Here is a 144179-nt window from a genome sequence, read left to right as displayed (position 1 = left end):
CAGAGGTAATATATTTTCATAGAATGACTAGTTTTTGTAGAAAGTTCATAAGAGGTTTTAGCAATATTTGTCAACTCTTGATTGAAACAATGAGAGGGGATAGGAAAGAATTTAAGTGGACTGTAGGAGCAGATAAGAGTTTTAATTTGTTGAAACAAAAAGTTATAGAGCAACATGTTTTAACACGTCCAAATTTTAACAAGGTGTTTCAAGTAGATTGTGATGCTAGTGGTATCGCAATAGGAACTATTTTGAGCCAAGAAGGTAGACCTTTTGCTTATTTTAGTGAGAAGTTGAATGATGCCAAAAGATAATAATTTGTTTATGATTAGAAATTTTATGCTATAGTTTAGGCATTGAAGAAGTGGAGACACTATCTTCTTCCTAAAGATTCTTTTTTGTATGTTGATCATCAAGCTTTGTAATATTTGAATAGTCAAGGAAAATTAAACCAGAGACATTTGAAGTGGGTTGATTTTTTGCAAAGTTATACATTTGTTTTGAAAAATAGGAGTGGGAAGTCTAATAGAGTTGTAGATACTCTTAGTAGAAGACAACTTTTGCTAACAAAAATATAGATTAAGGTGGTTGAGTTCAAGGAGCTCAGTAATTTGTATCTAGAGGATCCTGATTTTGGCAAAGTGTGGAAGGCTTGTAAAACCTATTACTCTTGAAAGGATGAAGTGGTTGGATTTCATAATCCAAGATGGTATGCTATTCAAAGGGAGCCAGTTGTGCATTTCAAGAAGTTAAATGAGAGAGAATCTCATCAAGGAGAAGCATAGTGGAGGATTAGCTGAACACTTTGGGAGAGATAAGACCATTGCTTTGGTTGGTAAGAATTATTGCTGGCCAGAGTTGCAATTAGATGTGAAGAAGTCTGTATAGAGTTGTAGAGTATGTCAAATGGATAAAGGAGTGAAGTGGAATACAAGGTTGTATTAGCCATTACCTATACTAGAGAATTCATGGGAGGATGTCAGAATGGATTTCGTTCTTGGATTACCAAGGACTCAACGAGGGAATGATTCTATTTTTTGACAGGTTTTCAAAGATGACACATTTCATTCCTTGCAAGAAAACTAGTGATGCTATTCATGTGGCATAGTTGTTTTTTCAGAGAAGTGGCGAGACTACATGGTTTTTCAAAGAGTATAGTTTCAGATCATAATACCAAATTTGTTGGGTATTTATGGCATACATTGCGAAAGAAATTGAAGATGAATTTGAAGTTTAGTTCATCACATCATCCATAGACTAATGGTTAGATAGATGTTGTGAATCACAATTTGGGAAACTTGTTGAGATGTTTGGTTGGAGATAAACCAAAAGGACGAGATCTGATTTTACTACATGCAAAATTTGCATATAATAATTCTTTCAATAGGAGGACTAGTAAATCATCATTCCAGATTGTATATGGGAGAAGTCCTAGAAATGCTTCTGAACTGAGGCAGTTAGATAAAGGAGAGATAAGTAACACTAAAGAAAAAGAATTTGCTGAACATTTGAAGAATATCCACGAGGATGTGAGGAAGCACATTACAAAGATGAATATACAGTACAAGGCTAAGGCATATGTGAAAATGAGGTATAAGGAATTTCATATTTGGAGATGAAGTCATGGTTCATTTGAGAAAGGAACATTTTCCATTAGGTACATATAATAAGTTGAAAATGAAGAAGTTAAGACCATGCAAGATAGTGAAAAGCTATGATTCTGGAAATGCCTATGCAGTGGAGTTTCCCGCTGAACTGAATATTTCACCAGTATTTAACATTTAAGATTTAACAAAGTATTATGAAGGAGGTGATAGAGATGAAGTTTCAAAAGCATAGTGGAATATTCTAGCAGCTAGTTTAGATACAAAGGAGATTGAGGAGATACTAGGTAGTTGTGTTGGCAAAAGTACAAGGAACAAAATTTATGAAGAATACCTAGTGAAATGGAAAGGGAGACTAGTAGAAGATTCATCATGGATGGAAAGGGAGGAGGTTAACCATCTTGGTTTTTCTCTAAATTCCTGAGACGTGATGGGGTTACTTCTCAAATTACCTTGGGTGTCTGATGCAAGAGCATCCAGGGTGTAAGAGCAATCTTGCATCAACCGACCATATTTCTTTTCAATTGTTTGAATATGGGTTCTCTTAATGCAGAGTTGCTGTCTATGGAGGATTTCTACTTAGTAAGTCATTCATTAAAAACTTAGAATATCCTAATTTTAGAGGTGGATATTCATCTTGGATATATCAGCCTACCAATTGAGGCTCAGTGCCATATCATGCGTAGTCATGGATTTATTGTGGGTTTGTGGTGTGTAATTTTGGTATAAAAAATTTAGTATCACTGTTGAAGGCCTAAATGTGCTTGGATGAGGCTCAAAAACTTGACAGATGGGTGTTTGCGCTAATCTAAGCCTGTAGATTAGGAGTTGAGGATTCAAAAAAGTGGTGATAATAGCTAATTAGAGAAATAGTTCGAGAGTTATGGCCTTCCAAAGTTGGGCCAACCAAAACTTCCAAAATAAATGTTAATAATGTATTTGGCCAACTCTATACGTATTATTAGGGTTTGTCATCCCTAGGTATTAAGTTTGAGTATCTAGAACCTTCTTAGATGACATAAAATTGCCTATTTAAGAAATGCCCGAACATTGTCTAGGATAACTCTGGATGATAGTTTGCAGCTTTGTCTTGTAGATTACTTTAATGAAGGCACCCATGTGGGCTAGCATATTGTAATTATGAATTATGTAATTCCACATTTGCAGTGATAATAAGAAGCCCATATCTTGTTCTCACAAATTATTGTTATTTCTTTATTTCTATTATGTGTTTATGGTATTAAGGGGAGTACCCTTCATCAGTATTAGTTTTCACTTATATCCCTTAGTAAAAACTCAAATACAATTTTCATTTTTAACCTTTGCACAATCATACCTTAGTTTCATTTTCATACCTTATATCCCAAAAATAATAAAAAAATCTTGCACACCTTAGTTTGCATACATTCCTCTCACTAAGGTGCATACTAGGATATCATGCTAGTTTTCACAAGGGCTCCATTATCCAAAGAACCACAAAGTCAATATCAACCTATGCCCACATCTCAAAAGAAACACAACAAACCTCCTAAGACAAGATGAAAGAAAAAACAACAACCTCAACAAGTCGATCCTATAAACATGTATCCTCCAATGGACAACACCCAAGAATTTCAAAAACCTACTTTTTCAAGAAATTCAATAGACACTTCATTCTTTTCAAATGACATGTGTAACTTGAGTTTTGCACCTAACAATTCACCTTCATATGGACTAGTCCAATTGGGTACACTAGACTTTGAACCTATATTTTTACCTATACAACCAAGATTTGGAAGTGCACACACAACACCTCAAAATGAACAAAGTGGTTCCTTTGAGTTTGAAAAAAACCTAACACAAGAACCTTTCATTATGCAAACCCACAAATGGAACCTTCAAAATTTTTACAAACTTTGGCAAATGCATATGATGACTCTTTTGATGATGAGTTTGGAATCCATATTGAACAAGTGGACAAAGCATTTCAAGAAAAATCTTTTCGAAATAACATCAAACACATTGTGGCTCAAGAAGTATTAAGATTTAATCCTACACTAGAGGAGCATAAGTCTAAGAATCAAGACAATCTGATCTTCGAAGAACTTCTACCTATGATCAACTTAGACTTAGACAAAGGGAAACAACTTTTGGACCCATCAACTAAAAAAGTAACATCTAAAAGACCTCAAAAAGAATTAACCATTGAGGTTCCACCAAGAACTACCTTTGGAAAAATCAATAACAATCCCCTTTTTGATGCACCTCCCACACTTCAAGAAGAAAATGATCTCAACAAAGTCCCACAAAGGTATCCTAGTAGAACATTATAGATTGACCTTAATCAAATGATCCATCAACAAGAGATACCTAAGGATACATATACAATAGAAATGCCTAACATACCTTCTTTGGAAGAAATTTAACAAAGTATCCCTTTTCTTTTAACATTACCAACTATGAAAATATCAACTAATATGGGGTTGACTATGGATGCATCCTGTGTAACCATAACTATTGTTGCAAGTGCACCTATTGAACTAAAACATAAGAGTCTCATTGACATTATGCCTATTCCACCAAAGACCATAAAACCTAAACAATTTTTTTTTTTTCCAACAAAACCAAGTGTATATGATGTCCCAAGGTAGCACCTCAAAGCCTCAAAAGTATAAGGTTCAAGATCTTAAGATACTATTTATACCTTTGGGACATAGTCATCGACCAAAGAAATGAGAACAACATGTTGGTCAAACATCCAATCCTCCTATTACACAACATAATCAAAACCTACACAACATACATCCCCAAAAAAAACAATTTATGAGCAACAATTGTGAACACAAAATGAATACTTACAAAGACACATGACATGACAAGAACAATTAGAAAAGAAACAAGAATACCAACAAAAAATGCTACCAAAAAGTAGTATGTGCCACAATAGTTTCAACAAATACCTCCAAAACAAAAATGTCATGCATTTCCTAGATCTAACAACAAGTGGATATACCCCAACAACATGTACAAAAAATTACACAACCACAAAAACAACCATTTCGTATCATGGTGCTCACATACCACTGCCACCTAGTGATGCATCCTCATATGCTTCAGATTCAAATACATTAGAACATAGCTGATATGAGTCTCATTGAAGTAAAAGGTAAAATCAGAAGCAAAAAGAGCAAACAAAAACTATTGATCCCACACCTAATGATGAGATGGTCCAAAAGCTCAAACAATTGACTAAGCAAGTTGAGGCATTGGAATTTCAATGTAATAATTTTTTATACACTGAACGTGATTTATGTTCTAATCCCTTTGATAAAAGTCTATACATGCTTCCATTTCCTAAACACTTTGAGAAATAGGTCAAGAAAAAATGTGTCTTATGATATTTTTTCCTCAAAGCCTTGGTGGACCAACACTTGAATGGCACTCTAAACTATTTGGAAATATCAAATCTTAGAAAAAATTGGCAGAAAATTTTATATGCCATTTTTTTTAAACATAAAAAATGAAGTGATATTATTTGATTTATGCACAACAAAGAAAAAGATGGGAGAACCATTTATAACATTCTTATTACATTGGAGAAATCTTGCTAGTCAAATTCCAATGGATATCCTAGAACAACAACAAGTGAACTTATCCATTGAGAACCTATTTCTTGAATTGATGTATGAACTTAAGATCAAGAGTCCTAACAACATTTCCAAGTTAATGAAAAAATGAGTAAGCATTGAAAATGCACTTATTCGCAAAGGGATCCTAAAGATCAACAAGGATAACAATAATGCATGCACATATACTGATAAAGAGAAGTTCTTTTCTAAGAACAAGAATGTCAAAAATGATGGTATTGTTGTTGCTTGAATGATTAGTGATACACAACCCAAGTTCACTATCAAGGGTCCTAGTACAACAAACACACAAACTACATAGAAAACAATACCCCAAACACAAACCTTTGATACCTCAACTCAGAATCGATTCAAACAATAAATAAGAACCAAACATTTACACCATTAGGGTTACCACTTGATGTTTTCCTACAACAATTGATCAAAAACAACTTTCTATAGTTATAAGTAGTCAGAGATGAACTAGAGGTAAAACCTTCTTGGTGGGATGAAAAAGAATTTTATGATTACCATCAAACAAAAGGAAATAAGACAACTTCTTGTTTTCAAATTAAACATGCAGTTCAAGCCTTGACAGACCAAGGATTGGTTGACGTAGATCGATCATTATTATCCTCCAATACTAATCACACCATTTTCAAAAATCTTTTGGTGGACCATGATAAAGGGAAAACCTCTAGTTCAAATTCAAATGAAAAATCCAATGTTAACTACACCCGCACTGAATATGACTATAATATCAATTACTTTGAGGAGATTGATGCACATGCATCCACATTTACCATCAAGAACCAAGATCCTCGCTGTGATGTTACTACCCATCATACCAAACTTACCTTACCACAAGCTCCTTCTAGACCTTTAGCTCCTCTTAGACCTACAACTTCCTCTTGACCTATAGCTACTTATGATTATAACCTTGTTGACCATCTTAGCAAAAATTCCACACAAACATCTATTCTTGATTTGCTACACTCATCCCCTCAACACTAGAATATTTTTAACCAAGCATTGAAAAAGTCTATCGTTCACAATAACATGGATGTTGCTCAGTTTATGGCCATGATAGGACCCTTGTCAGCATCACAACATGTCACTTTTCACCTCACAATCTTCCCCAAGATAGCTAAACCAAAAGAGGAAGTTAGGATCATGGAACCACTGTAGAAACCTAAATTTGATTACACCATTAGGTAATCTTATTTAGTCATCTTCTAGGACATTATTGATTAAATATTGGTTAATTAATTAATTAATTGTCATCCCCTAGCTAATTTATTTATTTAATTAACTATAGTCCAATTGATGAAATTAAACGATAACCCAAAATCAATTTATCAATTAAATCCCTATCCCTCTATCAAATAAAATAAATGCCAAATCTATTTGATTTAATTTTGCAAACCCCCTTTTATTAAATAAATCATTTAACAGATAATCCTAAACCCCTAAACCATCCCTAAAACCCTATCTTTATCCCTAACCCAACCCATTCACCAATACTAACCGCACCTAGCCACCTAACTAGCCCATCCCATCAAAGCTAAGCCACTTGCCTCTTAACCCCCTTTCTTAAACTAAGCCTAATCCCCCTCCTAAACATGTGCACAACTTTAAGAAAGGGTTGAGACTAGCTAACCCAACTCAAAGTCAACGGTCTCCCTTGTCCTCCTCTATCCCTATCCAAGAGCATTAATAGCTCTTACATGTCATTAATGCCTTGTACACCCCTGTTACATACTGTTCCTCCCTCATTACTCCCTTTGACCATCCATTTTTCCCATCTTTTCACACTCATCCTCCTTGTGACAAGTGTCACTCCCTAATTGGCTCCAAAGAAGCACAATCCATGTTCTCTCCTCTCATTGCATCCTAGCCCTTCCTCACCTTCTCTCCATTCTCACATCCTGACCCTCCATCTCACTACCCCTTAGCCTATAAATTGAGTCCTTCTCCTCTCACAATCCATCATCAACCAATGCAAACTTATAATGCCCCACTAGCCACTATAGTATAGCTATTTCACACCATTACCATGTCAAAAATCCATCTACACATCCATGGTTGAATCCTCCACTCATCTCCATGCTAGATAACAACCCATCACTTGAAGAGCACAACCAAGCACACATCCCCTATCTATTTGGACACATCTATGTTATCACAAGTCACACCCAATGAGCTTACTATTCTTATTTTTCCTTCCTTCGTGGTGTTCACCTCGTCTTATCATAAGTATTTCAATTATTTAGTATCGTAAATGTTAAATTTGTTATTAATATTTGTAGCATGCTAGGTTTTTAGCATTACATATTGGCATGCCCAATGGGAGCTCGCATTCGGGTCATTCTTATCATGTCTTTTTATTTATTTTGTTAACTAACTAAATTGATGCATTGTGCTTGTTTATATAGGTATTTGGTTTCTTAACTTTTTTTGTAGGTACCAAAATCCCCAACTAGGAAGTGTGCTCCCGACCATCCAATCAAATCCCTGTTCAAGCACCTTGCAAACACCTTTTATTCATGAACTTGTGTTGTGAATTCACGATCTTAGACTAGTGGGATTGCAAACCTGCATAGGTGGGATCATGTTTATCTTAAACCTCATTCACCACATGGCATTAAAATCACCCCTTAACATTCTCTCCGACCAATCATCTCGTGGGAACGTAATATTTTATTAGCAGGATTACTGTAAAAGCTTGTGAGAATGCTTGACCAGAATAATCAAAACCTAAAATCCCACTTTGTCTCCCATCCTCGAACTTGCAGATACATTTATCAGTGAGAATGCCACACCCAAAAACCCATGGGATCACGTTGTTGCGAGACCGCTTTGTGATTTCTCTTCTCATGACCTACTTTTTCCTAAAGTTTCACTAGTTTATGTACCACGATCTTGCACTTTTAAAACTACTTTCTCGCATTGCATGATCACAGGTTACCACCCACAGGTTCACTAGTTTGACAGGCCGACTTTGAATTTTTACTATTTTTTGTCGCAGGGATATCTCGTTGGAATCCTAACATTTACCTTTTGTAGATTTTCCTAGTATACTCATTAGAAAATCACTCTTGAATGCTTAAAGGAAAACTTATATTATTTCCTGATGGAATGAATGTTTATGCATTAAAACATTTTTTATTGGAATATTGCTTGATTAGATAATTTACGAAACCAAATCTCGAGTGTTGAGCTTTAAAAATTAACCAATGCGATGAACATTTAGTTTAAGTTGCAAATGAACATTATGTGAAAACACTTAAGCTTTTGGGGCTTAAAAAGAATTCATTCAATCTCGAATGCTCTAGAAACAAACTCGTCCTTATTTCCTACTTTTCAAAGCTTTTGTGCATGATTTCTTTTGTTGACACAATTTATTTTGTTAGCCATCACTGTAAGTTGGAAATGAACATTGTATGTTAAAATAACACGTGTTTTCAAGATTAAGCTATTAAGATACACTAAGTGTCCAAAATAGAAATGAACCAAGTACCTTGTGTGTCTTGAGATTATGCCCTTTAGCACATCTTCATCTTCTCTATTTTTTGCAAATTAAGACCTTAAATTATGTGATGCATGTACCAAAGGTTGTTAGCAATATCATTTGCAACAACCTAGGAGTGCTTCTAGTGAGTTCATCCACCTTTGAAAGTCGCATTTCCTTTGATGAGAAGCTCAAACTAGTAAAAATCTAGCTAGTATATAAATGAGGGGAAAGGTAAACTTTCTTGCTCTATCAAGAAATTTTGGGTGGTGTGTTTCTGGGGGTAGCCTGAGGTGGGAAAATTTTTCCACAATTTCAGCATGTCTGGAATAGATCCTTAATTGGATCACATATGTAACAACCGATTGGCTGACTCTACAGACCTATTTATAACCCCATTTAGTCATCATGATTTTATCCTTGGTATGTTAATTTAGGTGCAAGGGAAACGACATCCCTCAAGATTATTCACCATTGTGCTCCCCTGGTAAAGGCATAAGGCTAATTGGGTTTTATCTCCAAGAGTCATTGTCCCCACAAAAGGGGGACTTCTATTTGCCATGCCTTGAAGATTCTTTGATGTGTATCATTTTTTGATCAACTCTTGTATCAACCCATCTCTTTGATTAGAGGGACATATTGCACTATAATCAAGAGACATCAAGTTGTGGGCCATTGAATGACATATTGCAACCAAAAATTGAACTTAGGATAACAAGTGTGTTTAAATTATCTTATTTGTGCAAAAGACCCATGAAAATATTTGTAAAACATACACATTTCTATGGTTACTATCAAATCCTTTTGCTAAAGAGATCACTTGTTTGTCTCTCTCAATGTTGCTTTGTCCTTTGAGAGATTGTTTGCTCATAATCCGTTACGTCTAAAAAATTCTTATCCTTGTTATCTCAAAAATTGTTGTTAGCAAGTCTATTCACAACAACTTTATTCTCATTGGTTCAACTTTACCTTTTTCAAAATATCCTTGTTATCTCAAAAACAATTGTTAGAAAACCCATTAGCAACAACTCCGGTTTTGGCCACTTCAACTATTTTTCTTGTTGAAAACTTTCTTTGTGAGCACTCAAAAAACATTCATCTTCAAACCAAGTTTGTCCTTACCATTTTCAAAGGATTGTTAGCAAGTCTATTCGCAATGGTCCTAGGTCTAGTTTATCCCACTTTGCTACTTATATCTTAACCCAAACCACTTTCTCCTTTTTATATATAAAGCACCATTTCTTGAGAACTAGTTACTACCCAACCAATTTATGTTTTCCAACCTAAGGTAAAAAGGTATACTTAGCATAGTCACTACCTTGAAAACCACAGTTGTGATAAACCCTATAAAGTTATCTCATGTCAGACCTACCCAAGACCAAGTTCAAAAAGGCTAAACTTCCACAAATACCAGCTTACAAAGAAATAGAAACAAAATGCAAGAGGCATACCCCTGACCCAAGGATAGCTAAACTAGATAAAATTGAGAAAGACAGTGCTGGCGTAGTACTACAAACTAAGTGGGATTACAAAATTCAAAACTTAACTCATAGACGTGGTGTGAACCAAAGCCTTATCAACAACTTTAGTGTTACTTACTTTGATTAGGTCCTTCTTTTTCCACACACACTTATTCACTTATCCCCTCATAGGCTTAGTATTTTATATAGCTCCTCATCTTATTTAAGTATTTTGTAGACTCATGCCCTCCCTTTTTCATCAAAATCTTAGGGTTTTGAAAATCATCCAACATAAGCATCATAGATCCAAACATCCTCCATTATTTAATCCTCACTTAAGCATTTGGTATTACCTCATTGAGAGTTGTTTACCCTAGAAACCTCCATCCATCACACTATCATAGTTATCCTTTAACTAAGAATTGTTTAGGATAAGCTGTCATTCTTGTTTGTGTCCCTCATCACCTTGAGTAGAAGTTGAGCCACACACTTGATCATCATTTGTCTTCCAAAATATTACAAGGCTACCTTAGGGTTGATATCACTATCACATTTTGAGTTCACACATAAAGGAAGCATACTCTCTTTTACTAAGCACCATATCATTCAGGTTCCCTAGATATCATTAGGTCTTCTCTCCACACCACATCTTGCATTCCATCCTTAGGGAAGTAATTATTTCATGCTACCTACCACATGTCTCAGTAAGAATAAACAAAAAAAGGACATGGATCCTAGAATTAGTAGTATGACTCAAGCACAACCATACCCCATAGTCTCCATGACACCACAATATCCACTACTGCAAATTATAGAAGAATTAGGTTCTGCACTAGATATTGATGCTTTCATGAACCAACCCAGTCATGCAACCATCGTTAATGCCATCATAGTTTGAAACAGGGAGACCATCATGGAAAACTTCTTAAGGGATAATGTCAATGCCTTTGATTTTGGAAGACCACCACCTACCAACATTACAAATCCTGTGCATCCTCTATTTGGATGGAAACCATCATCCATAGGGTCATCTACCCCTCATGATCCCTTCTTTATATCAAGGGGCGGATACCAACCAACACAAATAGAATCAACAGACTCAAATATCCCTTCAACCCAAGTCAATGCTCCTATTCCACAAAGCAATCAACCCATCATCACTCAACTCTTAGTCCATACCACATCCCAACCAACAAAAAGTATACCATCTACATGTTCTTCTACCACCCCTATTCTTGCTTCACAATATACTCCTTTTCCACCTAGCAACACTACATTTTCCCTTCCATCACAAAACACGTCCAATTCATTCACTAGTGCCACAAACAACCAAACCACATCCATGTACACTACAGGAATGCCTCCATTAGGGTTGAGCACTTCATCTTCCATCCCACTCAATATCACTATCAATCCATTTGTCACTAGCCAAAGTACCTCTGCCTAATTTCCACTAGGACCTTGGAGTTTTGGTTAGGCATGAGGGTCTACCATCGGTATTCCCTTTAGTACTGCATCCATGCCTATGTCCCAATCACATCCATCCCTTCTACCTCAAGTATATTCATGACCTCCCATTACCAACTACTTTTCTATGCCACCCTTAGGCAATAGCCAAGTCATCCCTCCATCACAAAACCTGATTGTAAACAGCCTTCTCCACATCAATTACTTAGCACTCGTTAACACTTAGTTGCTTCCTCAAGTAGGAGCAAAACCAACCTATATTAGGAAAGGTTTACATTCTTAGAGCATGGCCCATGTACTATCCATGCTACCACCTTTTGAGCCACAATCCTCACACCAACAGTATGTCCAAGCACCTATGCAAAGTTATCTAGCTAGGCATCAACCCCATACCTATATCTCCCAACCGCAACTCTCCCATCAATAGTCTACCCAACAGGTGCTACAGTATGCCCAAAGCCCATTCCAAAAACCAATAAAATCCACCCCAATAGTTTCACAACCCATATTTCAACCATCATCATATGGTAGCCAAGTTTTTTTGTATCAACCTACGTTATCTGCTACATACCTCACACCGGGGGTACCAGAATTGGGGGAATCTGTTATCGTGCCTATAAGCTCTGAATGGGAAGAGATGAAAAATGATCTCAAATCCCTCAAATATGGAACATAATCCAAAAATTTCAAGTTTGAAAATGATTTTCCATACCCAGTTGACAAGACTATTACGATGGTGCCTTTTCCTAAACACTTTAAAACCCTAAAATATGATAAATTCAGGGGCAAAGGTGATCCCATCACACACATCAAAGAGATCTATATGAACTACCAAGAAGTAGCCTATATAGACATTTTCCTCATGTGACTCTTTCATAAAAAATCTTAGGAGGTCTCGCCCTTGAATGGTTTTGTCATATACCCCAGGGCACCATTAAAATTTTTGCCTATCTCTCTAAAGACTTTGTGGGTCAGTATGCTCATTTGGTTGAGACCAAGTTATATGTAGTAGATCTAGTACATACCAAACAAAATGAAGGAGAGATCCTCACATGATACTTACAGCAATGGAAAAATCTCACTACTTGAATCTCATGCACCATCCCTAAACGTCACCTTGTCAAGATGTTCAATAACTACATGCATCCTACTCTTGCCCATCACATGGTTATGAACTACTTACAAACATTAAAAGACATTAATGAAAAAGGGATGGGACTCAAAAAAGGCCTCATTAAAGATGGTGTCATCAAGACTTACAAGGAAAACAACCAAGATCATGGTCCAAGTAATGATAAACCACAGTACTAGAAAAAAAAAAGAACATAGTTACTGATGGAGTCGCCAACACTTGACATGTTCATGTCGTCAAAGCAACATCTAACATACCCATCATGTTTTGTCAAAAATAACCTTATCAGAAACAACCACCAATCTATCAACAACATGTACAAAAAAATCAACATAATGTCCAAATACCCGACCATCAAAATCATACTAATGCTATCATCCTTTTGGCTGGACCCAAACCATGCATTTAGAGGCAACCTCATGTATACACCCTGTTGGGTAAACCCCTTGATGGAATTTTTGAGAAACTAGCCAAGGATAACCTTATTCGACATCCATAGATAGAACCCTTAGAACATAATCAGTCTAGGGCATCCTGGTATAAGGATAATGAGTTTTTCAAATTCCATCATGTCAAGGGGCATACCACCCTCAAATGCATGCAACTCAAGGACTATGTCCAAGACCTTATTAATCAAAAATAGATCTTAGTGGGGGTACAAGCCTCACCAAATGTAGGGCTACTAATATACCAAAATGCTTTCCCTCCACACAACACAAACACAGGCAAAGAATCTACAAACACTCTTGTGAATAAAAAACCCAACAATGCTCAAAACAAACAAATTGATAATTGAGATAAGTCTCAAAATTATACCTCAACCTACTTGGACTATGGAAACCTCATTAGATGCATATCACAAGTTGATCCTTCAATAAATGTTATAAATATCAAAGGCCTAGAAGCCCAATGTGCGACCACCACTCGAAGAGCTTGACTAAACATAACTAGCCCATCTGTATCTACACCATCAAGACCAGCTTCGTTACAACCACCGTATAACATCATGGCACACCTTGGAAATACACTAGCTTAGATTTCCATTTTAGATCTCTTTTGCATGAGTCCACTTTATCAAGACATCCTCGACAATACTCTCCATGAGTCACGTGTCCCTACCGACATTAACGCCATCAAATTCTACAACTTGGTCAGCCACCTATCCACATCATGTGCTTTATCCTTTAAAACTTTTGACATCTCAATAGTCAAACCCGATCATATATTTCTACTTCACATAACTATCATGGTTTCTAACTTTGCAGTTAAATGGGTCATGATAGATGATGGATCAGCTTTGAATCTATGCACTTTAAAATTCATCAAATAGGAAGGATACACTGAGGAAAATATCCTCAATGTGGTTATCACCATCAAAGCATATGACAACTTAGAGCGCACCATTGAAGGAACCATCCTGCTACCTCTCAGAGTTGGCCCAACCACTCAAGAGACAGTTTGTTACATAGTTTATCTTAACCTTCCATACAACATCCTCCTTGGTCAACCATAGATTCATGCCATAAAGGCCATTCCATCCACTTTTTTGTTAGTGCATCAAGTTTTTGCATAATGACACTGGGATAACAATCCACGCAGATCTTGAACCCTTTTCTTATTGCAATGTGGTAAAAGCTTCATACACCAACCATTGTCCTAGAATCAATATTGGCCACACCATGGCTAGTTCCTCTAGCACCTACCACAATCCAGATACCATTTTAGCCTCCACCCTTTCCAAGGTTAAGATCAACTACCATAGTTGTAAAGAATACAATCTTTCAGATGCTTTTGTTGTAGATGCTTTACCACTTGATCCACATACTCAAGGGCACCTGGCATATTAGGGGTCAAGGCTAGATACAACCCCTTAGCTCAGACAACTTGGACCTATCACATTTTTTACCAAGGGTATCCTTGATAGAGAGGAAACAACTTTTGACATTAGTACATGGATATACAAAGAGCCACCTCAAAAAAGTGAAGAACTTCTTGATCACTTCAAACAAAAATACCTATGGTCACATCGTCTTGCTACTAAGCAATGTGATTATCAAGGATGTGGTCTAGGCCATCAGAAGTTAGACATTAGGAAACCTATGGAAGCATACAAAGAAAATAAAAAGAAAGGCTTAGGTTACAGACTTCTCGCAACTGGGGGCACTACAAAAGATGGCCATGCCTTCATAAACATCCAAAAAAGTCTTTTTGAAGTCAAAGACATTCATGAGGAAGTAGAAAAGAAAACCTATGACAATATCTTCATTGATGAAATTATCCCAGGAGCCTTTGTGATCTACAAATTATCCCTAAATCTTATAGACTTACCACTTGCTCACCCTAGACTCATTGATTGGGACTAATTAAGTGTTGTCCGTGTTGACAAATTCTCCAGAAAGCATGCACTCCCTAGATTTATAGGAGAAAAAAGACCACATAAAAAGTTGCCACCACAGTCAACATATGTCTACAAGTTGGATCCAAAAGGTTAATTCAGGGAGGAGGAAATATCCAATCACAAAATTGAATAGAAAAATAAAACTAAAAAGTGAAAAGGAAAAGCAAAGGCATCCTTTGGTGAAAACTCTTCTGGAGCACCATTGAATGAATCAAAAAATTAAAATAAAATAAATGACACATCCAATGGTGAAAGCCTCTTTGAGACACCCGAGGATGGATATTTCATCCTTCCCCCATAGGATCACATGCCTACAATATCATCATTCTTGACAGAAGAAATCAGGCTAGTCAACATCAGTCTAATAGAGATACCAAAAATCATATACATTGTAGCATCTCTACCACCTAAATAGGCATAACTTCTCATCGAAGTCCTTCGTGAAAATGTTGGTCACTTTGCATGGTCCTATCAAGACATGCCGAGGTTGGACACCAAGTTAGTGGTACACCATTTGGCCATGGATCCAAAGGCTAAGCCTATCAAGAAAAAACTCCATAACATGCATTCTAAAGTTGCTTTATTGGTTAACACAGATCTAGAAAAACTGTTAGAGGTGAAGATCATTCGCCCGATTGACTATTTAGAATGGATCTCCAACATGGTACCTATAATGAAGCCTTCTGGGGATATTAGGATTTGCACAGACTTTAGAGATCTCAAAAAATCTTGCCCAAAGGATGATTTCCTATTACCAAACATAGACATGATTGTTGATCTCATGATAGGCCATGAGCTCTTATCACTCATGGATGGTTTCTCAACATACAATCAGATCTAGATGGTAGAGGCAGATCAACATAAGACAACATTTACCACCCCTTGGGGGAAATTTTGTTATAACATGATGCTATTCAAATTAAAGAATGCTAAGGAAACATATCTACATGCCCTAATGGTCATCTTCCATGACCTAATCCACAAAACTCTTGAGGATTATGTGGATTATATTCTAGTCAAGTCTCTTAATTTGCTTGATCACTTATCTCACCTTGAGGAAGTATTCGATCGGCTAGGTAAGTACTATCTCACGCTCAACCTTGAGAAATGTGTCTTCAATGTTACATCTAGAATACTCCTGGGGTTCATTGTATCAAGGTGTGGTATTGAGATTGACCCTAAAAAAATCAAAGCCATCATGGACATGGCTCCTCCTAAGAACTCAGATAGCTTCGCTCTCTCCAAGGGAAACTACAACTAGTCAGGAGATTCATCTCCCAACTAGTTGATAAGTGTCAACCATTTACACATTTACTCAAAAAGGATCAAAAATTCAGGTGGGATCCTATTTTCCAATGTAACGTTGAATTGATCAAGCAATACTTGGCTAATCCACCTATCTTGGTTCCTATAGTTTCAAGACACCCACTCATCTTATACATCATAGTGACCCCAACAACATTAGGCACTCTTGTAGCACAACTTGATGATGAAGGGAAAGAGAGGGCTATTTACTACATCAACCATACTCTAGTTAGGTATGAACTCAATTAAACACCAATGGAAAAGTCTTTCTTAGCTTTGGTCTTTGCCACTTAGAAGCTCCATCATTATATATTAAGCCATACTCTACAACTAATATCCAAGATTGATCCATTAAAATATATGTTGTCACACACAATACTCATAGGGTGTCTGACTAAATGGGTCATGCTTCTCAACAAATTCAACATCCAATATGTTGACAGAAAGCTATCAAAGGTCAAGCTATAGTAGATCACTTGGCTAATGCACCTTTGGTTGCTGATCAACCTCTCATATGGAATTCCTAAATGAACACCTCTACCTAATCGAGGAAAAACCATCCTGGAAGTTATACTTTGATGGATCTTACACATTCCATGGCTCTAGAGTAGGCATACTCCTGGTCACCCCTCAAGGTGATTACATTCCTAATTCTTTTATACTCTAGTTCCAATGTACCTATAACATCTTAGAGTATGAGGCCCTTATTGCAGGGCTCAAAATTGTAGTTGAATGGAACATCACAAAGTTATATGTCTTCAAAGATTGAAAACTTATTATCAAGTAGGTTCTGGATGAATATCAAACTAAAGATGACAAGCTTTAACCTTACAAAGAATTGATAGATTAGTTGAAGCAACACTTTACTCAGATTTAATTCACACAAATACCTAGATTACAAAACAAGGTTGCCAATTCCATGGCTACTATTGGTTCACTTTTGGAGATCCCTCAGGATGCTACACAATATGAATTCTTAGTTAAGAAGCTACATGAGCCTGCATATGAGAATGATGAATCAACACGAGTATGTGTCTTGGTTGGTCCCTAATCCCCATGTTACCACAAAATTCACACTTACCTACTAAGTGGTATCATATCTTCCCATATCACATGAACCCAACACCATAACCTTATTCCTAGAGCATCCCATTACACTATCATAGCTAACACTCTATGTTGTTGTGGCTATCATGAAACTCTCTCTTAGTTTTAAGACCAAAATGAGGCTGCAATGGCTCTTAAAGAGGTACATGCCGAACTGTGGTGCTCACATGAGTAGAATAGTTCTAGCTAAATGGATACTTCAAGCAAGATATTATTGGGCTACTCTAGAGAATTATTCATGCAACTTTGTCAAAAGGTGTCTACCCACTCAAAAATATGCCAATATAATCCGAGCCCTAGCTCAAGATATTCAACCTATTGCACTGCCATGGTCATTTGCATGTTGTGGGTTTGACCTTGTTGGTGTTATAGAACCTCTATCTTCAAAAGGACACAAGTGGATAATCACTGCAACTGATTACTTCATAAAGTGGGTGGAGTCAATCCCACTTATCAATGCCACAAGAGTTCAAGTCTCCAAGTTTATCCTCTATCATATCATATGTTGCTTTGGAATATTGGCTACCATTTTCACTGACCATGGAGGTAACTTTGAAAACCTCAACATGGAAGAATTGTGCAACTCCCTTCATATCCATCACCATTTTTCTACCCATACTTCCCACAAGATAATGGTGAGGTGGATGAAACTAATAAATCCCTACTCAAAATCCTAAAGAAAGTTGTCAATGATTCTGGCTGTGATTGGTATTTGTAAATCAATCCTGCCCTATGGGCCTACCACACCTCATTCCATACATCCATATGCACAACCCCATACTCACTGGTTGATGGTGCTGAGGTAGTATTATCCATTGAGGTTGAACTCCCATCCTTGTGCATTTCTTTGCAAGGCCAAATATTAGATGAGGATTACAGAGTCACTAGACTCACCTAGCTAGACTTACTTGATGAAAAAAGGCAACAAGCCTATGACCATCTCATGGTCTATCAAAATCATGTCAAGCACAACTTCAATAGGAAGGTCCATCTACACCAATTTTAGGAAGGAGACATGGTCCTCAAAGAAAACATGAAGGTCCAAATAGACTGAGAAAAGAAAGGCAAGTTCAAACCCACATGGCTTGGTCCTTACTTGGTCACAACATCTATTGGCTCAAGTGCCTAACAACTATCAACACTTGAAGGTGAAGTACTGAATGATCCCACCAAAATCATTCACCTCAAGAAATTCTATGTCTAAGATCCTCAATGTTTACCTAAGATAAAAATAGTAAAGAAAAATAAACGTCCAATGGTGAAAACTTGGCAATTCAAGCGCATTGGATAGGTACCCTAGTGAAAACCTAGTAAATAGGTGCCATGCGTACTTAGCCTATTGATTATCTATCAACAACCTACACCTCCCCCATCACCCCTCCACATCTCATCACCCATCTCCCCATTTTCTAAAGGTGTTCCAAGAGCTTCATCCTCGCACTCCCACAACTCTTGACATATTATCATTATCCCTTGGCTTGGGAAAACCATCGAGACTGTGTGTTCTGCCATGGTTCACACATCTATCTTGCCCCTATACCTTACCACGTGTATCATATTAGTTTCTCTTATCATTTGTGTCATACCCTTGTAACAATAACAATACTATATGTATCATACCTTTGTAACAATAACAATACTATATGTATCATACCCTTGTAACAATAACAATAATATATGTATCATACCCTTGTAACAATAATAGTACTATATGTATCATATCCTTTTAACAATAATAGTACTATATGTATCATACCCTTGTAAACATAATAAATACTACATGTATCATGCTACCTCCTCATCTTGAGCTTTTCCCTATTATATGAAACCCACTACCATATTTTACCACAATATCCGCATCGTTTGAATGTTGTATAGTCCCACTTGTACATTTTCAAATGATATAGTGAGACCCCACACCACTAGAAAGTTGTTTATAGAAATTTATAGTTTCCAATTGTGTCATAGTCACAAATACTATTGCTAGGTTCTTATAGGATGCATCCTTTCTCATACCTAACATTGGCCCATTAGTATCCAGTCATACCAATCTATTTGGAAAAAGGTTACTTTTTCATGGATTTATTATTTCTTTTGATGATGGGTTTTTGGTAGTTTCTTCAAAAGGATTTTTTCCAAGTAATTTAGTTGTTCCCTCCTCATGGTCACCACGGTCCTTTATATCATGGTGCACTCTAATTAGGAAAATTCGAAAGTAAGGTTTTGATCAAGGTTTTTATTTTTTCTTGTGAGTCATTCAGATATAACCCTTGCATATTCAAAACATGTTTTCATTCGTGATCACATGATGTAGTTGGGAAATATCATTTGCTTGTGGATCACCCGACATTGTTTCCATGCTAATTTCTTTGGGACTCGTGTGATGCTGGGGCAATCCTTGCATGCTTGTTCGAGTAAGTCCTATGTAATATTAGGGAGAAGGCCTTGATGTTCTTAGTAACCTTGGCATATCCCTAATATTCTTATATCAAATAAAGTGCTTACACTACATGGTGGTACTTCTTTATGAAGTACCTCACCCTCAAGCTTCAATTGTCTCCCGTCACCCTTGCCATTTTGTTTCATACATAAAGCTACTTGTTCATACCTATTTTTCACACATCTATACTATCCACATCCTACATGTTCTCCTCCTATCCTACACATCTATCCTTTATACTTTCCCATTCCTTCACAAGCTCCATTCTACCACATTATCACCTCTTCACTTTGTCCCAATATCCTACCCAATTTCATCTCCTTGAGTCTCCTACCAATGTTGTGTTTAAAGTTGTGCATATTATTTCTGCCTCCAGACCAAGCTTATGGTCGATCAATGATATGCTATACCACCTTCTTACCAACCACATGTGTTTCCCTATCACTCTACTTATATTTCATACCATGTCCACTCATCTCTACATGCATCTCCCCTAATCTCTTTTCCTATTTTTTAGTCATCATTTACATCATCTTAATTCTTTAAATCCCATGTCGCTCATCTTTTTCACTCATCTTGCTCTTTATGTTCATTTTTTGGTCATCTTTGTACTACCATAGCTTTAGATCCTGCCATTATCAGAATCTCTCAATTCACTTTCCCTATCCTAAACATTAAGTTCTTCTTCATTATCATAAACTTAAGAATCATAAACCCTAGGCTCATGTTTCATCATCATAGTTGTATGTTCATCATGTTCACCGTCATAATTTAATATTCATTTTATCATATTTCATCATCATAGTTTATGTTCATTTTATCATATTTCATCAGCACAAGCTTTAAGTTAATTTATCATGTTTCACCATCATAGTCTTAAGTTCATTTATCATGTTTCATCATCATAATCTTAAGTTCATTTATCATATTTCACCATCATAGTATTAAGTTCATTTATCATGTTTCACCATCATAGTTTTATGTTCATTTTATCATATTTCAACATTATAGGCTTTAAGTTCATTTATCATGTTTCACCATCATAGTCTTAAGTTCATTTATCATAGTTCACCATCATAGTCTCAAGTTCATTTATCATGTTTGATCATCATAGTCTTAAGTTCATTTATCATATTTCACCATCATAGTCTTAAGTTCATTTACCATTTTTCACCATCATAGTCCTAAGTTCATTTATCATATTTCACCATCATAAGTTCGAGTTCATTTTATCATGTTTTACCATCATAGTCTTCCATTCATTTATCATATTTCACCATCATAAGTCTGAGTTCATTTTATTAGGTTTTATCATCATAGTTTTAAGTTCATTTTATCATTTTTCATCATCATAGTCTTAAGTTCATTTATCATGTTTCATCATCATAGTCTTAAGTTCATTTATCATGTTTCACCATCATAGTTTAAGTTCATTTATCATGTTTTACCATCATAGTTTGAGTCCATTTTATCATATTTCATCATCATAGTTTACACTCATTTCTCGTATTTTATCATCCTAGTTTATCTTTTATTATGTTTCATCATCATCATTTAAAAAGTCCATTCAATTTTATATTTCTCATCATAAAGATTAAACACATTACATCCATTACCATATCTTAGACTCATGTCCATTTGTTTTAGCTATCATAAACATAATCCTAAAATAATTTCCCAAATCTCGTCATAAAGCACATCACATCTTGCATCACAGAGCATCAATACCATCCATGATCTCATCATAAACACATTACATCCTACATCACAAGGCACAAGTAAAATCATACATCTCATCAAAATCACATCCTGCATAAATCCATGTTAGTATATCTAAACCATATACATCTCATACAAACACAACATAAAAACTCCATATATCCATATCCCACCCCAAAGAATGATCATATCTATATATCACACTTGTAAAGAATAAAGAATAAATCACCCATCCCAACAAAAATACCAACATCCATCATAGCCCAAATATCCAATATCCATATAGTACAAATGTTCATATCAATACATTAGGTCTATGCCCGCATAAATAGATCCAAAAATACTATGCAAAATGTAGCATATAATTGATCCTCCTCATCCATTACCTCCTCACCAAGAGACTCATAGATGTCCCTCTCTCCATCTAGTATTGACACTGGTAGAGGTGGTGGCCTCATATGTCATCCTCCAGTACCTGAGCTCTCTGCCTCAACCCTCCTCCCACTAGCCCCCCTATCTCACCTCTATCTCTACCCTATCATGTGGCTTTGCCTTGTGCACTAAGACACACCAATCCTCTGCAAGACCCCAGTGCTCCATCCACTCTCTCCTCCTCCATGCATTCCTGTATGGGTCCCAGATGTACCTGACCATGTTGGCTATCTATAATGCTCTATCTAATCAGCTGACACCACTGCATGATATCTCCTATAATAGAATCCTACTCTCTCCCTTAGATCCTCCACCTCCCCCTGCAACCTCCTCAACTCCTCCAATCCCCCACCTACCACCACATGTGCCCTAAAGGTCACCACCTCCACCACCAATCTATCCCTGTCCTCATGGATGGTGTCCATCTTCCCCTACAACATTTGTCTCTCTAAAGACATCACCTCCAACCTCCCCTCCAAATGACTAATCTCCACATGTAGCATCCCCAACTCTACCCTTTCTCTATCTGCCTATCCCTATGCCACATCATGCTCATGTCTGAACTGATCTTTCTCTTTCTTGAGTTGATCCCTCTCCTCCTATGTATCTCGTAGCAAATGGCTAGTCACCTCTTGTGTCTACTATAGGGATGCATACCTGCTAGCTAATCCATCATCCCCTCCCCCTGATGATGATCCACCTCCACCTCCCCCTCCACCTATTGGTCCCTGCAGCTCCTGCTCACCCTCCTCCTATGGTCTCCTCTCCTCTGCTAGCCTATCCACTCCCCTCTCAGGCTATAGCCTTGCATCCTCCCTCACAACCCTTTGCCTCTACTTTAGTGGCACCTTGTTTTGTACAATCACCTTTGCCTGCTATTGTAACCCCCTAGTAGCATATTTCTCTTGCCTCACTACTTGAGAAATCTCTCCTACCACTACCATTGCTCTAGTAACCTGGGCCCAGCCTACTGGCATAGGGTTCTCAAAACCATCTTAGTACTCTTGAGCCAAGCATGCATCTGCAACACCCCCAAACCAATCCCACTCCTATGGTGCTAAGTCTCACCATGCCTATAACAACTCCTCCCTCTGAAGTGCAGGCCCAAAAATAGTGACTAGCTCTCACATCATGTGCTGATACTAGTTCGGCTCCCCTGGGGAAAATTGTGGCCATCTAAATTGTCAAAGGGCCCTATATGGTTGGTGCTACTCAATAATTTACTCCCACCACCCAAAAGTAAAACATGGTGAAATGGTGTATGGTAAATGTTGCTTCTCCTCTACCCAAGACCCAAGACCCATAAATGGCCTCAATGTGACAACATGGATCTCATCTATCTAGACTCGCTAGTAGTTGACCTCGTCTGTATGATGATAAGTCAATGAATCACCCAAGCTGTACACAATCGATTCCTCTACCTGCCTATATCTCTATCCAATCAGCCTAAACAACGCAAGAATCTCCCAAGCCTACACTTGTAATAATGTCAGGAATCCCAAACTCCTCCCCTAATGCCTTGCACCATGGTATACTATCTAATGGAGATATTGGTATAGCTCAACTAACATTAATGAGCCCCATGCCGCAAGGACTCCGGCATCCACAATCTGCATAATCATCAATATCAATGCCAACATAACTCTTGTGCCACCAATATCTGGGGTAATATATCCAAAACTAGCCCACATACATAGAAATATATCTTCCTCTCCATGAATACTCGATCCAAGTGCTCATCTAAAGGAAATTGACCACTCCGAATACAGTACTGAGCACTAGGCCCCACCATTCACTATACCGCCACCTCTCCTATCATCTCCCTAGTAGTCATTACTAGCATCCCCCATACAGGTAACTAAAAGATCCTATAAACATCCTCTAAGGTCACTGTCATCTCCCTTGTCGGCAAGTGGAAAGTGTTGGTCTCACTATGCCATCGCTCACATAAGGTTGTCACCATCTCCATATATGTTTGTGTATGTAGTAATCTAGCTAGGTAACCTAGGATGATACCGTCAATCCTAGCCCAATATATAGGTGTGAACTACTCTCCAATGCATAGTATAACTACCTGTTTCTCTTGTGACACCAAGGCATCTGGGGACAACTGCATCCAAGCAAAAAACATGTCAATTTTTGTTTTCTACATAGTATAACCATGATTCAAAAACTCAACACCCCCTCCCTAAGTCCTTTTTCCCCACCAAATTTTGTACTTTACCCTTTCCACATGTTCTTGTCGAAGCATTCCCACAAATGATCACCAACTGTGATCTTGTAGATACATTTTACCATGAGATCACTCTTTGAATTTTACCTACCCCCAAAACCCTATTTAACATTCCTACTATCCTAGATGCCCCTCATATTCCTATAGCCCCATCTTACCATGGGAATGTGCTAAACCCATTGAACCCTACTGGTTAAACTTTCCCTGTTCCCCTATTGACATTTTCTTAAACCTACCATTCACTGCTAGACTCCATTCCTACCAACAGGAATACATTTTCATTCACAAACTCGCTACCCTACATAAAATTGTTGGTAGATATGCATTCTCGCTATAACTACTTGCCAAATTTGTGATATCAAAAAAATGGTTTCCAACCCAAAATTTTATCCCTACCCTCTAGATGACTTTGCAGGATCCCGATCTCAAAAATCTTGTTAGCGATCCTGCTGGATCATACCTGTGGGAATGCATTTTCTAAATTGCAAAATGCACAAAATAAAATGCATAAATGAAAAAGAAAAGCTTTTTGACCCTACTGATCGATCTAGTGTTTTCCACACTTGTACTCTCTGTATCACATCCTCTCAATGCTTCGGTCATCCCTGCACAATCATCGCATCATAAAACTCAGAGTTTCCAACAATAACATCATGATGTCAATATGAGATAAAATGACCCTTTCTACCCCTCCTAGCCTCCCTTATAGACCCCTAGAGCACCCTTTTTCATTCATTGACCCCTCTTGCACCCATCTTTTCCTCCAATCCTATTATTCTTACCCCATAATTATCTTTTTCACACTTCTTTTGCCCTTCTCTATCCCCCTGCTCCCGTCACTTTGTTATAACTTTTTAATAAGTCACCGAGTTTCATTTTCTCTCCCCACCACCTTCTTGAGGGGGAATCATGCAATCCATTCTATCTTCTTCTATTCAAAACCAAGACATCCATGTTGGTTTAAAAATTCTTCTTCATGTCATTTATATTCAAATTTCTTTGAAATAGTGTTGTCCCAACACTATGTCAAAGAGGGGCAAAATGTAGACACCTAAATCTGATTGCAACATTAGGTAATCTTATTTTGTCATCTCCTAGGACATTATTGATTAAATATTAGTTATTTAATTAATTAATCATCATCCCCTAGCTAATTTATTTATTTAATTAATTATAGTCCAATTGATGAAATCAAATGATAATCCAAAATCAATTTATCAATTAAATCCCTATTCCTCTATTAAATTAAATAAATACCAAAATGTATTTGATTTAATTTTTGAAACCCCCTTTTATTAAATAAATCATTTAATAGATCATACTAAACCCCTAAACCATCCTTAAAACTCTATCTTTACCCCTAATCCATCCCATTTACCCATACTAACCTCACTTAGCCACCTAACTAACCCATCCCATCAAATATAAGCCACTTGCCTCCTAACCCCCTTTCTTAAACTAAGCCTAATCTCCCTCCTAAACATGTGCACAACTTTAAGCAAGGGTTAAGACTTGCTAACCCAAGCTAAAGTTAATGGTCTCCCTTGTCCTCTTCCATCCCTATCCAAGAACATTAATGACTCTTACATGCCATTAATGCCTCTTACACCCCTCTTACACACTGTTCCTCCCTCATTACTCCTTTTGAACATCCATTTTTCCCATCTTGTCACACTCATCCTCCTTGTGACAAGTGTCACTCCCTGATTGGCTCCAAACAAGCACAATCCATGTGCTCTCCTCTCATTGCATCCTAACACTTCCTCACCTTCTCTCTATCCTCACATCCTAAACCTCCATCTCACTACCCCTTATCCTATAAATTGAGCCCTTACCCTCTCACAATCCATCATCTACCAATGCAAACTTCTAATGCCCCACTAACCACTACAATATAGCTATTTTACATGATTAACATGTCAAAACCCATCTACACATCCATTGTTGAATCCTCCACTCATCTCCATGTTGGATAACAACCCATCACTTGAATCTTGAGCACAATCGAGCACACATCCCCTATCTATTTAGACACATCTATGTTATCACAAGTCACTCCCAAAGAGCTTATCATTCTTGGTTTTCCTTCCTTCATGGTGTTCACCTCATCTTATCATAAGTGTTGCTATTATTTAGTATTGTAAATGTTAAATTTGTTATTACTATTTGTAGCATGCTAGGTTTTTAGCATTACAACCACTACCTGTAGAGGTTGAAGAATTACTAAGACAATACCCTTCACTAGTTGTAGAGGAGAAACTAGAAGCACTACCACCTATCATAAGTATAAGCCATCAGATTGATTTAGTGCCTGTTGCAACATTTCCCAATAAACCTACCTACAAGTTCACACCCTAGAAAAATGAAGAGGTAAGTAGACAAGTTTTGGAATTACTGAATAAATAATTGGTGAGGAAGAGTTTGAGCCCATGTGCATGTCCTTTGGTTTTAACACCTAAGAAGGATTGTAAATGGAGACTTTGTATTGATTCAAGGGAAATCAATAAGATTACAATTAGGTATAGGTTTCCCGTGCCTAGAATTGAAGACCTAATGGATTATCTAGGAGGATCATATGTATATTCTAAATTGGACTTGAAATCAAGATATCACCAAATTAGGATTAGATAAGGGGATGAGTGGAAAAAAAATTTCAAGACTAATGAAGGACTATATGAGTGGCAGTGATGCCATTTGGCTTGAGCAATGCACCTAGCACATTTATGAGGTTAATGAATGAGGTATTAGTAGAATTCATTGGACAATTTGTAATAGTCTATTTAGATGACATTCTAATATTTAGTAGGAACAAAGAAGAACACTTGGAGCATCTTAGAATGGTGATGAAGAGATTACACGAGGAGAAGCTACACATCAATTTGGAAAAATGTGGTTCTTTAAGTCTAAATTAGTTTACCTTGTTTTTGTGATTTCAAAAGAGTGTCTAAAGATGGATCCTAGTAAGGTAGAAGCTATTGTGAATTGGCCTAGTCCTAAGGTAGTGGAAGATGTTAGGAGATTTCATGGAATAGCTACCTTTTATAGGAAGTTTATTAGGCGATTCGATGGGATAGTAGCTTTCATACTAGATACCATCAAAGGGGGAATCAAATGTAAGTTTAGATGGACTAAAACAATAGAGAGGAGTTCTCAACTTTTGAAAAAAAAAGTGACAAAATTCCCCACCCTAATTCTACCTAGTTTTGATAAGGTGTTTGTGGAGTGTGTTTCTAGTAAGCATGCTATAGGAGTAGTCCTTAGTCAAGAGAATCATCCCATTTCATTTTTCTCAGAGAAGTTGAATGAAGCTAAGAAGAAGTATTCCCCTTATGACCTTGAATTGTACTCCATGGTTAAAGCCCTAAAGAAATGGAAACACTACCTCATGCCAAAGGAGTTTATAGTGTATACTGATAATCATGCCCTCATCTTCCTAAATAGACAAGATAAATTCAATCATAGACATGTTAAATAGGTGGAGTAGATTCAAGCATTTACCTTCTCAATAAAACACAAAAAGGGAACTACCAACAAGGTGGCTAATGCTTTAAGCATGAGGATACTTGCAATCCAATAAGTCAACCTACAAAGTGTGGGAATGGAGTAGATCAAGGATTTGTATAAGGAAGATTATGATTTTAGAGAGACTTATAAAACTTGTTTGAAGTATGTTAACACTTTTCATGGTGAATTCTCTGATTATGTATTGCAAGTTGACTTATTATTCAAAAAAGCAATAAATTATGCACCCCTAAGTCATCAATAAGGGAAAAAATTATCAGAGAAAAGCACAATGGTGCTCTTGGAGGTCATTTTGGAGAAGATAAGACACTAGAACAAGCGAAAAGGTTTTATTATTAACCTAGATTATATAATGAGGTAAAGGAGATATGTAGAAAGTTGTTTGATTTGTTAAAGGGCCATAGGAACATTATCTAATGTAGGGTTATATCAACCTTTGCCAGTACTTACAAAAGCTTGGGATAGCATAAGCATGGACTTTGTGCTTGGGTTACCTAAAAATGCTAGAGGAATAGATATGGTATTTGTCATAGTTGATAGGTTCACAAAAATGGCTCACTTCATCCCCTATAGAAGAAAGCATGATGCATCTCAAATTGCAAACTTCTTCTTCAAATAAATAGTGAGAATTCATGGACTCCCTATAATAATAGTGACTAATAGAGACACCAAATTCATTGTAAATTTTTGGAGAACCTTATGGAAGAAACTTGGCACACATTTGGCCTATTCATCAACCTACCACCCTCAGGCTAATGGCAAAACTAAGGTAGTGAATAGGTCTTTAGGAAATCTACTTTGGTGCCTAAAAAAACAACATGGTATGGTTTGGGATCAAGTAATTAGTCAAGCATAATATGCATATAATGGCTCTATTAGTAGGTCAACATGCGAGACACCTTTTGAGGCAGTATATGGGTTTCATCCAAAGGGACCCATAAAACTAAGGGATTTACAAGATATGAAATTAGTAAGTTCCATAGGGGATCTACTTGCATAATTGATGATTATAGTCCATGATCAAGTGAAGGATCACTTGGAAAAGTTAGTAACCAAGTATAAAGATAGAGCAGATTAGATGACTAAAGAGATTCAATTCAAAATTGGTGACCTAGTGATGCCATTTCTAAACAAAGACAGGTTACCTAAAGGTCTAGGAAATAAACTATAAATGAAAAGGATTAGTCCTTGCAAGATTTTGCATAAAAATGGAAATAATGCATACCAGTTGGAACTACCATAAGGGATAGGTATATCACATATTTTCAATGTAGCATACCTCACATTGTACAAAGGGGATAATATTAACATGAGTCCCAATAGAAATAACATGGTAGATTCTGAAGTAGAATGGATGAAGGGCTTACCACCCAACAAGCTATTACAGTTAGAATGCATACTGTACACTAAGACAGTCAAGAAGAGAAGAAGAAAAACCTACAAGGAGTACTTGGTGAAGTGGCAAGGCTTACTTGAGATGGAAGCAATCTGGATGAAAAAGTACGATATTGTGAAACATGGCACCACTCTTCAACACCTAGCAACTCATGGGACTTGAGTTTTTCAAATTGTGGGAGTATGGTATAGGGGCTCAAGGTCCTAAACAAGGTGGTCAAACCTAAATTTTGGATAGATTAGGTGGTTTATAAGTGTCCAAGTTGACACAAGGAAATAAATCAATCTCAAGCATCCGTGGAATGCATTTATGCAAATTTCATGCATATTTTAACAAGGCCTATGGGCAAGTTATAGGTCAGTCAACATTGGTCAACGCTATGAGTAGACTAATATTCTTCAATTTTATGTTTTTTAGAGTTCTTGCATGATTTATCAAGTTTTGGTAGGAATTGGAAGGAATTTGATTAGAAATATGGAAAAATTGCAAAAAATGACAAAAAATTTCTCATGCAACAAATATTGTTGTCGAGCAACTTTTCTTGCAAATTTGGAAGGTCTAGTCAGATTTTTGTCTTGACGGAATATGTAGGAGTGAATATGTAAGTGTAGATGCTTAAAATCATCCCATATGCTAAATTAATTAATTTAATATTTCCTTTGACATTATAATTGATTATTAATTAATTAATTATATTTATCATGTTATTCTACTTATTTAATTAAATAGGTTCACTTCCCTAATGTATTCAAATTTAATCTAAATGTATCCCCTCTAATGTATTAAATTTATTTCATGCATAGTGCTCCATAAATCCCCTTTTAAATAAATCTCAATTTATTTAATTCCCTCCACTTTATTAGATTTTTTATTCTTATGATTAAGTTAAATCTTATTTAATGTAATCCTAATCCCATCTTAAAACCTACTCTACACTCATAACTCTCATCCTTCTAAGCCTACCCATTAATTAATCCCACTTAATTAATCATAAACACCTTTGTAAACACATCTTAGTTCTTATGTATTTTCTCACACATGTGTGAGCAACTCAAGATCCAAGAAAGCTTCCATTTATTTTATTCAAAGCCTCTTCCACTCTTACACACTTGTCCTCCTTTCATTTCACCAAAAAGGCTTATGTTGACCTTTGCATGACTTGTCTCCATAGCCCATGTGTCTCCCTTGTGGCACCTATGTGAATGCCACATAGATTACACCTCCCCAAAGCCTCTCTCAAACCTATAAATAGAGCCCTTGTCTCCAAAATTTTCCATCTCCTCCATTTGCATTGCTATCATGCCAGTATAGAGTTAGAGCTTGCTTAGAGATTTTCATGCTTATTACTAACCCTTTGGTGGATGTTAGATTTATTTCATTTATGCTTTCATATTTCATGATAGCTGATTATTATTAGTTTACTTCATTTCCTTATTCACATCTTTAGAATCCTTTGAGGTTGGCTTACTTAGAGCCATTTCTCGAAGGTACTCTACACTAATCTTAGTTTAGATTCATATTTCATATTGCATTTTCATTTTAATCAGTTTAGGATTCATCATAGTTGTGTTTGGGGAGAGCACATCCACATTCCTCCAACTAGAGCACACTGACAAGGCCTCTTGTGGGCACCCTTGTTGAGCTGCTCCAAGGTTGCGTAGGGAGTCTTTTCTTTTGGTTCTATTAGTGTAGTAAAATGCAAGGATAGTTAGTAGTTCTTTGTTTGATTTAGATCTTGATAAATGTACATGCTACTAACATTTTCTTGTTTATGCATGCTCATGATAGATTAGGTTTTTACACATACATTTTGGCATGCCCGGTGGGACCCACGTCCCTCTTCCACTTCCAAAATTTGGTCAAAAGCTTAGATTTTTCTATAAGAAATAATGCACTATTGTCTTTGTTAGGACATAGTATCATTTGCGAATACACTTTATCGTCTACATAGATCAACGTCTCTGACTGAGACCTTTTTTTCCAAAACTATTGCATATTGCAAGTCAAACCCATTATGTCATCTTCATTTCATATCGATGTCTCCATAGTTTTGACTATCGCCTGAGCTATTTTACTAGATTTTGGTCTTTGTTGTGGGCGACCTATATTTGTAGAATCATAAACTGTCATCTCCAAAATTTAGTAGTAGATTCTCGTCTCCATTCTAAATGGTTTATATTTGTAGAATCACAAACTATCATCTCCAAAATTTAGTAGTAGACTGTCATCTATGTTGTGGGCAGACTTTAACCTATCATTTTATTAAACTATCATTTCCACTGTCAGTGTTTTATCATCTGTGTTGTGGGCATCAAAAAGTCAATATTTGTAGTAGTTTATCATCTTCAATATTCTGGCATCTCTAAGTTTTTGCATCTATGACTGCAAGGTGTAAGTGAAAAGTATATCATATTGGTATGTGTTCTATCATCTATGATTTTCTCATCTCTGCCCGTATCTATTGTCTTTGATTATTTGCACATTGAGTTATGGTTTTTATGCCTAACTTGCTAATTACTTGACATATAGGGATTGTTAATTTATTTTTTTTATGATAGGAGACAAACCTTGGATTATTTTTGGTGATTTTCATCACTTGGGAGATTTATAATGATTTTAATCACTTGAGAAATTTATAGTGATTTTTATCACTTGTAGGATTTAAATGACAAATGAACTTGTATGAATTAATCAATTGTCCTTGGAATGGATGTTGCAACTAATACCAAAAACCAAAAAAACTCTTGAATGCATTTAAAGGTAACATTACACATTTCATTGGGATGAATATTGTTCAAACACACTCTTGAATTCTTTAAGGAATGCACAAGCTTTTCATTGGAATGAATGTGTAGAGTAGCAAAATGCAATCTTGGGTTCTTTAAGAAATTGACATGCTTTTCATTGGAATGAATGGTTAGATAGAATATACACTCTTGAATGTTTAAAGATCAAAGAAGAATATGATAAAATATTTCAATTTGGGTTGAAAACATGCTCATACAATCTTGAATGCTTAAGGGACAAAAAAACTTGCTATGAAACAATTGGACTTGGTGCTTAAAATGAATACACTCAATCTTGAATGACTTAGGGGAATTTGTTCTACTTTCATCAATTTTCTTATGTTGATGGTGAGAAATTTATTTTTGTTGAAGAATCCTTGCTTTTATTATGTTGACGAAGCGGTCAAGTTGGAAAGAACAATGTATACTTAAACACGAGTGTCTTCAAGAATAGATAGAAAATCTAAAGCATCATTGGAAAAGAACAAGTATCTTTTAAACCCCAAGGCCACTTATGCATTCTCTCCTCTTGTGCCTTTGGGTGATCTTGAGTGCACAAGAAATAAGTGGTCGTGTTTTTATTTTTAGGAGGTCTACTTGGGGATTTCATCACCCCTTAGGATGACCTCAACTCCAGTGTTCTGGTGGAGTATAAATATCAAGAGGTGAATCGAAAGACATCTCTCTTGGAAGTAAAATTTTGTCACTCTTGGCTAAGCCCCAAATAACTTTATACCTTTGGGAAGTGAAGGTGGAGATTTGGATTACTATCTCCTCCCAATTGTGTGACACTATTTTCTTTCATCTATAGATTTGGGCCTCATGTACCTTGCGTATATTTAGGATGCCCTCTAATTGATCTTTTTACATCCTAGTTGAAGCCATATTAGGATTATTGACGTGTTCAAAGTGCTTGAGTGCTTAAACATCCAAAAATCAATAGCAAACATCAAAGATATCTAAAAATGAGTGAAATGGTGAGCTAAATATTCAGTGAGCAAAATGGTTGTAAGTGGGTCCTTCTAACCTACAATTGTTTTCATAAGTCCTTGTACTTGGTCTAGCATTTGAAATTCATTGGGTCTTGTTATTTGCAATATTTTTTTGTAAGGTTCTTGTACTTGGTCTTTTAATTGGGGTTATTTTATTCCTGCCATGTCCGACAAAGTCAAACTTAAGAAGGTGAAACTATCCAAACCATTTTTCTATAAGTAAAGGAAAAGCTTAGCACATAGTGAGAATTTTTTTTGATACACAATCAAAGATATCAAGAAGGAAGTAGCTGAACATTATTGTTATGACAGAATCTTATACAATGCTAAACTTCAAAATTGGTCTATTTTTCCTAGAGTAAACATGAGATTTTTTTTTCTAGTGAGAGAGGATAAGCTATCCACGTAGTGACCATATCACCCTCATTTTCCACTCAATCCATTTTGAAAATTTCTAGTCTTCCATTTTGTAAAATTTTCTCTAGAGAGCTTGACCATTTGAACCTTAATCCTTTGGGCTATGAAAATCTCAGTTACAAAACTTTTGAGATTACAACACTAGACCTTTATCTACAAGAAAATGTTTATCATATTTTCACTCACTCATTTGAGATGACAATTCGATCTCCAAATATTGAGCAATCTATTTGATGTCCTATCTTGCCCAAAGATCACTTGTCCATATTTGGTAGGAGAAAGATACTTTTATCCTATATCACACTTGGTTTACCAAATAAAAAAGGTCTTTTTTTTACATTTAACTTATTTTCCCTTTTATCACATAAGTTTTAGTTTCTCTCTCACATCTCCTTCATTCAAAATCTTCCACCCATTGGTTTGGTCACAATTGTATGGTACAAACACGATCTAGAAAAATCACATTTAATTCTATGTCACATTTATTGGAATCACTAAGACAACAAGAGATGGAGAATCCTTTTCCTCCTCAATCAGCCTCATTGGGGAACCCATTTCCCCCTAATATGAACTTGGGTATGCCTAGCTCAACACCCACACATGAACCAAAGAGTCCTTTTTGAAACACCAATCTAGGGAGTAACACACATGATGAGGACAAAGTCTTTCAAGATGAAGACACCATTGACAATAATAACATTCCTAGTGATGTCCAAACATTAATTATAGGTCCATAAAAATTATAAATGTTGGAAATATCTATTACAGGTAACAAGACAAATATTTTCCTAAACCTTTTCAAAGATGGTATTAATGTCCCTATGAGTTTTGATGAGAGCACTTTGCCTAGACAAATTACCAAGGATGGTGCTCTTGTATTGCCAAATTCCACTATAGCACAAACATCTAGCAAGGGAAAAGAACCTATAGTGGGAACTAGTTCTGTACCTACATCAAGTGTTTTAATGTAACCCATGTTTCAATTAAGTGCAAACACATTCAAAAAATCATTAGTGCATGCCCAACACAACTACACATGCTAGTATTCTGTAGTCAACCTTGATAGGTCTAGCTATAGGATGCTTAAACATTGGGAAAGTACCTATAGAACAAATGGCAATCCTAACACAATTGATGTATTCCTTTTATTTACAAATGACAACAAGTATGATGAAAACATCTGTGCTAATTCCAATGACTGCATATCAATACATAGGCCAAAGTGGTGCACCGCCACCTCCACCACCTCATAATACATTTGGGAATCCATACAACTTTGGAGGTGGGTTCATCAATTCCCAACAATTACAAATGCAACCAAACCAAGATCTATCCCAATAGTTGCATGTACTCTAAAGTTTGGTCCACAATATGAGTAACAAAGGGATAAAATATTTCTCTTTTGAGAAAATTTTTCCCTTTCCAATTGAAAAATCTATGAACATGATACTATTTATGCCAAACTTTGAGATCCCTAAATTTGACAAATACACGAAAGAAACATGTCCCATCACACATCTCAAAGAATTTTCCATCGTGTCAAGAAGTTTCCTACAATGAGGATTATCTTAAGAGGCTCTTCACAAGAAGCCTTGGAGGTCTCACACTCGAGTGGCTAATGAATTTACCCAGAGGCCCCATCACCTCCTTCAATGACTTGACGAGAAAATTCATAGCACAATATTCCTACAACATTGAATATCATGCCTCATTCAGTGATCTATGCAATATGAAACAATGAACGAGTGAAACATTTGCTAACTTTCTACAATGGTGACAACACCTTTCTAATCGCATGCCCTACAAAATTGAAGATTCCCACCTTGTAGATATATTTATTAAGAATTTGATCCTAGAGATGTCTTTCCAAATGAAGATGGCTAGTCCTAAAGACTTTGCAACATTAGTCAAGGAAGAAAAGAAAATTGAAAATAGACTCTTAGACAAGGGTTCCATTAAACATTATAGCTCTTCATCCTCAAAAAATGACATGAACAACAACAAAAAACCCATATTATGGTCTAAAAATAAAGGTGTCACTCATGATGGTGTCATTGATGTCAAAAGTGTACAAAACATTCAAGGTGGAAACAATAAAAACAACAATATTTCAAACCATGACAATCAGAATCAAAATCAAAACAACAATTAGGAAAACCAATAATCTCACAATAAAACACAATTCTTTCCTTTAAATAACAATAATAACAACTACAATTATGATTATGAATGAAATAGAAAGTTCACTAGCTTTTGTGAACCTTTGGATGCCATATTCTAGAAGCTAGTGGATCATCATTTGATGATTTTTCCCAACACATGGCCTTTTGATGAAAATCAACCCAAATCTAAATGGTATAGGGAAAATGAATAAGTACCACTGCATCAAAGGAAATGACACTAATAAGTGTATCAAGCTCAAAATATTCATTCAAAATCTTCTCAATGATGGGGAAATCGAGGTTGAAGGAGGACCACCCTCTAAAAATGCCAAATTAAAGATATTTCAAAAGCTATTTCACAACCACAATAATGACAATAACAATAATTGAAATAATAATACAAACAATGCCAGCCAAGATTCCACATCTAATGCACTACATTATGACTATTCTACTAATCACATATAAGAATTTGACTCCTTGTGTGGTAAAATAGAAATAAATGATATACATGGTTTTGACTCCATGTGTGGTTGCATTGAAGAAGTGGAAACTCATATAAATAGCCTCATCCTACAAGCAACTGATTGTGGTGTAACCATTCAATGGGGAACAATTACTTTGCAAGCTGCTGTTAACATTAAGGTCAAAGTTTGTTTATTAGTGACTCACACTTAGTCAATTGATTAAGCTGCTACTGAGCTTATCTTTTAGTTTGTAGTGTTAATCGAGTGCTATAGTTAAGTTATTGAGTAATACAGTTGTTATCAAGTTCTATAGTTGCTACCAAGTTTTAGAATGTCCATTTAGTTCATGCTGAGTAGTATCTACCAAGTTGATCAGTGACAGGAGCTTCACAGTGTTAAGCGAGTTGCATAGTGTCAACCATGTTGTCTAGTGTCTACTGAGCTCGTAGTGTTAGTGATGAAAATCTAGTGTTGACTGAGCCAAGGAGTGTCAACCAAGTGATTCATTTTATACCAAGCTCGTAGTGTTAGTGTTGACTGAGCCACAAAGTTTCAACCAAGTGATTTAGTTTATATGCCAAGTTTTACAATGTTCACTAAGTCACACAAGTTCTAATTGAGTTCAAGCTACTTGGAAGTGATTAGTATGAACCAAGCTTCTACATATACCAAGAGCTTGATGTTGAGTGTTGACAATGGTTACCAAGTATCAAAACCTCATTAAGTTTTTCTTCAGAACCTAAGTACTAGTAGTTGAGCTAACTTAGTGATATTGATGAAGATCTATGTTGTAGCTAACTTTGATGAACTCTATTTTGGATTTGTATATATGTAATGAATTTTATCACATCTAAATATGAATAAGAAGCAAATAAAAAGAGCATAAGTTTGAATTGAGAAGGCTACAAGCAGTATAAGGGACACCAAAAATTTATTTATCACAACAAGGTGATCTTTACATTTCAAAGGTATCTCAACCAACAAATTAGAGTTGCATATGAAAGATTAGCCACTGGTTCATCCTAATAGGTGTATCAGCCAAATCCTTTAACAGGGTAGACTTAACAGTCTTTGACAAATCTCTTTATTGAGTGTATACTTCATTGTGTGTTTTGTAAATCCTTTAACAAGATGACCTGGTAGTCCTTATTTCTCCTAACATGGAAGATCATTATAAGTGATAAATTGTAAGCCTTAACCAACCAAATTTATACTACAATATTAAAGCTTGTGAGTATCGTCCCCACCCTAGTTTTACTTTCTATTTGGAAGGTTTCTAGGTCACCATATCTTGTGTCAAAGTATTATGAATGTTTTACTACTTTCATTCTTTCATGAATGCAATTAGATCAAGAATATTATATGAAGGATTAATTGGTGAAATAAGATTAAGTTTTATTAGTTCCTAATTCACCCTCCCCTCTTAGTAACCTTTCCTATCTAATAGTTCCAACAATTGGTATCAAATCTTTGTGATTCTAAGAGATGAATTTTAGCAGCTTGAGCAAAGATCAAGGGAAATGGAGGTATATAGGCTAGATAAGGCTATTGAAAATGAAAAGTTGGGTCTTGAATTGGCTGTTGGGCAACTAAAGAAAGCAAAGGATAAACTCTCTCAATCATTGAAAAGAAGGAAAGATCTTGTAGTACAAATGAATGACAATATCTACACTGAAGAAAGAATGGAAGATCTTTGTCTTAAAATAAATTCAGATGAAGCTGATGATGAAATCAAAGAACTATTAGAAAAGAATTCAAATCTTCAAGAAGAAGTTAGAAAGCTAAAAAGAAAACAATTAATCTAGTTAGTAAGACTATGTGAAGGCATGGAAGAAAAAGACAAAACCAAAGAAGATATAGAAGAAAAGAGCAATGAAATTCAACATCTATCCCTTCAACAAGAAAACTTCATTGATCAAATCACTAATGCAAATGAAAAGCTCATGAATCTAAGGTCAGAGAATGAAAGACTGTAGAATGATCTAGATACTAAAAAGCAAACCAATGAAAGAATTTTGAAACCTCAAGAAAGCATGAGTCCATTGAATGAGAAAAGTTAGTACAGACACAAAGGCAAAGTAGGAATAGGATACACAGAAGAAGGTGAATCATCTAAGTAAGGAGCTCAAAAGAATCAAAGGCCTACTTAAAGTCATTATGGTAAGTTAGGTCATACATCAAACAAATGTTGAAGTAATGGTACAACAAAATTCAATGGAAAGTGTTACAATAGAAATAAGCATGGTCATAGAGCAAGTGAATGAAAGGAAAAACGTAAGTTTAAAGGTAAATGTCACAAGTGAAAGAAACAAGGACACAAATATTTTGAATGTAAAACCAAGATATTGAATCCAACAGAACAAATTGTAAAAGCTATATTTGGATGGAACTACAAAACATGGTGTAGATGCTACTACTATGGATAATTTTGACACATTGGAGAAAATTGTGTGAAACATCACATGAGAAAAAGAGACACCACTAGAAGATGTTTGATTTTTACGGAACTTGGACATCTTGGCAAGAATTGTATGAACACTGGAAGACTTAAAGATGAAAAGAAAGCTGAAGCTGATAATCTCAAAAAGTAGATGAAGTAGTAATGGATTCCAAAATCTTCTAAGAATGCAAGTTTGAGTCATGAAGTAGATGTCACTCAAGAAATGGGTGACTCAAGCATCTCAAATTAAACTGCCATAGGGATAACTAGAACTAAGACTCTGAAGCAAAAATCTCACATCAGTTCCAACCAATAGACAAGTTCCATATCAGCATTCAAGATGGAAAGGGATCACTGAGTGATTGCAAAAATTCAAGACCTTACCAAGCTAGGTCGGGTTGCGAGACCTTGCCGAGCAAGGTCAAGTTGCACTGAAACATTGTGTGGACATTGAGTAATGATGAGTTCACCAAGCTATGAATGACTCTACTGAGCATTAAGGTTGAGCTAAGTGGAAGACAGTCTGTCATCAAATAAGTGAACATACCAAGCATTTATGGTGTTTGAAAAATGAAAATTTGTTGACAGGAAAGAAATCAAATTCATTTTTCATCGTGAATTTTTAAGAACCTATTTATAAAGAGCAATTTATGGGATTCCAAGTGATCTATGTGTTTTTTGTTGAAGATTTTAATGTTTTCATAAACCCTATTGAGCATGGCATCTTCCAATGGAAAAATGAGGAAAGGATCTAAGATGTTGGTTCAAGGAGTCGATTGGAAGGCACCAGACTTCAAGTAGAGTCTGATAATTGTAGAAGTGCTTGACCCAACTGGAGCTCAATCACAGATTTCACCCAAGGTATTACTCACTAAAAATATTCATTCAAATTTTTATTTTTTGACACAATAACTTGAAACCCTAAAGATGGATGAGACTCTAGCGAAGTTATGTGTGAATGGTGTGTTGAAACCCGAGCATCAACATTTGGAGACCAAGGGTTTAATAGACATTCTGCATATGCCCCGAGACTTTCAAATAAAATGGATAAGGTTTATCCTCAACCATGTACACAATGGAAAATTATGGTTGGAGCAGCCTATTCAAATCACAAAGAAAATGATTCATAGGGTCACAAGGCTCCCAATGTTAAACAAAACAAAGACTACCAAAACCATAAGTAGGGTAGAACTAGAAAACAAGACTTGCAGAATGGGATAAGAGAGGAATGAAGATCATAAATGTCATAGAAATAGAATTGAAATTTGGAATTCATGTGATCACTCATAAGATCTATAGCTCCAGTCATCTCAATAGTGTGTTGTGTGAGGTAGTTGATCTAGTTCTCAAGGTAGTGAAGAACAACTCATCCTTCAACCTTGCCAAGTTAATGCTAAATCAGTTAAACAAGAACATGGAGAGCATTAGGAATTAAAAGAACAATCTATGTAAGTTTGGTTCACTCTTAACTTTTTTATTCTACTATGTGAAAAAATTCTTACCTTCTAAAGGTTCAGTCATATGGAGGAAAGATGTATCAATTTTATATCAGATTAATGAATACATAGTAGAGATGGGTGAGAAATTTTTCAGTATCATGGACAACTATTTTGATTCATTCCAAGAAAAGATGAATAATAGATATAGAATACCTAAGAAACTTATAGAAGACTACAAGGATGATATTAGTTTCATGGTAGACTATGACAAAGTGTACATTCAAGAAATCAAACCTAGATTGGTGTAGGTTAAGCCTCTAAACTATGAGGTTAACATTGATGACACCAAGGATATTATTGAAGCACTAATGAATGAACCAAGGCCATATATTTTGGTACTTATGAAGAATCCAAAGAAAGAATATAACTTGAAATTAAGCTTAGCAGTTAACAAAGGAAAGAAGAGGATAGAAAAAATAAGGCAATTAATTTCTACTCTCCTGTTGACCGGAGGAAAATGAGATGATGTGGAAGAAGATGAAGCAAAGGATGAAGTAGAAGAAACCAAGTTTAAGGAAGAAGAACCCATAAGGAAGAAAGGTAAGGTTATCATAACCATACCTACTAAGTCATCTACAATTGTGTTCACAAGAAAGACATCAAGATCAAGGAAGAAACTAAAGTTAGGTGAGGAAGATGCCAAGGAAATTATTTTCAAAAAGCCTCCACCTACATTTCAAGAAAAAATAAAGGAAATAGAAGGATGAGCTGGAATGGAAAACCTCAAATCCCTTAGATATGAAACTAGGAATGCAGATGAGAAAAAGTAGGTTGAGGACTTGATGATGTAAAAATTGGGAAAATGTAAATACTCTCCTGATCATCTTCTACCACAAATTCCCAATGAGCTTATGAAAGAAATCAAGCCAAGATGGGAAAATGCTAAGAAGACTGCAAAAGAAATATTTGAATAGACTCAGAGGAAACTCATGCTAAGTCTTAGTGACAAAGAGGTGAAAGAATTTATGAAGAAAAATGAAGAAAAGCTTACTCTTAAATTCAACACATGCATTATATTGGTAAATAACATTGAACATGTGGTGAAGACAACTACAACCACATGGAAGAACATTTACAAACCTCATCAACCAAGTGATTATGTTTTTCATGTTAGTGACAAGGATGATGAAGATGACAAGGAAATGATAATGATGCTGAAGATGCTATAGAAACAAAAGATGAAAATATGGATGATGAGGAGAAAGAACAAAAAACTATAGAGGAGAGTCTCCTAGAGATTCAAAGTATTGAGGGAATTGATGCAGAAAAGATTGCAGTAGTAGTAATGGCCTCATTTCCTCATTCTTTGAGAAAATCTTTAATGCCATTAAGCTCTAAGAAAGATTCTACCAAGTTGGTTGTGGTAACCATTGCAACACCAAACACCCAACCAATATTTATACCTATCCAGCTAAGCACCATATTGATTGAAGTGATCAACACTTCATCTACCGAGAAAAAAGTGCCTCCATCATCAGATTTGGCTTTATGAAAACAAAGTATTTCTACTATTAGTGCAATATCTACTTTTTTTTCTAGTCCATCAATTTCTAATATTGTTACAATTCCAAATGTGTTAGTATCAAGTACAAGGATAATTAAGAACAAGTCTCAATCGAGTACTAAAGTTTCAAATAAAGTTAAAGATAAAGAAGAAGATATTGATTTAGATGAGGATATAATTATCCCAAATTGGAATGTCTCTACTCTAAATCCTAATCAAATGAACATCATGGGAGAATTATTGCAAAAGAGAGCTAAGTAGCAAAAGATTAGAGAAGAGAAGAGCATGGAAAACCAAGTGCTTGAAGATGTAAGGAACATATTCATAGATGCACTAAGTATTGAAGTTGATAGTACACAACCCATTTTGGTTCAGTTAGCAAAACTTGTCCATAAATTCAATGAAGATTTGAATGGAAAAGACAAGTTGCTACAAAGAGCAAAGAGGAAATTTGAGAACAAGGTATTGGAACAAGTGGCACAAAAAATTGTAATAAATCAAGTAGAATCATCTACTACTCTTAGTTCATTAGAAACCTCTACAAATAATGTAACTTTATTATTTATTAAGTTTTGTGATATATCTATCTTCACCTAGGGAATCAAAGATAAATTATCTAAGATAGATGAAGACTTGAAGGAAAGTGCACACCAATGGTTACTTGCTATAGTTCATCTCACTATTCAAAGATCAGATATCTGAAAAACTTGTAAGAAAAAATATTAAGGGAGGAAGCTAGGATAAGGGCCACACTTGTAGACATCCAAGGCATGATTCTTCTAAACATGGATGCATTGCAAAAACACATTGCACATGCTAAGACACTCATCCATGACAATAAATTCTCCATAGTTGATCACATGATGGATTTATCAACATAAGTACATATTGCATTGCATGCAAGCAAGGTGTTACAAGGAAATTGGGAAAAAGTAATGGCATTGATTTTGAAGGTACATTCTGACTTTTTGTCACATTTTGGGATTAACATGTAGTATACACCTTTAGCAATTATGTCAAAAAGAGGGCAAAGTATTATATAAGATGTATATGTATATATATATATATATATATATATATATGTATATATATATAGATATATGTATGTATATATGTATATAGATATATGTATGTATATATGTATATAGATATATGTATGTATATATGTATATAGATATATGTATGTATATATATATATATATATATGTACATATATATATGTAGATATATATATGTACATATATACATGTAGATATATATATGTATACATATATATCTAGATATGTAGATATATATACATATATATATATATATGTATTTATATACATATCTATATATATGTATGTACATATCTATATATATGTATGTACATATCTATATATATGTATGTATATATATATATATACATATATACATATGTATATATATATACATATCTAGATATATATATACATATCTATATATATACATATACATATATATACATATATATATACATATATATATACATATATATATATATATACATATATATACATATATATATATACATATATATATATACATATATATATATATATACATATACATACATATATATATACATACATATATATATACATACATATATATATACATACATGTATACATACATATATATATATATACATATATATATAAATATATATACATATATGTATATGTATATATGTATATGTATATATGTATATGTATATATATATACATATACATATATGTATATATATATATGTATATATATATGTATATATATATATGTATATGTATATATACATATATATATATATATATGTATATATATATATATGAAGAGTATTGGGAGAAGTAGAATATATGTGTATATATGTGGTATATGTATGGGGGAGTAGTATAAGTATTATATAAATACATGTACAAATAATCATAAAACATCTTTTACAAAAGCAATTTTGAATAATCTCAAAAACAAAGTATGTTACCAAGTTGAAGACATAGGATTGAGATAAGGAGAATGTTTTGACTGAAAATATGAGCATTCAGTTTTGGATTGATAAGTATTTTTGTCACTAATGCCAAAGGGGGAGATTTTTGACATTAAGGTCAAAGTTTGTTTATTAGTGATTCACACTTAGCCAATTGGTTAAGCTGCTACCGAGCTTATCTTTCAGTTGGCAATGTTAACCAAGTGCTATAGTTACTACCAAGTAATATAGTTGTTACCAAGTTCTATAGTTACTACTAAGTTTCAAAATCTACATTCAGTTCATGCCAAGCAATATCTACTGAGTTGATCAGTGATAGTGCTAACTAAGCTTCATAGTGTTAACCAAGTTGCACAACATCAACTGTGTTCTCCAGTGTCTACTAAGCTTGTAGTGTCAGTGATGTGAATCTAGTGTTGACCAAGCCAATGAGTGTCAACCAAGTGATTTAGTTTATACTAAGTCTACGATGTTAGTGTTTATCAAGCCACATAGTGTGAACCAAGTGATTCTATTTATATGCCAAGTTTCATAGTGTTTACTGAGTCACACAAGTGTTGACTGAGTTCAAGCTACTTGGAAGTGATTAGTATGAACCAAGCTTCTACTTCTACCAAGAGCATGATGATACTGAGTGTTGAAAATGGTTACTGAGTATCAAAACCTCATCAAGTTTGTCTTTAGAACTCGGGTACTAGCAGTTGAGCTAACTTAGTGATATTGATGAAGATCTATGTTGTATCTAACTTTGATGAATTGTGTTTTGGATTTGTATATATGTAATGAATTGTATAACATCCAAATATGAATAAGAAGTGAATAAAAAGAGAAAAAGTGTGAATTGGAAAGGCTACACAAAGTATAAGGGACAAAAAAGATTTATCTATCATAACAAGGTGATCCTTACAATTCAAAGGTATCTCACACCAACATATTAGAGCTGCATATTAGAGATTAGCCACTAGTTCATGTTAATAGGTGTATCAGCTAAATCCTTTAATAAGGTAGACTTAATAGTCTTTGAAAAATATCTTTACCAAGTGCATACTTCATTGTGTGTTTTGTAAATTCTTTAGCAAGGTGGACCTAGCAGTCCTTATTGCTCCTAATAGGGTAGATCATCAGAAGTGATCAATTGTAAGCCTTAACTGACCAACTTTATACTGCAGTACTAAAACTTGTGGGTATCATCCCCACCCTAGTTTTAATTTTTATTTGGAAGGTTTTTGGGTCACCATATCTTGTGTCAAAGTGTTATGAATGTTTTACTACTTTCATTCTTTTGTACATGCAATTAGATCAAGAATATTACATAAGGATTAATTGGTGAAACAAGATTAAGTTTTATTGGTTCTTGATTCACCCCTCCCCTCTTAGTAACCTTGTCTATTTAATATTTCCAACAACTACCTCTCCCAATCCCACTAATCCATCAGTTCCACATGCACCTGCTACACCATCCACTTCATGCTATGATGTCCTCTCTCAGTTAGGGAAGACTCCTATACAAATATCCATTCTTGAGCTTTACAGTACCTCACCTATCCACAAAGAAATTTTTGAGACTTCTCTTTTAAAGTCTCATGTTCCTAAAAATATTAATGCATCACAATTCACTACCATGATTGGAAATCTTTCCACACAACAACACCTTGTCTTCATAGACAAAGATTTCCAAGGTCCTGATCACCACCATAATTTGTTGCTCCACATTAAAGTCCTTATACATTGACACAAAATAAATTGAGTCCTCATAGATAATGGATCTAGCTTGAACCTTTGTACATTGATGATGATACATTTCTTGGGGCTTTAAGAAGACCTCCTAGATGTCAATAAAAGAATAACCATTAAAGCATATGATGAAAGAGAAAGAGAATCAAAAGGAGTTATCATGCTACCACTAAAGGTTGGGCCAGATGTAATCAATACTAAATGTCATGTCCTAGATTTGGATTGCCATATAACATCTTACTCGATTGATCCTAGACACATACACTAAAGGTGGCCCCATCCACATATCATCAGTGCTTGAAATTTCCCCACTAGGGAAGAGAGGTCACAATTCCAGGTGATCCTTTTCCATTTTCTTTTTGTAAGAGATTGGAAGGTGCCCCAACAAATTTTTGTCCAGTCAGTGAGTTTGCTAAGGTTATACCTAGATCTCTCACCATAATAGAAGCACCTTCCACAATAATTCTAGAGTGATCCAATATTGATTCTAGTTCCCATAAAGGAAAAGAGAAGGTTGAATATATCAAGGTCAATACTACAGTGAAGAAGGTTACTTTTTTTGATCAAGGAATGAGAGAGTATAAGTTTGAAAATGCCTTGTGTGTTGGACAACTACCACTCTACCCCCAATCCTTTGGAAAACCTTCCCAAATACCACCTTCTACAAATAAGGATACTATCCATGTTAATAAAAAAATCTTTGAACATTGGGGTTCACTTGGTGATGAACACATGGAGTTTAATGTCTTAGATTGGCTATATTATGATGGAAAAGATGATCCTATGGAATTCCCTAAAGATAAGTATGTCAAGGCTCCTCCCATCATTGACGACATGGGATATCATTGCATCAACCTTGGACCTAAAGAAGATGGAATCATACAACCCCTTGAGGCTAATAACTATCCTAAAGGACATGTTTTGGGATCCATTAAACCCAAGGTGTCCTTTGCTAACAACTATTGTATGACTAAAATTGAATTTGTGACTGAGGAGGAGGAATTCTTCAAAATCCCCTTCCAATACATTGAAGATGACCTAGATAACCATTTCCATGTGATCACCATAGCCAACTTGTCATCCATTGACCTACCCCTCACCAACCCTAACATGATAGACTTGGATCTTCAAGACACACAACCAACTCTTGATATTTGTAACTTTGATGAAGCAATGATGGCACTCTTTGGTCTTAAGAATCTAAAAGATTATGAACATGAGATCCAATACAATGAGGAAGCCTACTTTGGTAGCCAAGTCAACTCTCTTAGGTGCACAAATGAAAAAGAAAAAAAGAAAAAAAGAGAAGAAAAATCCTCTATGAAAACACTTTTGGAGCACTTTTGGATTAAGAAAAAGAAAAAATAAAGGACACATCTTTTGGTGAAAACATCCTAGAGGCGCCAAAAGAGGGAGAGACTGACTTTTCATTCAGAACTCTACCACCAAAAAAGTCATCTATGTTGAATGAAGATACAATTCTAGTTAACTTGGGCATGGTAGATAATCCAAAAATCACCTACATTGTTGCTACACTAAGTCCAAAAGAGAAAAAAGTGATGGATGAGTTCCTACAAAAAGGAAAAATCAAATTTTCCTAGAATGGAAATATGGTTGGAGTTGATATGTATGAAATTTGAATTAATAAAGCAATTTTTTTGGTGGGAAAATATGTGCAGACAACAAGTACTATTTTGAGATTTCTTTGCAGGGCTACAATAGGTACATTTTTTAACTGTGAGAAGTTGTGTTTTTTCTTCTATGTGAATGTACTAATTAGTTGGTGGTGAATAGGATTGACTTGAAGTAGATTTGATTTACTTTGTGTCTGCTGGTTACCCTAATTTGTGTTTAAGGTTCTAACTATTATGGAGTCTCCTTCCTAATCCCCATGATGGAAAACCCTATTTTTTGTTGTATAGAAGGGGTATAGGATGGAGATGCATTTTTACCTTTTATTTTGCAAAACACCACCTATTGGAAGTTTCTTGATAGCTATTAAGCTAAGCATATCCATGTGCTTAGCGTGTAGACAGTCAGAGATCATGCTGTAGAGGCATAAGGAAGGTCATTGGTGCTTGAGTTTTAGAAGATATAAAAGTGGAAGGATATACTAAGTGATGTTAGAAGAAATTTTAATGTGGGTTTTAGGTTTGATGATTAAAAGTCTAAATAATGGTATTAGTCCTATTTAGTCATAAACTGGGGCTCAAGAGTTAAAGGGTAAGGAGAGTCGATCCAAAACCCATCTTGTGGATTTAGTTAGGTTTTCATATGCTATTAGAGATTTTTTAATTTTTTTGTGAGTTCTTTAGAAGTTTTGGGGGTTTGGTGAATAAATTGGTTAGACAGGGCTATTAGGAAAGAGCCCCTATTAGGCCTCCTAGACCAACTTGCAATTTTTGCTTAGAAGGAAACCCAAAAGCTATTAGACGGTGGTGAAAATTGGTGAAATGATGGAAAATAGTACAAAAAGGTGTAGTAGAATCCAAGATCTTGGAGGATGCAAGGGAGTGCGGTGTGGAGAAGATTTGGTTTTCTTTTGAAGGCTTGAGGATACTTTGAAGATAGAGATGGTATTGGGAGGTGAAGTGGGAATGATGAGGAAGCCACTGACCACAACTCTAGCCTTAAGTAGGTCCTAAGGAAGGGATTAGGAATTGGTTGAACTTAAGAGAAGTTAAAGGAAGGATATCAAGGATAACCTAGTGATTGACACCCATTACTTGCACCATGTTAGTGAACACATTTTCCTTTAAAGAAATGAATACAAATTAACCCCAAAAGCCCAAGAAGGAAGATTGAATATGCACTAATAGTTGGGTCACTTTTCCATTGAAAAGTGTAAGTGCCCTCTGAATTTATTTGGGTAAAGCTCCCTGTGTATGATTTACAATGAATTCACAAAGATGCAAATATGAATGCTTTTAACTAGAAAGCACAAAGGGGTTTACAAACATCTATCCATAAATACAAGATAGATGTAGAAAGACTAAGCAACTAAAAGAAAATAAATGACACATAGTCTATTTATCTAGATTTGACATAATAGAAAGAACAAAAACAAGGAATAAATCTTCCATCCTCCTGAGAAAGTGAAGAATCAAAGATTCAAAGATATTTGATACCAAAACATATTAAAAAAACAACAACACTAAATGCATGTAGAGAAAACTAAAAGTCACACAAAGATAAAAATCAGTGGAAAGAAAAGTGCCCAAACTCAAAGTTTTGGTGTGCAGTTATCTCCCAAATCTCCCTTCTCTCAAATGTAAAAGATTATACAAATGTCATTACATACTTGTATCAGAATCACTATCTAGAAGAAAATAGAAATTCCCTCTCTTACATTACATTTAAAATCAAAATTTCCCCCTTTACTAACAAAAAGTCCAAAAAAATGAAATCTTTGCTCTTCTACATCCCCAAAATCTACTTTCTCTCCATCAGAAGGACTGGAAAAAATCCAAAAATTGGAACCCTCCATCTATGCCTCTATGGTTTATTTAACATCTTCTTTTTCCCGTAACATTTAAGTTACATAACTAATTCTTGGGGATGACCTTATCTACCTGTCCTCATATGATTTTTAAAAGAATATCACATATCTTGTTGTTGAGGAATGGAAAAATATCATGGGTAATGATAATTACAATGTGAAATAAAGCATTATAATGTTATTTGTTTCTTCCCTTTGAGCATGGTTAATGTTTTTGGGTGAATTTTATATCAAACCAATCATTATTCAATCTCTTATCTTTAATGGATGAGTGTTGGTGGTTTTTCATCAAACAACTTTCATGCCCTATCATTGCCTCTACATGTTTTCAATGGTGATTGCAAGCTTCACCTATTATTGCTACTTCATGTGCATTGTGGAGAGCACTAACTTAATCACCATAGCCTCTAGTACGATACAAGCCTCGAATTGAATTCTCATGATACCTAACCTTGCCGAATTCCTTCATGCAATCACAAAAAAGGGGGAATGAACACATAATTTGGCAATTAGGAGGATGCCAAATTCATTTCTTTTTCCTTGATTGTTTAATATATCAATTTCTAACATGTTTTCTTCTACATCAAATCCACAAGTGCGAGGAACAAAGAGATAGTTGGCACACTATCAATCAATCTTGTAGCATCATAGGCAGGCTTCTCATATTCATGACCTTTTGTGAGTTTGCCTCATAAAATGTGGCTTTAACCTAGACCACCACCAATTCTACTTTCATTACACTTGGATGTCTTTGAGCTATCAAATCTCCACTGATTGCCAACAAAGAAAACTTCATTCATCATGAATCCATAGATGAGGAGTCCATGTTCTCTACCTATGCTCTTTAGTGCCTAAGATTCACAATGTTCATGAGGATCAAGATTTCCAAATTTTGAACTGTTAGTGTCAAGAGTCAACTTTTGGTCATGCCACTATTCTTGGCTAGGCTATACTTATTCCTGCTACCTCCAATGGCTATGTTTATATACGACATCATTCCCTAGCTTCTTGATTATCGGATGTTTGAATCCAAGTTGACACATTCCAAGCTTGATTCTTATTCATTCCTCATTGTGGTCAGACTTGGTTTTCCATGTTTATTGATCTCCAAATGTGATTGAGACCTCTTCGATCTATTCCCTCAAATTAGGTATTCATTGCCACTGCTGCATAGAGATCATGTTTCTCTATCTCATTTCATAAACATGCAAATTCTCTAATGTTCAACTTGAGAAGTCGACTCTATTAGATAGATCTTCACATGAGATTTGAATTCATGCTTCCATTTTCTTTGTATTTTTTAGTGAAAAAATTGTCTTCCAAGAAAATACATACAAATTAACTCTAAATGCTCAGATAAGAAGACTAAATTAGCACTAACAATTGGATAGGTTATCATTGGATTGATAACCTTCCTCTAAATTTTATCGAGTACAACTCCTCATGTAGGATATATAATGAATTTATAGAAATGTAAATATGAATGCTTTTAACCTGAAAGTACAAAAGGTATACAAACATCTATCTATAAACACAACATAGATGTGGAAAGACTAATTGAAAGGAAATGAACAAAAAATGACACAAATTTAATTTTCTCGAATGCTTCATTACGAAGAGAATGAAAAGAAAGAATGTATCTTCAATTATCCTAAGAAAATGAAGAATTAGAGCTCCAAAGATATCTTGAAATAAAAATGTATTCAGGAAACTACAACATTTAAATGCATTTAGAGAAAACTGAAAGTCATACAAAGATCACAATCAGTGGGAAGAAAATTGTCCAAACCCCAAGTTTTGATGTATAGTTATCTACCAAATCTCCTTTCTCTAAAGCATAAAAGATAACAAAGATCTGATTACACATTGGATCAAAAATCACAATATGAAGGAAACATAAATCCCTCCCTTGCATTACATTTAAAATCAAAATTTTCCCTCTTTTTCTAACACATAGTTCAGAAAGATGAAATGAAGCTATGGTCTTCTACAGCCCCAAAGTCTGCTTTCTTAGAAAAGAAGAAGAACTAAAAATACTGGAAAACTCTTCCCTCCTACTGTAGCACACAATCTCTCCTTGAGAAAGAAAAGTGGAACCACTCATCCATTTTTAGCTGCCTATTTATCCTTTTCTCTGTCAGCATTAATTTGGTTTGAATAACTAATTTTTGGAAACAAGAAGATATGTAACCAACTTACTATAATATTTGGTCACATAACCTAAATGCTATATTTTTTCAATTAAAATGATTGGGTAGTTTATGTATGTTTAACATATGGTCATGTTTTACCTTGAGATTCATAACTAATATGTGGATTTTTTGATTGTAGGGCTCGTTGAAGTCTTATTTCAGCATTCTTTATGGTATTTACATACAAAAAGGATGGAACTTGGACTAGATGTCTTCAACTCTTCATGGTGCTAACCATGTAGACTTGACCTCTGCTATTGAGACCTTTTGTCAAACCATCTACTAGCATAATCTTATGATTTCTAATGCACTCATGAAGCTTCTCAATTGGCATTAGACTTGCCTCTTTCCATTTTGCAGGTCCCTGTGTCTCCCTTACATTTGCAGGCTAACAGAGCTTGAGCCGAAACCTTCAATATTAGCATTAAGATGGTTTTATCAATGACATTGCTGATAATTAGAATACTATAATAGATCATTATGTCACATTACCATAATGCCTTGCGGGTTCCTTTTTCTTCTTTCACCTTCCTATTAACATAGGAAAGAGGCTCAAGTTTCTTGATGGTAATATAACATGTTTGGGGGGACTCATGATTGTGTGCATGAAAATAATGCTTGCAAACATTGCGAATGACTTCACCATTTCATGAAAAACCAGCAATATGAACCCATGTGTGGATTTTTCCTTTTTATGCTTTTTTTGCTTTCATTCCAAAACCAATGGTGATATGAGTTTTCTATGCTATGTGAAATGAAATGCACATCCCTTCTAGTTTAATTGAGATATGAACAAATTTTTCAATCCCTTCTAGTTTAATTGAGTCCCAATTTGAACTAGACATATGAGTCTTCTCCAAGCTACTTTGATACACTAAATGTCTAAATCACACTTTAGAACTTTTGATTTATCACATTTATAAGCTTTGAATTTTTGAATCTACAAATTGAATCTATAGGTGCTAAGTCTTCAAATCATCAAAATTTAACTTGGATTAGAAACTAGAAGTTGCACTTTAACTTTGACAACCAATGAATCTTCATTCAAACCATGAATCTGAACTTTTCTTGTACTGATCCTGCAAGATGGACCATTTGAACCACTGAACCACTTCAAACTAGTTCAAAACCATAAATTAAATTTTTTAAATACTAGGCCCATATTGGGGTACCAATAGTATTGTATGTCACTTGCCTTGGTATTGGGAATGGGCATTTATAATTCACTTCTTTACCTTGATCAAGTTAGGATACTGTGTTCAATGTGGGCATCTTGGCATTTTGTCAAACACTTTGTGACTGACCTTTTTAGCAATAGAGCTAATACCCTGATGATATAAGGAAGATACCTCTATATTGACCATAACACTTTTTCTATGACTCTTTCAATATTTCCATGGGATCATGCCAAACTTTCCATTCAGCATTTGTGTCACCATCAATTAGACTCGTATTAACCATGGATGAGGTTGGAGATTTAGCCAAATGATTCGTGCCTATTTTTGCATCATTTAAAAATTCAAAGCTATGCAACATGTGATGAATTTTGATGAGGGTTTGTAGAGCTTTCCACATCGACAACTTTCAATAATGAAAGGCCACTTGATTATCCTTTTTTCACACTTAGTAGGTTTGGGATGGGGGAAAAGACCATGCAATATGAAATCTTGAAAAATCATTTAAAAACTTGGTGACACCTATCTTGGATCTTCCTTTATTTTTTCATTTAAGCATGGGTTCACACATTTAACATTTGAAATAGCCTTTCCATGTAATTCCCTTTATTTGCACATGTTAATGACAAAAAAGAGATTGAGGAATGTGGATGTTTATGAAGCAAGTCCCATATTTATCATTGTGATAGCTCCAATTTTTATATCCCCATCCTTATTAATGGATAGAGATGGAGCTTTGAGCCTCCTATGTTACAAAATATACTAGGCATAATCTTAGCACCCATGCTAACATTCAAATTATTTGTGCAGTTACTTGCTAAACTAATCAGGCTATACACCATAAATGAATTGACATCCCTATCTATTACATCTTAATTGGTATTAATAATGTGGTCATGAGCATTGGTATATGTTGTCCCAAACTCAAAATTTGGACCATTGGATCTAAATTTCAAATCACTAAATTTGAACCATAACACTGTGTTGAACTTTGAAATGACACTTGAATTTGTATGTCAGGAATTTGAACCTCAATCTAAAACCTAACACCTTGAATTTGCAACAAAAGACTTGAACTTTGAACCTTTGACCTTTGAATCACTAGAATTCCATACTAATCCTACAAGACAAACTACTTTGAACCACTTTGAACCACTTCAAACCAATGTTCGAAGGAGTTTAAGACCATAAATTGAAAATTTAAATTATTGGATGTATATTGGGTACCAATAGGGGCTCTAATTGTGGGACTATTTTTGATGTAAAAATAGAGAACTCTAGCTATCTCTAGCAAAAGAAAAGTGCCTTATCCACTGGGCAATAGAGTCACCAAGAAGAGGAAACTAAGAGTTGCTTGTAGAGAGGGTGGAGGGGAGTAGGGCAAAGCCAAATAACCAAAACACCTAAACTACCAGCAAGCACAAAGCTTGTACATTATTCAAACTACCACTATGCACACCAAAATAATATTTACACAATATATAAAAAGGTAGGAAGAGAGCCTACCAAAAGAAACAAAAGAAAGAAAAAGAATCACGTGAATCCATTTACCGGTTGGGAGAAGTAGGAGCCTATCCACCACAAGAAATCATGTATCAATGGAGCAGCTACAAACTATTGTTTATTGATGACTCCTTCAATGCTGAACCTCAAGCTTAAAGCACATATGAAAATGTTGACCCAACACTTCTTCTCGAACATACATAACTCATCATAGTCCTCTCTTTCTTTAGATGGCTTTTCTACATCATTTTTCAAATCAAGAAAGGTTTTGAATTGGAGAGAACAATACCCAGGAAATTCTTCTTTAGCTTCCTGGCTATAGTCTATAATGACCTACCTCTTCTCATAATCATGAGAATCATGTTTCACACTATCAAAAAAAGAGAATTCATATAACATGGGATCAAATTTATCAAGATTGATTTCTCCAACTTTATAAAAAATTGGGGCATCATCAAATATGTAAAGTATTTAATCTTTCTTTACTCCCAGCGAATCGTCAAGTTTCATAACATTATCTTTAATAGAATTACACCCAAAAGAATGAAATGAATTACCAAACAAACTCTTGCAGCCTATTTGTTTTGTATTCATACCTTGACTATCCAAAAAGGGATCTCCTTGCCTAAGAGATGATAAAAATCTGCATATAATGTCTTTTTCTTCCATGTACATGAGAGCATCACCCAACATTCTAACTGAGTTGCCAATAGGCCAAGAACTAATTCCAACTTTTTCTCCTTCCATTAGAATTTCAAAATTTTCTAATATGGAAGAATTGAACAAATTTTCATCATGTAACGGTGAATCTTGAGGCTGAAATAGAGGATTTTCTCTCACAACAATATTCTCACAAAACTCTATTGGCAAGAATAGTGGATTGGGCTTACTCCAGACGGCCTTTTCTTCTAGATTTTTAGAGTTTTCTTCAATCTCTTTTTTCTGCTGATGTATTTGGTTTAAATTGGATTGCCTCCACTTGAAGTGCAACATGATCATCTTGTTGAAAATTCCCCAACTTAGAGGTGTGCAGATCTATCTTTGTTTCAGCCTTATTATCATTTTGGACGAAGGTCTCATGCTGAAACTCATCATTTTCATATTCAACCGATGATTCTATTCTCTCAAAAATAGTGGGAGAATCTTCTCCTTTTTCATCTTCTATGCATGGTGGAAAAGATTTCACTTCTTTACTTTCAATTGGATCAGGATTGATAACTGAAACACCCTTAGAGAAAACCACTTGATTACGATACTTTTCTTCTTCTTCATTGAGAAGGGCATGGTTAACATTTCCAATGGGTTATCCATAGGCTATAAGTTACTTTCAATGCTTTCCCTCTCTTGGCTGTCCTGATTGCTATAATTCTCACTCTTAGCCTGAGTGTTCTTGTTCTCCCATGTCTGATTTTCTTGTGGATGAGCTATGGTTCTTTGGATTCCTTTCTCACCTAGAATTGGATAATTGCATGAGATGAAATGTGAAGATATAACTAGGTTTTCATCAACATCCACTCCAAATGTTTATTCAATCGAAACACTTTCTCCTCAACCTCTTGAGAGTCTTTCAACTTGTAAAATCTCACACAGAGGCTTTTCCATAGCAGCCAAGATGTGACATCATCTTCTAAACTTATATTATTCTTGACAACTTAGGAAATGCTTTCTTTGTAGCTGTCCACAAATTTGTGCAATACTTTATCATCCATTTGATAAAGATCTAGGAGAAAAGGTTTGGCCTTGATCTTCTCATGAATTTAATATCCAACATGGTATTTATAGAGTTGCCAATCTCTAGCACATAGAGATAATTAGAAAATTGAGGAAACAAATATTAGTAGTGATCTTAATTTCTAGATTCCCTAGCAAAGTCACCAAAAATCTATTAGTGAATAGATTTTCCTACAAAGAAATAAATACAAATTAACCCCAAAATCCCAAGAAGGAAGACTAAATATGCACTAAAAGTTGGGTCACTTTTCTATTGAAAAGCGTAAACACCCTCTAAATTTATCTAGGTACAACTCCTTGTGTATGATTTAGAATGAATTCACAAAGATGTAAATATGAATTCTCTTAACCAAAAAGCACAAAAGGTTTACAAACATCTATCCGTAAACACAAGATAGATGAGGAAAGACTAAGCAACTAAAAGAAACTAAATGACACAAATTCCATTTATCTAGTTTTGACATAACATAAAGAACAAAAACAAGTAATAAATCTTCCATCCCCTTGAGAAAGTGAAGAATCAAAGCTTCAAAGATATCTTGATACCAAAATGTATTCATAAAATAGCAACACTAAATGCATTTAGAGAAAACTAAAAGTAACACAAAGATAACAATCAGTGGAAAGGAAACTATCCAAAATTGAAGTTTTGGTGTGCAAATATCTCCCAAACCTCCCTTCTCTAAAATGTAAAAGATTATATAGATCTCATTACATAATTGCATCAGAATCACTATCTAGAAGAAAACAAAAATTCCCTCCCTCACATTAAGTTTAAAATAAAAAATTTTCCCTTTACTAACACAAAGTTTTAAAAAAAAAAGCTTTTCTCTTCTATAGTGCCAAAGTCTGCTTTCTCTCCCTCAGAAGGACTAAAAAAACTCAAAAAACTGGAACCCTCCATCTATGCTTCCATGGTTTATTTAACATCTTCTATTTCCCATAATATTTTAGTTACATAATTGATTCCTAGGGATGCCCTTATCTGCCTATCCTCATATGATTTTTAAAAGAATATTACATATCTTTTTGTTGAGGAATGGAAAAATATCACAATTAATGATAATTACAATGTTAAATAAAACATTATAATGTTTCTTGTTTCTTCCCTTTGAGCATGGTTAATGTTTTTGGGTGAATTTTATATCAAACCAATCATTATTTAATCTCTTCTCTTTAATGGATGAGTGTTGGTGGTTTTTTACTAAACAACTTTCATGTCCTATCATTGCCTCTACATGTGTCTGATGATGACTACAAGCTTATCCTATTATTGATGCTTCATGTGGATTATGGAGAGCACTAATTTAATCACCATAACATCCATTGTGATATAAGCCTCAAATTGAATTCTCATGATACCCAGCCTTGTTGAATTCCTTCATGCAATCACAAAAAAGGGGAATGAACACATACTTTGGCAATCGAGAGGATGCCAAATTTGTTGCTTTTCCCTTGATTATTTAATATATCAATTTCTAACATTTGGTCTCCTACATCAAATCCATAGGTGTGAGGAACAATGAGATAGCTGACATATTGTCAATCAATCTTATAGCATCATGGGAAGGCTTCTCATATTCATGACCTTTTGTGAGTTTGCCTCATAAAATATGGCTTTAACCTATTCCACCACCAATTCTACTTTCATTATGCTTTGGTTTCTTTGAGCTATTAGATCTATATTGATTGCCAATGAAAAAAACTTCACTCATCATGAATCTACAGATGAGTAGTCCATGTGCTCTACCTATGCTCTTTAGTGCCTAAGATTCACAACATTCACGAGGATCGGGCTTTTCAAATTTTGAACTATTAGTTTTGAGAGTCAACTTTTGGTCATGCCACTATTTTTGGTTGGGCTCTGCTTATTCCTGTTGCCTCCAATGGCTATGTTTGTATACAATATCATTCCTTGGCTTATCGATTATCAGATGTTTGAATCTAAGTTGACACATTCCAAGCTCGGGTCCTATTTATTCCTCATTGTGGGTGGACTTGGTTTTCCATGTTTATTGATCTCTAAATGTGATTGAGACCTCTTTGATCTATTCCCTGAAATTGGGTATTCATTGCCACTGCTGCATAGAGATCGAGTTTCTCTATCTCATTTCATAAACATGTGAATTCTTTGATGTCTGACTTGAGAAGTTGACTTTATTAGACACATCTTCATATGAGATTTGAATTCATGCTTCGATTTCCTTTGTATTGTATGTCACTTTCCTTGGTATTAGGAATGATCATTTGTAATTTATGTCATTACCTTGACTGAGTTAGTATGCCATGTTCAACATGGGCATTTGGGCATTCTATCAAACACTTTGCAACCAACCTTTTTAGCAATAGAGCCGATACCGCCGTGATATAAGGAAGATACCTCTATATTGACCATAGTATTTGTGCTATGACTCTCTCAAGCTTTCCATGGGATCATGCTAAACTTGCCATTAAGCATTTGTATCACCATCAATTAGACCTGATTTAACCATGGATGAGGTTGGAGATTTAGCCAAATGATTCATGCCTATTTTTGTATCATTAAAAAATTTAGAGCTATGCAATGAGTGATGAATTCTAGCAAGGGTTTGTAGAGCTTTTCACATTGACAACTTTCAATAATGAAAGGCCGCTCGATTATCCTTTTACACACTTAGCTGGTGTGAGATGGGGGAAAAGACCATGCAATATGAAATCTTGCAAAACCATTTAAAAACTTGGTGACACCTATCTTGGATCTTCCTTTATTTGTTCATTTAAGCATGGGTTCACACATTTAAAATTTGAAATAGCCTTTCCATGTAATTCCCTTTATCTATACATGTTAATGATGAAAAAGAGACCAGGGAATGTGGATGTTCATGAAGCAAGTCCCATATGTATCATTGTGATAGCTATGATTTTTATATCCCCATCCTTATTAATGGATAGAGATGGAGCTTCGAGTCTCCTATGTTACAAAATATACTAGGCATAATCTTAGCACCCATGCTAACATTCAAATTATTTGTGCAGTTACCTGCTAAACTGGTCAAGCTATACACCATAAATGAATTGACATCCCTATCTATTACATCTTAATTAGTATTAATAATGTGGTCATGATCATTGGTATATGTTTTCCCAAACTAAACATCTGTACCATTGGATCAACATTTCAAATCACTGAATTCAAACCACAACACTGTGTTGAACCTTGAAATGACACTTGAATTTGTACGTTAGGAATTTGAACCTCAATCTAAAACCTGACACCTTGAATCTAAAACACAAGACTTGAACTTTGAACCTTTGATCTTTGAATCACTAGACTTCCATACAAATCCTACAAGACAAACTACTTTGAACCAATGTTCAAAGGAGTTCAAGACCATAAATTGAAAATTTAAATTACTGGATATATATTGGTTACCAACACATCATAAGTGGTATTAGAGCTCAACTTGGAGCTTCTAGATTGGATGTTTTCACCTGATTTGTATTCTACATTAGGGATAGACAAGATGATGACAAATGTAGAATTGGCCAAAGAACTTCAAGAACAAAAAGATGAGAATAAGAAATTAAAAGAGAGGCTAGAAAAATTGGAAACTAAGATGGGAGTAGTAGATAAAAACTACAAAGAATATTGAGGAATATCCCAACAAAGGAGAAGGAGAGATGGATGAGAAGAGCCATATGTAAATGATGAGTATGAAAATATGTCTATAGACTAGACAACATTCATAAAAGCCCTTGAGAGTTTTGGGAGTAAATCCATTGACACTCCTATTTTTGGAGGAAAGATGGATCCTAGTGATATAATGGATTGGATGGAGGCTCTTGAGAGTCATTTTGAATTCAATGGGATAATAGAGGGTAAGAAAGTGAGGCTATCCCAATCAAGAATGAAAGGAGCAACTCTCACATGGTGGAATTTCATTCGAGAGGAGAGATTTAGAGAAGGTAAGAAAAAAATTACATAATGGAAGGTAAGTTCTAACATGATAAGGGATAATTATGTTCCAGAGGACTATAAAGTCTAGTTTCACATGAGAAGACACAATCTAAGGTAGAAGGAATTGAATGTGAGTTCATATACATAGGATTTTCATAGGATCTGCATAATATCAAGGATGGTGGAGCTAGAGAGTGTGAAGGTAGCAAGATACTTAACTAGTCTAAGGTATAATATACAAGAAGAAGTTACCATCTTATGCCCCAATATAGTGGTAAAATGCTTTCAATTAGTAGTGACGGTTGAAGAAAAGATAAAAAGGAGGCAAGAGAACTCAAATAGGGGTAGAGGAGGAAGGACTAATCAATAAAGAGGAAGAGGAAACTTTCCAAGGAGGCCAAAAGATCATAAAAAAAATGAGCACATAAAGAAAGGTGGTAATAGGGGTGAAAACTCTCACAAAGGGAATCAAGGATTCAGATTGAAGAGGAAGCCATTTGATAAAGATAGATGATATGGAGGTAGAAAAGAAATGGGAAATGAGACCCTAAAGTGTTATCCTTGTGGGAATGTAGGATATACAATGGCTCAATGTCCACTCAAAACCACAAATCCTCCTAACCAAAGCATAGATAGAAGAAATTAGTTGATCATGAATGATGAAGCTTGCTGCAGTAGTAGTGCCACACAAGTTGGGAGTGCAACACCAATATTTTATGGGGAAAACATGATGCTGAGGAGGACTATGTTGAATATTCCTTTGAAGACCATGCCACCACAAAGGAAATCCCTACTAAGAACTCAAGGTAAGACATATGGAAAATTGTGCAAAATTATAGTTGACTCTGGATCTACAAAGAATGTGGTATCTCTAGAAATGGCTAAGAAGTGAAAGCTTAGGAGACTACCTAATTTATACCCCCACAAGATTTCATGGTTAAAAAAGGGTCATAACTTTACATCAGAAGAGAAAGCATGGGTATAATTTGAGCTTGGTGAGTACAAGGATAGGGTTCTATGTGAAATCATTCCTATGGATGCTTGTCATTTGATCCTAGGAAGGCCATTGAAGTATGATGTGAAAGGCCAACATAATGGTGAAAATAATACCTATTTGATAGAGAAGGATGATAGATAGTTTAGGATGGATCCCGTACCTAATTATATGGTGAAAGACCAAGATGATAGTACAATCAGACTGATCAAAAGTAAGGAGTTCTTGTAGTTAACTAAGGAAGAGGATTTTCAAGGGTATTCTCTCATAGCTAAACCAAAAGAGGAAATAAGGAATATGGAACCACTACCTATAGAGGTTGAATAATTGCTAAGATAGTACTATTCACTAGTTGCAAAGGAGAAACTAGAAGCACTACCACCTGTCAGAAGTATAAGCCATCATATTGATTTAGTGCTTGGTGCAATATTGCCTAATAAACCTTCCTACAAGCTCACACCCCAATAAAATAAAGAGGTAAGTAGACAAGTTTTGGAATTACTAAATAAAGGATTTGTGAGGAAGAGTTTGAGCCCATGTGCACGTCCTTCAATTTTAGCACCTAAGAAGGATGGTAAATGGAGACTTTGTGTTGATTGAAGGACAATCAATAAGATTAAAATTAGGTATACGTTTCCCATTCCTAGAATTGAAGACCTAATGGATTATCTTGGAGGATCATGTGTATATTCTAAATTGGACTTGAAATGAAGATATCACCAAATTAGGATCAAACAAGGGGATGAGAGGAAAATAACTTTCAAGACTAATGAAGGACTATAGAAGTGGCTAGTGATGCCATTTGGCTTGAGAAATGCACCTAGCACATTTATGAGGTTAATGAATGAGGTATTAGTACAATTCATTGGAAAATTTGTGATAGTCTATTTAGATGACATTATGATATTTAGCAAGAATAGAGAAGAACACTTGGAGCATCTTAGAATGGTGATGAAGAAATTACATGAGGAGAAGCTAAACATCAATTTGGAAAAATGTGAGTTATTTAAGGCTGAATTAGTTTACCATAGTTTTTTGATTTCAAAAGGGTGTCTAAATATGGATCCTAGTAAGGTAGAAGCTATTGTGAATTGTCCTAATCCTAAGGTAGTGGGAGATGTTAGGAGATTTCATGGATTAGCTACCTTTTATAGGAAGTTTATTAGGGGATTTAGTGGGATACTAGCTCCCATACTAGATACCATCAAAGGGAGAATAAAATGTAAGTTTAGATGGACTAAAACAATAGAGAGGAGTTTTCAACTTTTGAAAAAGAAAGTGGCAGAATTACCCAACCTAATGCTACCTAGTTTTGTTAAGGTGTTTACTATGGAGTGTGATACTAGTAAGTGTAGACACCCAAAAATTGGTAAAGACCTAAATCACGTAATTTCAACCAATCAATGCAAATTAAAGAGGAAATTAGAAGAAACACAACAGATTTTTCAAATAAAAAATCACATTAGGTCATTAATCATCTATCAAATCAACAAGACCTAAAATAAATTTAAAAGAGGAAGAAAACAATTCAAATTCATTGAAATGAAATTCAAAAAAGGAGGAAGAAAAAGACAAAGTGTTTAGAATAAATAAGAACTTTATTAAATCAATAAAATCATTTATCCTCACAAGATTGAAAATCCCCCTTTTTCATTTTAAACAAATTAGAAATATCCTCAATTATCCTCAAAATCAAGTCTGTTCGACTCTTCCTCCTAGTCTCTTATGAGATATTTTTAATTTCACTTTTACCCCTAGTCAAAGGTGAAAATCCTAATTCTTACCCCAACCCCTTCCAAAATCCTATAAATAGGAGGGAAATCTAAGAGGCAAGGGACACGAGTTTTTATGCATTTGGACTATAGGCACATTTGAACTCATCATTTTAGCATTTTCATTATAGAAAGTTCATAGCATTTTAGCATCATTTTGTGTCATTTAGCATCATTTATTGCATATTAGTTCATGGCATGATCATTTCAAGAGAACTTATAGGAGTTGTATTTCACATATAATCTGTATTTTAGTCATAGATCTTGCATGTTTTCATTGTAGATCTACATTTTTAGCATACTCCCATTCTAGAACTATCACTAAGATGCTGATCTAAGAGATATTTTAGTAGTTTTAGTTAGGGAAATAGGAGACACTCGTAGAGATTACATTCTAATGATGATATCTTGGGTCTAGTATAGTTCGTCATTAGTCTATTTGCATTCTACACTAAGTTTCATGAATACTCGTTCTCACCATTTACAAAATGGTGCCCACCATGGGGCTAAACTAAAAGCCTCTCTATTTTCAAGTTTTTTAGTCTAATCTTTCATTTCTAGTATAGATATGTGTTCCTTGCTATTCTCTTGTGCATATCTAATAAAATATAGGTTCTATAGTGTTTGAAAGACCTCATATGAGCAAGAGCAGCATTCCAAAGTCTTCCCTAAGCATATAAGGGCTAGATCTGAATCTCTTGACACTTCTATGCTCTATTTCAATGCTTTTGAGAGATATTCTGATGCTTATGAACTTTGTTTTAATGCATTTAATCTTTCTATAACACATATGCATTATTTTTTAATGCATTTGCATAGTTCTATAACACACCTGAATTTTCTTATAGCACTTTTGAAGAGTATGTAACACATTTAATCATTTATGCAATGCATAGGAAGCATCTTATAGTGCATTTTCATGATAAAATAGCACATATAAGGTGTACTATAATGCATATGAGCATTTCTATAGAACATCTGGTAAAAATTATAGTTTCTCGAATCTAACTTCTAGATCCGAATATCGTTTGCTTAAAGGTCCCTTCTATGTTAATGAAAAAGCCTTTAGATTGTAGAAAACATGCAATAGGAATGAAGACCCTCCTAAAAGTGCCTAGCCTTTGCTAGCTTCGAATCAGGTAGGTTGATCTTAGCTCTTGTGGATTAAAAGTGTGGCATTTCTAAATCTTTAAACATAGTGTAATAGAAGCGTTCAATCTCACCGATCTAATAAAGAAGTAGGCCTATGCTCTCAACTCCTTTGAGTTGATCAGAATTCCTGACCTTCTATAAGGATTAGTCACAATTGAATGAGAAAAGAACTCACACATAGTCTAATTAGGGGCCCCTTTGTCTTTAGTAGTGTAAGGGCTAGTAATTAAACCTTTGTGTTTGTCATGTTTGGGAAGCCAAAATAGTAGGGATATACTCTCACTCTTCTTGAGTGATCAGACTTCCAAACCTATTTGTGACTTCCATTTCACTTTTTGCTAGGTAGGATTATCTAGCCATAGAAGGGCTACCTCCCGAGTTGCCTTAGTAGGGCCGATGAGAGGGATTGCCACCCAATCTTGTATTCCTAATCAAATGCAAGCCACTTGTGTTCAAAACATAGCCTTCCTCTAGTAGTCCACAAGGGATTGCATGAAACCTCCCTAGCATTGGTGTGAAGCTCTCTATTATAGGAGATGTAAATTTGAACACAGTTGGAACACTAAGACCCACTAGTCACCAACTTTAGATAACCTTGATAGGAAGCCATTTTCTTCCATTTTCTAGGTGTGTACAATTTTTCATTTTGTTTTGGTCTTACTACTATTGTGCTTGGAAGTGCTTTAAAACTTAATAATGAACACCAATGTGGATCACAAACCTTCTAGAAATACAAACCTTAAACTGGTATCAAGAAACCAAATCTAAGACAAAGACATTCCTAAACAACCCTTAATGTAGCGCATATGCTACATAAAACAACTCATTTGAATATTGCTGTAACACTTCTGATCTCTATTATGATGCATATACCTATAAAAGAGAGCATCTAAGCCTTGAAACAACACATCTAATTTAGGAAAAAAAATATATGATAGTTCAAATAGTGCATATGAGTATTTAAATAGCACATATGAGCAATCAAACAATGCATTTGATCACTGAAATAACACATCTGACCATTCCTATGATGCATCTGAGAAAAAAACATAAAATAGAGGCTATCTACATGCATAATAATTGTGAACAAACAATCAATTTGGATACCCTTTTCCTTGCTGGTATTTCACAAAGTCTGAAAGTTTTTGTATCTAACTGAAAACATCCTTCCAAAACAAGCAGGGCTACAAACCTCATTATCAACCCAATAGTTATCATTGCTTCATTTTGCACATCAAGTCAGGAACATTTGGAGGCACACATCCATCCCTTACCTAACTTTTTGAAAGTGAAACTCATCCTATCAAAATTTATAAACACCTTGTCTAATCTAGCTTGTTACCATAGAAAAATCAAGGTCAATGGGAACCATTTCCTTTTTGAAAAATGCCTAAGAACTAAAGGAATCCAACTCATGTTTCATGCCATTGCATAAAATTGGTATAGCTACAAGACCAAAGCAATCACCTATACGAGTGAGTGCTAGAATAGACAATAGAACCATCAAACGAACAAGACCTCTAAATCTCCTCGAGCCTACTACAATAATAGATTGTCCATAGAAAACAACTATTCTCAAGTTACCCTTGTTTAATCAAAACTTAGAATCTGTGGCCACAATGGGTTCATCTAATGTATGGGATGACAGAAGTATCAAAACTAAGATCAAAGATTTCCAACAAAATCCTGAGCTTGTCAACATCATGGACAAGATACTCAAAAAACATAAAGAATGTTATATACTAGCATTAGCACAACAAGGTGTGAAACTACCATCTGATTTTGATGTGATCAACTTGAAATGAGATGAAGGAGAGTCACCCCTAGATGTTGTCACACAAAAGTTACAAGACCTACAAATGGAAATGGAGAGAATGAAGAGAGAAAAAACACAACCCATGGAATTCAACCTTGAGAAGGTGTGTCCTCTCCCTTTGACAAGAATATTACCTTCACACCTTTCCCCCAAAATGTACAAATACCAAAATATGATAAATATTTTGGCACATTAGATCCGCAAGATCACCTCAAACAATTTTATACCTTGAGTATGGAATTTGTCCATGACATGAAATACCTAATGAAACTATTTACTAGAAGCCTTGGAGGGAAATCCATGGAGTGGTTCTCCAAGCTACCCTCCAATATCAAAACCTTTGACTGACTAGCTTCCATATTCATCTCCCAATATTCCTAGAATATCGAAAGGGAAGGTACAATGATTGACCTATGCAACATGAAATAACTCCCTATTGAGTCATTCAAAACTTTCCTACAATGATGGAGACACACTTTCACTAAGTACAACAAAGACATACCTGATAAAGAGAAGATTGAAATCTTCATTAATAGCCTCTCCAAACCAATGAATTACTAGCTCTAACTCTAAGGGCCTAAGGATTTCAAAACTACCTTAGAAAATACTGCTAAGGTGGAGGAGACCTTACTAAATAATGACATCATTAAACTATCAAAATATGGTAAGGGCTTTTCAAATAACTCCATGCAGACTCATAATTCCTTCGATCAGACCACCAATAAACAAAAGTAGTGGTGGTGAAACAACAACAAGAACATTGTTAATGATGGGATGGTTGAAGCCAACCATGTGAAACCTCAAAACCAATCATATCCTATTGTCAACAACACTAACCCAAATGTACCCCAACAAGACAATGCCCATCCATTCTATTGATGCAATGCAAAAACCCTCTCGATGACCAATCAACAAGTTTCTTACAATCAATCTCCTCCCCCTCATAGATACCAATCTTCCAATATACCCAAGGTATATACTCCTATTAGAGTGTCTTACAAGAGTGCCTTGCAAACCCTCTTGGTGGACAAGCTCATTGTACTTCTTGAGGCTAAATCCTATGAACCCCAACTCAAATTGAAATGGTGGAATGACAAACACATTTGTACCTACCATTGAAACATGGGGCATTTAACAAAAAAATATTTTTCTCTCAAAGGGGCAATCCAAAAATTGATCAATGATGGGGTCATCAAAGTAAACAACCTTAGCAATAATGAAGATCATACAACCTTTAAGAACCACTTCACGAGTCATGAAAAGAGTGAATCCTTGAAAGCCAATCATAATGCACTCCCTCAAACTAAGGTCAATCATGCACATCATTAAGACAACACCATTAACATGATTTGTCTTTGATGACACCATAAATGTCATCATAGTTAATGATAAAAACAAAAAACAATCCTCAAACACCATTACTTGAGGCCAAGTCTTTAAAGTTATCCTACCAGGACCTATGAAATATTTTGACCCTGCATCTGCAAGCTCTTCGTTGCCCAAGTACAACCTGGTTATCCAATTACTTAAAACTCTGGCCCATATCTCCATTTTTGAACTATTAGAGATTTACCTAGAGCATAAAGAAATACTCACTAAAGCCTTAGTATCAAATGATCTAGATGTGAGTAGATTGTAGAACATGGTCAGCAACCTCATCACCCCTCATTGCATATCTTTCTCTACCCAAGATGACATGTTTGTCATCCAACCTCAAAACTCTCCTTTGCATATTGAAGTCTTTATCCATAGAAACAAAGTTAAGTGAGTATTGGTTGATGGAGGAGCATGCCTCAATATTTGCACACTCAATTTAGTAAAAGCACTAGGGTATACATAGGATGTTGTTGACCCAAGAAAGAAAATTACCATCAAATCTTACAATGATGAGGAAAGATCCTCCAAAGGCATGGTTATTTTGCCAATCAGAGTAGGACCAGTTGTGAAAGAGATTATTTGTCAAGTCTTAGATCTACAATTAACCTATAACATCCTATTGGGAATATTGTGGATTCATGACATGCAAGTCATTCCCTCACTTATCACCAATGTCTTAAACTTCCTTACATGGGTCAAGAAGTGACCATACCCAGAGACCAACATTTTGCACAGTATTATAATTCTCTAGTTCCTCACAATAGGGAAGAAACTAATACACCAATAGATGACACCAACTAGTCCACAAATACAAACACTTCATGCTCTACTAACCAAAATGACAACCACTCATCAATGTCAACTAAGGGTAAAGAGAAAGTGGGTTGTTTAGGTCCTTCTATTCCTTCACCATCATCATCCAAAGACCCTAAACAATCACACTACGATGAAATGGATAGATTGATGAAAGAATTTGATAGAAAGTGTAAATTACATCATAAAGGGGTGGGCAAGTACTCAGTTTCCTTATTTGATCCCCCGCTTTCTCCAAGATCTCATGGAAAACCATCATCCAGCAAGCATTATCATGCACATTTTATTAAAGCAAGCAGAACACCTCCAAACTTAGTGGTAGAAATCAGTCAAAAAAACATTGATATCTCTCCCCAACTAAATGGCAAAGGTTTTGAACTAATGAAAAAGATAGGATACATGGGAGATGGTCCTTTAGGAAAAGGGACAGGCATAATTGAACCTCTAATGGCACAATTTAGGTCCAACAAGTCTAAAATGGGGGTAGGATATGATGGAGAAGATAAGACACAAGCCTCTTTCAATGCTCATCCCAAGCATAGTGATTCCTCCTCTTCCACCTTGGCATGGGTACTGAAAAAAAAGGATGGTTATAGTTAGAAAACAACTGACATAATAAATGAGAACCTATCCCTCTCAGGTTCATATCCCATGAAAGAATCATCTATAAACACCTCTAATAATGAAGACGATGACAATTTCACTAAATTGGAATTTGAGTCATTATTTGAGGAGTCTCTTCATGATAAAGAATGTGATGTAGTTCACATACCCACATCTGACAGTCTGGCTACATGAGGAACAAATCATAGTCCAAGACCCACTTCACCAATAATTAGAATACAATAGAACAACTTAGAAGATGATGAACATGTCACAAGATTTCAATTTCAAACCCTATTCCCTAACTTATTTCTAGTAGAGGTTGAGAATGACTACTATGAGCCTCTCACAAGCTCTACCTTTCCCAACACTCTAGAAGAAGCTCATGTCATAGATCTAATAGATACAATGTATGATCCATCCAATGAAATCATGTGTTTAAACCCTATCAAACCTGTTCGATATTTTGAATTATTACCCCTAGTCCATCTTGAACTCATTAACAAGGATACAACCAAACCTCACCACATCCCTCATTTTGACACTAACTGTGAAATCTTCCTGTACCTTAACATAGTTGAGCCATCTCGTCGACAATGAATAGAAGAAAGGAATATAGTCAAGTTTTGTATCAATTACCTTAGTCACATTAGAAAAGGTCAAGCATTCCACAACCTCAATGATCACTACCAAGTTATGGCTGACCTCAAAAAAAAAATGGAAAAAAAAAAAGTGATGTATCCAAAGGTGAAAACACAAATCTGGGACCCACAGATGAGGTGATTGATACTTTACCCAAACACTTCAAGGAAAGATCTTCTATTTTGATTGAACCAATATAATCGGTCAACATCAGCATAGAGAAAGAACCAAGGGTCATTTATTTAGCACAATCATTAAGCACAGAGGAAAGACATGCATTCATTCGCTTCTTTGAAGAAAGCCAACTAAACTTTGCATGGTCTTACGTGGACATGCCTAGCTTAGACCCAAATTTAATCCTCTATCATCTCAATATTTCTCCAAAGGCCAAGCCAGTAAAATAAAAGCTTAGAAAGATGCATCCCCATATAGCTCTATTGGTCAAGGCAGAGTTAGAAAACTTAATCAACACCAATTTCATCCGACCCTTGGCATATGTGTAATGGATATCCAACATTGTCCCCATATCAAAGAAGAATAGCAAAATATGCGTCTATATCAATTTTTGAGATCTAAACAAAGCATGTCCCAAAGATGATTTCCCCCTCCCCAACATTGACACCATTGTTGATCTAATAGTAGGGCATTCCATATTTTCACTCATGGATGGGTTTTTAGTGTATAATTAGATTAGGATAGCACTAGAAGATCAAGAGAAAATAACTTTTACTTGTGCATGGGGCACGTTTTGTTGGAATGTGATGCCCTTTGGGTTAAAGAATGTTGGGGCTACCTATCAATGGGCCATGACCACTATCTTTCATGATATGATGCATATCTTCATGGAAGATTATGTGGATGAAATTCTTGCCAAATCCCATAGTCGAGAAGAGCATCTCCCCATACTAGCCAAAATATTCACCTACCTAGAAGTGTTCAAAGTTAGGCTCAATCCCAGAAATGCACTTTTGGCATCAAATCAGGCAAGCTTTTGGGATACATTGTCTTCACCAAAGGGATAGAAGTTGACCACAAAAAGGTACAAGCCATAATCAGTATTCAACCTCGAAAGAGCCTAAGTTAGTTATGCTTTCTTCAAGGTAGGCTTCAATCAGTTCGTCGGTTCTTTTCTCAGGTGGTGGAAAATGTATACCTTTCACACACTTGCTACACAAAGATATAAATTTTAAGTGGGATGAACACTGTCAGAAGGCTTTTGACTTGCTTAAGACCTACTTGATGAATCCACCTATACTAGTAACTTCAATACCACACAATTTTTTTTTATTGTACATTTCTATCATAGATAAATCAATCAGAGCCCTCCTGGCACAAGAAAATGACCAAGGAAAGGAATAGGCCATCTATTACATCAGTCGTACCTTGGTTAATTATGAGCTCAATTACTCCTTAATTGAAAAGTCTTGCCTAGCCATAGTTTTTGATTCCCAAAAGATATGTCACTACCTTTTAACACACAAAGTCAAGCTCACATCCAAAATTGACCCCCTTAAATATCTTCTCAACAAAACAACATTAATAGGTAGATCAGCCAAATGGGTAATGATCCTAAGTGAGTTTGACATTAAGTATATTAATAGAAAGGCAATCAAAGGGTAGGTCATTGCTGATAAATTGTTAGATGCACCTATAGAGAGTTCAAATCCTATCCTAGTAGATTTTCTAGACATGCACATTCTTTAGACATAGCCAGTAACATGGAAATTCTATTTTGATGGTCCCTACACACACCATGGATCAGGTGCCAATATCTTGTTCATCATGCCAGTAGGTGTTACCATCCCTAAGTCTTACAAATTTATTTTCCCCTACACCAACAACATGGCCGAATATGAAGCTTTGGTCTTGTGTCTCAAGCTATCTTTAGAATGGAAATTGACAACACTAGAGGTTTATGGAGACTCCCAGTTGATCATCAATCAAGTTACTGACACTTATCAGACCAAAGATGAAAAATTATTTCCTTATAAACATATGGTCAATAAACTCAAGGTATGCTTTGTTCACATTACTTTTGACCAAATTCTCAGAGAGAAGAATAGAGTGATTGATGCTATGGCCACCCTAGCCTCCTTACTTTAGCTCTTGGAGCAACACGAGTAGTATGAGTTCCTAGTAGAAGAGGTGGTTCAACCCACATTTATTCAACTTGATTCCCTTATCATTTGCCACTTGCATGCTCCTGATTCCCTTTGGTACAACCCCATCATCACTTACCTCTATGATAATACCATTCTATCTGACCTCTCGCGTAACCAAAAATGAAATTTCATTCGACAAACACACCTTGGTGGCCAATATGTTGTATAGGAAAGGTCTTGATGATACTTTATTTAGATGTCTCAAAAAGGACATGTCTAGAGTTTCTTTGTAGGAAGTCCATGTAGGGATTTGTGGGTCACACTCTAGTGGGTTCATGCTAGCAAAGAAGATTCTTAGGATGGGCTATTTCTAGCAAACCATGGAAAAAGATTCTATCAACTATGTCAAAACTTGCAAAAAATGTCAAATCCATGGTAACCTTGTTCTTGCACCAGCCCAAGAGCTGTACCCTTTGGCCACACCATGGCCTTTTTATCAATGGGGATTTGATTTTATTGGGTCCATCCATCCACCCTCCTCTGGTGGGCATAAATGGATTATCACCACCATAGAATACTTCACATAGTGGGTCAAAGATGTGCCACTTGCTGACTCTATGGGAAAATAGATATCTTCTTTTATTCTCAACCATATTATTTGTTGGTTTGGCATACCTCATGCCATTCTCACAGATAATGCCTTGTACTTTAAAAATCAAATAATTGATAAATTATGTGGAAAATTTCACATTATACACCACTCCTCATCAATTTATTATCCCAAGGCAATGGCCAAGCAAAGGCCACCAACAAAATCATTATCAACATCCTCAAAAGAACAGTCAATGATATTGGTAGGGATTGGAATTTACAATTGAACCCTGCCCTTTGGGCCTATAGGAATGTCACCCTTCTCCTTGGTTTATGACTGTGAAGCTATTCTCCCTTTAGAGGTTGAAATCCCATCCTTGAGAGTTACTCTTCAAGACATCCTATTAGATGAGGATTATAGAGTGACCCATCTAGAATAGCTAGAGTTGTTAGAAGAACATCAACGTACAACACATGAACATCTAAAAGTGTATTAGAATGGATTATAAAGACATTATAACAAAAATGTCAAACCCTATGTTTTTCAAATTGGTGACTTAGTGCTCTGAGAAAACCCTAAGAACCAAGTAGCGAGGGAAAAGAAAGGAAAATGGGAGGCCATTTGGATTGGTCCTTACCTTATCAAAGAATCCTTTGGGATTGGTACTTATAGACTTTCAGATTGTGATTGCACATAACTAGTAGAACCCATTAACAACATCCATCTCAAATGGTCTTTATGTCTAAAAACCTTGGAAAACACATCAAAAATACCAAAAAAATTTAAAAATCTCAAAAATCTCAAAAAAAATAAAAAATTAAATAAATAAAATAAAATAAAATAAATTGTAAAAAAGAAGTGAGAACACCACCTTTGGTTTGAAAAGGGGTGAGAGAAAACACTTTTGGACTTCCCTAAACAACACAAGTCCTTCAATGCTAAAAAATAGTCAAGACAACCCTCAAGCATTTGTCTCTAGACAAATTTTGTTTGTTTCAAGTATTGTTGAGTTAATATCACACATACCCAATTGAGAAACACTCGTGGGTTACAGTTCTGAGGTCTTTTGGCATCAATTGTGGTTCATAGCAGTAGAAATAGCCAATATGACAGTAGCAGTAGAGCAAGGGAAATAGAGCCCATAATAGCAATAATAATAACAATATCAAGAGAAAATCAAAGCCCTTTTCCTTGATTGAATGTACACCCACAACTCTTTATGTTCATGCAACAACCCCTGTCTGTACTACGAAGCAAAGACTAAACTAGAACTAGAAGTGGGAGTAGTAGGATTTAAGAACCACTTCTAGGTCACAATTCCATGGTTCTTTGGCATTTAATGTAGTTCACAATAATGGAGACAGCTAGTATGACAACAATAACTTGGAGCACAACAAATTCAACAAAATAGGGAGTTTGATTATGTATTGAGATACCATAGACATGAACTACAGGAAAATCAATGCACATCTCCGCTATCCACCTTGGCCAATCATCTCCAATGTTTATTTTAGCCCTTAGTCGACCCATTTGATGTCATAAACTCCTTTCATTACCTCTTTAGGTACCTCACATGGTCTTGGTTGCCTCCGTATTCCAAAAAATCTCACTCACATCCTCTATTTCACCCCCACAGACCCAAAAATTACCTAAAATTATCAAAAAAATTCAAAAATTGCCAAAAATTACCAAAAAAAAAAAAATCGCCAAAAATTATCAAAATAATATATTAAAAAATTATCTAAAAATATAAAAAAAATTCACAAATTGTCCAAAGTATTCAAGAGGGGGTCATAATTGCCAAAAATAGTCGCGATAGCTCAAAACAATTAACAACACCCCAAAATTCCTATCAATTCTTGCCTCATTCTAGCTCAATTAGGCTACACAATAGGACACAAAATATTTGTGACCAACATGCCTCGTTGATATTAAGAAGCAGCATAGTAATGTCCTAAAACATTTTGCAAGACTTTGGAAAATCAGGCACAACGCGAATAGTGCAAGAGGTGCCCTCGTTTCCTTCCTCTTGTCAAGAGCAATAATTCCTCTTGTCAAGAGTAATAATTCCCCATGGATCATTAGTCTTATTTAAGTTTTAGTGGCCACAATCAGTCTAGCCCCCTTCAACAAATATATCAATGCTATCTTGAAAGCCCAGATATCCATTAGACTCTTTCATCCTCACTCAACCAGAGGCACAAAATAAGTAAGCATAAGCATGTGAGCTTGGCTCCCCTCTCTAGCACCTTTTTAGGCCCAAAGTGCCTTTTTAGGCCCCTCAAATGCCTTTTTCAAGGCCCAAGTGTCATTTTTGGACCCCTCCAGTGCCTTTTTATGTCCAAAGCACCTTTTTAGGCCCCTCTAGTACCTTTTTCAAGGACCATGCATCCTTTTTGGACCCCTCCAATGCCTTTTAGGCCCAAAACACCTTTTTAGGCCCCTCTAGCACTTTTTAAAGGCCCACACATCCTTTTTGGACCCCTCTAGTGCCTTTTTCAAGGCCCATGCATCCTTTTTGGACCCCTCCAATGCATTTTTAGGCCCAAAGCACATTTTTAGGCCCCTCAAACACCTTTTTCAAGGTCCAAGTGTCCCTTTGGACCCCTCCATCACCTTTTTAGGCCCCTCAAACATCTTTTTTATGCCCCTCAAATAACTTTTTTGGCCCAAATGCCTTTTTATAGGCCCTATTTTGCCAATTTTCAAGACCCCTGATGTCTTTTGGGCCCCCAACATGCCTTTCTCGAGTTAAAGTGCCTTTTCAAGGCCCTATTTCACCTACTTGAGACCCAAGTGTCCTCTTTTGGGTTCCAAATGCCTTTTCATAAGCCTCGAGAATGTCTGTCTCATCACACACCTAGAGAAATGTCCCCACATTGGCCCTATTATTATCTGTAATAGTTCTTAATGTACACAGACATTCTCACCTACCAGTCATGGTTATCTTCACTCTATGGATTATATTGTTCCCACTTTTACAAGAGTCTAACTGTTCCAACATTTATCACAAAAATACAAAAATATTCAAATATTTACCAAACATCCCAAAAATAATTAAGTATTTGACAAAATGACAAAAAAATCCATATATATTTCAAAAATACCAAAAATACACATGGCAATGCATTACAATAAACATCAGTTGTCCCTTTGATTGCCACAACAACAAACACAAACTTTTTATTCTCCTATGATAGCAACGACAACATTACATTCCAATAGTGTCTAGTGGATTATTTATTCTGGCCTCTTGAGGGAGGTGGCACAACAGGGTGTTTGATTAATGGTGTCTCTTCTAGCCTAGCTCCAGATGAAGAAGCCCCTAGTGTCAACACCCTATGTGTCCACACTGCATCCATAGGAATTGGAAACCTTCCGCCGTGTAATTAAATGTTCAACATTTGGGTAAATTCCCTATCTATAAATTGCATCTCTCGTCAATCCTCATTTGAGAATGCCTAATAATAATGTCCCATCCAATAAGTAGCTTCTTGATGTACCTTTGTCATCCAGTGCATTTCCATGAACACATTCTCCACCAACTTTCTTACCCCATGTGTAGTGACCGCTTGTTGGGTCACATCCCACTCCTGTTGCATTTGATCAGTCATCATTCACCAATGCTCCATGTTTGCTTTTTCATCACCCAAATGCTACTGTAGTTGCCTCACCTTCTCCTCACTTAACACTAATTGCTCTTGCAAATTTAATGCCAAGGAGTTTGCCTTCACAATCGCTTCCCTAAATGACTTAGACTATGATTGCAATAACACTAGCTCATTCTGAGAACTCTCTAAACCCACCTATTCCATTTTTCAGTGATTCTTACAACTGCTGAGCCCATGACCATTTGGCCTGCATTCTGACATCACTTCCCTCCACTTGTGTATGTTCCACACACAACTCTATCTGTAGCGATTTCACCTCTGCCTACTTTGCATCAATCACCGCCTATAGTTATCTTGCCATTGTTTGCGCCCCATCCTCCCATGCCTTCTCTATCAATCCTAGCAAAAATGTGACCTCTTGTTCTACGTTCTCTGCTCAAACTCTCCTTATATGTCCTGTGATGATTGATCTTTGTCTCCCACTTCTAGCTATGGCTCCCCCATATATACATTTCTCGTTCCCCCTTCTATCAACCCTCATCTCAGTATCTCGAGGCTAATCCACTAACGCATCCCACTGATTACTTCACCACCACTAACCCCTCCCACATCCTTTGAATTTTCTCCCATGGACTTTTCAAGAGATTTTATCTCCCCCACTTCCTCCTCTGCTCCTGACATACTCTTCATCTTCTCAGGTGGACTATCCTCCACTTGCATCATTGACTCATCATCTACTACCACTTGCAATACCTGTTGCACTACAATCCTTGATAACATCATTAAAGTTGACAAGGGTATTTCTTTTGCCTCCATTCCCCATCTCTTCAAGTTGCACTGGCCCTTGTCCTAGCTGGCTTGCCTCTCCCAAACTTGAAACCAACCCTTGGAGTTCTGACTGATCCACCCACTCCTCAAAAGTTTACCTAACACATTTTGCTCTCTGCCCTTGCATCATCCACCTTCCCTGGCTAGCATCACCCTCCTGTTGTGACTAATCTAGTGAGCTTGACATACTTTCACTTGCACAATTCCCACAATTTCTCAATTCATTCAATAATCACATTCTACACCTCACTTCACCCTTATTCATTACCATACTATTTGTCTTGTTATAGCCATCACTCACCTGAGCCTCAGTCTATACTAAGTCTTCCACGTATCCACTCTCTGCATCCTACTGCACTAGTACTCGATAGACTTGACCCTTGGCTTCAACATTTAGCCACCCAATTTTTTGTCGATGCACACCAACCACCAAATTCTACTGCTAAATCACTGCTGACACATCCCACACCTTTCCATCTGCCTGGTACAACAAGTTACTCCTTGGTAGACCTAAACAAACTCAACACTATTACACACAACTCGAAGCATGCCTAGTTCACACATAATGGTTTTCTCTGCTATCATGCACTTTTAGTACCTCAATGATGTGTTTGACTAGAGGTACCAGGATGAAGTCACGATATTTTTATTAGTTTTTCATTGTTTCATTCCTATGATCCTTTGGTTTCATGCATTATTGGTGTCCACTTATAAGTGCCTCCTCTAGAATGGAATACCATGTGTACCTCGACCAATTTTGTGCGCTACCTTAGGTGAGGTCTTTTCTCTGACATGTGACTGGTTGGTGTGTTTATTGTTATTATCTTGCAGCTATAGCTTTTGTTTCTTAGTGGCTATCATGTTTTCTTGTACATTGTTCCTCTTTGTTGGTACTTCTTGACATGCCATAGTATTCATATCACTATAACTAAGCTAGTGGTGGTTGTACTTAATCATTTTTATTACATGCTCTATGATGAAAATTAGTTTGCATCTATTTAAAAAATTGACAGTTAGTTGCATTCATCTAGTTTGCATTTTTCATCTTGGGTTATGTTGGCGCTCAAAATTGCATTCTCATTTTGAGCGTCTATATGGAATTTTGGATCAATTCAAGATCTTTAAATGCCCATAAATGAGATTGTACCTAGTTGTACCTTTGAGGCCCCTGAGGTGTTTAATGTTTCTAAGACCTTTTTTTTAGTGTGTCCACTTGTTCCATGAAGTTAAATCATCATTCTGAGCTGTTTCGTGAAGTTTTGTTTTGAGCTAGTGTCATTTTTGGATTTTCACCAAGTGTTGAATAGCGACAGGAGGTTGTGTTTACAAGCGAATATCTTGGACCCACAAATGTTTCATGACTCGCCACTTTGGAAGTATTTAGTTTCCATAACTAAGAACCTATGTTTTAGATTTTGAGTCATTTTGAATCCATTTGAGTAGGTTTTAAATTCCTCAAAGTTGGTAGTTTACTGTTTTGTGCATTTGTGTAGTTGTTCACATTTTTGGAAAAGCCCTGTTTGATGTGTTATAACTTTTGACCAGTTGACCAAAATGTGAAAATTCTAGTTGTGTTATATTTTAAATTTTAGAGACTTGTTCTGTTTCAAGTTTCAGCTCATGATGAATCCGTTTGATAAGTTTTCAAATGCAATTCCAAATGGAATTTCTAACTTTTTACTGGTGTCAACATTTGCAGGTTGATTGATACCCCTGTTCATGACATCATAACTTGTGATCTATGATTGCCTAGATTGTACCACCATGTTGTCCTCTAAAAATAATTTAAGTGTGCTAGTTTGCAAGTCATGATGAATCCATTTGCATACTTTTCCAGGTCAATTACATTTGCAAAAATTGCTTTTCTACCATTCTTTCCAGTCAGAAAATCCAAGTAGCCCACTTTGACCGATTGCCAAATGCGTCCAATTATTTGTCATGAGCTGAAATCATAGATCCATATTATCCTTATGACAGTGAACTAATGTCCTAGTTTTCATTTTCCAAAGTGCCCATTTGCCCAGTTTTCAAAGCTAGATCTGAACCCAGTTTATTACTTTCTGACATGTTTAGTTGCAAGTAATTCTGAGAAGGCAACTTTGAGAGAAAATATCTTTTGACCTTGAATTTTTCATGAGACAATATTTGACAAGGTGCAAGAGTACATAACAAAGGTTTAGTGGCTCAGATTTTAGAGCCTGGTTAGGTGTTTGGGTCAGTTTTTAAGGCCAGTCAACAGACCTCCTGACATGAAATTCACAGTTTGCAAAATAATGGTAAAATCAGTTTTAAATGATTGTTCAGAAGGTAAAATGTGTTTTGAATTAGTATGAGGTGGCTAGTGGATCAATTTGACATTTCAATCATTTAGAAAGGGATTTTTTTTGTTAGCTAGACCCACTTTGGGGCCCGACTAATCTCGTCAGACTGATAAGACATTGTGGAATCTTTAAAGGGACTAAGATGGATTATAATGAATTGATTTTATCAAAATTTTGTGACGTAGAGGCATGAAAAAAAGACCAAAGAGAAGATGGCAAGTTCTTTTGGATGAGTTGCACTATTTATCATCAGATTTTGTGATCCTCTCTGCTGGAGTATTAGGCATCTGATTGAGATTAAGTTTCAATTTAAGAGAGCTAATGAAGTTACTTGCCTTTTGAACATGATAATGTTGAGAGGAAGCTCACTCCAAATATAAGCTATATAAATCTAGAGAAACACGCTGTGGAAGACATGCATATGGTTTAGACCAAATGATTTCTATGACCATAAAAGAAATCATTTTGATGATATAATTGGGATGGTAGTTTTGTGTTTGGGTTAATTTAATTATTTAGTGCATTGGTTGTGGTTTTTAGGACTATTCCCATTATAAGCACCAGTGGGTTCATCAACCCTTTGATTGTCAATTGTGAAATCATTAATATCCTGAACTCTTATACTACCAAGATCATTTAGTCGCAGGTGTATTTTCAAGGACAAAGTAGCACACATAAAGATTGTCTTTGAAGATTAGAAGAGATGACATATTTGCAAGAAGAATGGAATCAAAAGTTGCATGTTTAAAATTCCACGTTAAAAAGTGTGAACAAGGGCGAGTGTGTAAAGATTGAGAGTGAAGGAAAATTACCAAGGAGAAGACTACACATTTAGAGAACTAGAGGCATCCTTAGAGCAATTCATCCACTAAAACGAAACCAACAATGAAGAATGAGCCCATGACATTAAAAAATAGCGCAGTAAAAGAATAGGGAGCTCACAAATGTAAAGATAGAGAGCCTGCTGCATTTAGAGGAAAGCCAACTTAGCTAAAGGCCTGCGTAAAAAAGGAAGGAGCCATTTAAAAAAAAGGTTGGAAGCCATCCACAATCAAAGCCACAGGTAGAGTAAGCTACAGACAAGGGAGATTTAAAAGAAATGGTAGGAATTGCTAAGGGAGCTCACACACAGGCAATTAGATGAGTCCACGCATCCAAAGCCTCAATTTTAGAGAAAAAAGCAAAGGGCAATTTAAAAATGAAGATGCCAGTAAAATGAGAATTCAAAGCCAAGGTTCAAAAGGATGGCTAGTAATTCCACATGAAAGCTAGAGTAGCCATGGCATTGGGGAGAAAGCCCCACATGGATAAAGAAAATGCTTCACGTTGATCATCAAAGGTAAGGAAAAACTGTAGTTTGAAACATCCCATACAATGCCAATAGAAAAGGATCCACACCATAGTCAAATAAAAAAGGACAGAGGAAGATATGTATGAAGGAAGGGCAGAAAATAAAGAGACCCATATTAAAAAATAGAGGCAAGCTATTAGAAAGGGAAGGGAGAGAATCTAGCTAGATATGAAGGTAAACTAGTAGTCGACAACCCAAAAAAAGGGGACCTCCATGTTTCAAAAAAGGGTAGAGAAGCTATAATAATAGAGCAGGGACTGAATCAAAGAGACCCACGCATATGCAGGAAAGCATCCACATTAAATAATAAAAGATGCCATTTGAAAAAGTGCCCATAGCAGGAGCATTTGGAGGCAACAAATAAAAAAAACATAGCCCACGCATTGAGAAATTCATGCCAAGTCTGAAGCAAATAAACCCACGCTAAAGGAAAGTTGGAAAATTTGCCAATAGCAAGTTATGAAGCCATTAAAAACAAAGGAGATGACCACTGTTCCACAGCATTGAAGCCAATCTAAAGAAAGAAGTACTGGTTAAAGGAGAAGCAGAGAGCTGAGGGGACATTTTATCCCACATTGCTTGTGGGAGAGTTTTTTTATGGTTTAAATATGATTCCAAGCCGTAGCCATTGTGTCTAAAAGACACTAGGCTTGTTGAAGCCGAGCTATGTGGAGGGGCTCGCGGGTCAAAGTCCATATATTTTGACTCGCCACGCATAAGAGCATGAGATAAAGTCAACGTATGAATGTAAGATGATTTCAAAACCTCTACGGGATCACGCTTAAGTGTATGAGCGAAAGTTGATAAGTCAAGGCATCCTGTTGCTACGAGAAAGCAAGTGTCCCATATGGACATAAACAAAATTTTTGAGACCTTCGGTGATACGAGTGCTCTTAAGAGCGTAAAGGGTAGTGTTCAACGTATAGTCATGAATGGAAATTTGAAAGGGCCTGGTCTTACACTGAGGTTGTAAGGATGTAAAGCAAGACACTGGATGCGAGGTCATAAAGCAAAATTTTGAGGGTCCCGATGCTATGGGATATGAGAGATATTAATAAAATATTAATATCCTATCCTCATTAAAAGCATATGAACATAAAGCCAAATTAATGGAGCCTCCGGTGCTATGAGGAGGAGATGGAGAAGTTAATAAATATTAATTAATTAATTAATTAATATTTCAAATATCATGGCCAATCAAATTTCAACATATGGCATTTCACGATTGGAGGGAGAGTTTGAAAATAAAATGAAAATTTAGGAAATTTTTTTCAAATGCATGATGAAAGTTTTGAATCAGTTTGAAATTTTATATAGTTCTAACTATATAATTTTAAAAAATTTTCATTTTAAAAGCTCTAATACAGTCTAGACCTGATTTTTCAAAATGTTACCAGGGGGGCATTTTTTGTCCAAAATAGGCCTTATAATATACCGTTGGAATCGGGAGAAGCTGAATTTTCCAGATTTGAGGTAAGATTTTGCACAACAATTCACTAGTTTAGTCTATAAGTAGTTTTGTGTTTTCTAGGGCATTCTTAGTAGAATAAGCGAAATTCATCATGAAGCATCAAAATTAGATAAACGGTAGATATGAAGGATTGTTGAAGTCTAGATGTGAAGAAAATCGATCCTAAAGGGTTTTCTTGGCTTTTAGAAGTCATTTTAAAACTAATTTTCATTTTTACCATAAGTAAAAATCAGGAACCAAATCAGTTATCTATTCAATCAGATATTTTAGATATTTTGTGCTTTTGGAGGCAAAACTGATTGAAGATTTGATATGCAAGTTGAGGGGAAATATTAAAAAGATGTTTTCAACCTATTGAGAAGGTTTTCCAAGTGGACACTTGTCAGTTATAGATCAGATATGGGAATGAATTCTTCTCCTATATCTTTCTTTCTTTCATTTATTGTAAGGGTTTCAGTTTTTGTCACTGAGAAACCAGTTGGTTCCAATTTTTTGGAGAAAATTTGCACATTACTGTGATACTAGGTTTTGGGTCTAGTCTTGATGTATTCCTCATACTGAGACACCATTTTCTTCAGCACAATTCTCTTGTATGAACAACATTAGGAAGGTTAATACAGATAGTTTAGATCTATTAGGTTGTTTCATGTTTTGATTCCATGCGTATGAATGTATTAATTTCAAGGAAATAAATATAGAGAACAATAGATGATTGAGTTTCATTTTAAGTCTTGTCTCCTTTATCAGTACCCTTCAATGTTTTATGATCTTTGACAGAGAGCTTAGGTTGTAGTTCCAGTCCCTTAAGGTTGTATGTTATTTCATTGTTGCCTATAACTCAAAGGGTTATGTAAATGCTTCAAGGAAATTAATAGGGTTGTAAGTTTACTGATGGGGATATCATGTAAGAATGAGATTTAAATTGAGCATTGATGTCTATTTGCAAGTTAAATGGATAGATCAGATATCTAAAGATACAAATATGTCTTAGATATCCATATGTATGTTTTTGATTCATGGAATTTCCCAATGGTTAAGACACTAATCAGTTATAGGATCATTAGGTCTTATTGCTACATATCTAAGGTTTTTCTAAATTCAACATTATTAATCAAACATATTTTCCCATTTTATGTTGAAGGACCTAAATGTGATGCCCTCACTCAGCTTATCAACTTCATGGTTGTGCATTTAGCTATTGTAGATATATGTTATTTCATGAGTTATTAGGAGATAAAATGGGTTTTAAATCTGCTGATTATAGATTTAGGTATATGTTTTGCATTGGTACCATACATTAGAATCTCAAGGTTAACCCACCTAGGTCTCACAAAGCTTGAAGTGAAGAAGGGTCATGCCTTATAGTTGGCTCGATGTCTAAAATGGCATGTTAAAGATGGGAATTAGCTGCCCCTAGATGTGTTATCTTTTCATCAGGGTAATTAAAAACCGTCCAGTGTTTTCAAATACCAATAAAATGGTGACTCTGCTGGGGACACACTCTATGTTGTCATAAACCAGTATATTATTTAAGATCTATGTTTACCTTGGGTAGAGTTTGAGGTAAGCATTTCATGCTAAAGTTTCCCATGGATTTGGAATTTGTACACATTTTGCCCAAAATTGTCACTAAAGGATTTATCATTTGTTCAGTTCTTTTTCCCATTTTGATAGGGTGGGTGGTGACTCACAAGGTTATAACCAGTGTCATTATTTTAATTTTTTTTTCTCAATATCATGGAAAATAAGAAGAATACATGGGCAAATGTGAGGAAAAACCCACGAATCAAATTACAAACTGATCTCCCTCATAGGGGAAGACATAATTGGGTTGTGAAAAGATCTCAGATGCATAGAGGAGACCATCCTCAAGAGCAAGAAATAGGAGGAGAGAACATTCATTTTTCTACTATGGAAAGGGAATTGTCTTGCCAAAGTTCTAGATCCCATCCTGGATTATCTAGTGATGACTTTTTTAGCACACCTAAAGTGATATGCCAAGAAAATGTAGAGCTACATAATACACCCAATTTAGACAAAAGGAATAGTAATAATCCATTTCAACGAAGCACAAAACCTTTTTTTTCTGACTATTCTCAAGGAGAAGTAGCACCAAAACATCTAGATCCTGAGAGCTTCAATGATGAAAAAATTGCTAGTTCTGAATTTACTATCCCAGATCCTGATGAGATTGAAGTCTTGAGAATGCAAATTGCTAAGCAAGAAGCCATAAATAAAAAATTACAAAAGGAAAGGGAGGAAAATATTACAAAAGGCTTTGAGGAAAAACAAACATTACTTAGGAGAATTGCTACCCTAAAGAAGAAAAATGAAATAGTAGCTAACACATGGCAACCAAAGATTATAGGTTAGGTTGAATAGCTAAAGATGTAGGAACGAAAGTTGTTGCAAGCTTAGAAAGTAAATTTAGAAGGACTTGTAATACAACATATTAAAAACTATAGTGCTTTGGAAGTTAACAACAACAAAGCAAAAGATGTGGGGCAAGCTATTGAGGCTAAAGATAAGGGGAAACAAAAGGAGATTGGTGTTAAGATTAATGAACCATCAAAGATTGTTCATATCCATGATCCCATGTCACTTTTAGACATTGAGCTGGAGAAGAAATAGAAGGAAAAGTGATTAATGATGCCAAGTGGCAAAAATTAGTTAATGAATTAACAACAACCAAGACATTCGAGTGACCCACTAAAACAGAAGTCATTGTCTGGGAAGCAATTGCAGAGATAAAGGCCTTGCCAACAGGGAGCAGTTAGAGAAAAAGACAAATTTGAAGATATGATGCTTCAGTTATCATTTGCAACCATTTTTGATGATTCTTTTTGTGATAAGGTGTCTAGGATATTATGAGAAGTGATTGTATTGTTGTAAAAGGACACCTATCAATCACAATTGCCCTTTGCTTATTGTGTTGAGATAATGGGTGTTGCACACATTGCATAATATTGTTATATTTTATTATTTTATTTTATTCCTAGATGGACGTGCAACATGTAAAGATTCCCATGGAATATTATTGATGAGTTGTATTATAATATTGTAAAAATATTTTATGTAATTATTTAATATTGGGGAAAAGAATTAAATGCCCAATATTAAATGTGGGGTTAGTGGGTTAGGTAGCACATGGTTTATGTAATACCACTTGGTGGTTTTGTGGGACTTGCTACTATATAAGCAGCCACAAGGGTAGTTGTTATAGAGAGTGACAAGGAGAAGACAAAAGGCAAGAATCAAGTGGAACAAGGCTTGACAGGTTAGCCAAGGGAGCATTTGTGAAGGTTGAAAGCATGGCATGGGATGTGTGGATTCATGCTTGTTCACATAGTTTGCTCGGTTGTGGCTATGGCCATGAAGGCTTCCATGGTTGTATGGCAATGGTTATTTTGCTGAATAATACATGGTGATGGATGCTTTTGGAGGCTGGGTTTTTTCCCTCAATGAGGGTTTCCCAGGGTATATCTTGTGTCACATTTTGTGGGTATGTTGTCTATTCTCTTGCATGTGAATTTTAATTCCATGTTTATTTCAGATCTATTATGGGTTATGTGGAAACGATTATATTCTTTGTTGCCAAGTTTCCTTACATGTTGCAACTCATGTTATATAAATGAGTTTTCAAGGCATTGTGAGGGTCCAAAAAACTTGTATGATTTTTTTTTTGTTTCAAGAAAAGTATAGATAGTTGGTCCAATAGTATGTAGTTTTTTTGAGTTTATTTCCAATTGTACTATCTAATGATATATTGAAATGATAGAATCAACAATATGTTCTGGGATTTTTCATTGATTTCCATTGGTCATTGTATTAGTCATCTAAAAGGATAATACAATGGGGTATTTACACTATATTTGTGTCACCAATTTATGTCTCCATTTCATGAGTTTATCTACTTTGAAGTCATTTAAATAAGGTTTAAATTGGCTAAATGCAATCTGGATTGGTTGTATGCTGATTTCATTGTTGCTTTTAATTCAAGGAATTATAGAAATGCTTCAATAAATCAGTAGGGTTTGTAAGTTTATAAGAGGGATACTTCATAATAATGGAAATGGGTGATTACAATTGATTAATTCATTTACAAGTTATTTGAATTGGATCTCCCATCAATAGTCAATTTTCTGCCCAATGGATAAGGCACTGGTCACATAAGTCAGGTGTGGGCAAGGGTGAATTCTACTGCTACATATCAAATCAATTATAAAATCAAAATCATTTCATTCCATCTTGTTCAAAGTTATAAATTCTGGTCACCACTCATTTATATCTAATTCCTAAGTCTTAGGTAGCTGCTATTTCTAGGAATATTTGTAAATAATAGGAGAATTATGACCAAATTTGCTAATAGGGGATGCATACAAATTTGAAAGCATTGAAAGTAGTGAAGTACACTATTCATGTGTTTGTGGGTAAGAGATGAGAATCAAAATGAAACTAAGATAATCTCCATACAACAGTTTGTATTAAAATCATCCCTAGGTATACCCACCTTGGTTTTGTAGAGCCTAAAGAGTAGGAAACCACCCTTGGTTTCGTTGAAGTTGGGTCCAACTAGTTTACTTATGTAATTGGTGATAGGAACTGGTTAATCCTTAGGTTATTTGAGTTTTATCATTCTGGTATTGAGCTTTTTGTTGCTCAGTAGTTTTAAACACCAACAGGTTCCTTGAAAAATAAATGGTTGGCACATAAATTAGGATACAATTCACCAACATTAAATAGTAACTTCACGCCTAGTTGTTAATAAAATAGACAACAACATCAACATCAACCTCAAAGCGAGCTTCTAAGCACTCAACTATCATGGACTTTGTTTCTTCATCCCATTCACACCAGCATTACACTTCATGAATTCACCATTTCATTCCCCTCATTGCATTATGTGGCCTTTGACTCTCTAACACTTTTTGTCACTATTAGATTGCACCACCTCATCTACTACCTTGCGCGGCTTTTGAATCTCAAACAATCTTGTTTAACCACATTCCATCTCATCTGATTCATTGCATCATCTTCTCTCATCCTCCATCTCCTTCATTTCACCATTTCACCCATTCATTTCGTGGCTTTTGAATCTCAAAAGTTGACACTCCACCTTGGAGCCTTTGAATCTCAAAAAATTTCATTTCCTTCCATTTTTCACCTTCACTCACACCTCATTTTTCACGTCCCTTTTTATCACATTTCCATTTATCTTTTCATCTCCTTTCATCCCACCCCCACACTTAGACATTTCTTTCCATTTTATTATTCCATGTCATCCTATCCTATGTCATTTTGTTCCTTTGACATTTTATTACTTCCATTCATTTCATCACATGTCATTTGGTTCCTTAGACATTCCATTCCCTTTCACTATCCATCTCGTTGCATTACATGTAGTGTCATTTCATTTTCATCTTGTTATCTATTTCAATCCATCACCTCTTACTTATCATTTCATTTCATTACATTTCATATCATATCCTTTCATTTCATTACATATTCCCTCTCATTTCATTTCATTATATAATCCATTTCATTTTCATTTCATTACTCATTTCATTTCATTTCATAACATATTACATTTCATTTCACTTCATTACTTATCTCATTTCATTTCATTTCACTTCATTACTTATCTCATTTCATTTCATAACATATTACATTTCATTTTACTTCATTACTTATCTCATTTCATTTCATTATTTTGTTACTTATCTCATTTCATTTCATAACATATTCCATTTCATTACTCATCTCATTTCATTTCATTACATAGTCCATTTCATTTCATTTCGTTACTTATCTCATTTCATTTCATAACATAGTCCATTTCATTTCATTTCATTACATATTACATTTCATTTCACTTCATTTCATTTTGTTACATATTACATTTCATTACATATTACACTTTATTTTCACTCCATTACTCATTTCATTTCATTTCATTACATATTCCATTTCATTTCATTGCATTCCCTATTTCATTAAATCATGTTGTATTTCATCATATATCATTTCTTTTCCACACATTTTTATCACATTTCATTCCATTACCATGACATTCACCTCATTACAATTCATTTTCCATTTCATTCCATTACATTACATTACAAATTATTTTCATTATCTCATGTTATATTTCATTATATCACATTTTATTATTTCATTTCATCCACTTTCATTACATCACATTCTATTTTACCACATTTCATTTCTTGTCATTACATTCATAATACCACATCACATTTTTGTCACATCATCAATGACAAACCATCTAATCTAACTCATGATCTATCTACATTCATCATTCACAGATATATACACATCCACATCCACTACTTCCATGATCATCAAATCAAACAATCACATGCCAACATAAGTCCATGATATAACAAGTGCGCACATCTAAAACATCAATAAGTTCAGGATATCTCATAAAGCAACACGTCAATCAGAAAATCCATCAAAAGGCTAAAATCACATGAATATCAAATAAAATGCATCAACATGAACATCACATGATCATATAACATAAATGTCCATAAATCAAGGGTTAACTAATTACATCAACATGCGTGTGTAATGAACGTCAAACAAATAATCATAGGTAATGAAGAATGACGCCACAATACATAATATACACTCATCTATGTGAGGGTGCCTAATCTGATGGTCCCTGCTCACTGGGGGCACCCATATCCTCTCACTATGCCTACTTTATCACATTTATTGATGGTGTAACTAGTCCAATGACAATAATTTATCTCGACAATGCCCCATCTCCTTGGTGGTGGTGGTGGCAGTGGTAGCCCTAGTGTCATCACCTCTATGAATGTCTGTAAGGTACTCAACACCTCACCCATCCAAGCCTCTATGGCACTCATTCAAGCCTCCAAATTAGTCAATCCTCTAGGCCTCTCTAGTGGCAGCTATGCCTCTAGTAGTACCTACTACTGCACCTATGGCTGTACACCTAGTGGATCTCTACTGGGACCATGCACTTGTGGCCTCTGTCGGTGGACAAATGGTATATCCTTTGGCAATCTCACCCTCACTTGCTCTACTCCATCATGCTAACTAACCATCCCTCTTCTCACCCATGCACCACCTTGGCTTCAGATACCTCTGACCCTCCCTACACCCACTGGTCCCTACACTAGGCCTCATGTCACTCCCCTCTATGGTAACACCATGGCTACTTGGCCTCGTCTCCCTTGTACTCTACCCACTCTGACCCTAGTTCATCATCTCCCTCTACCTCTCCTTGGACCACCCTCATCATCATCATCTTCTCCCCCACTTGATGGCTCATCAATCCCTGACATCATCTCAAATAAATTTGTGTATCTAGGGAAGGGATGATCCTGAAGCCACCGTGCATAATCGCTCTCCATCCCTACATCCGCTACCCCATCTAGCAAGGCCCAAGGCTATGGTGTGTCTATCATCTATAAAAAGGCCTCTAGATAGGCCTCATACTCTAGAGTCAGCCCCCAAACTGCTCTCTTTGACTAAACTCGAGCATAATGTGTGGTCCCCTATGGCATGCCCTACCACTGACCAAATTGTCTCACCACTCGTGTAAAGAAAAACCACTCTATCACAGAAGGAATCCAACCAAGAAAATACCTTAGGCTAAAGAAATACACAATCTCATCATCATCCTCTACCCATGGCTTTGTAAACCTATAAGGTCTCTATATGACCTCATCAATATCATCCAAAATTCAACACCAATACTTTTTCTTGCCCAAATGGGGCTACATGATTGGACCAAAATAATTATACATATATGGCATGCTATGTGGCTGCTATCATACACACATTGGATGAGTAATGGGAAGATGCTCCCATGTCCATACCTGTAACAAAATGACCCCTGTTGATAATGACGAGGCCCTAGAATATACAACCTGGTGTAAATCATGATACAAATGACCTAAAATATAGCTACCCCATGCAAATCTCTGTGGCTCATCGATCATCTCCTAAATTAGTCAACCCCATCCAACTGGACACCCTTTCCCTTAGTGATCTGGCAACATAAGCCCTCCTATTAATCTTGCCAACACTGCTGGCAATGCATCATACTGTAACATTTGAATCTAGGACATGTTGTCATCACCAATACTATCATCTTCAAACAAATCTCAAAATGCAACCCCATCAATAGTTTGATCATAATACACAAAATCTCCTATGGTCGAGATCTAAAAAATCCTATATACGTCCTCCAAAGTCATTTTCATCTCCCCCATTAACAAATGAAATGTATTCTGGTCCGAGTGCCACTACTCAGCCACAGTTATCAGTAATCCCCTATTCACTCAGAACTAGGGCATCTGTAATAAATATTTAAAACCACATCTATCTATCACCTACCTATCTACGTCAAAAAATTGGCCTACTACCTCTAATGGCTACAGATAGAGTCCTCGTACCATGAGATTTTTCCCACACACCTGTTATTCATCAAACAAACACAATGCATTAATTTTCATCACAAAGTGGTCATCAGACATCAATCTCATAACTATCTCATAACTACATCTAGCTATCTAGCTATTGGTTCTATCTCGAACCTTTACTTGTCCTTCTCTATCCTGAGTCAGACTAGTTTGTCTTCCCTACTTTGTATCCTAATTTGGGGCATCACCTATCTATTATCAAATCACTCCTACAACATCACTGCACAAATCACTGACTACTATTGTTACTCACTATGACCATCCTTGACTGATAGACAAAGAATCTAGTCTTTGGCATTTTCTTATGCTCAACAGAGGACCTACAACTAGTTTTCACCCCCAATAATATGTACTAACAAATCACTTGAATCTGTTACAACCTAAAAATGTGCTACTATAACATCCAAAGGTGCCATTTTATATATCATATGCACTATAAGATACATAAGTGCCAACAAAATACTCAAATGTGCTATTGTGTTATTCAGAAGCACTATTTCTTCGAATGCACTAAATCATTATCCCTATGAGCTATAACACTTTTTGTATGCACTATTTTATCCATATGCACTACAACATTTTCCATATGTGCTACACTATTTGTGGCACATGCTATTCCATATGAATGTGCTACAACAATGGCTATATGCACTAACCTATTTCTCATATGCGCTATCTAACTCCTATGCACTATTAGATCTGCTATATGCACTACAACATAAACATATGCCCTACTCAACTTTTACTCTAGGGTTTTTAAATGTGCTAAAATGCCCTATGAATTGCTAAAATATCATTTGAATGCTCTAGAATAATGCAAATGTGCTAAAAGAATGTTCAAATGTGCTAAACTACTAAAATCACCACATTTACCCTACAAATCCACACAAAACTTCAAAAATATAGGTAAAAATGCTAAATCTCAAACATAGAGGATCTTGAAAACTTACTGAGGCATCGTAGTTTGCTGGATGCTCATATTGATGACCCCTCTTGAATCTATGCTCATGTAATGGAACCACCATCCTCACTGAATCAGAGCTCCAAATCACCAAATGCAAAAGGAAAAAGTGAAAATGACAAGGGTAAAAGGTCTTTTTGACCTATTTAATCCCCCCAAGTGCATTTACATCTCTTTTAAAAATTATTTACCCCTTATTGGCATGTTTTTGCTCACTAAAACTGACTTGGGTATTGTATCAAACCAATCTAACTATCTCTTCTGCCAATCTCCCACCATGTTAGAAATAAAATTGGAACCTACTCAACTTTCACACTTTTATACTTTCTTCCAATTTCATTTCTAAGGGGGTAGTATATCTGTACCAAATCAGGGAATCCAAGCTGGGGCATTCAAATTTTTTGAAACATAAAAAATGTCCTACCCTAGCCAAAAATTTTCAAACATCAAGCCTATCAAAACCAAGGTATCCAAAAAAAACTATTGCAACACCAAATCAACATCATAATTAAATCATCAAATCAACATCACAATCTAATCATCAAACATCAACAATAAAAACATCAAATCATCAATGAACAAACATCCAATCATCAAAATTTGACCTAAAATCATAAAAATCAAGATAATCTTTGAACCAATATGCTTTGCATATTAGCTCAAAGAGGGGCATTTGTAGACACCCAAAAATTGGCAAAGACCTAAATCATGTAATTTTGACAAATTAGTGAAAATTAAAGAGAAAATCAAAATAAACACAACAAACTTTTCAAATAAAAAATCTCATTAGGTCATTAATCATCTATCATTCATCCTCACAAGATTGAAAATCCCCCTTTTTCATTTTAAAAGAATTAAAAATATCCTCAATTATCCTCAAAATCAAGTCTGTTGGACTCTTCCTCTTGGTCTCTTATGAGATATTTTCAATTTCACTTTTATCCCTAGTCAAAGGTGAAAATATTGATTCTTACCCCAACCCCTTCTGAAATCCTATAAATAGGAGGGAAATCTAAGAGGCAAGGGACTCGAGTTTTTATGCATCTGCACTATAGGCACATTTGAACTCATCATTTTAACATTTTCATTATAGAAAGTTCATAACATTTTAGCATTATTTTGTGTCATTTAGCATCATTTATTGACATTAGTTCATGGCATGATCATTTTAGGAGCACTTCTAGGAGTTGTATTTCACATATAATCTGCATTTTAGTCATAGATCTTGCATGTTTTCATTGTAGATTTGCATTTTTAGCATACTCCCATTCTAGAACTGTCACTAAGATGCTAGTCTGAGAGATATTTTAGTAGTTGTAGTTAGGGAAACATGAGACACTCATAGTGATTACATTCTAATGATGATATCTTGGGTCTAGTATAGTTTGTCATCAGTCTATTTGCATTCTACACTAAAGTTTCATGAATACGCATTCTCACCATGTACAGTAAGAATGCTATAGGAGAAGTCCTTAGATAGGAGAATCATCCCATTGCATTTTTATCAGAGAAGTTGAATGAAGATAAGTAGAAGTATTCTACTTATGACCTTGAACTATACTCCATGGTTAAAGCATTAAAGAAATGGAAACACTACCTCATGCCCTCAACTTCCTGAATAGACATGATAAACTCAACCATAGATATGTTAAATGGATGGAGTAGATTCAAGAATTTACCTTCTCAATAAAACATAAAAAGGGGACTACCAACAAGGTGGCTAATGCTTTAAGGAAGAGGATACTTGAAATTTAAGAAGTCAAGCTACAAAGTGTGGGATTGAAGTAGATCAAAGATCTATATAAGGAAGATTTTGATTTTAGAGAGGCTTATAAAACTTGCTTGGAGTATGCTAACACTTTTTATGTTGAATTATCTAATTATGTATTGCAAGATGACTTATTATTCAAAGGCAATAGATTATGCATCCCTAAGTCATCAACAAGGGAAAAAATTATCAAAGAAAAGCACAATGGTGCTCTTGGAGGTCATTTTGGAGAAAATAAGACACTAGAACAATGGTTCAATTTTATTATTGGCCTAGATTATAGAATGAGGTAAGGAGATATGTAGAAAGTTTTTTGATTTTTCAAAGAACCAAAGGAACATCATCTAATGTAGGGTTATATCAACCTTTACCAATACCTACAAAACCTAGGTACAACATAAGAATGGAATTTGTGCTTGGATTACCTAAAATTGCTAGAGGAGTAGGTATGGTATTTGTAGTAGTTGATAGGTTCACAAAAATGACTCACTTTATCCCCTACAAAAGGAACCATGATGCATCTCAAATTACAAACCTCTTCTTCAAAAAAATAGTGAGAATTCATGAACTCCATATGAAAATAGTGACTGATAGAGATGGCAAATTCATTGGACATTTTTGGAGAACCTTATGGAAGAAAATTGGCACACATTTGACCTATTCATCAGCTTACTATTATAGTGGGGTTTTTGTTGCACCAAAAGATCGATATATCAATTTGCTCGATACAACCACTCAACTTATAGCACACAGAAGGTGATTAAGCCCTTATCATGAATCTCGAGGGGAGCACTAAATAAATTTCCAACAATATTCCTCTCAGTGACCTAAGGGTCTGAGGATTTGAACTTGTGACCAAGCTCTGATACCAATTGTTAGAGTGGGGTTGCCGTTGCACCAAAAGAGCCCTTTATCAATGCTTGATACAACCACTCAACTTATACTACATAGGAGGTGATTAATCCCTTTTCACCAATCATGAGGGGAGCACTAAGTAAATTTCCAACACTTACCACCCTTAGACTGATGGCCAAGCTGAGGTAGTGAATAGGTCTGTAGGAAATCTACATAGATTCCTAACAAAAGAACATGGTCTAATGTGGGATCAAGTAATTAGTCAAGTAGAATATGCATATAATGAATCTGTTAATAACTCAATATGCATGACACCTTTTGAAGTAGTATATAGGTTTCATCCAAGGGGACCCATGGAACTAAGGGATTTACAAGATATGAAATCAACAAGTGCCACAAGGGAGACACTTGCATAACTGATGAAGACAGTCCATGATCAAGTGAAGGATCACTTGGAAAAGTCAATAACCAAGTATAAAGATAGGGAAGATCAGAGGCAAAAAGAGATTCATTTCAAAATTAATGACCTAGTGATGGCATTTCTAAACAAAGACATGTTACCTAAAGGTCCAAGCAACAAACTACAAATGAAAAGGAATGGTCCTTTCAAAATTTTGCATAAATTTGGAAATAATGTATACGAGCTAGAACTACCATAGGGGATATGTATATCACCTATTTTCAGTATAGTAGTCCTCACATTGTACAAAGGGGATAACAACAAGATGAGTCTCAATAGAAATTTTTAACCTAGGCAAGAGTTGGAGTTGATATGTACAAAATTTGAATCAATAAAGTACTTTTTCGGTGGGAAAATATGTGCAGACAACAAGTAATATTTTGAGATTTCCTTACAAAGTTACAATAGGTATATATTTTAATTGTGAAAAGTTATGTTTTTTCTTCCTTGTGAATGTACTAATTAGTTGATGGAGAATAAGATTAACTTGAAGTAGATTTGATTTACTTTGTGTCTATTGGTTACCTTAATCTATGTTTAGGGTTCAAACTATTATGGAGTTTGTTGTCACAAAAGCTTGAAACCTTGCCTAAAGTTTTTACCTAAAGGAAACCTTGTGAAACATGGAAACAATCTCCAAGTTGTGGGACTTGAACTATGAGATTGAGTCTCTAGAGAAGGTTGGCTTCCTTACTATCAGGGTGCACCTAACTACTTTTTGAGAGGAAAAGGGAGAAGGAATGCATGAAAAGAAAACTACCTAACCTAATCTAAAGGGGATGATATACCAAAATAGTTTGTTTAGTCATATCTCTTCTTAATAATGCACTATTTATCAATACAATATCAGAAGATACTGATTCAACCTTTGTTTTGACTTAACAACCACATGCAGATTAGAACCCAAGAGGATTATGAGGAAGGTACTTCACTCCATAACATTCAAAGGGGCAATAGTAGATACTTATATGTAGATTGAAGAATGAAAAAAAATACATCAACAAAGGTAAGAAGGTTTTACATTTATATTAATGGAGAATGAGCATAGTAGAGATTACATTCATTCATAGACAAAAGGGAATTACAGTAACAAAAGAAAATACTTTTGCTAGAGATTAGAAAAAATGATAGACCTTGGCAAAGGGTTACAAAAACTTGCTTTTATAGTTCAAGCATAACTTAGATAACTATACCTAGAAGTCACATTCAACCACTTCCATTAAGATTACAGAGAACAATCACTGAAAATATGGAAAATAAGATTTTTGGCACACAACCAGATGTAAGAAAACCATATCTTTCAACAAGAAGAAACCTGAGAAGACACAAAATGATGACCATTAATACATAACCAAGCAAATTGATAACCAATGATGATGATTGAATGTCCCTCCCATTAAACATGCATGGAGATCGATGAAAAATGGTTGTGGATGACCAAGAAGATCATATTCACCATTAAAAGACTATCTTTCTCTATTATCAACATGCCAAGTTAGCCATGTCATTAGTTAACTGGAGTCAACCCTCAGGATCCACCACATGGACTAGTCATGTTTTATCATTTCACCACTCAACCATTCAAACTTATGTTGACCCATGTCTTACCCTAGTCACAGCTTTGCGACCTTTTTAACTTTATTAACTATTTGCCCTACAAAATTGCAAACTCAGTCAAAATAACTGTTATCACTACTTCATAGCTTGTCTCCAATATTTCTTACTAGCCATTGTGACCTGATGACCATGGGGACCTAACTACCAACATACCATTCACACCATTATGGTTTGAACCTTAACTAACACGAAATGCTCATGACTCTTTGAATATGATCTTAACTACCACTACCAACTACTTACTCTCCACCTAGGCCCACTAAGACACATGTCCACCTATCATTATGTTGCCATAGATAATGACCTCGTATCTTTGGTTAGCAACATAATGATAATGTTTGATTTTCATTCAATCTAATGGTCCCGAAGATGTATTGACCCCTATCAGTTTCTCTACCAATGAAAACACTGCCCTATGCCAACTCATATGATATTATTTCTTTTTCCTATATCCCATAATGGAAATAGGACCCACATGTCCATGTGTCACATTGTTTCTATCTCGCTATGCATTTCCATCATATAGCTTTCCTTAGCAATATAGCAACAATTGTTGATCAATATCCAATCTAATGACATACAAAGTATGTCAAGAATTGGCCCACCTTCGTAAGGCATAAATAAAACCTTGCCAACTATACTTCATCTAATAACTTCACCAACCACAAAGAAGGAAGGTCCACTTCAGATACATGGCACACTATTGCTATGTTGCTATGAATTTTGATCGTGTGATTTCTGACAATGACAAAGTGATAGCTGTAGATCTTGGAAGATTAGATAGATGAGAAGATGTGGGCTTGTTAGGATCTTAATAAAATGTGACCACTTGAAGGCTTAGGAAATAAAATATATCCTAAGGTTTAAAAATGTATTTTTTATAACATTGGGCCATTTGAATATTTGAATAAATATGACCGTTGGGCAGGTTTGATAGACAAAACTTGGTTTTGATGAGAGGGCAAATATGACTAATAATTTTGGTGACTTAGAGGGATACTAGCCCACTAAGTATATGATTAGTGACCCTAAGTATCCATTGGGCTATGGTGTCATAAAAAACATGAATCTATTCTGTAAAACCAAAACACTAAAGGGCTAAAATGTCTGCAACAACAAAACTCTAAAAATCTGCCTCTATCTTCTCCACAAGCTCAAAATTTTTGAAACTTGGCTATCTCAAAGAGAGATAACCTATGCTTGGCACTTCTTGGAAAAAATAGAAACTAACCTAATATATATACAAAAAACCCTAACCCTCACTAGAAACAAGGTTGAGATAAATTCCATTAATTGGAATTAGGAGGACATCACCATTGGGCCTAGATTGTTGGAAGGAATTAGCCTGCTTACAACTGGTGATAACATAAGGCCCAGTCTAGATAGCATCAAATTTTGAGTTCCTACCTAGTTTGGCTCTGTCTACATCCCACTTGAGAACAAGGTCTCCCTCTCTAAAAACCCTTGCCTTTTCCCTCTTGTCAAAGCTCCTATTTACCTATTGCTGATGAATCTCAAGTGTATTCAAAGCCTATTGTATTTTTTCTTCTATCTCCATTAGTTCTACGATCCTAACTACCATGGAATCATGTTCAACTAGCTCTAATTCATGGGCTAGTTCTAGGAGGGGAATTCTAGTGAAATAGGAATCCTTGCTTCCCTCCCATATACTAACAAAAAAGTTGAATTCCCTGCCGCTCTCTTAAATTTAATCTTTTCAGCCCAAAGGGCTATTTTAAATTTTGAATGCCAACACCTCTAGTTGTCCTCAATGGTCCTCTTCATGATTCTAATCAAGTTCTTATTGGAGGACTTTGCCAAGCCATTGCCTTGGGGGTAGTAATTTGAAGAGGTGCTCAAATAGATACCATGGTCAATTGCCCAAGAACAAATATGAGTCCCAACAAAAGACTTAGCATTATCAACTATGATTATTGAAGGAACACCAAATCTGGTTACAATTTCATCAAGGAATTCAACCACCAAAGTCTCTGTGGCATCCTTCAAAGCTACTTCCTTTGTCCACCTTGTAAAGTAATATGTAGCAGCTAAGATCCATTTGTGACTAGAGCTAGAAGGTGGATTGATCAGAACAATAAAATCTATACCCCATTGAGCAAATGGTTGATCAACTTGAATAGGAGGTAGGGGAAGGACTACTAATCTCTATTTACTTGAGAAGAAGGAACACTTCTCACATCTCCTTACATGTTTATAATAATCATGGAATAGAGTTGGCCAATAATAACCAACTATCATGATCGTTGTAGCTATTGTTCTAGCTGATAAATGGCCACCATCAGGACCATCATGAAACTCCTTGACCATTCTATTAGATTGATCAATATTGATGCATCTCAATAGGGCTCCACTGAAATCCTTTCTAAAAAGAATCCCATCCACTAGGGAAAAGGGGATAAAATGTAATCTAAATTTCCTTCTTTTAGCTCTGTCTAACCCTTGTGGATATCCTCCTCCTAACAAAAAGGTTGTCATGTTATGTATCCAATCATTTAGATTTCCATCATCTATTAGTTTTGCATTTCCTATAACTAGAGCAACCTCAGTTGGCTCTTAGGATGAAAACATTTGTTCACATAGTCCTTTACCTTTGTCTAGTTTTGTGATCTTAATATCTATGTCATACTTCATGAGCTTAGTGATCTATCCAACCCTCTTCTCATTAAAATAATTATTTAAAAGAAATTCCTTCACACTTGCATGAGGAACCAAGAGTTTTATCTTGTTATGTGACAAAAGATGTCTGAACTTCTTTAAGGCCCTTATGATAGAGAGGACCTATTTCTCTACATAACTATACTTATCTTCGTAGTCCTTTAGCCCTTCACTAAAAAGGCTATAGGCTATTCTTTGTTTGTTTCATTTAATTGATTCAAGACAATTGATATACTTGACTCACCACTAAGGGTATCGAGAATGAAATCCTTATCAAAATTGGGGTTGGTAAGGGAAGGAGCTGATGCTATTGCTATTTTAATCTCTTAAAAACTAGATCTCCCTTCCTTTTTCCATATGAAGGCCATATTCTTTTTGAGCATAGCTATAAGGGGCTTAACCATGGTAGAAATATTAGGAATAAATATTCTTACAAAATTAATTCTACCAAGGAAGCTTTGCACCCCTTCCTTATGAGTAGGAAGTGGGAGAGCAAGAATTTCCTATGTTCTTTTTTGATTAATAGGTAGACCCTACTTAGACACAATATGTCCTAGAAATTTCCTTTGATCAGTAGCAAACATACACTTTCTTGGATTCAAGAATACACCATATTCTCTACATTTGATCAACACTTGCCTCAGATGACCAAAATGATATGCCACATTCTTAGAGTAGACTATTATATCATCAAGGTAGACCAAAACAAATTTCTCAATCATGCTCTTCAAGACCATCTCCATTGCCTTTTGAAAAGTAGCACTTGCATTAGTTAGTCAAAAAGGCATCTTGGTATAGGAATAACTTCCCCATTTAGTAGTAAAGGCTATCTTATATCTATCAAAATCTTTTATTAATACTTGGTTATAACCAAAAAAACCATCTAAGAAAGAAAATATCTCTAAACCACTAACTTTGGACAAGATTTTCTCCATGGAAGGGAGAGGATGGTGATCTTTAAGAGAAGCCTTATTAAGGTCCCTAAAATCTACACATAGCCTAATTTCTCCATTCTTCTTCTTAACAAGAACAAGGTTGGCTACCCAAGAAGAATTCTTAATGGGAAAATTATATTAGCCTCTATTAGCTTGGATAACTCTTTTCTCGTCATAGGCTCAATCTTAGGGTTAACTGGTCTTTGCTTTTGTCTAACAAGTTTAACATCATTATTCAAATATATGGTATGTTGGAACAAACTTGGGGCAAAACCCTTTAAATCATCATATGTCCATGCAAATACATCATTGAATTCTTGACATAGATGATTTTTTTTTTCTTATTCAATATCAGAGCATACCTTTCCCAATTTGAGAGTCCTTCCATTAGTGATAGGTAGAAGTATGTGTTCATCTTTATTTGCAACAAAGTTCAATTCTTTTCTCTTTGCTTGATCATCAAGATTGAAGACACTCTCCAAAGTGATTAGGCCCTTGGGTAACTTTTTTTAACAGAGATTCATGATTTGGTCACCATACTGGCCTTGTATCCTAGACTAGTTCCTCTCTAAGAATTCTATCTCATTTTGCAGACAATTAACAATTTACACATAAGAGTCAAAGACTTTCCAATTGGTACTATTATCTAGGATTGTAGGCCTTATAACCACCCTAATGTGTTGCTCTTTTTCATCTTCAACATGTTCTGGTACATCATAAGAAGCACCAATTTCTACAAGCCTATCAGTAAGTTTATTTTTGTTCTTAGGAACACTCTAAATGTTGAATGCCCTCGAGAAAATCCTACACTTTGTGCTTGTATGATTTGAGGAGATTGTTCTTTGTGACATTTTGGCTACTTACTTGATTAACAACCAACTCACTATTCCTAAATACCCTTAGAGTCTTGATTCCCCTCTTTTGTGCAAGTTGGAGACATTGGATTAGAGCTTCATACTCTACTACATTATTGGTGCAGCTGAATTGGAGCCTATAAGAGAAATAGTACTTCTACAATTTAGGGGAAATGAGCATGACACTAGCCCCTGAACCATTCTTATTTATTGAGCCATCAAAGAACATGCCCCACATTTCATCAACATCTTCTTGTGTCTTCATGAGTCTAGGAATAGGAGCATCCTTTTTTAATACACAATATGTGCCAAGGTCTATTTCTATGGCCTCTTGTATTGGATCAAACTAATAAGAAGTAGCCCACTCATCCAAGAGGTAATCAAAAACTTTTTCTAAAGAAGTAGGAGGCTCCTTTTCTATGTCTCCATCTTCTTTTTCAAAAATAGTGCAATTCATGTTTATGAGACTTGTAGTATAGGTTTCTATATGATCGAGGGCTAGAGGCTCTACTCTTATGGAAGCCTTCATTCCATACCTTGTTCTAAAAAACATATAAGACCAATCAAATGAAATATAGCCACCTATTTGAGCACTAAAGTCTTTGGAAAGAAAGATGGAAAAATGGGGTTTGACATCAACTACTAATATATCTTCCATCACAGTACAACCAGGGCAAGCATGTAATGACATCTCTACATTCTTTAAGACTCCTATAGTTTTGATAGAGCTACCATCTAATTGGAGCATGTCTCTAACCATTGGTTCATACTTAATACCCATGAGATTAGCTACACTTTTAGGCATTACAGAGCTACTAGCCCCTGAATCTATCATGCAATTATGGACTAGTTTGTCTCCTATGATCAAGGAAACATAAAAAAGGAGGAGACCCGGTTTTCTTATTTGTTTCTCCTCCTTTTATGGGCTGCATCAAGATTGTTGCATTATCCTCTCTAGGTGGCTGATCTTTCACTTGTATGCTCTCTAACTCCTATTGTAGTAGCTTCTTTTGTGATGGCATAATAGTAGAAAAATCCCATATGAAGATATTAACATTAGTCCTTTTCATTTGATCTACCTCATTGAAAGGAGTATTAGATACTTTGATTGAAACCTTGGGATTTGCATGGGTAGGTGGTGGAATTTTAGAAGTTTGAGGTTCAATAGACTTCTTGTTGGTCATATCTTGCCTCTGTTGAGGAGCAGTATTGGTTTGTGTATTCATTACTAGCACATGAGGAACAATAGCTAAAGATGAAGCTTGATTAGGTGAGGGAGATATAACCTCTTCAATAGCTCTCCTTTTACTTTTGGTGTTATGGGCTATAAAATCATGATTGGCATGAAAATGTTCCTCTGACTGATGGTTCATGAAAGAACAATCACCCTACTATTGTAGATGAGGACCATCTGTAAGTTGACTAAAATTATACTATTGTCTTGTTGCTTTCTCCTATGTAGTCAATGGTAAGTATGATTCTACCTTCTAACACATACAATACCGATAGGAATAGTTACAAGAACATAAGTCTTGATCTTGAGCAAGATAATTTTGAGGGACTAAGGCCCTATTTGTATTTGTAGTAGGGGGATTTCCATTAGGCCTATTTTGATTTGGAGGCCTATTATGCATAGGGGCTTGGTATTGAAGTTGGGGATGCTTACTATTTTGGGCCTGCTTCCTTTCTAGGGTCACCACCTTGTTACTCATCTTTTGTATAACTGAGAAACTATCCTCTAGCTTCTTCTCCTAACCCTACAACTTATTTTCTATATTTTGCATCATAGACTACATCATATCTTTAATTTCATCTATTCCATTTGAAGATGTGGAGGCTAAATGGACAATAGCAAGGGGCTAACTTGCAGATGTGGTAGGGATAGGGGATATAATAGGCTAATGATTAGGCATATAAGAGAAGAAAGGCATTCAAGGCCTTCAAGCTAACTTCCCACCTTTTATTAAGATATTTTCTAGCCTTATAGAAATTTCATAAGCATCACGTAAAGTATCCCCTCCCATAGTTTGTATTGTAGTAGCTATGTCACTATTTAGGGCTCTAAGGTAATGTAAGAAAGCATTACCAGTGGAAGCATTTACTGTAGTGCATATCCTATCCCATGTCTTTTGAAATCTATAATTAGAATCAGTCATACATTCATGGGATGCCCTTTTGATAGTTGTTAGTGTTGGAAGCATGAATAGTGATGATACTTCTATAGGGGAGTATTGTAGAAACATGATCAGATCATTATCATGATGATGTATTATATTCATGATTGTGTTTGTCATTGATGTTAACATAGTAGTTTTCTATGGTATTTGATAGAAGAATAATGGTAAAGATCAAGTTGGTATGGTAATATCATTGAGCATTTTCACTAAGAAAGGTTAAAAAGAGATACTACTAAGTGTCTAGTACATGCAGCTAACCTTAGAAGCATAAGATATTAAGGATGAAAGAAGTTATGCAAGTTTTGGTGAAGACTATTTTGAGATAGAGTTTATAGAAGCATGTTCTGGTAAACTTGTTATATCTCTTAGTAGAATTGATATTCTAAGAAGCTAAAGTTATCTTCAAAGGATGAGGCACTTACTATTGAGAAGAAGAATTATAGATATATGATTGGAGGATTGTAATATCTAACTCACACAAGACCGGATATAGAAAATGCAGTTGGAATTATTGCAAGATTTCAAGCTAATCCCAAAGAAGCACATTATGTAGTAGTTAAAAGGAAATTTAAATATCTGAAGGGAACACTAGCATTTGGATTATGGTGTGAAAAATCTAATGATTTCACTTTATATTCTTACATTGATGTTGATTGGGTAGGTAGTATGGATGACAGAAAGAGCACTAGTGCTGGAGCCTTCTTTCTTGGAGGAAGATTGGTTTCTTGGTTAAGCAAGAAGCAAGATTGTATCTCACAAAGTATAGTAGAGGCATGCTATGTTGTAGTAGCAAAAAATTGTAATCAAGTTGTTTGGATGAAGCAAATGCTAAAGGATATAAGGATAGAATTTAGTGAACCTATTGTCTTTCATTGTGATAATACAAAGAAAATGAATATTTCTAAAGAATCTAGTGTTTCATTCTAAGACTAAGCACATTTCTATCAAGTATCACATGTTGAGAAAGAAATTTGCCAAAAAGTAAATTAGAATGGAGTATGTAAGCACCAAAGAGAAGAATGCAAATATTTTCACCAAGCCTCTTCCCAAAGAGACTTTTGAGTATTTGTGAGGTATGTTAGGAGTTATGCCCCTACCTACATCAAAGTAGATGATGCAAGAGTGCACCAGTCTAGTGTTATTGTAGAAACATGATTAGATAATTATCATGATGACATGTTATATTCATGATTGTGTTTTCCATTGATGTCAACATAACAATTTTTTGTGGTATTTGATAGAAGAACAACAGAAAGATCAAGTTGGTATGAATAGATCATTTAGTATTTTCACTAAGCGAGGTTAAAGGGAGATACTACTACGTGTCTAGTATGTGTAGCTAAACTCAAAATCATTAGAAATTAACTCTAGAAGAAGTTATGCAAGTTTTGGTGAAGACTATTCTGAGATAGAGTTTACAATAGCATGTTCTGGTAAACTTGTTATATCTCTTAGCAGAGTTGTTATTTTGTGGAGCAAGGTTAAAGGTGTGTAGAAGAAATGTTTTTGATAATTTTGCTAAGCTTGATCCTCATAATATTACATGCACAGAAAGATGTTTAAGTTACAAGGTGACTAATTAGCGTTATCACTAAGTGTAACATGTTCTTAATGAGGTCCTATAATAATTAATTGAGAAGGTGTGATAGCTGACTCATGGATTTTTTTATGGATTCAGTATAAAGGAAGGACATATTCCTTTGTTATATATGAATTTATGAATGATTGCAAGAAGCACAAAGAGTAGAACAAAAGAGAAACAAGTTGATATGTGAGGATAAGTATGTTGCAAGCATGAATGCTAATGATATTCCTATGGGGGAATATTGTAGATATGTTACTATGATGATATGTTACATTCATGACTAAGTTTTTCATTGATGTCAACATAGTAGTTTTCTGTGGTATTTGACTAAAGAACAACAAAAAGATCAAGCTAGTACAAATGACTAGTTGAGTATTATAACTATCTAAGGTTATGGGAGATAATTCTAATTATTTAGTATATGTAGATAACTTTGGAAAAAGAAATGATAAGTCTATAAGAAGTTATATAAGTTTTGGTGATGTCTATTTTGAGATAGAGATTACAAAGGTATATTCTGGTAAACTTTTTATATCTCTTAGTAGAGTTGATATTCTAAGGATCAAGGTTGAGGACATGAAGAAGACATGTTGATGATGACATTGCTAAGTTCACTCATCATAATATTGTGTGTACAAAAAGTTATTCAAGTTGCAAGGTGGAAGATTAATGTTATTGCTAATTGTAATGTGTTCTTAATGTGGTCCTATAATAATTAATTGAGAAGGTCTAACAGTCGACTTAGGGAATTTTTTTGAGGACTCAGTATAAAGGAAGGACATTTTCTTTTATCAAGTATGATATGAATTGTATTGATCTGAAGATATTGTAAGTAGAGAGAGAGCTGAATGCGAAGTTGAGCAGAGGAGTACAGAAGTGAAGGAAACTTCATTATCAAGGTTTTTTTGAGTGCTCCAAGGTTTGATATTTGGATTTGAGGTTTGTGACCTAGTCTACAAGGTTTGATAGTGATTGGTTTGGTTGAAAAAATAAAGGAAAGAATAACATAACAATAAATTGCATGTTTGAGCAGTGAGCTCTTCTTGTAGTTGAAATTGCATGTTTGGGTAGTGGGCTCTTCTTGCATACATTGTACTACAACTCCTAATAGGTTTGAAATCTCCTAAGAGGGATTCAAAGTCTCCTAATAGGGACTCTATGTACTAAATTTTGTAATAGACTCCTAACAGGGTCCATCCCCTAACAAGGAATATTTATATTAGTACATCATCTTGTGGGCATCATTACCATTGGGGTTTTCCCTTCGATAAAGGTTTTTCCTAGTTAACATATTTGGTGTAATTGTTTATGAGAATCTTATTATGGTTGTTGTTTACTTTGGTTGAATGCTTAAGTTTGTTTAAAGAAGACGAATGTTTTAATTGTCAAATAATTGATTCAACCCCCACCCCCCTTAGTTATCTTAGCGGACTATTGTTTCTGATAAAGTAGAGTAGAGAAAAATTGGAGAGAACTTCATTGACAAGCTTTTATTGTGAGATCTAAGGTTTGTTATTTGGATCTGAGGTTCATGACTTGGTCTATAGGGTTTGAGAGTGATTGGTTTGGTTGATAAGAAATAGGAAAGAGGTTAAAGCATAGTACAAACAATTATTCTGCAAGAAATAGTTGTGAGATTAGTTGGACAGTGAGTTCAGTGGTCTTGCCCTAGAAGCTATTTGGACAATGCATCCTTCTATCTTCTACAACTCCTAACAGGGTTGGCACAATTCCTAATAAGGTTGAAATCTCCTAACAAGGATTCAAAGTCTCTTAACAGGGACTCTTATGTATTGAATGTGTTTATATACTCCTAATAGGGTCCTTCCTCTAATAGTATCTTTGTGCGAAGCATTCCCACTAGGGTTTTCCCTCTGATCAAGGGTTTCCCTAGTTAAAAAATCTAATGTAATTGTGTATGTGCATCTTGTTATGGTTTCTTTTTACTTTGATTGAATGGTTAAGATTAATTAAGGTTGATAAATTTTTTAATTAGATAATTGATTCACCCCCCTCTCAGTTATCTTGGTGGACTATTGTTTCTAATATTACCCTATTAGGAGTCAATAAAAGCATTCAGTAGATATCAATCCCTAATAGGAGACTTTGAATCCTTGTTAAGATATTCCAACCCTGTTAGGAGTTATAGAAGGTAGATGGACCCACTATCCAAACAACTTTAGGGGCAAGATCACTGAACTCATTGTCTAATTTATCTCTATGCTATTCCTTGTAGAATAATATAAATTAATTTTACTCATACTTCCTCTTCCTCTTCCTTGTCAACCAGACTACTCTTCTTCTTTTGATCTTGATACCAAGTCACCAAATTCACATCCAATAATCCCTTGGATTACTTATTCACTTTTACCAAATACTCTGCTCTTGTTCACACACTTCACACACTTAATACTCTTCCAAACAAGGAAGATATCCTTCCTTTATACCATGTCCTCAAAATAATTCTTTGCGTCAACCTTGAGGATTTCCCAATTAATTATAATAGGACCCCGTTAAGATAGTTAATTATTTCATAATTACACAACACTATCAGCTCATAGTCTTTACAACTTCTCACACATGAAACTCTAGACCTTGCACACCTACTAAAATCACCATCAGACTATCTACTATCATCAAATAACTTCACACATCAAGATTCTATCTCTATTAGGAGATATAATCCAACCATCATAAACTACTTATTAGTTACTCTGTTTGCATACTACTCTTTGTAAATCAAACACATCTTCTTAAATTGTTTGCCTCTTTGTATGCATACTTAACTTTTTCATCAGGATATAGTGTAGAAGAATTCCTTAGCCACACTTAACATGACCATAAATTCTCTATCTATACGACTTTGATCTTTATCTTCTATTCTGCCAATCTTCATAGAAACCATACTATGTTGTCCAATGACAAAAAAATCATGAATGCAACATGTCAATTATGCTGTCCATCTCCACATACTCTAGAAATTCCTAGGATACTCCCTTGAAGGAATACCATCAACATTCATGTTAAAAAATCCATTGCATTCCATTTTCCATATAAAAATAAAGCTCTTATAACATAAAGTGCACCTATAAAAGCAAGCTTCATCATTATTCTTAGTCTCATTTCCTTCTTCTACTAATGTTTCTTTCATTAATATTTCTCTTCATCATATTTTATTTTCAAAAAATTATCCTTAAGTCAATTTCTTGCCCAATTTTTTGAGGGGGCACCCTACCTCCTTCTTTTAATTTTATTTAGGTATTGATATTTTTTCTTTGACACAATTCTCATAATCGCATTGTATCAAAGAGGGAAAAAATATAGACACTCAAAAATGGTTTTCATCTACTCTCTCATCACTTTTACATCCTAACTTGTCACATTTTATCATTTCACTAACTTTGAACTTTTGGCCAACTTGATAATCATTTAATCAAAATGTAGATAATCTTAGATTCAATTCAAAACCATTTCAATGCCATCATCTTATCATCATTTTACCATTCAATCCTTTAGGCATTGTTACGTCCTTTAGTTCCTTTTCAACATTCATTAATACATGTTACGTGTCCTTGGCATATCATCAATTCGATCCTCGACATTCTTGAGTCCTTCATTGTCTAATCATATCCTTATTCAATCAATTTAATAGCATTGACTATGTCTGTTGATGTTTTTGTGATCAATCCTTCAACCAATCTTGTGGTATTTAGAATGTTCATTAAATGTCATATGTCATCAACCCTTGTCATGTGTCCTTGACAAGTCATCATTTCATGTCATTCATCTAGTATCATTTATTTCATTCGATCATTGCTTTGGTCCAATCCAATATCATCACATTTGATTTGTATCTTCATCACAATCCTTTAATAGCATTATCTTACATTTATTTCATCATTTTGGTCAATTGATTTGTTAATTTCTCCTCTAGGATTAGATAACCCATACTCTATTCCTATGTTTTAATCATTTAATTTCATCCTTCCCTTATTAATTATTCCTCTTTACTAACCTTTCTCAATTAATTAATCTTTATAAATAAATTAATTCTATTTTCATGAATTATGAGAATTCCTAATTTCCTAAATTCTAGTTCTAATTTCCCATTTTCCTAAATTCTAATTCCTAATTTCCTAAATTCTTATTCTAATTTCCCATTTTCTATTTTCATAATTTCTATTTTTGAAATTCTATAATTGCTAATTACCATTTTACACAGAATTATGAATTTTTTAAAATTCAAATTTTCCCATTCTTACACATTCTTAATTTCTAGCTTACACCTCTTTCATGGTTCTATGCATTTTTCTTACACTTTCTTCTTCCATTTTTCTTACACATTTCTATGCACAATTTTACACATTGTCATAATTTGTCATATTGTGTTATAATTTTCCAAATTTTATTTCTTTTTCATACAAATTTATAAGTTTCACACATGATTATGACATCTTTCTCTTTTGCATTATTTCTTTCCATTTCTTGCATTTGGCTTAAAAATCCTATAAATTGAGCCATTATACACTTGTTTTGGCTAACCACAGTCCAAGTGTTCTCACTATCATATCATGTTTCTATCATATAATCATCTTGCTTTCAATTGTAGGCACATCTTGTCAATTGGAGCTATATCAACATCAACTTTATGGAGAAGAAAGGAGAACATTGGAGCATCATGTGAAGGGGGTGTTTCCCATGTTTATTTATGAACCTTTATTTCATTGGCTTTAATGATAGATTAGATTAGTTTTTATTTATTTGAAAGTTTGTGGTTACTTTCATTATGTAAATTTACTTATTTTCTAGTCTTATAGAAACAAGTTAAAGTATCATATTAGTTAATGGGTGTGAATACCACAATAAAGAGTTTGAAAGCTACTATTTGTACCAAGATATTCATAGACAAAAAATAGTTTCAAGATGTTGGTTCCTAATTTGATAGAATTTAAACAAACTTTTGAAAAGGAAAGCTATCCAAGCATTAGCTAAAACCCATAATAGACAACTCAACAAAAATTAAAAGGACCAATTGACAAGACCCTGCATTATCTTCTTCTCTTTGAACTCTACAAAGTTCAGGTGAGTATACCTAGGAACTTACTCTCTCTTTCTTTATATTTCTCAATTTTCAACATAAATTCCTCTAGAGCAAATAATTGGCCTTAATTCTTCCAATTCTAGAACTATAATAGAGATGACAAATAACTAATCATCAAACCCTTAAAACTCCATGAATCAAGTATAGGCTCACTTTTCAAATCTTCAATCATAAAACTTTAAAAGTTGATTTATAAAAGATTATACCATATAGATTTTCCACAATATATCAACTTTAATGGATGGCCAATGCCTTATCTATCGGGCTTTTATCTCATAGGAATTTGACATTTACTATCAGATCTCTCTTAACACTTTATGAGAAGAATATGAATATTTAGTTGTAGATCTCATTCTTATCAAAATGTTCATTGAAAACCAAAGAATTCTTCCAAATTACATCAAGAATTTACATAACCCATTAGATTATTAGCAAAATGTAAATTGAAATATAATTCAAAAATAATTACAACTAAGACTCTAATTTTTTTTCTATCAAATCGTAGAGAATTAATTGGTAAGAAAAGAAGAGACAAGATCTAAAATGTATAGCCAACATTCTGCATCTTTGTATTACTTTCTTTGAAAAATATACAATTCAATGTCAAATCCTATCAGAGAAAAAAACTCAATTTTATCAAAAACTATTAACTCTTACTTCTTTTATTCTAACTTTTGAAAAATAATATACACTCAAAATTAACAAAACCTAGTTCAACAAAATGATTCTCAGACCCTTTCTCAGACCCTTCTATAGCCTTGGGAACTCATTTATATATCATGAGTTGCAACAAGCTTCAGGCCTAAAGGGAAAAGGAAAGTTGTCCTTGAGGTAAAACAAAAGGTTACATAAGAGAGAAAAAGTCATCATCCTCATAGTGCAAGAAACTAAAACATTCATGGTATCATTTTATTGACAACCAAAATAGTTTCTTATCAAGTGCTTTGTGGTGGGGTAGGGGCCTCTTCTATTCTGTCTTTTTCTTGCTCCTCCACAATTTATGATGATTTGTATTCAATATTTTGATTTCCTTCAGAAGGTGGGGCCACCTCTTCTTTTATTTTGCTTTGATATGATTCTCTAGCTTCTTTAGTTGATGATTGGATGTCCTTTTCCTCAACTGTTTCTGATACTTTTCCTTCAACTTCAAGTGATAATTGTGAATCCACCCCATTCATTTCTACCATGGTTACTAGAATAGCCTTGTCAACAAATTCTTTCTCCTCAATGGCTATGGATTTTTCCATTGATTCCTTCTCAGATGTCACCTTCAAAACTAATGAAGCCAAAGGATGTTCTACCGCCCGTTTATTGAAAATAGTGTCATCTAGCCAATTGAAATTAAGAATTTCTTTTTCACTTCTAAGCACACCCGTCACCATTTTCTTTATTTCTTTTAAATCTTGGTGGAAAGAATCAAATAATATCTAGAAATTTATTGATTCCTCCATAGTTCTTGGAAACTAGATATAATTTTCTTTGTTAACAACATCATTCATCCTTACACTCATGATTTCTTTTAATTCATTTCCCCATTCTTCTTTACTTTGAATGTCATGAAGGCCCTTTAGCACACGAGGAAAGAGATCAAGATTCATACTAAGATATTTAGAGAAACATGTTCTCAACTTGCTTTGTAGAACATCTCTTTTAAAATCAAAATCCAATAGGTCACTTGCTTCGTCATATGTTTTCTCAATTTGATCATTAATTTTGTGAATAATAGTAAAACATAGAGCAGTGATATCATCTTCTCTACTGATCCATTCACTCAAAATCTGTCTCAAAGTAACATCATTATTCTCCAATCCTTCTCAAATATCTTTTAATTTGGACATTTCTAAATAGAACAGAGGCCAATTTATTCTATCAACTAGGAACAAAATTGTATCTCTAACCCTATCCTCATATTGCATTTGCACCTCTACTTGAGCTTCCTTGAGTTTAGCCTTTTCTTCATTTAACTCATTTGTATTATAGAACTCTTGATGTTGAGCTGGTGTATCCAAGATTTCAAAAATAGGCCCAGTGAGAGGAGATGGAGAAGGGGAGGTTGTAATCATGAGCTAGCTGGGTTCTTTCCCCATTTTTCTCTTTCCTTGTCGCTTTTGCAAATTTGAAATGATTTTCTCTATTTCATTTATTTTTCTCCCTCTCTCATCATAAGATTATAACAATTTTTCAAATCTAGTGTTGAGCTCAAGAAACTTGATTTTATCTTTCTTGGCCATCACCACACCAAAGTCAACCACCTCTTTATTCATTAGAGCAATTTTCTCACTATCTACATCTACTACTCTGTATACTACCACACTTCTTGTATGTTCTACGTCAAAAGCTTCCTAAAGTTTTGACTTATCCTTTTTTTGAATTGACCATATAACTAGGGCCTTATGATCATCACTGTATTTTACCCCTTTATGGGCTTCCTTGACCTCCTCTTTAGTATTGAATTTGATGCACTTTTCTTCCTTGATGGCATAAAAAACTATTGCATTAGCAATGTCCCATTTAGGTAGTATAAGAACACCTAGATCCTTTAGCAATTGTCTTCCCCCCTAGGGGTTATCTAAATAAAATTTTACATAAACTCAACCCTAATCTCTTCTTAAATTTTAGAGTCTTTACAATTAGGTTACTCTAACTTTATCTTTTTGCATTTTGCCTCAAAATTGGAGATGTCGGTTCTCCACAAAAATTTAACAAAGGACCTAGACTTAAAAAAATCATCATTGATTATAAATTTTTTAGTAGCTTGCTCCATGATAGGTCCATCTCCCTCCCCTTGTAATCCTCAATATTGAGGTCTAAGAGTGGCATTGGGGGTTCTTGAGGCATTCCCTCTTCTATCTCTGATGTTGTTATTAAAATATCATCCAGACCTCCCATTTATTTTAATTTCTCCTTCAAACAATCTTCATTACCAAAATGTATGGGACTTTGAGAGGGAGATTATTCTTCCATCCTTGATGAAGATACCTCTTCTAAATTTTTATTTTTATTTGCTAGTTCTGAAGGTGGGTTCTTTGAATGCTACCTTTGAAATGGAACAAGATGTGCCCCCACATTCCTAGAAACTACATATCTAGCCTTTCTCTAGAGGGTATATTTCCTTGGACTAATGAAAATTCTACTTATCATTCTTCTTTCCACCTCCTTGGCTTGGTCTGTATATGCCTTTATTAATGCCTCCTTTTTCTCATTCAAGGTTTGCATAATTTTAACAAAATGTGTCATCAAATTATGTACTTTACCTCCCTAAAATTTGATATCACCCAAAGGATCATATTTACTATCTAATACAATAATGAATTCAAGAACTCTACTAAAAACTCTCCATTTTTCTTTCTTTACCTCATATTCTTGTAAAGAGAAATCATTTCTAATTATATCCTCAAGAAAGTAAAAGATGTGATTATAAATTTTAGCTCTAGTTCTTTCCTTAATATTTCATAAAATCCTTCTAGATCTATAAATATAGGATGAGATTGGGATATCTAATACTTATCTAGGAACTTACCCAAGTGTCTCCGTCCTCCCTTATTTATTACAAAATTGTGGGAAACTATGAAATTTGGTAAAATTGTCCCCTTGGATCTTCCTACCAATTCTCTCTTCAAGTCCTCCAATTTTCCATAAAAACTCAGCAAATCCTACCTTTAAGGGTACTTGGTAGGTTAGGACATGGTTCTTCCCTTGGAAACCGTATACTTTGAAAATAGTAGAGGTGAAATATGGGATGATATCTTCCCGATTGTGGCTAACCTTCAAACCCTTAGCATGATCTTTATGCTTGATCAACTCCAGTAAGGGTTTAGGAATTCGAGGGTTGTCTTGAACTAACAACATCCTCATCTTAGATGAAAAATATCAATCAAAATGGACAAAAATAGCATTAGTAACTTCCTAAGTCATATTTGTACTCCATAGTTGGATAGGTATCTTTTCACCATCCCTTTCTCATTCTAATTTCATGTCTTTCCAAAGAAAAACTCCTTAAAAAAACATATGTACACAAGAAGAGAATACTAGCCAAAGGGTTTGTCTACCTTACCCTTGCTTATGCCAATTAACCCATCATGTATTTCTTTAGCCAAATAGGTAGAAAAATCAAATATAAAGCTCATTCCATATTGTAGAATTTGTGCCATCATAAAAACTAAGGATGTTGGGACATGATCTTGTTCATCCATGCAAAAAATATTACAAAGGGAAATATATAATCAATAAGGGCTCTGGGGTAGATGGTGTCCCCAATGTTAGATGCCCTAACTTAGTAAAGTGTTCTTTTAATGGTCCACCTCAAAGGTATACTCTTTGTGCATCATATCTAGCTTGTAAGTCATCAAAATCAATCTTCTCATGTAGAGAGATGTTGGGGTTCAACACAAAGACTTCTTTCATTACTTTGGCTATCACTTTGAACAAAATATCCCTAGCATGGTTATTCATAGCCTCTAATATAGGGTCATATCTCTTGGCCAACATTGTTAGCAAATCGACATCCATTTAAACTATTGGCACAACAAGCTTTCCAACATCAAATTTGCAGATGTTGCTGAGTGGTGTATCATGATTCCTTTGTGAAACCCATTTTTTTAACAACTTCGGGACACCCATTGATGTTTCCACATCCCTCAACAAATTTCCTCTATCATAGAAACCCTCATCAATCTTCAACCTAGGGTCTTTTGGAACCAATACCTTGCCTTTAGTCATTTCATTTGTTGAAGTGGGAAATTTCTCTAGGAAATCATCATGAACATTCCTACGTTGATAATCTATTTTTCCAAAAAATTCCCTTTGATGAGGCATTTTTAAAACTTTAGAAATTCAAACAATAAAACTTTTTAAAATAATGTTTGAATGCTTACTTGCAATCTTATGATCATAGCAAAAACTACCTCAATCACAACACTTCATAATCTAAACATGTAGAAACTCAAGTTTTATTCACTCTGCTTCAATCTGTCTTGCATTGTACTAAATGAGGAATAACCCACACCTTTTATTTAGAATTCATTTGCACAGGGAATATCTTAACTCACCATTAATGCCTACAACAATCGTATTGTGCATGCAATGCAAGAAATTTTATAACTGGTTGTTGATCTAAAATATATTAGACGGTATTGATTTAAAATTAGTATTGGTTGTTGATCTGAAATATATCTAACGGTTATGATTTAAAATTAGTACTAAGTCATCTTTTCATTTGGTGGGACACGTGGTAACTCCTTAATTTTTTTCTTTTGATAAAACCAGTGCATCTCCAACTTGTGAGATAGCGACAACCCTTGATCATCTTTGCATTGAACAATCAAACATAACTATGGCTTCTTAGTATTTCTTTTATAAAGTGGGCCCACTAAGGAAAAATTTCACTTTATCACATTTTCACTTTGGTTAATCACCCTCCATGTTTATTTTGTGATTATGTAACATTTTTTGATCTAGTCAACATTGGATGGTCATGATTTCTACCTGTTGATATGTCATAATAATGGTCCACAAGGACACATGGCAATTCCTCGCTTTGTCACAAGTCTTAAAACTTGAGCATCTCTTCATAGCAACATGAAAATGTTCATTAATCAATCTTTGATTTGATGGTTGGGAATAATATCTAAATACTACATATGGAAAATTGAAGGTGAATGAGGAGGTTCCACCTGGTGCTTTATGACGACATCATTTCTTTTGAAGCTTGAAATACACTTGGTCCGACCAAGTCTATGTGTCATCACGTTACATAATCACTTTCACTAAATACCTTTCACTTTCCTTTAGCAATTTAGAAACTACTATAGATCCCTCTTTGATCTGATAGATGATGTTCTATATTAATATTATTGCACTTAGATGGTCCCATCAAACACATGTCAAAAGCTTGATTTGTCACACTTTGCAAATACCATGAAATTTGAAGTCACGACAATGCAATTATCATTGATCTTGTTTTTTTTTTATCAATGGTTGAAGATTTTTCATAATTCTCCATCCTTCTAGGACCCACATGAATAGGTGGCATCTCCTCACATTCTCACATTTCTCAAAGATTGAGCACTTCCCAATAGCGAGAACGTGACAACCTTTGATCTTAAATTTGATCAATGATCAGGAAGTTACCAAGAAATATGCTTGACCTGAGTTGAGAACTAATCATGTTGTGACATCTGGCATATGATGACAAGATATTTTGAGAATCTTCTAGGGGCCCACATTGTCCAGGTGTCAACATGTCACTATTTCACATTTGTTAAAGCATGCACAACTTTTTTCAATGACAAAGAAACAAGCATTGATCTTCATAGTATTTGAGGGTTGAGAGTAATCATAAGGATTACTAAATTTCTTTGGTTCCACCAAATAGATGTCAAAATATCACATTGTCACATAAAATAAAAAGATAACACCTTCATAGAATGACAAAGTGAGAGCCATATATCTAAGGTAGATCAACAATTGTTGAGAATAGCTTGTCACTTGGGTTAACCAAACATATTTAACTAGTACATGAACTAACTAGGATGTAACCATGGGTAGAGTAAAACAATAAAATTAAAATAATTAACCCTATTCTTCAAAAAATAAAACCTAGCAAGGAAACAACCCTATCAAAAGATTCAAAATAATATGAGTGTTTTCAAAATATTCACATTACATTTAGGGTTTATTTTAAACTTTCCACCCTATTTTGAATGATACGACCATTGAAATTCAAAAATATTCCCAAAACACTTTGAACCAATGGGGATTAAAAAGGGGGAATAACACTAGAACAACACAAGAAAATAATGTGTTTGAAAGGATGAATAGAACAATCACAATGGGTCCAAGGAACATTTGATTAGATCTAGGATCACCATTGTAATCCTTGGAAGATGTCATGGGTACTACTTTTTACTTAAAAATAGGTCCTTCAAGTTCCTTACATGGTTCTATATCAAAGGAGATATGAATGAGTAAAATGGTAAACTACTTTTTTATGAAAACTATTGGTTGTAAGGCATTTTCCCATATTCATATAGAAAACCAAACAAAGTGTGAGAAAAAATAGAATAAGTATACTTTAATTGGATATGGAGTTAATGGTTTTGGTTATCATTTATAGGATTATAAAAATCATGAAATCCTTATTAGATATACCTATTCATTGAAATGGTTGTGTACAAAGACCAATTACAAGGATAGAAACATGAAATTGTAGACACAAAATATATAGTGTTTGATGAAATTCAAGAAAATATGGTTCCACCAATGCTAAAAATTCAAAATATTAAACTAAAACAACAAATACATCCAACCCCTACAACATTTACCAGGATAAGTATTCCTCTTGGATGATGCTTTCCTCCATTATGCTAGGAAATATTGACTGATTCTAGTGAAAAAAGGTTATGCAAAATAAATGCAAGTAGAAACTAGAAAGTAGGATTGCTCTTTGATACAAAACTTTGCTCAGGAATTAGTTCAAATTCCTAAAGGTAAACTAGTTTCCAAACAAATGGGTTTATAGGCTAAAGGAAGAAGTTTGAGGGATGAAAAGATGTAAGGCTATTATACAAGAAAAAGATGTTTTTTTGTGAATTTTCTATTTTGTTGAAATTTGATTTTTGCAAACCTCTTTGGAAAATAGCTTTTCAATGTAAAATAATTTTTGAAGCATAAAAATTCATTGATTATGTTTCCTCCCCAAGTATTATAGAAATTTCTATTTTACAAACATTTTTCTTTTTGACCATTTAGCTAAATCCCATATTTGATAACTTGTTAGTGCTTTAAAATGTTTTGAAACTTCTATAATGACAAGAAATGGTAGGGCTCTACAAATATTTCTCATAAATTGAATGAATCAAAGGGCAACTATAATTGGTTATACATCTTTTTCATGAACTTGTTGATTTACAAACATGAAAAATAATCAAAACTTAAAGCTTTATCAATATTATCAGCCTAAATTTTAACTATTAATTCTCATTTTCTTTTTAAACATGGTGAGCATTCACTTTTATGAATTTCTCTAGAAAAATCTTTTAAAAAAACCTTTCAAAGATGAACCAAACTCATAATTAAAACTAAACTAAAATTTAGATTGACTTCTAAATATTTTTTTTTGATGTAATGTTGTTCTTGCAACCAAATAGTTCTCTTTGCAAATGCCTACATCTAGATGCATGATATCCCTACCTCCCTCTGTCTATCTATTTTGCTTACTTTCTTTTTGTAGTGAACCTTGAACTTATGAACATCTTCATCTATGGCCTTATTAAAATAAGAAGATTATTATTTTTATCTTATGTTTAAATAAATTTGGTATCTTTCATATTTGGCTCTTTTGGTATATTTTATATTTGTTTCATAATGGTCAACATTATTAGTAGTATAAGTTGTGAGTCGAACTCCACATTTACTCATTAATTTATCTTTTATTGCCTTGATAAAATTTATGTGCTTGAAATTCATTGAAATCTACCTATAGTTTATTTTATTTTGAAAGGGAAAATCATATGTTTATAAATACAGGGGTCATGTTGAAAATACCTAGTATGTTTCTTCACATATGCATTTTATCCAAGTTATCTATTTATTTTTGAATAACATTAGATGATGATATAAATTTCTATATATGATACCTTTCAAAAAGCTACTTGTAGACACCTAAAATTGACCACACTACTAGGAACTATCCCATGATGTGAAATAAATGATCCATCCCCCACAAAGACATCTTGATTAATTATTTGATGTATTTTCTTAGAGATCATCTCTAGTCTACTTTACCTATTCACTTAACATTGGATAAGATTTGAAATGGAACTACCAAATTTATTTTTGATTATGTAGGGGTGGACTTAATGAACTATAATAAAATCTTAAAATACTTGGGTAGATTCAACATTAAATTAATATCATCCCCAAAAATAAATTTTATTTATAAAAGGATGGAATTTCACATGCTAGGATAATTCACTACAAAAACAAACTTCTTTGTTGGCATAACTGATGGTATGTTGTTGATGTGAAGAATGATGATAAATTATTGTGTTGTCATTGATGTCAATTATTGACCGAGTGCTCTTAGTATGTTGATAAGAATTAGTATGGAGAATTAAGGATCACATGTGATATATTCAAGAGATTATTGGGGCCATCTCTTGAGATGCATACATTGATTATTTTTGGTGAAGAGAAAAGTAAGATGATTAGTGAAGTAACAGTGCAACTACTAGAACATGTAGTGATAAACTATAGGTTATTTGACCAGTTTATCAAATCCATAATGAATAAAGTGGAATGGTCATAGTATGATGTTCACTAGATAGTAAATTTGATATAGTTATTGTAGAAAATCACTAAGCATTTCTAGGTTGGAAAGATGACAAGTGGACTGATTTTAGGTTAGACTACTGACTAATGAAACTGTAAACAATAGGTGATTCTACGATAGATATGTTAGAGAAGCAACATATAGGTTAATGAAGAATGAGTTCTTAGAATGTTTTTGGATTCAACCATGTCAATATTTTTTGCATAAATACTTTGGATCACACTCTGTAATCCATTATCAACATGAATGATAGAGAAAAGTGACACATGTTCTCTATCATTCATCCTAATGATGGATCAAATAGTGTGATCCAAAACTTTGATGTGAAAAATAGTGACACAATTGAATCTAGGAACATTCTAAGATTATATATGGATTGTGGAAATATAATTTCTCCTATGAGGAATGAGTATTATGTGCTAAAAATGTGTCACACTTCTATAAACCATTATTCTCAAGAATACCCATGAAAGATAGCATCTCAAGAGGTGGCTTATATTTCTCTATCTATGACATGCAAAGGTGAAAATAGTGAAATGGTGGATCTCAAATGAACCAAATCTATGAAACCCTTTCTAGGTGCACCATAGAATGAAAGATTCAAATAGTAGAGGCAATGGGTGCCAATATCCAAGAATCCTCAAATGGGTATACAATGCAAGGTGAAAGCTAAACTAATGAGATGCAAGATGCAAGATAACAAGTATGAAAGATTTCAAAACCCCTATTTAGCCTAGGTGAGCTATTATAGAGCACAAAAGGAAATCTAAACCAAAATTGCATAATGCAAGAATGAGAGAGAAAATATGAAATGCAAATGAAAGAGTGCTCCATGTCCTTCAAAGCTCCAAAGTCACCAAGAAAACCTATAGCATAACATTAGCATGAGAGTCTAAGATTAGAGAATGAGGAGAGATCCCTCATTTTAAAGATAAATAGACAATAGGGATTATGAGGCAAAACATGCATGATCAAGGGAAGAGAATGCATCTTGAGTGATCCATGTGCACAAGCGTCTCCACCAGTGAGAAAAAATGGTTGACTTTTGAGAGGGAAAGAAACGTGTGGAGGAGAATTAAAGTTATTTTAAAAATAGAAGATTCCTCTCGCATATAAAGTTGTTCATTCATGTGTAGACAAAAATGTCTTTTCTTCTTAATTTTTAAAATTGTAATAATGCTTTATGTGCTTAGACTTAGGATAACTATGAAGTGGGACTTTTTATTTAATTAAAAGGGAGCATGTTCTTTTAATTAAATAAGAGACTAAGGATAAGGTGGTCAAAGAATAGGTTACAATAGAATACATAGATTTATGAGAATTTGATCAAAGATAAATCAAAGATAAATTATGCAAAATTGCTAGAAAGGGGGCTTATAGTCTAGATGACCATTTTTGGGTGATTATGGGTACTTGAGCGATGATTGGTTCACTAAAATCAATGATAGGTGTTAAGGTGGTAATGACTTGGGGTGAGTCAGTTGTGATCTAGTGATATGGATGTACATGTAGATATGATGATCTTACATCATAGTGATCAAGATTGAGTTTGTGGAGAAGATTCTAGAGGACAATTATGACAGGTTAAAATGTGTTTGATCTTTGGTACAAATTACTATGAATTAGTTAGTTTGATTATGTAAAGTTATTTGTAACATTAGATAATATCTTATGGAAGTTGGACCTAAGTGGGATATTCAAATTTTATAACTATAATATGTTTAGTGTTTTAAAAAGTTAGTGGAAGCAAAAAAATTGGTATCTACAGGTGAAAGAAGGACATTTTTAATGTTATTGATCATGGTCTAGTTTGCACATGAAGAAGTGGAAGGTGAAATATATCCAAGAAGAAGAGAAGTAAGCTAAGAAGAGTTAGAGAACTTAAGTGGATTTGACCAGGAAGAGGTAGTACTATAATACAAATCAATCTTTCTATTGCTCCCTAATAGTTTCAATAGGTAAAATCTGTTAACTAAGTGGATCCCAATAAGTCCTTGTTATAAATCCTTTAACAAGGTGACACTTTAACTAGTGTTCAAAGCCCTTCAACAAGGATACTCCTAATAGGGTAAAACTCCTAACTGGGCTAGAGGAAAATCCCCTAATAGGGTGACACCTAATAGTGTCTTTATAAACTCCTAACAAGGCTAAGTTCCTAAAAGGGCATACTTAAAAAGAGTTAAAATTATTTTTGGGTAGTAATCCTCACTGTAGTTATGATCCAAGTTGGGTTTTTGCATAACCAAAATATGTGTCAAATTTGTGAAAAAGTTATTTGTTTGGCTGATTACTAATTCACCCTCCACCCCCCCTCAATAATCTAATCACTTAGGACGAACAAGCTTAGAAATAGGTATATTTTCACATAAATAGGTGTATTTTCATATAAATGATAATATTTTCCATATGTTTGAGTGAATTTATTGATCCAAATTTGAGTTAATTCACAAATCAAATGTTTGGGAAAATGTGTTTCAAGATAGGTGAATATACTCTATTTGGTGTAGATTTACATTGTCAATGAATGACAATGTTAGGTAAAACCAATCAATTTTATGTAATTTTTGTCCATTTTAATTCATCTTTGATACTTTTTGGTATCTATATTTTTTTTTCAACTTGTGATCATTAACCAAATATAGAATCTTAAATTACTAATGTCATTTTTTTCATATTTATAGTCAAAGATTACACTTATACCAATGATATAGGGATACTTCATTTTCTAAATGTTAAGTTAAGATGTTTTGTCATGTTGGAGATTGTCATGTTGACATGTTATCACACCTTTCTATAATCCTAGTTATCTAAAATTCCTTTTATTCCACCCGATTACAATGATCACTTAAAGAATTTAACACCCCAAGAGATGGCCTCAACCACATAAATCAATAGGGTATATAAGGAAGAGAATAAAAATTATACCCAAATCTTTATACATTGTGTCTTTGGGAAGCTCTAATAAATAGGTTATACTAGGATAAGAGTGCAAGGTTAGTTCGAGAAACTTAACCAACATTCTTGACACTCTCTTGTGATAGGCTAGTGGTTGTAGATGTGCATCACATATACTTTTTGTATTTAGGGGAATCCTCTAGTCACCTATAACCTTTTGGCCATTTCTCTTTAAGGTGAAGGATACAATAATAAAGTTACTTGAATGTTGTACTTGTATGTTATGAAAAATAGTATGCAAAGAACATGAAACCAAAGTTAAATATTTAGCACTAATTTAATAACAACATATATGGAAAAACCTAAAAATGGAAGCAAACGAACTAAAGAAGATGCAAATCTTGTTCACTAAAAAACTTCTAACGTGTAGATGATTTTTCCAAGATTGATGTGTGCTCATTGGTTTTTCTTCAAGTGTAAAATAAAGATTCAAAAATGGATGATGAATGTAAACTTGAGCATAGTAACTATACTTTGGTAGCTTCTGACTCTCAAAATAGCTTAACAACTTTACTCTAGATTGTGGATGATTTATGAAGGATGCAAAGTCCAATTTATTGGCCAAGGGTGAGGAAAATAAATGGCCAAGATGAATATCAAAGAGATTGCAAGGGAGGGCTAGGATGAAAGGAAAATTGAGAACACAGATTGTGCTTTCTCAAATCCATATCCTTGCAATAGATGTCATAAGGAGAATGAATGTAAGGGGATGGGAATTTTGGAGGGATAATTATGTAACATAGGTGTGAGATGGACTTTAGTGTACTAAGGTGGAAGTTTGAGATGTAGCATGAGAGTGGACTTGGGATTGAGTTAGGAAGTATTAATAAATGCCTAGAATTGTACAAGTGATATAGGGAGGTGATTAACGTAATGCCCTAGCCATATATCCTTGGAAAAAGGATAAAAAAGGCTAATATTAAAAAAAAAGGTAAGATGCAATAACATCCACATCTACAACTTACACTAGAAAGAAAAAAAGACTAACATAAACCAAACACTAAAGATTCCCAAGCCTTACTACTTACCAGCTTAGAATCAAAGATCACAGCAATCTTGAGAATACCTGAAGGATATCTAGATAATAGCCATGGATCCCAAGAGGGGAATAATGAATTATCAATCTCAATCAAGATGTTCTTTTTAAGCCCAAAGTAAAAGTTCCTAGCATGGTTAAACATACATGTCCATTTCCAACTAACCATAATATAATAAAGATTACTAAGTAGAGACCCTCAATGTTCATGCATAAGATGAGGGTTCAAAAATACAACCACTCATCTAGTGGACAACATGTTGAAATAAAAATGGTGAAACCTAAAATTTGGCTAAGTTTGGAATCCTGAAACCTAAAAATCAAGCCAAGTCTAAAATCTTGTCAACTTTAGAAATCTAGAATCTTTATCTAAACTCCTAGAGGGTTGGAACGTATCTCAAATGAATTGTCATATATATAAAATATATTTTAAGTATAAGAACTAATTATACTTAAATAATATATTTTACACATCTTATAATGGTTGAGGTATAGGGTGAAAGAACTCCCAAAAGAGTATCCAAATCACCTTTCAGAACACACTAAACAAGTTGGAAACTACCCACTATTTGGCCAAACAGGTCTTCTAACATACCCAATTCAATAATTTACATAACATCTAGGTGATAAACTATACTAAGGCTATACAATATACTTTATAGTGCTGGTATGATACCCATCCAGTATCATACAATAATCTACAAGGTACTAGTATGATACTTGTCCAATATCATTTGATAATCATCAAAGTACCAGTACAATATGATAGAGATTTGAAAATATTCTTTCCTTCAAGAAGAATTCCTAATTTTCATAGTCAAAGCTCTAATTTCATCATTTTGGAAGAAGGATAATGAGACTCTAATGATTTTGTGATTTCACTAGGAGGCAAAGTCACTTCTTCAATTTTGTGATTTCGAAAAATGGACAAATGAACACCTCCCATTTTGCAGTTTCAGGAATGAGACAATGATCTTTTTCTGATTTTGTGACTTTTCTTTGTGATGATTTTCTAGATTTTGACTTCAAGATTTTGCATCAGGTGTAATTTTCTATGTTTGATATTGCCAGTTCATAGATTGAGATTTTAGAGCATTCCAATTTTGCTATTATGCATGAGGAATCATCTATTGAGCTTGAGTTTGTGAAGATTTACATTTTGAAGAAATATTTTTAGTACCAATGAAAAGAAATATGCATTAAAGCTAAGTATCCTTTCATTCTATCTTTAATTAGTGTAGAAATAGATGTGACAATTTTCTTATGCTTGCACATGCGAATTGTTGGTTAAAACTTAATGCATTTATTGACTATTTCTCATAAGGGAAATTATAAGGAATATTCACTTGGATTATCCTTGCATTGCAAGATTTTGGTTGTTTTGTGTTGGTACAGGTTTTGAAGACTTCTTCACCATGGAACTACCCATTCAAGATTATAACAAGCAGGATGATCAAATGCCAGCTTTGCAATTAGATTTATCACTAGTAGAGGGGGACCACTTAGATGTTCTTAACAACATGTACATGGATACCTAGGAACTATGATGAGCTACACTAGCTATATCAATGATAACCATGAGCTAGAGGTTGAGGAAGACAAAGCCAAGGTCCATACCATCTTGGCTGAATTTTAAGACCTTCATGGAAACTAGCATTTTCAAGAAATTCTTGATATGATTTGAGAATTATTGTAGACACTCAAAAATGGTTCACATCTATGAATTTATCACTTCTTCATACTAATTTGTCCCATTTTCTCATTCTACTAACTTCGATCTTTTGGCCAGATTGACCATATTTTGTCATTTGTATCCCCTTTCGGATCAATTTCATATCACTCAAAATCAGTCCTAATCAACCCAAAACGTATCAAACATCCCAAATCAATCATCATTTATCCACTCCTAAGCATTGTTGTGGCTTTCAGTGCCTTGGAAACCTATCAACTTGTCAATCTTATCAATCTGACCTTAGTACTGTCATGGCTCTCAGTACTAGGTCAAAATATCATTCATGTCATTCAATCTTTGAAATTGTTGAGGCTTTCAATGTCAGACCATGGCATCATCAACCATTTTAATAATATTGACAGTGTCCATCAATGTTATTATGATCAAACATTATCAATCAATTTCAATCCTGTAGCATTTACAATGTCGGTTAAATGTTACATATCAACCAATTCATTTCATGTGTCCTTGGCATGTTATCAACTTCAATCAATCAATTTGACCATGGCTTTGGTCTTCCTTTTCATCATCTTATTCGATATCCATCATCGTCACATTTTCATCAAAGGATACGGTCACATTCATTTAATCAATTTGGCCAATCATCTACTAATTTTCTCTATAGGATTAAATAACCCATAATTTAATCCTATTCTTTCTAATTATTCTTCCCAATTATCATCCTCAATTAATTAATTTTATTAATTAATTGATTCATTATCTGCAAACCATGAAAATTCTTAATTTCCTAAGTTCCATTTTCCATCATTAATTCCATTTTCTACTAATTCTTATTTTGTGGAATAAAAGGATTTTTAATTCAAATATTTCATAAAATATTGCATAATCATGACACTTGGATGTGACACCTCGTGGATTCTCCTTTGACACTTGGCTGAGATTTGTCATAATCAAATATTCTTATCTCTTACGCATGTCCCTATTTGGCTTATTCATCATAGATTCTTGGCTTTAAGTGGGTTAAGGAATCTTATGACGCGTCATAGATTCACTTCCAAATTTGACTCTCATGTGTCATAGAATCTTACTTTTGGCATATTCTGTCATATGCATCATAGGAATTATTATTACCTCTTACGCATGTCTCTATTTGGCTTATTCGTCATAGATTCTTGGCTTTAAGTGGGTTGAGGAATCTTATGACGCATCATAGATTCTCTTCCACATTTAGCCAAGTTTGACTTGCATGTGTCATAGAATCTTACTTTTGGCATATTCTAGTCATATGCGTCATAGGAATTATTATTAATGCATGTCCCTATTTGTCTTATTCATCATAGATTCTTGGCTTTAAGTGGGTTGAGGTGTCTTATGACACGTCATAGATTCTCTTCCACATTTAGCCAAGTTTGACTTGCATGTGTCATAGAATCTCACAATTGGCATATTCTGTCATATGCGTCATAGTAATCTCTTGCCACATCACACATCTATGGGTGAAAAATCCAATTCTCTCATCCTCCATGTCAATTATAAAATGGACGCTCTTTCTCTCATCCTGGAGTCTCTTGGAGGAGAATGCTTAAGTCTTGAGTCCTTGAATCTTTGAGTTTTGGAGTCTCTACTTCTTTGCATGTTGCCTCCTTGCTATCACATAAAATTACACTTCAAGTATTCTCATGGCATTATTTACATCATAGAATTTGCTTCAATCTTGTGTGCACTATAGGAAAATTGGAGCTACAATCATTGGAGAAGAAAGAAGAACATGGGAGCTACAAACGAAAAAGGGGGTTTCTATTGCTTTCTTAATTAGTTTGGCTTTCATGGTAGACTAGTGGGTGCTAATACATGTTGATTGAGTTTGTGATTTTCTCATAGTGTGTTATGCTTTTAGCCCATTTTTCTGGTCCTACAATTATAATATTTAAAAAAAATAATTCTTAAAATTATACAATTGTAATCTCCTGTGAATGGTTGCAATTAGTTATTAGTTATTTTCTTTTTAAAAAGGTTTGAAGCTTTTTCCACCTTTTCATTTTCTATAAGAAAGGGTATCAAGACCTAATAAGATATAATAATATAGACATATAAGAATATAGATATACAAAAGAAACTGATAAATATATCCAACATAGGGTAGACATTGCAACTAGTCACAACCCAATTGTACTTATTTTCAAAATTAATAAAAATACTCTATTTCTCTTCTAAAGTTTGGGAATTGATCATAACAACCAGTAGTTGCAAGCTGCCTTCTTGGATTTATATGGTTGTTGATGTAATGAAATTAAAGTGAATCCTTGATGAATAAAACTCACGCATGGGTTTTGTGTAATTGATCTTCATCTCCTTTCAAGATAAATTCAATTAACTAGGGTTTCACAACTTCAAGTCCTTTGTCCAACAATTGATAGAAGCACACTTGTCTCCAAGTAATTTGATGATTATGAAAAACATTATTATTTACTTTATTCTCCCTCTTGAAAAGGATTGGTATTTTATTTATTCTAAGGAGAAGTGTAGTTTTGTGGAGAAGGTTATATTCCCTTTCTTACTCTTTTGCATGCACATTTCATCCCATATCTCAGAATTTACTTTCAAAGAATTACAACTTGATTTCTCCTTGATAAAGTGCTTTCCCACTCAAGAGTATCAATTTAAAGTCTTCTTTGACAATTTTTCTCCTCTATGAGAGTTGAGATATAAGGTACAACCACCTAGGTCTTATAGAGCCTAAAGTGTGGAGGTTGAGTTATTGTGCTTCAACCTTCTTTGCTGACCAAAATATGTTGATTTCCCAACATCAAGAAGGAAATGATTGTAGGTTTTCAACCAAAATTTTTGAGAACCAACATATTGGTGACTCTTCTAGGGAGATTTAATTATAATTCACATTATATATTTACTCAAAATTTTCAGTTTCATAGAACAAAAAAAAAGAAAATATTTTAGATCAAAGTGTTCTCTACTAGAGGAAGAAACTTAGAAAATCTTGCATTTGATCCTCTTAAGAGAGGTGGTGAATCTATAATTTATGAATATATCAGTCCATGAGTGATGGAATATCAGTGGTTGAAAAGAAAATGGCTAATAGGCATCTATCCCTAAAATTTATGTGGGGAAGGGGTCAATTCATTTAGGAACATAATATATTGAATAGATTCCCATGAAAAGGAGTACGAAAGGAAAACATATTGCTGAAATGTTGTTCATTGGCTATAAGAATTTTTCCTACTATTGGTTAGCAGTTTGTCTTCCTTGGATTTTGGTTCATACCGTAACTCTTAATGTGCCCAATATAGTGAAAGACAAAGTAGTTAGCAACATAATGGGTCAATGTAGCTGTTCTATCAAGGACACTTGAATTGAAAGGTACAAATCCTTTTTGTGCAAAGATTTGCAATGAATATTATGTATAGTAGATCAACAATATCTAGGGGTATGGTGTTAACTAGAGAGAAGTAGAGGTATGACCAGATTTCCCAACACTTCAAGCAATCCAAGCAGATTTTAGATGATGAATCACAACCTCCATAGCTATGAATGAATATGAGTCAATTCTAAGCTATTCTAATACCTAAAATGCATTCTATTCTATATGTTTAAGATGAGATTCCAAATGAAAAACTAGTTATTGATGTACATTGCATAAGATGAGAAAGTGTAATTAACTAAACAATACCCAGATTTCCCAAGTTATCAAGATTCCACAACAACCATTTTCTTCCTACTCAACACCTAATATTAATGAAATACCAAAATTCTCATACAACCATGAAAATGCACATAAAACTAACTTGCATGGAATAAAGGAAACAAGAAAATATTGTGAATGATGGTGATAAGTCATATAACCACTAAAAAGAAAGCAAAAAAACCTAGTTTGTCTTCAATCCCATAGTTTCCATTAACAACAAATTTCATTCCAAAGACCATGCAAGTGCTAAAACTAAACTAACATGGAAAACATAATCAAAATGTTGATGCAGAGTTTCACACAGTAGTTCCAACTAGAGGGGTTTTCCCACATAAATTTTGTGCATCCTATTTCTTTCTTGTGCATGACACCACTTTATTTCCTAGAAAGAATGTACCTCCACTAGTGCTTTTATTGTCATCAATATTTATTGCCCAATTAGAATCAGTGAATACCTTTTGTTCAAATTTATGACTCTTCTTGTGATACAATCCATACTCTTATGTACCTTTCAAAAATCTCAATATCCTTTTACTATCATCATATGGTTCTCCTTAGGTTTTTTTGAAAATCTAGCAACTGTCGCAATAAATAATGCAATATTAGATCTTCTATGAACAACATATTGCAATTTTCCAATCATTGGCATGTATAGTGTTTGATTCACATAAGAAAATTCATCATTTTTAGATAACTTATGTCCTATAGACATAGGTGTGCTCACTAGTCTTGATTCTTCCATTCCAATTTTTTTTTGTATCTCCTTGATATATTTGAATTTAGTAATGAAAATACTAGATTTCATTTGACATACTTGTAAGCCAACAAAGAATTTGACTTCACCAAACATTGACATCTCAAATTCCTTCTTCATTTCATCAACAAATGATTTTTATATGCTTCTTTTCCTCCAAATATAATGTCATCCACAAATAATTCAGATAATAATACTTCATTTTTCTTACTAGTCTTTAAGTATAGATTACTATTATCATCTATGCTTTCAAAACCAATGTTCACCAAGTAATTGAGTAGTCTTTCATACCATGTTCTTGGAGTTTGTTTCAATCCATATAGAGCTTTGCTCAGTTTACATACCATATTCTTGTTGTCCAGGTCTACAAACCCTTTAGGTTATTCCATGTTCACTTCTTCCTCAAGTATACCATTCAAAAATGTGGATTTGACATCCATTTGATATACCTTAAAGTTTTTGTAGGCTGAATATGCAAGCAGAGTTCTAGTTCCTTCCAGTCTTGCTATAGGAGAAAAAGTTTCTCCATAGTCAACTCCTTCTTGAGTATATCCTTTGCATACCAATCTTGCCTTGATACTTATAACTTCACCTTTTTCATTTAGTTTATTCCTAGAAACCCAGTTTGTTCCAATAACATTTTTTTCCCTTTGGTCTAGGTACTAGGGTCCAAGTGATCTTATTCTCAATTTGTTCAATTTATTCACTCATTGCATGGATCCAATCTTCATTGTCTAGAACATCTTTAATTAATTTTGGTAAAAATTCACAAAGTAAGCATGTATCACATTTGAGTCTCTTTCTTGTATAACATGGATCACATTAAGGGGTTAAAGGAACAATTAACACATTCATTTTCTATGAAGGATTTGAAGGTAGAAAAATAAATCCTTGTATGCAAATTTGAAGAGATAGGAAAAATAGAAAATTGACATTATCTCAGGTTGATTATATTGAAGGTGTTGCAAAATTTCTCTATGGAGAATGCTAAAGCTATTAGCACACCTTTACCTGGTCATTTGAAATTGACTAAGGAGATGTGTCCAAACACACAAGAAGAGGAGGCTAAAATTTCTAAGGTACCTTATGCTTTAGCTGTAGGAAGCTTGATGTATGCTATGTTATGTACAAGGTTAGATATTACACATGTAGTGGGAGTCGTTAGCAAGTAAATGAGTCATCCAAGAATTGATCATTAGAATGCAGGTAAATGGATTCTCAGATATTTGAGAGGCTCCACTACTACTGATTTATAGGGCTTTGTTGACTCAAATTTGGCAAGGGATATTGATACTAGGTAGAGTACTACAGGTTATGTATTTACTATTGGTGGGGTAGCTATGAGCTAGGTTTCTCAGTTATAGAAGGTTAATGCTTTAACCACTAAAGAGGAAGGAAAGGAGATGATATGGCTTCAGTTCTTCATGGAAGAATTGGGACACCCACAGAGGGATAATTATTTGTTCATAGATAGCTAGAGTGTCATACATCTTGTGAAGAATTCTGCTCTACATTCAAAGAAATAACACATACAATTGTAGTACCATTTCATTCGGTCATTTTTGGTTTATGAATAATTAAATTTAGATAAAATACATATAGATGATAATCTAATAGATATGTTTACCAAGGCAGTAACAAGGGAGAAGTTGAACTCCTCTTCAACTTCAGTTGGTCTTCTAGACTAAATAGAATAAAAGAACAATAATGTCCAAGGTGGTTTGATATTCTAGTGGGAGGTATAGGTTTAACAGTGCTATGATCAGTCTCTGAGTGGGAGGTTATTAGTGTGGAGTTTGATCAGTCTCTAAGTGGGAGATTATTGTGTTGTGGAGCCTAATCACACTTGAAGGTTTATTCAACATGGTTTTCCCCTAGATTATTTCTATGGGGTTTTGAGGACAACGTCCTAGGTGCACTCCCTATCGTAATATAGTTTAGGGTTGAGGGGAAATGCCCCCATGGGTTTTGGGGTGTATAACCCCTAAAACTAAAAATAACCTTATATTATAAAAGGTGTTAGTTGATTTTCCTATTGGATGACTTATTCAAGCCCTAATTTTGTAAGTGACAAATGCTTGTATAAAATGACTTAGGGTTAGGGATTTCATAATGTAATAATGATATTGTAGCATCTTGTAGTGGTATTGAGCTATAAGGGATTGTGGATTGTAATCACTAGATAATAATAATATTAGACTTGCTATTGGTGGACATAATCTAGGGATTGGGTGAACTACGTTAAATCATTGTGTCTTGTGTTCTCTTCTGTGCAATCTAATTATTTTTTGATATTGGTTATATTTGCCTATAACTATTATTTTTGTTTGAGGCTAATCCTAACACATGATGCATAAGCATCTTGGTGTAAGAGAAATCTTACATCACCCAAAAATATTTCCTTTTAGTTGTTTCAATATGGGTTGTCTTAATGCAGAGTTGTTGTATATGGAGGCTTGCTACTTAGTAAGTCAGTCATACAAGCTCATAATTTTGTAATGTAAGAGGTGAAGATTCATTTTAGTTATATCAAATTTTCAGTGGATATTCATGGTTAGATTATATGTATTTGTGAAGTTATTATAGATTTTTAGTGTGTAATTTTGGTGTAAAAAAATTAGGCTCAATTTTGAAGGCCTTAGAGGCCCCAGGTGAGGCTTGAAAACTTGATGGATGGGCATTAAGGTTTCCAAAAAGTGGTTATAATAGCTAATTAGAGAAACAATTTGAGAGTTATGGTCTTCCAAAGTTGGGATCCTTGAAATTTCTAAACTAAATGTCAAAAGTGTATTTTGCTGACTCTATATGTATTGTTAGGGTCTATTGTCCCTATGTATTAAGTTTGAGTATTTAGAACCTTCCTGAGAGACATCAAATTGCCTATTTAAGAAAGGCTCAAACATTGTTTAGGACAACTCTGGGTGATAGTTTGTAGCTTTATCTTGTATATTGCTACAATGAAAGTGCCCATGTGGGTTAGCATATTGTAATTTCAAATTTCATAATTTTGCATTTGATGTGATAATAAGAAGCCCATATTTTGTTCTCACAATTTATGTTATTCCTTTGTTCATGTTATGTGTTTATGGTATGAAGGGGAGCACCCTTCATCAACTGGTACCAAAGTTGGAGTTCCTAAGTATGTGGATAGATTGTTGATTGAGAGGTTGTTCAAACTAGGATCATGGTTTGGGTTGTGTGTGTAGATAGATCACTGACTGCAAGGTAGATTGCACTAGGGTTTTAGTAGAAGCACGAAGATGCCTCCACAAAGAAAGCATAGTGGAAGAGTTGAAGGTGTTACACTTGATGATTTTAGAACCCTTCAGAGGAAAATGAAAGCATTGTAAGAACAAATGTGTAGAGGAATGAATCTTTCCGTAGGAGATGATGAAAGCAAGGATGAAAGAGAAGAAGACAGAAATGTGAACCAAGCCATAGTAGAGGACATTCTTAACTCAGGGGAGGCAAAGATTTTTAAGGCCATTTCTAGTATTAGAAAAAGACCTAAGTTTGATGTTCCCATATTTTTTGGAAATCTCAACCTAGAGGAATTGATTGACTAGATCAATGAATTGGAAGAGTACTTTAAATATGAAGTATTGAAGATCCAGATAGGGTCAAGTTTGCATTGTCACTTAGGTTTGCATCCTTGTCCAAAGCCTATGCATGAGGAAAACCTAGTGAAACATGGAAAAAAACTCCAAGCTGTGGGACTTGAACTATGAGGTTGAGTCTTCGGAGAAGGCCGACTTCCTCTTACTATCAGGATGCACCTAACTACTCTTGGAGAGGAAAAGGGAGAAGGATAGTATGAAAGAAAATCTACCTAATCTAATCTAAAGAGGTGATGCACCAAAATAGAGTGTTCAAACCAATCTCTGCCCATATATGCACTTTTGAACTAGAATGAAACTAAGGATATACACATTCAGACTTGCTTTAATCTAATAATCACATGCAGATTAGAAGACCAAGATGAATGACACAAGGAAAGAGAGATTCACTTATATTATCATTCATAGGCCAAGGAGGTATAGTCATGCAGATTATAGATTTCCATAAAACACTAGTGGAGCCAAAGAGTTCTTGCACTTCACACCAATGGCTAAAGGAGATAAGGCGAAAATCATATAGTTCAAAGGCAAAGGGAATTTTACACGAGAATTGTAGAGCAACAACAGAGAATGATCGACCTTTTCAAAATTTACAAAAATTGCCTTTATAGTTTAGGCATAACTGAGATTTCCTCGAACTGTAATTACTCCCCAACCACCTACCATTAAGTCTTGCAGAGAACAATCATGGAGAAAATCTGATCTGGATACGGATCCAGATGCAATGATATCCGATCTTTTATGTCAAATAATGCCTTGAGAAGATTGAAATGGTGCCATTAAGCCACTCTGACTAGGTAGATATTTTGGATCAAGGGTAGAGTATTCTTCCTTGTCTCGCATTCATTTTGGATTGGTTGGGATTGATTACAGAGATCGAATCACATAAAAAAATCTTGACTTTCTTCATTCCTGAGCACTTGAATCAACAAAGTCAGCAAGTCAACTAAACTCTGCAAGTAGGATGAGTCATGTAGACCAATGAGCTTATTTATTTATGCCACCTTGCAGGTCTTCATGAGTTTGACAATGCCTTTCTCTCACTAATCGTGCCATCTCTTAAAACCCTAACCACGACGGCTACAACATAACTGCCAACCCTTAACTATCAATCTTGGCCAGTCCCGCAAAGACACGTGTCACCTAGGTGCTATGTCTCTATGCATATCCTCTAAGCACTTTCCCATGGCCAGATAGTGCCCACCATCAATATCCTTAGATCTGACAATCGTGAAGACTCTCCATATTACCGCATTTTTCCTGTAAAACTTCTGGGCCCATGAAATAGCTTAGCACACCTGACACAACCTGGCATCTTTATCTTGGTGAAACCTGGCCCCACTGATCCACATGGAAAAAGGGTGCTATGTCACTATGGATAACATCCTTGCATTTCCCCATAGTGAGATAGCTCTTGCTGTGGATTTTATTTAGATCTACGATGATCCACAAAATTGTACAACTGTGCATCGAGCTGGCTAAATGGACCAATGAAAAATTGCCACCATACTATGACCCACCTGACAACATCCCACCAAGGACGAGTTGTAATATTACTTTAGAGAAGGGTGGGCCCATTACATCATCTATGCATGTGTCACTGAGGTGCTATGTCACTATGGGAAAACAATGCGCAAATTCCCATGGCGAGATAGCGCTAATCGTAGATCTGGGGAAGATTTGACAGTACGAAAAGTTGCAGGCTAGCTGAAGGAAAAAAGTGAAATACACTAAGGTTTTAATAATTTATTTTTTTGGTATTTATCAGGCATTAAAATAACATTAAACCTAGGAACTAGCCGTTGGGTGGGGTTTGTATTTGAATTCAAATTTTGGCGGGGGCACAAAAATAAGCAACATTTTTGGTGACTCACAGGGGATGCGAGCCTGCTACGCATATGACCAGTGGCCTAAAGCATCCATTGGGCTACAGATTCATAAAAAAATATGTAGATTCTGAGCACTATGAAATCCTAACCTTACCTCTAAGAGGAAAATCCTGAAACCTCTGTCTCTGCAACTAGAACTAGAGACCAAAACTTCTTTCTACAACCTTCAAAACTTTGAGAAAATTGGCTATATCACGGAGACAATCCTGTGCTCATGCACTTCTTGAAAATGTAGGAAAAAAAATGGAAATCAAACTATGCTAACTATGTACATGGAATCTCAAACCCTCAAAAACATGGCTTGAGATAGATCCCATTGACTGGGATAGGCAGAATCTCACCACCAGGCCTGCTTAACTGAAAAGCATTGGCCTGCTTACAACTTTCAATTAGATAGGGACCACTCCATAATGCATCAAACTTTGAGTGTCTTCCTAGTTTTTCCCTATCTTCATCCCATTTTAGAACCAAATCTCCCTCCCTGAAGATTCTAACCCTAGCCTTCCTGTCAAAACTCTTTTTTACTTGCAGCTAGTGTGTCTCTAGGGTCTGCATAGCTTTATTTATCTTCTCTTCTAGCTCCATTAGCTCTGCCATTCTTACTATCATGGCATCCTCTTCAATCAACTCCAGCTGATGAGCTAGCTCTAGGGATGGGAACTCCAATGAAATTGGAAGCCTCACTTCTCTACCATAAACTAACACAAATGGTGAATTCCCTATTGACCTTTTAGGTGTTATTTTGTTAGCCCACAGTGCAGTCTTTAGCTTTTTTATGCCAACACCTCTGGTTATCTTCTATTGTCCTTTTCATGATCTTGATCAGGTTCTTGTTGGAGGACTCAGCCAAACCATTACCCTGAGGATAGTAATTTGAGGATGTGCTCAAATAGATATTATGGTCTGCTGCCCATGCACAAATCTGAGCTCCAACGAAAGACTTTGCATTATCTAAAATAATGGTCGAAGGGGCACCAAACCTGGTCACAATTCCATCAAGGAAATCTATAACTAAAGATTCTGTAGCATCCTTCAATGTAATTGCCTCTATCCATCTAGTGAAGTAATGTATAGCAGCTAAAATCCACTTGTGACTAGAACTAGAAGAAGGATTGATAGGGCCTATAAAATCCAATCCCCATTGAGAAAAAGGTTGATCCACCTAGATAGGATGAAGGGGAAGAGCTGCAAGTCTTTGTTTGCCAGAGAAGAAGGCACATTTTTCACACTTCCTCACATACCTATGACAATCATGGAACAAGGATGGCCAAAAGTAACCAGCCCTCATGATCTTCATTGCAGTTGTCCTTGCTGAGAAGTGGCCACCATTAGAGCCATCATGAAGTTCTTTGATTATTCTTTTAGCTTGGTCTATATCAATACATTTCAATAAGGCTCCATTAAAATCTTTTTTGAAAAAGATACCATCAACTATGACATAAGGAATTGACTACAATCTATATTGTCTCCTTTTAGTTCTATCTAATCCTTGAGGGTATCCATTTCCTAATAAGAAATTCTTCATGTCATCCATCCAAATCCTTGGGTCACCATTTCTTACCTCTTGTTGCTCTGTCAGTATCATAGCAGCTTCCTTATTAGGCTCTTGAGATGATAACATATGTTTACACAACCCTTTCCCTCTTACCAACTTGGTGATTTGGATGTCAACATCATATTCCATCACTCTTGTAATCCAAGCAGCTCTTCTCTCACTAATATCTTTTCTCAAAAGGAATTCCTTCACACTAGCATGGGGTAATAACAAATGAATCTTATTATGAGATCGGAGGTGTCTAAATTTCTTTAAATCTTCGATGATTGCAAGGGCTTGCTTCTCTACATAGCTCTACTTATCTTCATATTCCTTAAGCCCTTCACTAAAGAAAGCTATGGGTTGCTCGTCACCTTTATCATTTCTTTGAGTCAGGACATCAGAAATACTTGACTCACCACCTAGGGTATAAAGAATGAAATCCTTCTCAAAATTTGGATTCATGAGAGTAGGGGTTGAGGCTATGGCTGTCTTGATCTCTTCAAAACTTTCCTTCCCTTCCTTGGTCCATGCAAAGACAATACCTTTCTTGAGGATAGCTGTAAGAGGCTTCACCATGGTAGCAAGATTAGGGATAAATCTCCTCACAAAATTTATCTTGCCTAGGAAACTTTGCAGCCCTTTCTTGTGTTTGGGAAGAGGAAGGGCAAGTATTGATTTTGTTCTCTCTATATCAATGGTTAAGCGATCCTCAGATACAATATATCCTAATAATTTTCCTTGGTTAGTAGCAAAGACACACTTGCTTGGGTTAAGGGAAACCCCAAAGTCTCTGCATCTTAGGAATACCTGTCTTAGATGATCAAAATGATCCTCTGCATTCTTAGAATACACTATAATATCATCAAGGTAAACTAAGACAAACTTGTCAATCAAATTCTTGAAGGCCATTTTCATTGCCTTTTGAAATGTAGCACCTGCATTGGTTATCCCAAATGGCATCTTACAATAAGCATAGGTACCACATTTAGTGGTAAATGCAGTCTTGTACCTATCAGACTCTTTAACCAACACTTGATTGTAGCCAAAAAATCCATCAAGAAATGAAAATCTCTTTGAACCACTGACCTTGGACAAAATTTTCTCCATAGAAGGGAGAGGATGGTGATCTTTAAGGGAAGCTTGGTTAAGGTCCCTAAAGTCCACACACAATCTAATTTCTTTGTTCTTCTTCCTAACAGGGACAAGGTTTGCTACCCATGATGAGTGTTTGATGGGAAAAATTATATTGGCCTCAATCAACTTGGATAGCTCCTTTCTCATTAAGGGTTTAATCTTGGGATTCACTGGTCTCTATTTTTGTCTTACTGGTTTTACATCATTAATTAAATCTATGGTATGATGAAACAACCTTGGGTCAAAACCCTTTAAATCATCATATGTCTAGGAAAATATATCATTAAATTCTTGACATAGATGACTAAAAATTTCTTGTTCAATTTCAGAACATACCTTCCCCATGTTTAAGGATTTTCCATCAGCAACCATGACTGGAGTGTTGGAAATATTCAAGATATAACAGTTTACTGAGAGGGGAGGGGTGAATCAGTAAACATAAAATCTTAAATCAATTCATATTAACCAGTAAAATATTTAATCACCTAATTCTGCAGTATGTAGACATTCATAACACATAAGCACAGAGATTTTGGTGACCCAGAAACCTTCCAAAATAGAAAGTAAAACTGGGGTGGGGATGAAACCCACAAATCTTCTTTACTGCAGTAGGAAGTTAGCCGGTTAAGGCATACAATGATCACTTCTGGTGATCTTCCCTGTTACGAGCATAAAGGATTGTTATATCCACCTTGTTAAAGGATTTGAAACATACTTCATAAGTATGCACTCTATTAGGAGATTTAGTACAAAGACTGTTAAGTCTACCCTGTTAAAGGATTTATAAAAATTGATTCACCTGTTAGAATGAAACAGTGGATCTGAATACAACTGATTGCTGATAAGATCCGCTATGCTCTGATTGTCCTTGATATGACAGATAAAACATTTCTGCTCCAATGCTGACCTTGCTGAAAACCTTCAAAATTCAGCTTACATGCTTTCGCACACATTCTTCACATTCTTCATATATTTCACATACATTTTGAATGATACAATACATTACATATATATACCATCCAAGTTAAAATTACATGCAATGGTCGACTGAATAAAAGTAGACAAAATTTAACTGAGTTGGCCAAATAGCAAAACAAACTCGGTAGAACAAACTTCTTTGTTTACCGACTGCGCTCGATTAACACTGAGTCCTATATTAACCGACTGAACTCAGTTAACACTGCATCCGTCTTTACTCGGTTAATATTGAGTTCTTAATTAACCGACCAAACTCGATTAATGCTGAGTTCTTAGTTAACCGACTGAACTCGGTTAATACTAAGTTCTATGTTAACCGACTGAACTCGATTAATACTAAGTTCTATGTTAACCGATCGAACTCGGTTAATACTGAGTTCTTCTTTACTCGGTTAATACTGTGAGAAAAGTGTTGTCACTAATGGAAAATAACTTTATGCCAACATGGAGTGTAGTCACTTTCATTAGCAACTAGGTTCATGGCTCTACCTCTTGCTTGATCATCAAGATTGAAAACACTCTCTAAGGTAATGAGACCCTTTGGCAATTTGTTAGAACTAAGATGAATGATCTGATCACCATACCGATCCTGTAGTCTTGACTGATTTCTCTCTGAAAATTCTACCTCATTCTGCAAGAAACTCACAATTTGTTCATCAGACTCAAACACTTGCCAATGGATGTTGCTATTAGGGATAGCAGGCCTTACTACCACTCTGATTTGTTTCTTCTTCTCCTCCTCAAGATTTCTTGGCACATCATAAGATGCACCTATTGTTGCAAGTCTATCAACATGTCTATTTTCTTTTCTAGGGATGCTTTGAATATTAAATGCATTGAAACCTTCAAGAAAATCCCATACCCTATTTTTATAAGACTTGAGCAAACCATTCTTGGTGGTATTCTGATTTCTCACTTGATTAACCACCAACACACTATCTCCATACACCCTTAAGGCTTGAATTCCTCTCTTTTGAGCAAGTAGGAGACCTTGAATCAAGGATTCATACTCAGCTACATTATTAGTGCAACTAAATTGGAGCCTAAAGGAGAAGTAGTACCTTACTTGTGCAGGAGAAATTAACATCACACCAGCCCCTGATCCATTCTTATTCCTTGATTCATCAAAGTACATACTCCATATCCCACTCATATCTTCTTTAGTCTCCACAAGATTTGGAACTAGAGCATCTTTCTCCAATATACAATATGTACTAAGACCTATCTCAAGGGTTTCTAGAATTGGGTCAAATTGATATGCATTAGCCCATTCATGCAAGAAAAAATTAGGTATCTCTGCTAGGGAAGTGGTGGGCTCATTCACTATGTCATTCTCATCCATCTCTAGGATAGGGCAATTCATATTGATGGAATTAGGGGTGTAAGGTTCAATATGATGGAGGGCTTAAGGCTCTACTCTAATTGAAGCATTGGCTCCATATTTCATCTTGAAAGACATATATGACCAATCAGAAGATATGAAACCACCTATTTGGTCAGTAAAGTCTCTTGACAGACAGATGGCAAAATATGGCTTGACCTCAACAAAAGAGATATCTTGGGTTACAGTACAACTAGGGCATGCATGTAAGGCCAACTCCACATTCCTAAGGATCCCTACAGTCTTGATAGTACTACCATCCAACTGTAATACATCCCTAACAATGGGCTCATATTTCATTCCCAAAGCATTAGCAACACACCTAGGCATCACTGAACTACTAGCCCCTGAATCAATCATGCAATTATGGACTAGTTTGCCCCCTATAATTAGAGAAACATAGAATGGAGAAGGTCTAACCTTTTTACTTGTTTCTACCTCCCTTGATGGTTGTACTAGGTTTGTGGTACTTTCCATACTAGGTGACTGATCCTTTGGTTCAATTCTTTCCAATTCTTGCTGCAGCAACCTCTTTTGCATGGGTATAGTAGCAATAGCATCCCACATGGAGATATTCACATTTTTCTTCTTCATTTTCTCTACCACATTGAATGGCATAGCAGGTGTTTTGGTAGAACCCTTGGGAACTGCAATTGTATGAGGTTGAGATGGGATAACCTGAGGATCACTTGCATCTTTTCTGCCATGATTTTGCCTTTGCTACTGAAAGGCACTTGATTGATTATTTGGTTCTTGCTCATGAGATATTGCATTTGGAGTTGAGGCCTAATTAGGAGGAGGGATAGCATCTTTCATAGCTCTTATTTTTCTTCTAGTGTTATGAACAATGGAATCTTGGTTTACATTACAATGCTCCTCCATCTGATGATTCATAAAAGAGCAATCACCTTGTCTTTGCATATCTAAGGCATCTTTAAATTGGTCCTCCTTGTATGATTGTTTTGCTGTAGGTCCTTGGACTGTCAAAGCCATAAAAGATTTAGCCTTCTGACACATACAATAGGCATAGGAGTAGTTACAGGAGGGACAAAAATCTTGATCTTGGGCCATGTTGTTTTGAGGGACTATGGCCCTACTTTGGTTTGCATTTGAGGTTGAAGCATGGCCACCTTGCCTACTCTGATCAAAAGAATTGTTCCAATGATTAGGATTTGGAGGCCTACCATTGCTTGGAGTTTGATATTGCAATTGATGAGGCTTACCACCTTGAGCTTGCTATCTTTCTAAAGTCACCACCTTGTTGTTCACTTTTTGCATCACAAAGGAGTTATCCTCCAGCTTCTTCCCATAATCTTGCAATCTTTTCTCTTTTATCCATGTTCTACATCAGAGATTGCATCATCTCTTTGATTTCATCTATTCCATTTGAAGATGTGGAAGCTTGAGGGACTTGAGTAAGGGATTGTGATGTAGAAGTTGTGGGAAGAGGAGCCATTGCTGGTTGATGGTTTGGAGCATAAGGGAAGAAGGGAATAAGAGGCCTTGGAGCTAGCTTACCTCCTTGTATTAGGATGTTCTCTAATTTTATTACTATGTCATAAGCATTAGGCAAGGTATCTCCTCCCATAGTTTGGATTGTAGTGGCAATATCACTGTTAAAAGCTCTAAGGTAATGCAAGAAGCCATTACCAGGGGTAGGCTTTATTGAAGTAGGTATTCTATCCCATGTCTTTTGAAATCTATAATTAAAATCAGTCATACATTCATGGGGGGCTCTTTTTATAGTAGTTAACTGCTCTAAAAGTGACAAATAGTCACTTTTATCCTCAAAATGTTTGCACAATCCTACTCCCAATCCATCCCAATCTATTATAGAACCATGAGCTAAACCTCTATACCATTTTAGTTCTTTTCCTTTCAAGGATGAGTCTAGGAGCCTAACTGCAACATCATCCTCTATAATACCATGGATATCGTAGACATTTGCAACCTCTTGAATGTGTTCTGAGGGGGAGATAGAAGTTTCACCAATAAACTCGGGTATACTTTTGAGTTTAGCTACTAGTATGTCATGTCTTTGGGCTAATAAGAGAGGGCTTCCACCATTAAAGGTTGCAAAAGTATGAGCTCTAGGAAATGCCATATAGACAAGTGATCTATTGATATGTATTGATGGTAGTCTAGGCTGAGATCTAACAGTGGGAGGAGTAGAGATAGATCTTGTAGGTGTATTTGTCACTATTGCACTCCTAATCAGTGATAAAGATATTCTAGTCTTCCTTCTTCTAGGGTTTGAAAGTGAAAGCTCTTGGTACTGAAACTTACCTCTAGAAGATGCCCTTGTCTTATCTCTGGGCATGACTTACTGCAACTTTGGTCTGGAACCAGATATGTATTTGAAGCTCAGAGTCGCCAAGTACTTTGAAGAATGAACCTCTTGAAGGCTTAAAAACTGAAGCCAGTACTATCTCCTCAATATTGATAGTAGAAATCATACAGTTCATATAGTTAATAATGCCTTGAGAAGATAGAAACAACACCATTAAGCCACTCTGACTAGGTAGATAGGTTGGATAGGGGGTAGAGTGTTCTTCCTTGTCTCACATTCATTTTGGGTTGGTTGGGATTTATTATAAAGATCAGATCGCATAAAAAATCCTGATTTTCTTCATTCTTGAGCACCTAAATTAGCAGAGTCAACAAGTCAACTAAACTCTACAAGTAGGACGAGGCACATGGACCAACAAGCTTCTTTCTTTATGCCACCTTGTGGGTCTTCACGAGTTTTACCACGCCTTTCTCTAACTAACTATACCATCTCTTAAAACCCTGACCGTGATGGCTACAACATAACCGCCAGCCCTTAACTGTCAATCTTGGCCAGGCTCGCAAAGACACGTGTCACCTAGGCATTATGTCGCTATGTGTATCCTTTGAGTACTTTCCCATGGTGAGATAGTGCCCACCGTTGATATCCTTAGATCTGAGGATCATAAAGACTCGCCATATTACCATGTTTTACCCTTAAAACTTCTGGGCCCACAAAACAGCTTAGCACACCTGGCACAACCTGGTGTATTTATCTTGGTGAGACCTGGCCTCACTGATCCATGTGGTGAAAGGGCACTATGTCGCTATGGATAACATCCTCATAGTTCTCCATAGTGAGATAGTTCTTGTCATAGATTCTCTTTAGAGCTAAGGTGATCCACAAAACTGTACAACTGCACATCGAGCTGGCTGAATGGACCAATGAAAAATTGCCACCACACTATGACCCACCTAACAACATGCCACAGAGGAAAAGCTGTAATATTTCTTTGGAGAAGGGTGGTCCCATTACATCATCCATGCCATGCATCATCGAGGTGCTATGTTGCTATGGTAAAATGATGCACAAATTCCCATGGCGAGATAGTGCCAACTGTAGATCTGGGGAAGATTTGACAGTGCAGGAAGTTACAGGCTAGTGGAAGGAAAAAAGTGAAATACACTTAGGTTTTAATCATTTAATTTTTTGGTATTTCTCAGGAATTAAAATAACATTAAACTTGGGAACTAGTCATTGGGTGGGGTTTGTATTTGAATTCAAATTTTGGCAGGGGCACAAAAATAGGCAACATTTTGCGAAGGCCAAATTGAAGTGTCATACAAAGATCTAGTGGCAGGAGATCTAGTTGGCCCAAAATAAGAGAGGAAAGGAAAAAATCCCTAGATGGGATTAGATGGTAGCCAAAATGAAGCAACAATTAATTCCTACAGATTATTAGCCGATCTATTGAAAAAAATGCAAGGGTTAAAGAAAGTGGGAAAATCTATTGAAGAGTATACTGAAGAGTTCTACCTCATTAAAACCAACCATGAAGAAGCTGATAAGGAGAAAATAGCCCATTATCTTAATGGATTAAGCCAAGCATTGAAGAGGAGCTAAGTCTTGTTCAAGTGATGAGTATTCAAGAGGTATACCAATTTTCCCTAAGAGTTGAGAAGCTAAGCAAAAAGTTTGATAAAAAAATAGTGGTAGATGTTGTGGTGGAAGATCTAGTAGATGGTCTTATGGAGGCCAAAATTATGATTAGAAGAACAAAGATGAGGCTAGAAGTAACAATTCCACTTGTTTCCATGATCAAAATAATAGAGATCAAAGAGGAAGAGGTGGAGAAAAAGGGTCTAGAAGAGGAGCCTTCTATGGGAAATGTTTTCACTATGGAGTAGAAGGGCATAGAGCATTTGAATGTTACCAGTGCCAAGGAAGGAAAAATTGAAGAGTAGAAGGCTAGGTTAGAGTTGCACATGTTCATGAAGATGCCAAATCATCACATTCTAAAGATGCTAAAAGATAAGTGTTCTAAAATGATCATTGATGGTGGAAGTACTGATAATCTGGTGTTAAAAATGATGGTCACAAAATTGAAACTGAAGAGGTAGAAACACCCATGCCCATATCGTATTTCTTGGGTACAAGATGACCACAAGGTCATGGTTAGTGAGCAATTCTCAGTGAAGTTCAATATTAGAAGCTACCAGGATGAGGTTCTTTGTGATATCATACCAATGGACATATGTCATATGTTGTTGGGTAGGTCATGGTAGTTTGATAGGCATGTTGTACATGATGGGTGAGAAAATACCTACACTCTGACAAAGGATGGAGTGAAGAATAAGTTGAAGCTATTGAAGGAGAAAGAAGAAAAGGTATGATGCTAGAATATGTTTTGTTGATGGAAAAGAGTTTCTCCAAGGTATGGAGTGTGAGCATACGTGTTTTTCTATAATTACAAAAGATGGTAAAGAAGTAGAAGAGGTACCTGTAGAAGTTGCAAATATGTTGGGAGAATTTTCTGATATTGTATTAGATAATGTACTTGATGGGTTACCCCTAGTGAGGAATATTAGTCACTAGATGAATTTAATTCAGTGATTTTTTTAGTGGTGAATGTTCGCCAATTGGCTATTCTGTCTCTTTGGGAAATCATAATTTGGCGAATAAAACCTACATATGAGGTCAACCATGTCGCCAAGATGTTAAATAATTTGGGTCAAAATTTGAGGCTAATCACTTATTAGTTTACACATAATTGGTTGCAAATCCCAGTCTAATCGCCAATGTAATCTACATTTAAAACACAATTATTTTAAAATTTTTGCCTACGTTTCCCTAATGTTTTCTTATTGGAAAATGTTATTTTACCCTTAAAATAAAATAATATTTTCCCTCGGGTTGCGCATCGCCCACCATTTTACTGACATGTGTCTCTAACTATCCTCATTTAACCAACCATTTTATGTTTTAGTCTTTGGCACACATGTCCTAATTCCGAGAAGAGTGAGACTTTATTGTATGTCATTTAAAATTAGACCTGAAATAGAATGAAGCCATTGATCTATATTAAATCAATAGTCCAAATTAATTCTTTTCAACATAAAATGACAACATTAAAAGTGATGACGACCAAGCTAGCAAGAAAAAAGGGTGCATTATTAATTGAATCTTAATGGATTGGCATACTACAAGTACACTATATAGTGTACACATGGCATGTGGCTCATGGACCACTTTTGACTCTACCAAAAAATAAAATAATCTCTCTTTGGAAATTGACGTATTATCCAACTATATTAATATTTTATGTTATATAAAGTAATTAATTCGCCTCTTACATTATGAAAATGTTTATGACCAAAAAAAAAAATTGCCTACATTTATTTGCATACCAAAAAAATAAAATTAATTTGCCACAATTATTATTAAATTTTGATACGGAAATGAAAATTTTGCCAATAGAAAATAATTTTCTCCCTTGCCTCAAATGAAAAAATTGCCCTCGGTTAGAATTTTTTCCTGCATATTTAATGTTGAATTCACTAGCATTTTACATATTTTTCTCAGGACGGGTTTCTTAAAGTTATCCTCGATTTGATTTTGAGAGCCA

The sequence above is a fragment of the Cupressus sempervirens genome, chromosome 6 (assembly GCF_028749045.1).
Source record: "Cupressus sempervirens isolate cs-2001-9-10 chromosome 6, ASM2874904v1, whole genome shotgun sequence".
Classification (NCBI taxonomy): Eukaryota; Viridiplantae; Streptophyta; class Pinopsida; order Cupressales; family Cupressaceae; genus Cupressus; species Cupressus sempervirens.
Note: the sequence above shows the minus strand (reverse complement) of the source record.